Source organism: Nyctereutes procyonoides, unplaced genomic scaffold (assembly GCF_905146905.1).
Source record: "Nyctereutes procyonoides isolate TBG_1078 unplaced genomic scaffold, NYPRO_anot_genome, whole genome shotgun sequence".
Taxonomy (NCBI): Eukaryota; Metazoa; Chordata; class Mammalia; order Carnivora; family Canidae; genus Nyctereutes; species Nyctereutes procyonoides.
This window is the reverse complement of record NW_026575139.1, coordinates 37847378-37967140: the sequence shown is the minus strand read 5'-3', so window position 1 is coordinate 37967140 and position 119763 is coordinate 37847378. Positions and strand designations below refer to the sequence as shown.

Genomic DNA, 119763 nt, shown 5'->3' with positions numbered 1-119763 from the left:
TGACAGCATTGACCTCAAGTTCACCTCTGTTATCAACTTAAATGCTTGGGTACACAAGAGTGTTTGATTTTTTTTTTCTTTTTGATAGGCTGTCAGGTTATCCACTTCATGTTAAATCCAATATTCTGCATTTAATTTCAAATTATATTTGTCCTGCCTCTATCCCAATTATTATTTTTTTAAAAATCCACTACTGACTCTGGCTTTTTTTCCTCCTCACATTTCTCAGGAAAATTTTGCAAATAGGCTAAGAAAGTAGACAATATGGGAATGAACAACTATATTTTATCAGCTCCTTTAAAATATGTAGACATGCAGTAATAAAAAAAAAACATTACCCCAATTAAGAAAGCAAAAGGAAAAATAAGGTTAAATTGGAGGATGTTGGGACACCTGGGTGGCTCAGCAGTTGAGTGGCTGCCTTCGGCTCAGGGTGTGATCCTGGAGTCCCTGGATCAAGTCCCGCATCAGGCTCCTTGTGGGGAGCCTGCTTCTCCCTCTGCCTGTGTCTCTGCCTTTCTCTCTCTAAGTCTCTCATGAAAAAAACAAATAAATAAAATAAAATAAATAAATTGGAGGATGTTTTTTTGAACCAACATGATATTTTAATAGTCGAGTAGTTCACTTCTATTCATTTGGGTTTATGGACACACTTACAGAGGATGAGAGGAATAGTATAAAAATAGAATGAGCTAAGAATCTGTCAGCAATCTAATTTACTTTCTTTAATAAATTTATTTATTTAATAAATTTTGCTTCCCTTAATCTCTATGCTCTACAAGACAACACAACTATTTCCCTGCTTTCCATTAGGGTGTGAGAGCCTGGCACATTGCAGATGCTCAATAAATATATGTCAAACTAACAAATGCAGGAAGTTTTTATTGCTCATCTGACACCACATAATTGCAGCCAACTTCTCTCTTCCCCTCTTTTTACCTTTTATTTTTTTTTTCTTTTTACCTTTTGAAATATTCTTTACCCCTCCCCCTCCTCCTCAGTCCCCTTCTCTACCTTTCCTCTCACTAGGAAGGGATTTCTTCCCCTCCCCTCCCTTCTTCTCCCTTCAAAGTAGGTCACAGGAAGAAATCTAGGAGACAGTCATTAGGGAATGTTCAGTAGAAAATAATTTACATATGATCATATTGATTCCTCCTCCACTGTTTTTGCATTTTTACCAAATTCTGTGAACTCTGAATTTACGGAATTTTATTTAGCATTTAAAAGGGATGTGTGTGTGCCTCACATAATTAAGACAAGAAACCCACTACTGAAAAAACATTCCCATCCAGCCCTTACCTTGTGTCCAATTTCTCAAAGAACCCAACCATTCCCATTTCCCAGAGATGGTCTTTGTGGGACAGTCGATCTGTGTGAGCCTTAATGTAAGACTATATATAAGACTAACATCCCATTTCCAAAGACAAAACCAGGAGAATCTTTTCTTTCCTCTAAAAAGGTGGGTCCGTATACAAGTTAAGAGCAATCAGGGCGAGCTTTAATGCAATTTCCTGTCCCTTCTATGGGGAAGATAGGAGAGGCTCCCCAGCCATGTAGGGGAATAGAAGTTGCAGGTTTTTACCACCATATGCTGGCAGAGGGAAGGGAGGGGCGTTAATAAGGAGCCTGAGCATCCCCAAGGAAACCAGGCTCCTCCGGGTGCACAGGGGGCATCTGTGAGTCTCAGTGAGCTCCTGACCACTTGGCTCAGGCTGACCTGAGAAAAGCCAGTAGGTCTACTCTATTACTAGGGTCAGCTAGATGTGGTCATGACCTTTAAGAAGAGTGACCAGACATTAAGAAGCTGGTTGCGTGGGCACCCAGTGATCCTTAAAAAGTTATCATGGGAAGCCAATTTCACTCTTATATTTCAAGCATAATAGTGATGCTGAAATTCAATTGACTCAAAAAATAGAGACCCATCTGGCAGCAAAGGGGCTGATGAGGACAAGGAAGACATGCTAATGCATATAAATCATTCTTTTTATGAGCTCCCAGTTAAGATTACCCTCCTTGCATTTCCTCTTATTTCCTCCTTCCTCTCAGACTCCCAATCCTACTCTCTAAAGAAGAATAAAATCTTAGAAAACTTCTAAATTACAAACCTACTTCCATTTTCCGTGTAAGGAAATTTGCTTTATTTCTCAGTTGCTCTTACATATTTTATTCACACATCATATGTTACAAATGATGTAAACACAAAGTTAATTAAATGTGTATAGCACTAATCATGTTCTAAGTTTTTTTCAGAAAATTTAAGGAGGCAAAGGAAAAGTTTAACATCATACAGTGCTACATCTAGTTTTAATGCCGTACATTGAGAAAAATCTTAATTGCAAAATTATTTATTATGTATTTAGTCAAACTTATGGCCATTTAGAAATGTTGCTACCAATATTTTAAGATATTACATCATCCAATAAGAAGTATTCACTACTTTAATTTTAAAGAGTGATATTAAAACAATGCCATGGCCATATGTGTTAGTAAGAAAAGAGCTGCTGAACTGGTAATAATGAATGGTTTGCTTTCTTAAGGGAAATAATGTTAGCCATAGTTTTTCTTATTTGGCTTGTAAAGCCAAAGTTGAACCTATGCGACAACTATTGGGTCAAAGTAATAACTGAGTGTAAGGAAATTTCTTTTAAATTTTTGTTCCTATAATTACCAGTCTCCATCTTCTCCCCCTTTGTCTTGCTCTGTATACTCAGCTTAAGTTGTGGACTTAGTACATGACGCATTTTCCCTAGCTTTGCATAGCACTAAGATGATACACGACTTTTTTATACGAGAATGAGAACTGAACTGTAATCTGTAAGAATGTTAATGCATTTAAAGATTATGGGAGTTTAAAACACCCTGAGAAATGGTTGTATTCCCCTCACCTCTCCCACTCCTTTGAAAACTGTTATACTTGATAATGGAGCCTCCTTGTGGGGAATTAAGAGTATTTCAGGCTTTGTAATCCGGTGAAAAGCTGTTTAAGAACCCCTGCCAGCTTCACAATGGGAGCGTGTGTCATTGTGCTGTCAAGAAACTACGATACTGGGATCCCTGGGTGGCGCAGTGGTTTGGCGCCTGCCTTTGGCCCAGGGCACGATCCTGGAGACCCGGGATCGAGTCCCACGTCGGGCTCCTGGTGCATGGAGCCTGCTTCTCCCTCTGCCTGTCTCTCTCTCTCTCTCTCTCTCTCTGTGACTATCATAAATAAATAAAAAATTAAAAAAAAAAAAGAAACTACGATACTTGGCTTAGGCCCTTGACATCCAGAAATGGGCAGGGGTTAAGGACCACCAGAGAGGGGTGAACTCTGACATCTCTCCTGCAGCCATAAGTAAGGCAGAGTTAAAAATATTTTCAGTGACACTTTTAGGTTCCTTGAGAGAGAACAAGGGACAATTGTTTTCTCTATGCTGGCCCATGTACTGGGGACCCTTGAGATCATATTAGGCAGATTTTTTTCTTGGCCAAATGTCTAGCATCCATCTGTTATTGTCACCAGTAGTTCTTTTTTTACTGCAAAACACACAAAGTGAAGTAGTTGGATGTTTATACCTCAATGTAGAATCACAGTGTTTGCAAGAGCTACAGATGCAGACAGATCCTAGTGTTTTCTTCACAATCCATGACCTGGAGAAGTGTGGCAAGTTGTGATATAGCTTTCTAAAATGGTGACTGTTGGGAGCCATGGGTGGCTCAGCGGTTTAATGCCAGGGCGTGATCCTGGAGTCCTGGGATCAAATCCCACATCGGGCTCCCTGCATGGAGCCTTCTCCCTCTGCCTATGTCTCTTCCTCTCTCTCTGTGTCTCTCATGAATAAATAAATAAAATCTTAAAAAAATAAAATGGTGACTATTGCTTCATAAAAACCTAAATAGAACAAATATAATAAATTTCCTATTTATGAAACAGTTGCACTTCAGGGAACTTTTCAGTGTCTGTTAAAACCACAGTCAAAATATTGTGTTTCTATGCAGAACAGATTAAATGTATGGAATTAAATAATGATTCATAGATTTTCAGCTGTTTCAGCATCTGGTGGGACATTTGAAATCTGTCTGGAATGAAGGGACGGTTCTTCACTGGACAGTATTATGTTATTTGCCAGACATCTAGCATTCCTAGACACCACTCACTAAGTTTCATTGTGACACCAAAAATGCTCCCACAAATTTCCAAAGTTCCCCTTAGGGGAGGAGAAGACTCTAATTGATAAGAATGACTCTGTCTTTTTGTCATGGTCTTAACTGTCAAATTTCATGGTTTTTGTTTGTTTGTTTGTTTGTTTGTTTATGCTGAAAAGGCCAAGATAATGAGAAGATAAGCCATAGACTGGGGGAAAAAATACTTGCAAAAGATAAAAGACTGTTATCTAAAACAAAGAACTTTTAAAACTCAAATGTAATTCAAGGCTTTTCTTAGCTATTTCTTTCCCTGGTTCTCTCTGGTAAACCAGCTGGAGAATGTTTTAGCTCATTTCTCTCACTGATGCAGCTAATAGCCTCCTCATATATAGATATATAAGCCACCAAAACTCCATTGTGTCGGGAATGCCCTTAGACTTAGACCTCCCCATACTCTGTTTCACATAAATTTAGTTGCTTTGGGGAGAGCCTTAGCACTCTGTTTAAAGTCCTGTCTATACCCCTGGCCAAATTATCTGAGCCAGAGCTCTGAGGCTGGGGGCAGGGACAGTGGCCAACAGTTTTTGGAGTGACACCCTGCTTTAGGAGCAAGGCACTGCATGTGGGCAGGAGCCTCTGGTCTTCTTGTCTGTCCCAGCATGGGATCTCCATCCTACAAATGAGCTGAGTTGAGGACAATAGTACCCCGGTATTCCCAGCACGCTTTCCCTGAGATCAAGTATCTGTCCTAGGAGTGGAGGTTGAGTGGAAGAAGAGAACTTATAACCTCTTGGCTACACTCGCCTGGAATTGAGCCTCTGCAACATGTAGCTGAAAAATGAGAAGTTCTCCTGGCCTGTTCCTCCCAGGGAGATACCAGTCCTCAACGGGGAGCTGGGAAAGAGGGAGCCCCATGTACTTGGTTGTACTGGCCTGAAGTGGAGTTTCTGTCACACTGGGCTGGGAGCAAGGAGAGCGAGTGGCTTTATAATTCAGATGCCACCAGCTCTTGGTCTTCTTATTGAATTACAGTAGGTTTTCTTGAATAAATGTTTTTTCATTTGCTGTCTGCTGTTATGACAATTGCCAGGGACTTCAAATGGTTGCTTTTTAAATAATTTTGACCAATTATACTTGTTTCACTGGTGTGGGTCCACAGAGATCCTCACTGCCATTCCACAAATGGAACTCCCAATGTATACTTTATTTTTTTTTAATTTTTTTCCAATGTATACTTTATGTATCATTTTGATTTGTTGACCCAACAGCACCAAAAAGTACCAAATAATCAAAAATATTTAAAAATGATTTAAAAAAAAAAAGATCCAGAGATAGCACTGTGGATGTGGCACAGCCCTCCATGATGCCGAGATGGAGTAATAATTTTTTCATGTTCAAAGAGGAGCTCTAAAGTGGTCTACAGTTAGAGCTGGAGCCTCCTGGACTTAGTTGGGGCTAATCATGTAGCAAACTTTGGATGTGGCTGGAGACTGATTGGCAGATGCCAGGGCAGACGGATGACCACTGAGGACTGATGGTTATCAATGCTTGGTGCTAAATAAGCCTCTAGCACCTAGGTGCCACCATCTTAAGTTATTTGCTATGCAGCAGAAGAGAGAATTAGGAAAAAATCGAATTGCATAAAAATGACAACTTTATTGCACCGTTAAAATCATAGACTAGGATTTAGATCAGCTATAAAGTATAGGCAATTTTTTTTTTTTTTGACAAGTTCAGCTGAAGACAGCGAGCTGAGGGAGAGAAAAGGGAAGGAAGAAGAAGAGAGGCTTTGGGGGTTTTTCCTTTTAAGTGAGAGCTTATGGGCTCATGGGAAGGAATTGGTTCGGTGGGAAAGACTAAGGGTACCAGACTAAGGATGCTGAGGGGAGGCTAGCATGAGATTCCTGAGGCTGGAGAAAGCTCCCGTTTCTTTACTATTGGAAAGACAGAGCTGAGGACTGGTATAAATGCAATGTCGTTTATAATGCTTTATGGCTAAAATATGATGGTGTCTACTTTCCTGGTGAAGTAAGAGCAAAGTTCATCTTTGGGGGGGTCAGTTATGGTTTGAGCAGAGAAAGTTTGAAAGGTCACTAAAGTGAGCAGAAAGAGTGAGCTGATGAGCAAAAAGTTTCAAATTACTGGGCAGGGTAGAGGGGCTGGATTCTAGGTGCAGAGGGTACTAACTGATCTGATCTATGACTTTCCTCCAGTTGTGCTCAACTACTCTGGAACAAGAATGGAGAAGACAGATGATTGGGTCATTCAGGGCTGGGATTATATCAGAAAATAACTGCTCAGAATTTCTTCATATACTTTAAAATCACATTTCTTATACAAGTGTTCTCTAAATCAAATCCTTCCCTTTACATTTTATTATATCTATTTCCCCATCCCTTTGATAATTGTCTTTACCTTGTCTGGCTCTTTTCCAGGTTTTCCACTTTCTTTTGCAAATTAGAGAGACAGACAGCACAGTGCAGTTGTTAAGGCAGGACTTCTGGCGCCAGTCTGTGAGGTACAAATCTTTTTCCCCCCCCTTTTTTTTTTATAAATTTATTTTTTATTGGTGCAAGGTACAAATCTTATGTCTGGCACACACTTCCTGTGTAACCTTAGGCAAATCACATTGCACCTCTGTGCCTCAGTTTTCTCATCTGTAAAATGGGGCTAGTGATAATACAGCACCTTCTTAAAGAGTTGCTTTGAGGATCAGATAGGGTAATGTATGTATTAGACTGAATGTGACTTGTTGCTGTTATTGTCATTCAAATGAAACATTCAAACTGGGAGCCGAATATGACAGGAAGGATTACATTCTGGCCTTGATGTATTATGCAATATTTAATACATCCTAATATAGCTTCTCCTTTTCGAACAAAATCACTGTAATGGTGCACTTTGTCAGATGAGGAAAAGTCTAAGTTTTAAATTTGAGAGTCATGGGGCATCTTGGGTCAGTCAGTTAAACGTCTGACTTTGGTTCAGGTCATGATCCCAGGGTCCTGGGATGGAGCCCCCCCCCCCCCACTGGGCTCCCTGCTCAGTGGGGAGCCTGCTTCTCCCTCTCCCTCTGTTGCCCACCCCCCCTCCCCGCTTATACTCTCTCCCTCTCTGTTAAAAAGTAAACAAATTCTTAAAACATTTTTGAGAGTCATTCTTTCTCCATCTTTTATTCAAGGCATTAATTTCTATCTCTAAGTATTTACAAAGGGACCAAATTGGCTGCTGGCTTTGACCTATCTTTCACTTCTAAATCTGTCTCCCTTGAGAACCATCTCTGAAAATGCTACACCTTTTCTTCTCTGCAGGTAGAGTCCTTGATTAGGGCCAATGCTACAAAGCACAAGGTCCCCAGTTAGACGGTTAAAGCAGGTTCTGTGATTTCTACCTCCAAGTAGCCTTAGCACCCAGGGAAGTTGCCTGATATAAAATAGGAAATCAAAATTGTAGATGGTGATGGTGGTGGAGAGGAAGACGATGGTGGTGCTGGTGATGATGGTTATGGTAATAAAGGTGATGATGTTGCTGCTGCTGAAGATAATAGTACCCCAAGTTCTCATCCTTAGTTTCCCTATCCACTGACCTTTGTGGGAGTAACAGAGGGCAGAGAAGAGAATACAGGGCTCCCAAGTCTGGACAGACTGTGGCCTAGTTCTATCACTGACTAGTTGTATGGCTTCAAATAAACAAACAAGCAAACAACACTGTAATTTCTTTTAGTACCTTATTGGCACTGTTCTCTCTTTCCCCTTTCATTTTTGCCAACCATGACGCTTACAGCTCCTGGCAGAATGGTCTCTTCCTCAAGCCATCCCTTTCTTAAAACTTCCTACCACTACCTACCAAGAGTTAGGATGGGCTTCCTTTCCTGCCTTAACGTCTCTCATGCCACCACCTTGTCACTTGCAATCTCTCAGATTTTTCCTTCACTCACCAAGAAAGTTTATTTATTCCATGCCATGTTTATTTTTAAAATATCTTCCTTTGATTTTTCTTTTGAGGCAATATCCCATTTTGCACCACATTTGCCTCCTTCCCCTACGATCCCTAACTTTACTCATTGTCGCTGAATTCCTATTCTCTGATAGCTTTCCTAACTGGAAGACTTTATCATTTCTTCCTAAATGCCAGACATGACTTCCATTTTCTCAGAAGGCCAAAAAATACACAATTGTTTTGCTTTAATAGGCAAATACTATAGATATTTGTTAAATGTTAGTTCAGCTGCATTAAGTCTGTATATATATAATGAGTGCTAAAGAGGAGAGATGATCTCATCTACTTTGTCTATATTGAGTGTGGCAAGATATATACAGATAATTTATAAACTTATGTTTGAGCATGAGAAAAAATTAAATATCTTTAGCTCTGACATGAATCATGTATTTCCATCCTTGATTACAAAATAATGACATACACCCATTTATTACACCAAAGTTTAAATACTCATCAAAATATTTAAATACAAGGAAAAAAAACGTGGCTATTTCACATTGAAATCATTATGAGATAGCTGATGTCATTCCATATCTAGTTTAAAGTACTTATTCAAGTAAGGCTGTGAAATGCTGAAGAGAAGAGAGGCACAGTGGAGGAAAGGAAAGAGGGAGAAAACAAAAATAGCTTTTAAAATTCTGAGTAAATGATTCTGTGAATAATGGCATTTACTGTGAGAAATCTCACACACACAAATCCTGAACTGTGCCTTTGAATTTTAAAAAGCATCTTTGTTTTGCACATTTCTGAAAACATTTCCAGCTTGAAGTTTCTTTCTGACTTCATACCCAAATTATTAACACCCTATTACATGTAATAATACTACATCTATTCTCCCTTTCTAATAACAACCACATTATTTTAGACAAATCATGTCTATAAAAGCAAGTATTCATTTTTTTATTACAAATATACCCAAATTTCCACATGTAGGAGGGTATAATGCCCATGGAAAGCACTATGCTTATTCTAAGAATACAACCACTTCTCAGAATAGCTCTAGAGTTTTCTGTAATCATCTTGGGTTGGTAAGCCACAGAGGAAAACCAATCTTGTTACTTTACAGAGCTCTCATTTTTTATATACATAAAAGTGGCATTACTCACCTGATTCAATCAATGTGACTTCAAATTAAATTTTTGGATGCAAAAATCAAATTTACCTCAAAAGGCAAAGATTTTGTACTATGCAAGTTATTTCTTTTTAATGTGAAAGTACTCTGAGAACGGCATCTCAGAGTGATTAGAGACAAAAGTAGCAAGTGAGAGTAAGGGTAAGGTATAATTTTGGTATACAGTTTTCAACAGCCACATTTCTTTATGTTCATACTTCTACTTGCCCTTCAGATGGTCGATTTTATGGCAACAAGACACAATTTCAAAATTCTAAAATGGTTTAAAATGGGATATGAGTATAAAATTTCCCACAAAAATCACAGGGACATGGGATGGGAGGGAAGTACACCAGAGTGTGTAAAGATAAGAATTTTTCGTTCCTAACCTAAGCAGCCAAAGCATGTCTCAAAGGTGCAAGTTCTAAAATCTCAAGTTTTGTTGAATGCTGGTGATTTAGAGGGCCCTTCAAGTAATCCTGAAGATCTCCATTCCTTCCTGAAACTCTGCATTTAGACAAATCCTGGTGGCATTCAATGATTTTTGTTTGTTCATTTCACAGTGTGATGCCTGTAATATGAGCTTAGCGGTAATCGTGAATTCTATTTTTGTCGTTTTTGGCACTTACAGTTCACAATGCTTGGTTGTGTGGTTTGATATTGTTTTAATGTTTGCATTTTACATTTGGCACTTTTGAAGAAGGGCACATTGTCTCCTATGTTGTTTGGGGGAAGTGGTAAGCCTCCCCCTTGGTCTCTCTCTCTTTCTTTTTTTTTTTAATGTTTGCCTTCATGAAATACACGATTCTCCCCCGGAATCCTGCATCGTTAAACGCAGCAGGTGGAAAATGTGCCTTCACCAGCTATGCATCCCGAGCCTTCTTAGAGGCGGGCATCCCCGCCTTCAGGCTTCGGCTGCTGGACCGCTGCAGTCACAGGCCCCGGGGGGCCCTCCCTGCAAAAAAGCACGACGGGGTCCTTTCGCGCCCACATGGCCACGTCCCCCCCCATCCCGCTGGCAGGGCTGGAAGATGACCTGCCGCTGCGAGCTCGCAGCCGGCTGGCACAGCGGTTTCCAAGGCGATTCCGGCTCCTGGCCCGCAGGGCTGGGCCCTGGCTGGGCAGGAAGGCGTCCACGGTCCTAGTCCGGTAGCCCTCTTCCCGGCTGCGTCCCAGGAGCACGGAAATGTTGGGGTTGCGAACGGCATAGATGACAGGGTTGATGGCCCCGTTGGCCCAGGTCAGCCAGACGGCCGCCACGTTGAGGGCCGAGGGGGCCTGCGCCGCCGGGGCCTGGCGGGCCGCGGCCAGCAGCACCAGGCAGCAGTGGGGCCCCCAGCAGCCGACCACCAAGACGATCAAGACGAGCACGGTGGTGGCCGTGCGCACCTCGCTGAAGAAGCGCAGCTCGCGCGCGTACGTGGTCAGGGGCCGCACGCGCACGTCCGACAGGCGCACCGCCTTGCAGATGTGGTGGTGGCAGAAGCCCATGAGCAGGAAGGGCAGCAGGTAGCAGGCCACCACCAGCCCCACGCTGTAGGCCGCGCCCAGCTGCGCGGGGTCCGGGGACGTCCGGTACAGGCAGCCGTGGAAGCTCTGCGCCGCGGGGGGCGCGGGGGGCGCGCGGGGCGCGCGGAGCAGCTCCCAGGGCAGGGAGAAGCCCAGGGCCGCCAGCCAGGCGCCCGCCAGCAGCAGCAGCGCGCGGCGGCGACCGAGCTTCTCCCGCGGCGGCCGCACGATGGCGCAGTAGCGGTCCAGGGAGACGAGCGCCACGCTGAGCGTGGACACGATGCCGAAGCACGAGCTGAAGAAGCGGCTGGCGGCGCAGAAGCCGCGCCAGGGCCCCGCGGCGGCGGCGGCGGCGGCGGCGGCGGGGGCGGGGGCCGAGCCCCCCGGCGGCGTGAAAAGGTCCAGGAAGGCGGCGGGCAGGCAGAGCAGCGCCGTGAGCAGGTCCGACAGGGACAGGGAGAGGATGAAGGCGTTGGTGACGGTGCGGAGCTGCCGGTGCTTCACGATCACCCCCATCACCGCGCAGTTGCCCAGGCTAGACAGCAGGAAGATGAGCAGGAGCACGAGCGCCTGCGCCGCCACCGCCGCCCCGTGCGACAGCAGCGGCGCCGCCGCCTCGGGGCCCGGCGGGGGCCTCCCCGCCGCCCGGGGCCCGCCGCCCCCGCCGCCCCCGCCGCCCGCCCAGGCGCCCGTGCTGTCGCCCCCGCCCCCATCGCTCTGGTTCCCCAGCGCCGCGGTGGCCGCGGTGGCCGCGGTGCTCAAGGAGAGCACGGCGGCAGCCGTCGCGGCGGAGGAAGTCCCGCCAGGTGCGCCGACCGCGGAGGGGACACCGGGGCGTGGGCTGCCCGACAAGGCCATCCCCGCGGGCGGGCGGACCGGCGGCGGCTGCTCCTCCATGGGGCCCCGCGGCGGCCGCGGCGGCGTTCATCCCGCACCGGGGGAGGCGGCCGCCAGCCCGCGGGGGGGGGGGGGGCTGGCCTGGGGCTCGGGCCGGAGGCCTCTGCCGGGAGTCGGGCTCGGCGGTCGCCTGGGACCCGGCGGTGCTCTGACGTGGCTTCCAGGCGTTGCCCGGGGAACGGCGTTTACGCAGGAGCGCGGGGCGGGCCGCCGGCCCAGGGCCTCCGAGACGCCGGCCCGCCGCATCCCCGCCCCGAGCTTAGCCCGCCAGCGGGGGGGGGGCGGGGCGGGGCCCCCCCAGAGGGGACCAGGCGCACCCTCCAGAGGACCCTCCAGAGGGCCAGGAAGAGCGGGACCCGCCGTCATATAAATGACCGCATTCGACAAGGGTTCACTCTCCATCCGTCTCGTTGGTCACAGATGTCCTACAAGGAGGCCTCTGTTGGGGACCTCCTGCTTCCTGCTGACGGTTCTGGCACCTGCAGGCAGGCAGGAAAGCCATCTAGAACCCGAAGTGAAAAACAGTCCAAATCCGGAGATTTCAACTTTAGGGGCAGGATAATACAAACCAGGTGTTCTCAAACTGGAGCGTGCAACAGCATCAGGTAGAGGGGGCTTGTTAAAATACAAGTGACTGGGTCTAGAGGGATCCCCGGGTGGCTCAGCAGTTTAGCGCCTGCCTTTGGCCCAGGGCGTGATCCTGGAGACCCGGGATCAGGATCGAGTCCCACCTCGGGCTCCCTGCATGGAGCCTGCTTCTACCTCTGCCTGTGTCTCTGCCCACCCCCACCTCTCTGTGTCTCTCATGAGTAAATAGAGTTTTAAAAATCTTAAAAACAAACAAACAAACAAACAAAAAAGTGACTGGGCCTAACCCAAGTTTCAGGTTCAGTAGGTCTGGGGTCCTGTCCAGTATTTAAATTTCTAACAAGTTTGTAGGTAGTGATGATGATGTTGCTGGTCTGAGGACCACACTTTGAGAACCACTAAGGTAGTGAGCTTATTAAAGTGCACACTCACTGGCTGACTGCGAGGATTACTGAGGTTGGGCCCATGAATCTAAACAGCACGGGTAATTCTGATACAGTTTCTCTGAGGAGCTAGGATATGGGTCCAGGAGGCAGCATGTCATCTTGTTTTCAAGGGCCTAGACCTTAGGACCATTACTGGTTCACACATGGGGGCAGGAGGGTGGAGAGCCACTGGTTCCTTGCCCTCCTGGCAGCCTTCCTCAGACCTCTGGAATGTAGTATGTTTTGGGTCTAAACTACTACCACCCAGGGAGTCACCACTGATGCAGCTCCTGGTATCTCGCTGGGAGATTCAGGAACAGAAAAGGTCCCACCTGCTCAGGAAAGCTGCATCCCAAGTTTCTGAGCATAGCCTCTAAAGGGGGAAAATGTGATAAACCCTTACATTCTCTAAAACGGTGGTTTGCAAAATTTGGACCCTACACCAACAGCATTAGCATTACCTAGGACCTTGTTAGAAATGCAGATTCTGAGGCCCTGCCTGAAATCTACTGAATCTGAATTCTGGGGGTGGGGCCCAGCCATATGCCCTGCAAGTGATTCTGATGCACAGTATAGTTTGAGAAACACTGCTCTAAAGAATGACCAGTACATCTGCAGATCTTAGAATGCACTGGTATTAGTGCTTGGGATACTTATTTCAGTAAGGAAAAATTATCTTACTGGAAATTTGCAGTATGAATAGAAGTTTAAGGTGGCAAACTAATGCATTATAGTATTGCATTATAGGATGTTTAGCAGTGTCTCTAGCCTCTACCCACAACATGGCAGTAGTGACAAAAATGTCCCTGAGGAAGAGAGGATGACCACAACCAAGAACCACTGAATTAAGATGAAAATATATAATAGATGAATTTACTTAGCAAATCTCTGTGCTAGGTTTTCAGAGATAACAAGGATCTCAGCCCAAAGAAGCTTACAGTATTAGGCAAACACAAATATATTACAATATCATAGGTGTTGTTAAAAAAATATAATGAAATTCTATTGAGGTGACTGACTTTTCTTCGGGTAGCTGATGAAGACTTCACACAAGTGGTGACATTGGACTCTCCAAAAAGAGAAGACAGGGAAGGACATTTGATTCCCGTGCAAAGTCTGAAGGTCATTGCCTGAGTACCTGACTCTTGGGTGGCTGGTGAGTGAGGTTAGGGAGTGAAGAGAGAAATAAATCATAAAATGACAAATGATAAAGGTTGATTGGCACGCTCTTACACTTTACGTGCCACGTTACAGATTGAACTGCATTGGGGTGGATAGGGTGCTGGCACTAGCCATTGATCAATAGGAGCTGGAAGCACAGGAAGGCCATGGTCAGGTATGGTTCAGAAAGACAAGAGGGAGGGACCTCACACACACTCCTAGTTTTCTGCCTGCCCTGTTTGCCTCAATGCCCCCTGTCTGTTCACCCCCCATCATCGGCCTCTAAATGTTAGAGTCCATCAAGGCCTGGTCCTTGGCAGCTCTGAACTGCCTCCCTCATCCTACACCCAGAGTTTGAAAATTATATATTCATAATTCCATATTATATCTCTTGCCTAAGCCCTATTGCTTGTTTTTTAATTTTTTTTTAAAGATTTTATTTATTTATTAGAGACAGAGAGAGAGAGAGACAGGCAGAGGGAGAAGCAGGCTCCACGCAGGGAGCCCAATGTGGGACTTGATCCCGGGTCTCCAGGATCACGCCCTGGGCTGAAGGCGGTGTTAAACTGCTAAGCCACCAGGGCTGCCTACCCTATTGCTTGTTATGTGGCATCTTCCCTGGATGTGCAAAAGTACCCAAACTCAACATGACCAAAATGGAACTTATGATCTACTTTCCCTAAAAACCCTTGGTCCTCAATGTTTTGTGTCTCCGAAAATGGCCCTATCTTCTATCAGGCTTATATGGTGAAAACTTAGACTCCTTTCTACCTTAATTCCTCTTCCTCACCGTAGGAGAATCTGGCAACAAGGAGACCAGTAAAGAAAAGTCACTGTAATACCCAGAGGAGAAATGACAAGACTCTGAATTAAGGCATAGTGAAGAAGGAGAAAAGATTTTAAGGAGGTAGTATATGGACTAGTGTCTTTGGATATAAGCAATATAAACAGGGCACTATCTCACTTAAGCAAAAAAGGCATTTATTGGAAGGATAGAGGGCATTCAAATTACAAAAGAAAAATCTAACTGCTAGCCCCAAGAACAAGAGAAATCAGGGCAGAGATAGCAGGTAGAGATGCAGAAACTAATTGAAGGTGATCTCTTTAAAGCACTATTGGACTAAGTCTACTTCAGCCATTTTTCAGACTTTCTGTCATTTCTCTCAAGATCCCAGGTCCAGCGAGAAAGAATCTGGCCATCCCAGCTAAGGCTGCATGCAAGGGATGGGTAGTTTTCCACAGGAAAAAGTGAGTGTTGTTGCTAAAGTTAGGGGAAGAGAATGATGCTTGCCGAATCCACAGACATCTGCAGAAAGACGAAAGGGCATGAACAAGGAGCCAAGGATAAATCGTGAGTTCCTGGCTCGAGAGCTGGGAGTACCATTCATCAGGGCAGAGAATACAGGAGGTGGGGCACATTTTAGGAGGCGGATGAGTTTGACTTGTCCACCAACTAGTAGACCTGCAGTATGGCTCTAGACCTTAGAATTTAGAGATTTGGAAGTTGTCAGCCTCTCTCTAAAAGCATGGGCATGAATGTGATGGTTAGGGACAGGGGGTTGAGTGAAGAGGGAGAAGAACCCTGGGTGGAATGTGAGGGGGTAGAGAAAAATTAAGAAGCAGGTAAAGGGAGAAAACCAGGCAGATGAGTGAAATATTTAATGAGGCATACGGGCCAATTGAGAAGTCAGAGGACTTGTGTTTTGGATTTTCATTTTGTTTTGCTTTTCAAAGTAAGGTCATTTTCTCAGCCTCTTCTCAGGAAAGTTGCTGTGACCATGAGGTCACCTCCAGGCGGAGAGCTAATAGGCTCCTCATGTCTTTTAGAGTGAAAAGAAGGCTCATCTGTAAAGCTTAGATCCAAATGGGTAAAATAAATTGGTTAAAGAAGTTTTGCTACTCAGATGCAGTCCTACCGGTAGCATCAGCATCACCTGGGAGCTTGCTAGAACTGCCCCCCCACCCCTGCCCCAGACCTAATAAATGTGAATCTAGTTTAAGATCCCCAAGTAATTCATACCCACATGTATGAGGCACATCATCCTAAGGAGGGATGGTATGGAATTTGTGGGTTTTAGGAGTTGAAGAGGAGGGTGCCCCAACTCTTATGGAGTCTCTAGAGGACTTGGAGCAAAACTCATTGCAACTTGATGGTGATGAGGAGATGGCCCTGGGCCCACCCAGATGCAGCACTGGTGGGTACTAATGAAGACTGGGTACTAATCTAGTGACCTTGAGAGCTTCAGTGTTTCTGTGACTGACCCAGCACCAAGGGCATGGAGGTGTTTGCTCTAAAATGTACCACACCTTGAAAAAAAATAAAATAAAATAAAATAAAATGTACCACACTTCCCTGCCAGAAGTGTGCGGCAGCACCCACCATGCATTGGGTAAAAACCCAGGTGACTGTTAGATCTGGCAGTTAGGTAGGTCAGGCATAATTTCCAATGAATAATGAGGTAGAAACCAAATGACAATAGTCAAATAACAAATGGAAGAAAATGTACCCAATGAGCAGAGTGTCAGGAATGTAGAAATTTGACTACAAAGGGAAGGAAACGGGTGACAGCAAACTAGAGACGGAAGCAGACAAAGGAAGTTTGTGTCATTTTGTTTATGACAAGCACATTTAAGTACCTAGAGCTGAGAGATCAGTGAGGGGAAGCAGGTTGGCTTGAAAGGGGTTAATTGACAAGGAAAGACCCTTCCAAGGATGGGAAAGGATAATTGTGAGCAGTATTTAGAAGGTAGACTCAAGTAGGGCTTTGTGACTGGTTAGTCACATGGAGGTGTGGGGTGGGCAGGGGAGTTCATTTCCCTAGTGTTGACTCCAAGAGAGATGGTGACCTACAGAAGAGGTGAATATCACTGCGAGGGTTTCACTCCGGTTTGGATTAGAATTTAGGAAAATATGGGCAATATCTACTTTTTAACATAGATAAGTTATTATGACTTGTGAAATTTGGAGAGAAAATAGTAATTCTGTTTTCATTTTACTTTTTAAAGATTTCATTTATTTACTCATGAAAGACACAGAGAGAGACAGAGAGAGGCAGAGACACAGGCAGAGGGAGAAGCAGGCTCCATGCAGGGAGCCCAATGTGGGACTCGATCCCGGGTCTCCAGGATTATGCCTGGGCACAGCACTAAACCACTGAGCCACCTGGGCTGCCTCTGTTTTCATTTTACAAAGAAAGTACAGCAAATCTCCCTAATGTGTACAAAATTTCTTACCCATAGTAAACTAGTGGTAGTGTCATTTTTGAGGATAAATGGTACCTTTACCACAGAATTTTATAGAAAATGAGTGGAAAACGTTAGTTTTTGTATAATAGGGAAATCAAGAACATTAACTATAAAGTTACAAAGCTCTAAAGCTTTCATTTTAGTCTGGTAATTCAATCACAGACTTAATAACTGATGATGAAACCAGTTAAAATTAATTACTTATTAGCTTCTGTATGCTCAGAAAAAAATACTTCACAGGAGTCTACTGACTATTGGGAGCATCACATATTGAATAACTTTTTAATACTTCATTTTATAGTGACTGAAAAATGATCACATTTTATTTATTTATTTTTAAAGATTTTACTTATTTATTTTAGAGAGTGCAGGGAAGAGCAGAGGGAGAGAGAAAATCTCAAGCAGACTCCATGCTAAGTGCAGAGCTTGACTCAGGGCTCCATCTCACAAGTGTGAGATCATGACTTGAACTAAAATCAAGAGTAAGACACTTAACTGAGTGATCCAATTTATTTTTAACAGGTTCACAGACAATTAGCTAGCAAAAATTAACAGTTAACATTTATTTCAAGTTTTAAATCTGGCACGTAGTTGATAGTGTATGAGACTCACTCTACTGTAGTTTATTCATTGATTCCCACTGTGTTTATAATGCAGTAATGACACAAACCCTTTTATAAGAGCCTTAAAGATATAACAAACGTCTGATTATTCATTGGTCTTCTCACATCAGCTTATGGCACTTCAGTTACCTTGGAGTAGGAGCTGGACTTTGCAGCCCACAGAACATCCTGGGAGCAGCTGTAAGTGACATCTATCCAAAGAAGCTGAGCCACCCCAATTCTTCCCAGGCTATGTATGCTAAATGTTGAGTACCTTATAATAATCCATCCTCCTTACATCCTGCCCATGTTGGATGTACATGACATCCTATGTACAGGATAGGATGTATTTGACTCAAAAACTGGAAGACTAAAATAATGAACTTGTAAGAGTCATTGTTATGAGGGCTACAATTCAAACTATTATTCAAAGAGCGTCTACAAACTATTACAGTAAGTGGCATAGTGTAATACTTAAAAAGTAACGGGACTAAGATATGAATTTTACCTGATATGTTAATAACTACAAAAATATTCTGAATTTTCAGCATTTTAAAAGCTAGACCTAAGTGGCATTTATACCAATTACATGTGCACGTATAATGATTATATTTAGTCACAGCATAATATTTTAGAAAGAAATCATACAGTTTCATATCATTTTCCACATCATTCAGAAAAGCCCTGAAAAGCTTGAAGAAGTCACTTGAGAAGGAATCCATCCCTCAGAGGGTCATCATCTTCCACTATAAAACTTGCTGTACCTGTGTAATGGGCTTGTCCAGAGACTTCCACGATAACAGCTTTAAAATCCCCACATTTTGCTTCCTGAGAAAAGATGAAAGGAGTATAATACCAAAATACTGCACTCATGTTCTGTCTGGCCCAAAAGTCATCATCATCTTGATTTCTACCATTTTAAAGAAAACTCAAGGGTGGATCTTGTAGGTAATGGAAGGTTTTTAGGGAGAGTGACATGATTAGGTTTGTGTTTAGCTAAGTTTAGCTGTAAAATGAGAATAAATCTGAGAGGAAAGCAATTAGAAACCTAGAAACTTCTTCAGAGGTAACCTTCATTCATTGACTGACTCTAGAGTCATGAGGACAGATTTTAGGGAGGATGAAGAAGAAGAGAAGAGAGCTACTTTGCAGGCAGGACTGGTTGGCCCAGGGACTAGCATGTGTGGGAGGTGAGGAGGAAGAATGGGCTCAGCATGGGCACAGCTCCTAGTTGGGAAGTGAGGCAGGTACTGCCATTAATCAAGATAGGAAATGAGATGGGAGGAGCATGTTCAGGGGGAAGGAAGAACTTTATAACAGTCATTTTGAGATGAGTTTGGTGGGCAGTTGGGAATACGAGCGTTAGACTCAGGAGAGAGGCACACAGTAGGCATGGGAGGGATGAAGGTTTGGGAGTCATCATCGGGGTGGTTGGGAGTGGGTTGAAGCCTCACAAGCGGGTGAAATTGCCCAGTGGCATCAAAATACAGATGAGATGAGAAGGAAACTAAGGCTGAAATGCTGGGGACCCATAAGTGGAAGGACAGGGACAGGGAGAGGGGCAGGGGAAGAGACTGAGAAGGTACCATCCAAGAGCTTGGAAGAGTCTGGACAGAGAGGGAGGGCACGTGGTGTGGGTGAAGCTGTCCCATCAAGTAGGATTATTAACTATAAAAGAAGTAACTTCAAATCTTATTTACAGAGTATCCTTTTATTTCTTAATATTTTTAAATATTTATTTATTAGAGAGAGAGAGAGAGAGAGAGAGCACTTGAGTGTGAGTGGGGGAGGGACAGATGGAAAGGGAGAGAAGCAGACTCCCTGCTGAGAGCATGGAGCCTGGAGGGGCTCACAACCTGAGATCATGACCTGAGCTGAAACCAAGAGTCTGATGCTCAACTGAGTCACCAAGGTGCCCCTCACTTCCTAAGTTTTAAACATGAGGTTAACTAAATCTTATGATTAAATGTCAGTTACTAGATTAGGAAACTGGGTTGGGCTGTCACCTATCATGTAGCCTCTGGAGAGCTCCATGGTACACTCATGTGACAATGAAAGTGAAAAACAAATGTCTTAATGTTAATGCATACCAAGTTTTGGCCTTGTGGACCTTTGGAAAGGACCTTAGGGACGCCCACAGTTTCCGATCCACAGTTGTAGCTGAACAGAAGTTTTTACAGGCCTGCTTTAAAGTTTTCTTCTCAGAGCTGAGTGAAACTTACTGAACACCCAACTCAGACCTCTTCAGTTTCCAAAGTAACACACAAGTAAGAAGCTAAGGGCGTCACTCACCCTCACAGCCTTCCCTGTGAATACTGAGCCAGTTGCACTGCTTTTAAAGGCTCTGGTCTGGTTCAGTTCTAGAAGGCCTTTGTGATACTGTAAGGCAATTCGGGCTGTCACTCCTGAGCCAGTAGGACTTCTGTCAACCTGTTTCAGAATAAATGAAGATAAGAGTGTTCACAGTGTTCCAGGTCTGTACTCTGGCTTTTGTCCCAAACATTACAGTTTTAATACCTGTTCATCTGCAAACACACAGATGTTGGTGGTTGGTTCCTCACTATAAGTGTCTTTTCCATCTGTTAATATAGTTCCGTACAGAAAGGAAAGGTCTTCACTCTCAGGATGATTAATTTTAAACTACAAATAATAAAAAAGTATCATATATAAATTGTCATGTAAAAGTACATGTAAAATAAATATTTTGATTCAAACTTATTTTTATAAATAATGTAGATGGGACACTCTTAGACTTAACTTTTAACTCTCATTTTAAAAACACCTTTTGAGTCAAGGCAGTAAATGATGTCTTTGTCTAGATAAATAAACATGGTTTTATTGAAGTTATGATTCTTTTCAAACTTTAAGTCCTTTCTAAGGAATTTGTCCTGCATATAGCCTCTACTAAAGGAACAGTCCTATTTTATACACATACACACTTCAAATGCTCACACTCTCTGAAGCACTGACCCCAGGATGGTTAAGCTACAGACTGGCCATGGCTGCTCAAACAGGAGAGGCGATGGCAGTCATACACTCACTTTCAGGAGCTTGAAGGGGATAAGGTAGAGGAATCAGACCGTGAACATCTAGAGACAGTCTGATCAGATTTAATGAAATCTATTTTGTGATCTATAATTGACATTTATTATTTGCAAGTTTTGCAGAATGACCACATAAAGCAAAGCATATGTGTTTCAAATTAGTGAAATGCTTTTTGATACATTTTCTGTGTGTGAATAACTACAAATTACACTACTATGTATATAAAGTTAATAAGTTATTTATTGACCATTTATTATAGGCAGGCACTATACTAAGTCCTTTGCACATAAGACTTCCAGATAGTCTTGCTATAGAGCCCAAGATTGTAACCAGTACCTTGCTTTTAGTACTATTAATAATTTAAATATATAGATATTTAACTTTTCTGTGTAGACATGTAATTTATATTTCTTCTCTGCCACAGAGGAGAGCACTTGTTATGAAAGCAGTGTTTTTACTGACCTGAGCTTTGACTGCTTCTGTCACTGTGCTCGCAGCATCCACAAGGTCCCTTGTCTTTGCAGAACAAACGTCAAGGCCTAACTTTTCAGCACTAACAAATGCATAAAATGCCCCACCATATGCAATGTCTACCGCCATCTTTCCATGACCAGGAATATTCACTAAGAGATCTAAAAAAGATATGTTTGAAAATAAGTTTGTTTATAGTCTTTTGGCAATACGATGCACAGCATTTTTAATATGTGTATTTTGGTGGAGGGGCACTTTTTCCTATCATAAAAAGGAATGAAGCACAACTTCATTTTTAAAATGAGAAAGCATCAAATGATAATAGACCTTTAGCTGAGTGCATTGATTTTTTTTTAATTTTTTTATTTATTTATGATAGTCACAGAGAGAGAGAGAGAGGCAGAGACATAGGCAGAGGGAGAAGCAGGCTCCATGCACCGGGAGCCTGATGTGGGATTCGATCCCGGGTCTCCAGAATCGTGCCCTGGGCCAAAGGCAGGCGCCAAACCGCTGCGCCACCCAGGGATCCCCAGTGCATTGATTTTTAACTTAATGATGCTTGCATAAGTTTTAGAACATCTAATGCCATGTTTTTCTTAAATCATATATACTTATTTTGTTAACTACTCTGAAGGTCTTTGCTAGGAAACCTCATAGAGGCAGAGAGAAGAGAAATCCTGGGACATCAAGCTGTGAAAACTATGAAGGAAATTGTAAGTCCACTCTCATACTGCTAGGAATTGTTGAATATAGGATTTTTGATCCTATTCACAAATTGGCTTTCTTCAACTGTAATGTCAAAACAAAGTGAAAAAAAAAAAGATTTTTCTGTGTAAGTTATATATACTTATCAGTTCCAGGCTAGCCCAGAGTCCTTTTAACAAATGATGTGTCAAAACAGAGCAAGTTTATAATGAAGAAGGTAAAATATGCCTGTAAAAGTAAAAGAGCAACCATGAATGAAACATGCCTTTATCTTGATGCTGGTGCAACATAAAAATCAGACTTAATGAAAGGAGTATGAGGAAGCAGATGGAGATAAGGAGCTGCTGGAAGCTTGGAAAGCTAAGCTAAGTGTGCTTTGGTGTATTTGTGTGTAAAATGGAACTGCTATTCACTCCTGAAAGGACTGTGGTGTGAATTCCATGTGATAATGTGTGGGGTGTGCTTGGCACAAATCAGGAGCACATTAATGTTAATAGTAAGGCCAAAAGTTTAATTTCCAATCGGAATAGGGTTCCTATTTATTATTTATTTTATTATTTTATATTTATTTATATGAGGGGGAGAAAGCACAAGCAGGGTGGAGGAGCAGAGGGTGAGGGAGAAGCAGGCTCCATCCCAAGACCCTGAAGTCCTGACCTAAGCAGAAGGCAGACACTTAACTGAGCCTTAGGCACCCCAGGATAAGGTTCTTAAGAGGATAATTTCATTTGCTAATTACCATATTCTTCTCCCAATTTCATTTATTTAGTTACCATTCAACAAATATTAATTGACTACCTACTGTTCTAGCACTTGAATACAGTAACAAAACTAAGTAGTTTTCATTTTAGCACATTGGAATGGAAATGAACTCAGCAATCCTCTGAGGTGGGTACTGTTGTCATCTTCATTTTGTAGATGATGATCTTGAGGCATGGGATCCCTTTCACAAGGTCATCATGATGAAGAGGGGCAGAGCAGTGACCCTGAACACTATCAGTCTACCCTTTTAGCATTTTTCAAAATAGAGAATTTAGGACTTTTTTTTAATGACTCAGAGTGACCATTACTGCTCACTGACTATTGTATAGTCTCACAGTGATGCTCTCAGTAGCCACTGTGCTTACAGATCGGCTGCCCTGCCCCAACCAGCCCTGAAAAATGATATAGTTGGTAATCCTACTGCTAGCTGTCATTTCCCACAAATCTAGAGTGCTTCCAGTCTGCTGCTGGGGTTGCCTAGGAAGAAATAGGATAGTTAAAGTATTTAAACTGCTGAGATTTTTGAGATGCAATCCTAAACAAACTCCTGTCTATCTCAAGTGCCATTTCCCCCCTCCCCTGCCCCCAATGCAGATATTATGCCATTCTCTCCTAGAGGTCAAAGTGCCATCAATTTCTGCAGGAGAATTCTTCATCAACTTGTGTGTTTCAGCTGTCTGAGGTTGCCCTAAGACTGACAAATGCCTGCGCTATTACTGCATCATTCTTGATCAGGCTAATCTAGAATCCAAATCCTCAAGAAAGATCAAGATCTAATAGAATGCTTATAGCAGCATTGTCAACAATAGCTAAGTAATGGAAGGAACCCAATGTCCATCAACTGATGAATGTATAAAGAAGATGTGGTATATTCATACACGATGGAATACTACTTAGCCATCAAAAAGAATGAAATCTTTTTGCAAATGATGCCATTTGCAATGATGTGGATAGAGCTAGAGTGTATTATGCTAAGTGAAATCAGTCAAATACAAATACCATATTATTTCACTCATATGTGGAATTTAAGAAACAAAACACATGAACATAGGGGAAAGTTAAAAGAGTAAGGGGCAAACTGTAAGAGACTCTTAACTATAGAGAACAGGGTTGGAGGGGAAGTGGTGGATAGGGAGATAGGCTAAATGGGTGATGGGTATTAAGGAGGGCACTTGTGATGAGTCCTGGGTGTTAAATGTAAGTGATGAATCACTGAATTCTACTTCTGAAACAATATTACATCATATGTTAACTAAAATTTAAATAAAAACTTGAAATAAAAAAAATCTAATAGAATGATTTGCATGCATTGAAGACTTACGAGAAGTGATAACCCTATTCCTGAATTGACCAAACTAGCTTCCAGGTCACTTCCAATAATGACTACCTTGGAGAGATCTCCCTCTTTGTAAGGGTTATAGTTACATACATCCTGTTTTACATGACTAGGCTCTGTGCTAGGGAACCCACCAAAACTTTTTAAAGGGTCAGCACACCTGCAGAACTCTTAACTAGCAAACCTGTATTTCCTGTAGTCTTTCTGGCACTAGGAATGTACTTTTTAAATTTCTAAGTATCTTGCATGCTCTCATTTAATTTCTCACCAAAAACTCAATGAGATAACAAATGAAAAAACATAGGCACATAGAGGTTAGTAATTTTATTAGCTTTAAGGGGTTGTCAGGATTTGGACTCAATGTCTGTTCCTGTTCTTAAAGAGTAAGAGCAGGGGATCCCTGGGTGGCTCAGAGGCTTGGCGCCTGCCTTTGGCCCAGGGCGTAATCCTGGGGTCCCGGGATCGAATCCCACGTCGGGGTCCCTGCATGGAGCCTGCTTCTCCCTCTGCCTGTGTCTCTGCCCCCCGCTCTCTCCCTATGTCTATCATGAGTGAATTAAAAAAAAAAAAAGGCAGCAACATCTGTATGTCCCTAATTTATAAACTGCCTAGTTCATTCATTCATTATTTCTTTCCCAAAGAAGTGGGGAAGGCACTTTTTACAGGTGAGGAAAACAAGACAGGGTTTAGTAACATTTCGGGTTAGCGTCTACTAAGTGTATTCTGAAGCAGCTCATGAACCTTGGTACACTAGCTGTTCTTTGCACTTTCCTTGCCCCGATCAGACTTACCCAACTGTGAAATCTCTAGGAATGTCTGAAAGTGGGGGAACAGGCGCTGAATAAGGGAGACACGGAATTCTGTGCTCTCAAGGCTCAAGATCAAGGTGAACTAATCTGCGCGGTAACCGAATTGCACGCCTCGCACAAGTATGCAAGACTAAGATGCCGACACACACTTGCATTGATCTTGAGGAATCCTTTTATTAACTGCAAAGGCTCGTGGGTGGGTTAATTGCACCGCGTGAGTCCCAAGCCAGACAGACAGTGTGGTTAGTCGCTGGGAGGGTGCCGCCCTTTACCTGTGGCCAGCGCGAAGGCTGGGACGCTGTGGAAGCGCACTGGGCCGCGGCTGCGGCCGTGCTCGCATTCCACGAAGGCGGCCACCAGCCCGCACGGGCAGTGGATGTTGACGCGGGCCTCGCGGGCGCCGGCCGGGGGTGCGGGCACCAGCCCGAAGTCGAGCGCGAAGCGGCCCAGCGCCAGCACCGCGTGGCCGCACATGGAGCTGTAGCCCTCGTTGTGCAGGAACAGGACGCCCAAGTGCGCGTCCGGCAACTCGCTAGGCACCAACACGGCCCCGTACATGTCGCGGTGCCCCCGGGGCTCGAACAGGAGCCGCCGTCGCAGGTGGTCAAGGTGCTGGCGCATGTAGCGCCGCTTGGCCAGCAGCGTGGGGCCGGCCACCTCCGGACAGCCCGCCAGCACTATGCGCAGGGGCTCGCCGCCGGTGTGCATGTCCACCACCGACAGCGCCGGCGTCCCCGGGCCGTGCGGGGGCAGCCGAGGGGCCGCCAGCGGCCTCTCCATCGCCTGCGTCCGGGAAGCCCCGCCGCCGGCCCGCCGCGCGTGCGCCCCCAGCCTCCAGCCTGCCTGCCCGCCCGCCCGCCCGCTCCTCGCGAGAGGGGCGGGGCCTCGGGGCAGCCACAGGGAAGCGCGGGGGCGGGGCTTCGGGTGGTCGCCTGGGTTACCGGGAGGCGGAGCCGCGGCGGCCGTGGCCCGGATGTCCGGCGCTGCTGCCGGCGCGGCTGGTCCTGGAGCTCCTTCGGGGAGACCTGCGAGCGGCCCATGGGTGAGTGTCGTCGCTGAGGTCCCGGGAAGCGTTCGTCTCAGTCCCCGCGCAGGCGACTTGGGCTCTGCCCCGCGGGCGGCCTCGGGATGGCGGCGCATCCTCGCCCCTCCCTCGCCCCGCGTGTGGCGGGCCCTGGACGTCCCCCGGGGTCGGGGCGGTCCCGGCGGCTCTCGGGCTGCGGCGGAGGCGCGCGGTCGAGGGGAGGCGGGCTGCGTGCCGGGACCAAGGCCAGGCCGGTGCTGTTCGGGAGGTCGCTTCAGCCCCTTTGTTTTGGCCTCTTGGTTTAGCATTGGTGAGGGTTGACTTGAGAATTTAAAGTGCCAACAAACAGGAAAGGAAGCGGAAGCTAATTGCCTGCAGGACTCTTGCCCGCTGCAGCATCGGACCTTAAGTTTAAAGGCCCTTCACCAAGGGACAAGACCGTTGCAAAAAAAAAAAGGGGGGGGGGAATCTTAAAATTTTAACCACCCTCCGATAAACGGAAATGGGAGGGGAAATTGAACGGACCCGGCGAGTGGCCTGTGCTGAGCCGTTTGGTCTGTGATGAGCTGTTGTTTTTAGTTTACCGTGGTGGTTTTCAGGCCTTGGGCTTTAAGAACTTTAGATTATTCACATTCAGGTGTATCTATTCAACATCCACTAAATGCAAAATCCATGTGAAAGAAGCCTCCAATTGTTCAGCTTCTGTCTTCTCAAAAACTCTGAAAATTCATTCTTGTCTGTTAGTGGTTTAGGACATAGGTGATTACAATTGATTAAAAATTAAGTGCCAATTAAGGTAAAGAAGACCATGGGTAAGAAGTCAGAAATGTGGTAAAAGTGAAAATGTTAAACCTGAGACCTTGTAGTCGGTGCTATTTCTGTTCTCAGCAGCACAAGGAGAAAGAAATCAAAAGCCTGCTTGAATTTGAAAGGAGAAAGGGCATTGTGGACCAAGCGGTCTCTAGTGTGAGTTCATGAAGAATTTGGGAAATTATTCAAGAATAGTGAAACAAAAGAAAAGTTCCTCTCTACTCGCAGGGTCTTCCAGCTGGACTGAAAAATTAAATTTACATGAGACAGATTAACAGGAAGAAAAAAAAAACCTGCCAAGTTTTATTATGTGTGCATGAAGGCCCAAGTATGGTTTTGAGACCTTAAGAACTGACCAAAGCAGGCAATTCTATAATGCATTGTTGACAGAGAGGCAATTAAATTAGGAATTTACAAGAAAAGGAAAACAGGTGTTTGGAATAAGGTAATAGCTTAGTGAAAAAGTAACAGGGTTTTGTTTTTTTTTTCTGCAGCTTTTTTGACTTTAAAGCATTAACACTGGTAATAAGGATGTCTTTTTATGTCTTAGTATAGGGAGGATATTTTTCACATGGGAGATTTGTTCTCTGCTTTCAGGGGGACAAAGGAGGGCTGAGTGTCCTTGCCCCTCTTGTTTCTTAAGTAACTTTTACTTAAAATGATCAGTATGCCAAAGTGGGACGTTTTGAGAGCCTGCCCTCGGCCCCCACAATAGTCATAAAATGCATAATTTTCTAAATTAAATCACATTTGACCACAGTTGTTTTGGATTTATTCTCCTCTAGGCTGTAGGTTCTTTGAGGGCAGAGACTCTTGTTTGTTGCTCTGTGGATCTTTAGAAATCCCTAGCCATGGAATCTGATACTTAATGATGCACATTTATTGAACGAATGAAGGAAATCAGATGTCTCTGATGAAAAAAAAGAACTCCTTTAATAACTTCTCTAGGCCCTTATTTTTTTTTTTTTTTGTAAAGAAGAACTTTATATTTTGCACAAGCCTTGAGAGCAGGGGGTTGATTCTAAGGTAGTTGTTCCCAGATATTGGTCAGATGCCTAGGGACAGCCTTGATGAAATTTTCACCTGTCCTCAACAAAAATGACAAAATGTAGGACGGTAGAGTAAGCTTTTTGTAAAGGTGAATTTATTCACCTTAAATACATTTACCTCCTATTTTGAAATTATATCTTTTCTGCTTTTCTGGTATTAAAATGTGTTCTATTATGAACGAAGGTGATACTCTGTGTCTCTGTGTTTGTGTGCACACTTAATGTTCTGACTGGGCAAAATCAGAGGTGGTGATCCTCTATTAGTTTTCTAAATAAAAAAATGAAAATGCGAAAATCTAGACTAATCGAGAGGGACCAGCTGCTGGAGCCATTGGAGACATAACAGGTTAAGCTTTGAATTCTGGGGGGTAGATGCCACTCTGCTGGTTGAGGGGTCTTAATCATTAGGAATAGCATTAACCACGAGGTTGCAGTATAACTTTCTGCAGTGTCACAGCGTAAAAGGAGAAATTTAAGTTTAAAAATAATTGCATCTTTAAAATTAAAAAGACTTTTGTCTAATATGTATCACTTCTAATTGAACTGTGATGAGATACTTATGCCAAGTTCTTCAGCTGTTAATATATTATTTTTTATAATCACAAAAGATGTTACTTTACTGGCATTTGTTTTTAAAAAGCTGTCGATATTCAACCAGCATGCCTTGGACTTTACTGTGGGAAGACCCTATTATTTAAAAATGGCTCAACTGAAATATATGGAGAATGTGGGGTAAGTCTTAATTTTAACATTTGAATGTTATTTCATTGCTAAATTCTTTGCTTTTGAAGTATTTTCAAGTGTAAAATATCTTTTTTCTTCAATATCCTCATTAATTTATAAAAATGAGGCATTAATAAAATTCTTGTCATATTGATTGTCTATAATACATCTTAACAGTCACAGTTAAGTATTTTTAAAAACATTTTATAATTTTATAGTAATCTTTAATTACTTATTAAGGCTATAGTGCAGTGTCTTGGGCAGTAAGTTAACATTAAAACTCCAGAACTTTTCTCTGCAATTATTTTTATATAGCATTACTAAGTTTATGATTTAATATTAGTCAACTATTTTAATAACTTAGCAAAAGGAATCTTTTAAAAGAGTGTTATACAGATGCACCAAATACAATGTAGATTTCTTTTACGTGTGCACTTTTTTATTTCTACAAGATGCATATACATATATATATGTGTGTGTGTGTGTTTAAACTGAAATGAAATGTCTATAGAATAACTCTGGGATATTAATATTCTAAAATAATATCTGTACATAAAATACTGTTTTTATATTGTAGGTATGTCCGAGAGGACAGAGAACAAATGCACAGAAATATTGTCAGCCTTGCACAGAGTCTCCAGAACTTTATGATTGGCTGTATCTTGGATTTATGGCTATGCTTCCTCTTGTTTTACATTGGTTCTTCATTGAATGGTACTCGGGGAAAAAGAGGTTAGCACTTTCTGTGAATGTATCTGCATGGACTGATGTTAGAATAATGATAATTTAGAAGATCTTATTAAATAATTTTGCAGTGAACCTGTTTTTGCTTTATATTCTGATTACTTCTGACTGTGGCAAGAGAACTTAAATGATAAGGCATGCCTCAGTAATTATAAAGGGAAGTGTCCTTTGTTTTACTCTAAATGATCTTGAAGGAATTTTCATTTCTCAATTGCAGTCTTTATGGGTTTTCTACAAAGAATTGATTATGATTACAAACTGTATATTGTAGAACAAATTCTTTGTGATTTGATTTAATACTAGTAATGTATAATGAAGTTAAAATGACATAGCTGCAACCTAATTATGAAAACTGATACTAAACATTAAGTCAGCATGCATTTATTGAGCTCTGTTTTATGTTTAGAAGATCAGGGGAGGAGGTAAACAAATAACTGATGTGGTTTATAGTCATAATCTTATAGAGAAGACAAGTGTATGTACAACTAATTATATAAATCAGTTTTTAAAGTGTATAAGTAAAAAGTATATAAAAGCTTTATGAGGGGCACCTGGGTGGCTCAGTGGGGCTAGGCATCTGACTCTTGGTTTTGTCTCAGGTCATGATCTCAGGGTCATGGGGGCCAGCCCTGCATGTAGGCTCTGTGCTCAGTGGGGGAGTCTGTTACGAGATTCTCTCTCTCTAAAATAAATCTTTAAAAAAAGCATTATGAAGGGGCAGCCCCGGTGGCGCAGTGGTTTAGCGCCGCCTGCAGCCTAGGGCGTGATCCTGGAGACCCTGGATTGAGTCCCATGTGAGGCTCTCTGCATGGTGCCTGCTTCTCCCTCTGCCTGTGTTGTGTCTCTGCCTCTCTCTCTCTGTGTGTGTGCCTCTATGAATAAAAAGGGGGGGCATTATGAAGAAAATACTCTGGAATCACAAAGAATGTAAGAGATAAATTGTGCCTGGTGGGATGTGAAAGACTTCAAAAGAACATTTTAGGGGCGGCCCTGGTGGTGGATTAGCGCCGCCTGCAGCCTGAGGTATGATCCTGGAGACCTGGGATCGAGTCCCACGTCGAGCTCCCTGCATGGAGCCTGCTTCTCCCTCTGCCTGTGTCTCTGCCTCTCTTTCTCTCTGAGTCTCTCATGAATAAATAAATAAAATCTTAAAAAAAAAAAAACATTTTAGGCAGAAGAAATAGCAGGAACAGTGGCATGGAGGTATGAAATGTGTTGCTGTATGGAAGGTGGGACTGGAAGTAGTCTGGGTTGGTCAGTATGGATGACTCATCAGAGAAGGGTAATAAACAGGAGAGTGGGAAAAGTAGATTGAGATCAGAATGTGAAAGTATGTTTGTTTGTTTATTTGAGAAAGATAGTGTGCTTGCACGTGTGAGCAGAGGGAGAGATACAAGCCGACTCCGCACTGAGTGTGGAGCTTGATGGCAGGGCATCATCCCTGAGATCATGATGTGAGCCAAAACCAAGAGTCAGTGGCCTAAAAGACTGAGCCACTCAGGTGCCTCCAGAATGTGAAGGTTCAAGGAAGTGAAAAAGTTTATACTGGGATTGAGGAGCTAAATTAGTATCTTCTCAGTATCTTTCTGCTTTAGGTCCTTTCCCTTTCACCACCTCTTCTCTGCCTCAGATGCTCTCTTCTCCTTCTGACTACAACTTTTTACCTAGCTGCTTTTTTTTTTTTCCTCCAGATTTCAGTTTAAATTATACCCATAGAAGACTTTCTTGACCCAATCTACAGTAGATCTGCCCCCCTTATTTTTTCTTTTTTTAATAGCATTCTTCATTTTATTGGTTTTGTTTTGCATTTAGCATTCAATACAGTTTATGGTTAAGTTTATTACCTCCCATTTCCCGATTAGAAGTCTGTGAGGGCAGTGTCCATCTCTGTTTTCCATGGAATCTCCAGAAACCACAGCAGCTGGCACATAACAGGTGCTCATTTAGTATTTGCTGAATGAATGATTTATTGGTGAAGGTTTTTGTTTAGAGAAGTAGCATCACTGGCTGTATATTTGAGGAAAATGACTTCTGTAGATGGTAGATTAGAGGTGAGGCATATTAGAAGACTTTCCAAGAAGTAGGGATGGCTCGACTCCAGTAGTGTGGATGGTAGTGGAAAGGATAGGCCAATGGAAATAGAATTAGTAGTTTTCTGGATCCCACCTAATAAATCCAGGCTGATTATTTATCTTGGAAAAGCATTTGTTCTTTTTCAATTTGAACCGTGAATAGGTTTTTTAAAAAGTAGCTCTCATCTTTTAATTTCTGTTTAGAACAATGAGAGATGGAGGCAAGAAAGGAGATGCGAGAAATTGAAAGCTAAAGTGGAATAATTGCTCAACTAGTTGGTTGGAACTTATCAGCCATAAGCAGGGAAGAGATGGGGGTATAGAGATGTAACTTATGAAATGCATTTGAATTAAAACATCAGGTATGTTTTGAGGGAGAGTCTTGGAGCAAAGCGTGGGGTTTGGTTTGAGGATAGAGCCGAGGAATGATTAGTGCTCAGGCAGGAAAAGCAAGTGGGTTTAAAAAGAAGGAGTTTGCATAATTTAGGTATGCTTTGCCTAGGAAATTGGCAGCCAAGTACATAAGAGCCATCATTTGCATTTTCCTGAGATGTTGCCCTTGTAACCAAGGAAGTAGAGGCCTACTTGTCTCAGGCTAGACCAGAGTTTCTCAACCTTTTATTCACTGTCCCTTCCTTAAATAAGGAGCCTTTTTAGATACTCTTTTTTCCTAATTCCACCTACCCCAATGAAATTTTAATGTCGGGATCCCTGGGTGGCGCAGCGGTTTGGCACCTGCCTTTGGCCCGGGGCGCGATCCTGGAGACCCGGGATCGAATCCCACGTCGGGCTCCCGGTGCATGGAGCCTGCTTCTCCCTCTGCCTGTGTCTCTGCCTCTCTGTCTCTCTCTGTGTGACTATCATGAATAAATAAATAAAATCTTTAAAAAAAAAAAAAGAAATTTTAATGCCATAAATGTTTATCTGTTTATGTTGTATATGCATCTATGTGCTATATATATTTGTGTGCATGCTATATATATATATTATATACATATATATATATAACAAATATAAGATTATTTTATCCCCAAGAGCCAATTCTTTCCCTCTTAGGAGTGCAGTCACCCATTGAGAATGCATGGGCCAGACTCTCAGAAGAACTTTCCTTTCTGGTACTTTTGCTTTCCCCAGAGTTGAGTATTAAATTTGTTTTTTTTTTTTTTTTTTAAAGATCAAGGCAAAGATAATCAAAATCTCGTAATTTTATGCAGTATAGTGAGAAGCTGTGCTTCTTATGTGATTTGTTCTTATGTAATTCATAACTTTTAAGATGTATTCATTCAGGAATCATTAAAGATGTTTGCAATGTGCCAGATGCTGTACTGGGTTGCAAGATTCAGAGATGCCTGAAATGTGGATGCTCACAGTACAGTGGTTGAGATGACAAGCCATCACAATATTTATGAGGTTCTGTAATAGAGGTTTTTGGAGCATTTTAAGACTGGCATGAAGAGGAAAGAAATTAATTTTGCCTTCTCAAAATAGGGTGGTGTCACAGAAGAAAAAACTGACTTAAGGCTGGACTTGAAGAGTGAGTAGATTTTGATAGGAATTGAAGAAAGAGCAGGAAAAAGATGTGTAAAAGTAATGGAGGCCAAAAAGCACACAGTATATTCAAATGAGAGCTGAGTGTCATATGAGAAATAAGGACTAATGAGACCAGGATATAAAGAGATTTGGGGCTACAGGAATCTTAGGAAATATTCATTAGACCTGGGGATAGCCCCAGAGCTGTTCTTAAAGGATACACAGCTTGCCAGATAGGTAAGTGAAGCATGCCCACATGTGTGGAGCCTTGGGGAGAAAAGGAAGGTAGCATGGGCAGGAGATGTAGAAAATAATGCTGGTAAAGAGTATTTTTCCTGAAAGACAGGTGGGACTCATTGAATAGTCTAATAAGGGGAGATTTAGGATCTGATTTTGTTTTGTAAAGATTATGTGGTTGGCTGTAGACAGACTGAAAGGGGGCATGATGAGAAGAGACGAGTAAGGTTATAAAAGTAATAGCAAGAAATGAGGAGGTTGGGATATTGCTTCGAAAAATAAGAATCCTATAAGGAAGCAAAATACTAGATTATATTATCTGAAATTGTAAATGTTTCTTTACATATTCACTGTTTCCAACTGTGTAAAATCATGCAGGAGTTTTTCCAATAATATGGGCTAATTAGGAGTTCCAAGTGACCCTCCTGCAAGAAATAACTGAAGTTTGGAAAAGATAATACTACTTAAGACATTGCTGGTCTCACTGGAGACGGGATATCTCCAAGAATTCTCTTTTTTTAGAAAACAAACCAACCCACCCTAAGCTGTGGCCAGAGTGACAGAGCAGACAGCAGGAATGGACTGTTGCCTGCAGTTAATTGCTGCCAGCAGCAGGTACTGAATCTGAGGGAGCCAGTGTGAAGCCTGGACTCTCAAGAGGCTGAAGCCCAAGATGGTAGTGGGTAGCAGATCATCTTTGCAGCTTCTCCATTCTCAGTTTAGGCCCATAAAACTCTTACTCATCAGTATTTATTAATGACTTTATACTCCATGATAACCAAATAAAATCACTATGAGAGTGGGTAGACAAACAATATAGTTATGCTTCCGAAGGACTGCAGAGAATGGACTTTCAGCTATACACTATAAAACTGCTGCTTGTATAGTGCTTAAAGAAATGAAGGATGTAGTCCCAAAGATCTCCAAGAGTCAACAAGAAATTATTGGGAATGAACAAACAGATTGGTTTAAAAAAACAAAAAGAACTTCTAGAAATGAAATTTTTAAAATGGTAGGTCAGCAGATTAAACAGTTGAAGGCAGAATTAGTGCATTAGGAGATACATGTATCTGAAGAAATAATGCAATGCTGAGAGAAAAGGAGGTAGAAAACAGGAAATACATTAAGAGAAATGAAGCATAGGATAAGAAACTAATATGTGTCTGTAATACCTGCTGGGAATCAAGTTAGGTTCAATTAAACATTATCTAGAGACTACCATAGGTCATAACAGGCACTAGTTTACCTAGAAGGAACACAGCTTGCCTACAAGGAAGCAGTTGAACTCAGCTGCAGGAAGATAAAATGCACACTTGAGTGGGTGTGGGAGTCCAAGCTTAAGGTCTTCTGCCCTGAAGGAGCCAGTGTTTCTGTAACCTTTCCACGTAAGTATAGCTGCCAGAGTCCTGCAAGGGACATGCCAGTTATAAGAATTGCTGAACTCAAACCAGACCGTGGTGTCCCCATCAGATATTTATTGCTTATTTATAGTTCTCCTCAGTCCAGATACAGTTGGCCAATCAAGGAATTGTTCATATCCTAAGTAGTGTTGCCTGGCAATAAAGTTGACATTTTACCCTTCTTTGGCTTCCAGAGAAACTGAGCTAGAGTTAACTGAAAGAGTCTTGTGTAAGAATGAAAAGTTTTATTAAATTTGTGCATAGTTTCTAATAAGAGTCTTCAGAAAAAATAGAGAAAATGAAGGAGAAAAAACATTTAAAGATATATTTGGATTTTACAGAAATGGTGAAAAATAGATTTGCAGAACTGCTTCTGGGGAAGCAAAACACATTCCAAGCAGAATAAAGAAGAAGAAATTCATACCTATTCACATTATAATTAAACTGCAAAACACCAAAAATGGATAAACAATGGAATGGGCACAGAGAATATTATACAGCAGTGAAAATGACAACTTTAGGTATAAACAATACCATGGATAAATCTTGGAAATGTAATTTTGAATGGAAAAAAGATGTGTATCACTTTATAGTGTTTAAAAATAAGCAAAACTTGGGGTGCCTGGGTGGCTCTGTCACTTAAGCATCCAACTCTTGATTTTGGCTTAGGTCATGATCTCAGGGTGGTGAGATCAAGCCCCAAGTCAGGCTCCATGCTCAGTGGGGAGTGTGCTTAAGATTCTCTTTGCTCCTCTGCTCACGTGTGCTCTTTCTCTCTCTCTCTCTCAAATAAATAAATTTTTTAAAATAAGCAAAACTAGACATTAGATTATTTTGAAGCATAATCTAATTGGAATAAAAACTTCAGAAAAAGTGATAAAGAGAATTTAATATAATGGTTACCTCTTGGGGAAGAGCCAGGATTAGGGAATGAGGAAGGAACAGAGGTAAATACAGGTTGCTAATGTTCTAGTTATTGAGTTAGATGATGAACTTATAATTTTTATTTTACTTGATAACTAATCTGTATTAATATAGTTTTTTCTGTGCTTTTTATATTTAAGATAATGATGCATAGGTAACTAAGACATTCTAAACAGTTTGGCAAGTCACTTGAGATAAAGGAACATTTTATTTTATTTTATTTATTTATTTTTTTAAAGAAAGATGCAGAGTGTTTATTTTTTTTTAATTTTTATTTATTTATGATAGTCACACAGAGAGAGAGAGGCAAAGACACAGGCAGAGGGAGAAGCAGGCTCCATGCACCGGGAGCCGGACGTGGGATTCGATCCCAGGTCTCCAGGATGGCGCCCTGGGCCAAAGGCAGGCGCTAAAGTGCTGCGCCACTCAGGGATCCCGATAAAGGAACATTTTAATTTCTGCTCTTTACATTTAGAAAATACTGGCACAGTGTTATCTGGGATGAGAATCCCTTTTTTAGGATGGAGGGTTAAACTCTTCTCAAGTGGTTTTCATGTTTGACTTTTCTGACCTATTTAGAAGATATTTTAGTTTCAGGATTTATCAGTTAAACATTCCTTTTAGAATCTGTATTTGGAACATACAGGTTTTCTTAAAGCCATCTAAATAGTGAAAATTTTCTGGTAATTGTGCTACTTTTGTTTTACTAGTTCCAGTGCACTTTTCCAGCACATCACTGCATTATTTGAATGCAGTATGGCGGCTATTATCACCTTACTTGTGAGTGATCCAGTTGGTGTTCTGTATATCCGTTCATGTCGAGTACTAATGCTTTCTGATTGGTATACGATGCTTTACAATCCAAGTCCCGACTATGTTACCACAGTGCACTGTACTCATGAAGCTGTCTACCCACTGTAAGTATTTATATAGACTGAAGATCATTTAAAAAATTATAATATAATTTATTCATTTCAACAGATTATTGAAAATGGCTTCTAGGCACTGGGGGAGATAGAAATGATTTTCTTCTCTTTAGGGAAGAGAATAGAAATGCATCAAATGCATCTTAGTATAATACAAGTGAAAGTACTTTTGTGTTGGTGTTGAAGTGTGTATAAGCATTTCTAAAATAAGCAATATCTGTTTTCTTTAAAAGAGAGTTTTAAGGAAAACCTTTATGATATGCAACAGAGAAGCAATATCTGACATAGATGAAAGAGTGTGGGCTTTGGAGCTAAAAACAGGCTTGAGTTTGAATCCGGAGCCACTGTGGTGATTTGATCATGTTAAGAGCTTGTAACCTCTGTTTTCCCATTGGTAAAAATGGAAATAATGGTACCTCATAAGGTGATTTTGAGGATTAAATAAGTCTGCACATATCAGACACCATGTGCAGTGCCTTACATACAAGATAGTAGCTTGGCATTATTATTAGAGTTAATGTTTTTTTTTTTGTTTTTTTCCAAAGCAAATGTTTATAATTTTCATGAGAATATTTTGTTTTAAAAATATTAAATCCATAAGACTAATACTGTGCCAGAGTACTTCATTTTTAGAATTTCTCTTCATGTTCATTTTGATGTTTTTCTTGGAAAGGTGTAATATGAGAGTTTCCCATAGTTGTAGCAAGTTACCATTACATAATATGCTCAAGAAAATAGTCCTTTTTCTGCAGGTTCTTAAGAGTACTAAGTGGGAAAAACACCTGCAATGTAAAAAGTTCCAGATACAGAGATATGAACATCTTTCCACCTGCCTACTATTAAGCCCTGTAAATTACTTATTTCCTGTATATATGCTCTCTCTAGATATACATATAATTTACATATAATACTGTATATAAAAGACCAGTAAAGTGTTCTCATTTGGTTTCAGAGTTTCAATTATTCTCATCTCGTATATTATCCAGGGGACTGCCAACTTAACCTTGTTCTATTTAAAGAACTGAATAAGGGAATCAGATATTATATATAACCATCTTATTTAAGACAAAATCAGACTTATTTATTGCTGGTCACATAGATAGTGTTTTTTATACTATCTATAAAGCATATAGTAGGAGAGTCAGCAAATTCTAAGAACAGATGGCAAATAGGTGCCCTCGACCCTCATTCTGTGGCCATACAGCCATATCCTCATACAACTTCATTGATCAGAATTTGAATTAAGTAGATATTTTTTTTCCTCAGTAGCTTTACCAACAGTCACTGTGCAGTGGCCTGTCTGCTTTATTAATCATACAAATTAATATTGGTTTTATACATATTATTTACTTTACATAGCCATTTCATTGTAACTATGTGGCTAGACTGGGGCTAAACTTTTCAGAAAGCAGCAGGACTACCCAGAATGCCTGGCTGGCTTAGTTGGAAGATCTCAGGATTGAGATCTTGGGGTTGTGAGTTCAAGCCCCAGGTTGGGCATAGAGATTACTAAAAACAAACAAACAAAAAAACAAAACTTAAAAAAAGCTGCAGGACTACCAAAAGTTACAGAAATTTTTTTCTTTTGTGGGTCAACAGAAAGTAATGGCACAAAATTACCAGGAGCCTTTGGAACACTATTACATTGATTATTTTCTCCATTGATATATAGCCTTGTTCCTTACAGACTGAAAAATACCGGGATACTTTACCGATAATTGTAGTTTTTGAGGGGAACTTAGTTAGATGAGACATGGAACAGCATGCAAATTTCTATTAGAAACTTATTATAAAAAATGTTTACATTACTAGAACTTTGAGTTAGTAGGTTGACTTAATATACGTTTTAAACCTTTTTTAGCATCTCTGATTTTAAATTGATCAGTAATATTTTAAAACATAATTTCAATGTTATGATTCCTTGACTTATTTTACAGGTACACTATTGTATTTATCTATTATGCATTCTGCTTGGTATTGATGATGCTACTCCGACCCCTCCTGGTAAAGAAGATTGCCTGTGGGTTAGGAAAGTCTGATCGATTTAAAAGTATTTATGCTGCACTTTACTTCTTCCCAATTTTAACTGTGCTTCAGGCAGTTGGTGGAGGCCTTTTATGTAAGTTTGATGGGTCAAGTCAATGAAATGTATTTGTATATGTGATAAACAGTATATTCTCTATAACTTTGGATCTTTCTTTAAATTGTTTTTTTAATCCTTGAAAATATTTTTGCTAAAACATAATCAGTCTTACAAAAACAATAAAAAATGTGCTTCTTGGGATGGAATAGTCTCAAGTTAGTCAAAGCTGATTTCTATTTAGAGAATAATTTGTATCTGAAGCTTATAAACTAAGTAGGAATATTTAAAAAACCTGAGTATGAATTAAAAAGCAAGAACTTGTTTTTGCATGTAACATATGGAAGTTACTGTTGATATGTACTAAAATTTATTAAGTTATGTCCTCAATTTTTGAGTGCCTTTATTAAAGCCATTTAGATACAGTAAAAGAATCCTCAGTATATTCTTTATTTCAATGTAGCCATTCATTTATTCAACTGTTTAGACTGAATATGACTCAAAAGAAGAATAGGAAAAAGTTGGTGTTAAAGGCTGACATACTAGTAGGAAAGCTATGAGTAGCTGAGACGATGTAGTATAGTACTTATTTGAATATGTGACATTGAATATTGCAGGGATGTTAGATGCCATCTACGTGGAGCCTACCAAGGTACAGAGGACAAGTCTTCTGGTCTAAAGGGGCTAGGCAAGACTGGCATCATTTTGTAGCTTGATAATGAATTTGGCTCTAGAGGAGGATGGCACTGTGAAGGTGAGGCCAAGGGAAGAGGAAATTGGAGACTAGTCAGAAGTCTGTTATCCCTTATATTCTAGTTTACAGATGTATTGTTTCAGTTGGCCTGCATAGTACTTGAAAATGTATAGCTCCTTCTAGCTCCTACCATTTCCTGTTGTCTTAGATTTGGTCCACTTCTATTATTTACCTGCCTGGCTGGCCTCTGTGGGTATGTGAGGTTGCTATTCTTGTTCTAGGGAATAGAGACCCACCCTTTAAGGATTTTAGGCAGAAGACTGGCATGCATTTTAGAAAGAAAATTCATAGCAGTGTAGAAGATGGATTGGCAGGGGAAGAGGACCTGGAGGATCAGTTAAGAGGTTATTGCAGCTAGCCAAGTCTGGCTGGCCTAAAGCAGAGAAGCACTGGGAATGGAGAGTATTTTGAAGATCAGTTAACTAGGTAACTGACTAAACATAGGGGTGAGGGAATAGGAGAATAGAGTAGCTTTCTGACTTAGTAACTACTGAATAGGCAACAGAAGCAAATATTTAAAAAAGCAAATAAAATAGGTTGATGAGAAGTTATTAGGAAGAGGTCTGTGACAAGTTCTACCTGCTTGGAATTTGGAAACCAGTTTGTAAGTGTGATCTGCATCTGAACCACTAGGGGAATGAAAATGCAGATTCTCAGGCTTTATCCCCTAGGCCTAGTTGCTCAAAATCTCAAATTTTAAAACCTTGTAACAGCCATGCCTGAGTGCAAGACCTAAATGCTTCCATGAACCCAAGACCACCCTCTACTCCCCACAAGTTTGGGCCTTATTAGAAACTTCTTTCTCTTTTTAACTTAGATGGCTTTTTACTACTCAGTCTTAGATTTGTAGCATTAGCAACATTAACTATAAATTAAATAGGATTTTTTTTGTGTGTGTGGTTGGTTCAGGACCTAATTACGGTCTATGAAATAAAAGGTTTTAAATGTCAAACAAGGCATTTAGTTATTTACTTAGTAAGTTGGAATTGAGCCTGTATAGATAGAGTTTCTACATTCTGAATTAACATTTGAAATTGTTCCAAATGGGTTCCACTGCAATGTAGAATGATTAGTGGTTTCATAAATTGAAGTTGTTTTAAAATAATTATATGAAAAGTAATTCAAGATTTTATTCTCAATGTGTTTGTTTGCTTTAGTGTGCTATAAATTGAAAACATTTTAAGAGAAAGTATTTTATAAGAAAAAATTTTGTTTGAAGTAGAAAAATCTAGAATTTTCTTTATTTATTCATGAGAGATACAGAGAGGCAGAGATACAGGCAGAGGGAGAAGCAGGCTCCATGCAGGGAGCCTGATGTGGGACTCGATCCCAGTACTCCGGGATCACACCCTGAGCTGAAGACAGATGCTCAACCACTGAGCCACCCAGGCATCCCAAAATATCTAGAATTTTGACATAAAGAACACTGAATGATCCATTTATCCCTTGAGGTTACTGATATAGCAGCTTTTCTAAAGAGTAATTAAAACCATATAGCTTTTTTCAACCAACATCCCCCATTTGGACCACAAAACAAAATTATTTGCATAATTACTTTCTCAATCCCCCCAAGTTTGGTACATACTAGTATTGTAGATGCGTAGACAGAAACTAATCATTACATTCAATGGATGCCTTAAGGTAGGGGTCTTCAAAACTGGGCCAAGGATAGTTTTACATTTTTTAAACAGTAGAAAGAAATAAGGGGATCTTATCCAGGATAGTTTCAACATTCCTCTGCACTTTTCTTATTCCCACACTGAGTTGTGTTGCCCTTATCAAAAGGGCTATTTTTATCTGAAGTGTGGGTTTCTTACAGAGTCTGAGTTGACCATTATCTTTTTATTTTGGTTAAAAAAAAAAATTGAGAGAGGGGTGCTCTGAGAGAGAGTAGTAATTCTTAATGTGTGAAAATTATATGAAATTTGGAATTTATTGCTCCTAGAGTTTTATTGGAACATAGCCACACCCATTCATTTGTGTATTGTCTGGCTGTTTCCCACTGCAATGGGACTTGGGTTATTGAGACAGACTGTATGGCCCACAAAGCCAAAAATATTTACTATCTGGTCCTTTACAGAAAGTTTCTTGACCCCTGCCTTAGGGCATTAGGGCTTAAGTCTCACATAGGACTGGTTGAGAAAGTTTTCAACTATTGAGAGAATTTTAAAAACTGTCTGAATTATTTTGATGGTTTATTCAGAAAATTTAATTTTCAGTATAATACCGATTTATTTTTCAGATTATGCCTTCCCATACATTATATTAGTATTATCTTTGGTTACTCTGGCTGTGTACATGTCGGCTTCTGAAATAGAGGTAGGAAATCTTTTTTCCTTTGTTAACGGTGTGTGTTTGTTTTTAATAAATTTAGCAATTGAATAGGAGAATCTATGATATGATATGGTACGACTGATTGTTTTAGTAATCCTTAGCTAATTGATGGCACTCAGTAGCTTTTAGCATGTTAGTTAAGTTTATAAAATGTTGTATTTGCTAGGGAAATTAGTGCAGTAGCAGGCTTAAGTACCTAGTATGTTGGAGAAAAAAACAATATTTTCACATAATTTATTCACATAGAAAATGTTTAATTATTGAAATGTCGAACGTTACTATTTTGAAGGAAACATGAACCGCTTTATGGTATATAGAACTAATTTTACACTTTATTTTACAATGGCAACACTGACAGTCATCAGTAGTTAAATACATTTTATACCCTTCTATATTTTGTTCCCAATTTTATTTTCTTGATTATGGATGTTTACTTTTGCATTCTAATATTTCGGTGACTTGGAAATAATATTATAGTCATACTAGTTTTGATACTGTTCCTGTTTCAAGATCTCCATTTTGTCCATCTTAGTATTTTATTGAAGGCCACTGTTAGAAAGAACTCTGAGTTATACCTTTAACTTGAAAGGAATAAAAATGTTGCTTGCTAATCTAGGCACAGTCTTCAGCTGCATACTGCAGTTGATAAGACGTGTGCTTTCTCATTCTTTCATAAAAAAGTTCAGCCCAAAGAAGGAAGTTGTCACCTATTTTGGAGTCATTGCTGTTGCTCCTTTTTCTCTTGCATTAGTGAAAGAGTGAAAGGGAATGACTTTCAGGTAGAATAGTAGTAGAGGAACCAAGCAGAAATGTTTTTGTGGTGACTCAGATCTTTTCATTTGTATACTATCTCCATTTCTCCTGTGTAATCTTTAGTCAACAATACAATATGTTCAAAGAAGATAAGCAGATTCATTTTGTCACCTTTGTCCATTCTAAGGAAAAACTTGAGGGAGGGAATGATTGGATGTTTCAATAAAATGAAGTTCTTGAATTTTTATTACCTATAACTACTATGGATAGTTAAATTAGCCTGAAACTTAGATCTTTGCTCCAGGAATCTCTTCCATATGAAATGTACTTCAATTAGCACTCTATAAAGAATCAGAATAGGGACTTGAATCAGGAAATTTAGTTCTGGTGAGTTGATGAGTCATTTAATAAGAGAGAGTTAGTAACCTCCTGCAAATTACATTTTAGTGTGTTTATTAGTGCCTTTATTTTTATTTTTTTTTAAAAGATTTTATTTATTCATTCATGAGAGACAGAGACACAGGTAGAGGGAGAAGCAGGCTCCACACAGGGAGCCCGATGTGGGACTCGACCCCGGGACTCCAGAACCATGCCCTGGGCTGAAGGCAGGCGCTAAACCGCTGAGCCACCCAGGGATTCCCTGTTAGCACCTTTAGATACTACTTTTGTAATAACTTGAAGTCTCCTATTTCTACATATTACAGAGCTGTTTAAAAATTAAAAGGAAATGTCATTTCTGCTCCCTTCAAATTATTCAGGCAGCAGACCCCAAGGATACTAGAAACTAAGGAAGTTGAGTTTATGTACCTCCTACTTCCCACCTATAAGACTCAACTGCAGTGGATCAGATTTAATATCTCAGAATTAAACCTGATCATAGTGTTTCCAAGGTTGAATGGTGTGGACTAGAATTTAGAGACATGGCCTCCTGTTTTGGTGCTGCCGCTGAGTGCCTATATGGTTGTTGAAAACCTCAGTTTCCTCATCTGTAAAATGTAATGAGTGATTTCTTAGTTCCTTTTTAGGTCAAACATGGTGTGATGCTGAGGTTATTGCGGGAAACAGTACATTTTATTTTCATTGAAGTATTAACCTAGAGTGTTATATTAGCTTTAGGTGTACAATATAATCATTCAACAATTCTATACATTATTCAGTGCTCATCATGATATGTGTCCTCTTAATCCCCTAATCCCCTTTATTTCACCCACCTCCCCTCTGGTAACCACCAGTTCTCTGTATTTGAGTCTTCTTTTCTTTTCTTTTCTTTTCTTTTTTTTGTTGATGATGTTGTTTTTGTCCCATTTTATCCCTTGTCTCTTAAATTCCACATGGGTGAAATCATATGGTATTTATCTTTCTCTGACTGACTTCACTTAGCATTGTACCCCTAGGTCCATACATGTTGTTGCAAATGGCAAGATCTCATCCTTTTTTATGGCTAGTATTCCATTGTTTATATGTACCACACCTTTATCCATTCATCTGTCCATGGACACTTGGGTTCCTTCCATATCTTGGCTATTTAAATAATACTTCAATAAACATGGGAGTGCATTTATCTTTTCAGATTAATTTTTTTGAGGAACCTCCATGCTGTTTTCCACCATGGCTGCACCATTTGGCATTCCCAGTGCACGAGGGTCATATTTTCCCACATCTTTGGCAACATGTGTTTCTTGTGTTCTTGATTTTAGCCACTCTGACAGACATAAGATGACATCTCATTGTGCTTTTGATTTGCATTTCCCTGGTGATTAGTGATGTTGACCATCTTTTCCTGGCCATCTCTATGTCTTTGGGACAATTGTCCAGGTCCTCTGCCCATTTTTAATCAGATTATTTCTTGCGTGTTAAGTTGTAGAAGTTATAGGATACACACCCATATTAACGTCTTATCAGATGTATCACTTGCAGATATCTTCTCTGCTTCATTAGGTTGCCTTTTTTGTTGATGGTTTCCTTCACTACGTAACAGCTTTTTATTTTGGTGTAGTCTCAGTACTTTGTTTTTGCTTCTGTTTCCCTTGCCTGAGGAGACAGATCTAGCCAATGTCCAATTACTGCCTATTTTGTTCTAGGAATTTTATGGTTTCTGGTATCACATTTAGGTCTTAGTCCATTTTGAGTTTGTTTTTGTGTCCGGGGTAAGAAAATGGTCCAGTTTTGTTCTTTCGCATGTAGGTGTGCAATTTTCACAGCACTATTTATTGAAGAGACTCTCTTTCCTCGTTTTATTTACTCTTGCCTCCCTTGTCCTAGATTAATTTACTATATATGCTTCGGTTTATCTCAGCGCTTTCTATTCTGTTCCATTGATTCATGTGTCTCTGTGCTAGTACCATACTGTTTTGATTATTACAGCTTTATAGAGTATCTTGAAATCCGGGATTGATTATTAAATCCAGCTTTGTTTTTCTTCCTCAGTATTGCTTTGGCTCTTTAGGGTTTTTTTTTTTTTTTTTGTGATTCCAAAGAAAATACTGATTATTTGTTCTAGTTCTATAAAAAATGTTGCTATTTTGATAGGGATTGCATTAAATCATGGAATTTCCATTTGTGTCACCTACAGTTTTTTTCATCAGTGTTTTATTATTTTCAGAGTACAGGTCTTTCACTTCCTTAAGTTTATTCCTAGAGGTTTTATTATTTTTGTACGATGTAAGTGGGATTTTAAAAATCTTTCTCATTCTGCTACTTTGTTATTAGTGTATAGAAATTCAACAGATTTCTGTTCATTAATTTTGTATCCTGCAACTTCATTGAATTCATTTATCAGTTTTAGTAGTTTTTTGGTGGAGTCTAGGGTTTTCTATATATAGTATCATGTTATCTGCAAATAGTAGAAGTTTTACTTCTTCCTTAGCAATTCGGATGTCTTTCCTTTTTTTTTTTTTTTTTTCATTGCTGTGGCTAGAACTTCTAATACTCTGTTGAATAAAAGTGGTAAGAGTGGTCCTCCTTGTCTTGTTCCTGATCTGAGAGGAAAAGCTTTTGGTTTTCACCATTTAGTAAGATGTTAGCTGTAGGGTTTTCATATGCGGCCCTTACTATGTTGATGTACCTTCCTTCTAGATCTACTTTGTTGAGAGGTTTTATCACAGATGGATGTGCTTTGTCAGGTGCCTTTTGTGCATCTGTTGAGATGGTGCTATGGTTTTTTTCTTTTCTCTCATCAGTGTGATTTATCATTTTGATTGATTTGCAAATATTGAACCACCATTACAACCTAGAATAAAACCCACTTGATTGTGGAGAATAATTTTTTTAGTGTATTGTTCCATTTGGTTTACCAATATTTTGTTGGGAATTTTACCTCTATGTTCATCAGAGATACTGGTCTATAGTTTTCTTTTTTTGTGGTGTCTATCTGGTTTTGGTATCAGGGTGATGCTGGCCTCACAAAATAAATTTGGAGACTTTTCTTCCTTTTCCATTTTTTTTTGAATAGTTTGAAAAGAATGGATATTCTTTATTTATTTTTAAAAGATTTTACTTTTTATTTATTCATGAGAGACACAGATTGAGAGAGAGGGGCAGAGACACAAGCAGAGGGAGAAGCAGGCTCCATGCAGGGAGCCTGACGTGGGACTCAGTCCCCGGTCTCCAGGATCATGCCCTGGGCTGAAGGCAGCGCTAAACCGCCAAGCTCCCCAGGCTGCCCAGTTCTTTAAATGTTTGGTATAATTCACCTTTGATGCCATCTGGTCTTGGACTTTATTTTGTTACAAGTGTTCTTCCTGATTCACTTTGAAGAGGCTATATGCTTCTAGGAATGTATCCATTTCTTTAAGGTTGTCCAATTTATTACCATATAGTTTTTCATAATTTCTTAAAGTCCTATTTCTGTGGTGTCCGTTATTTCTCCTCCTTTTCTAGTTTTATTTATTTGCAATCTCTTTTTTCTTGATGAGTCTAGCTAAAGCTTTATCAATGTTGTTTATCTTCAAAGAGCCAGCTCCTGATCTGTTTTTTTTTTTTTTTTTTGTCTCTATTTACTCTGCTCTCATCTTTATTATTTTGTTCCTTCTACTGGCTTTGGGCTTTTGTTCTTTTTCTGACTCCTTTAAGGGTAAGGCTAAGTTGTTTGAGTTGTTTTTTTGAGGTAGGTCTCTATTGCTATAATCTTCCCTTTTTGGGATGCTTTTGCTGCATCCCAAAGATACTGAACCGTTGTGGTTTTCATCTGTTTCATGTATTTTTTTATTTCCTTTGATGTCTTGGTTGACTCATTAATCATTTAGTAAAACATATTATTTAGCCTACATATATTTGTGTTCTTTCTAGACTTCTTGTAATTTCTAGTTTCATACCGTTGTGATTGGAAAAAAGGCATGATATAGTTTGTTGAGACTTGTTTTGGGCCCTAACATGTGATCCGTTCTGGAGAGGATCCCATGTACACTTAAAAAGAGTATGTAATCCTGTTTTTGGATGGAATGTTCTCAATATATCTTTTAGGACCATCTGGTCTGATATGTCATTCACAGCCATTGTTTCTTGTTGATTAACCTGGATAATGTATACACTGATGTAAGTGGAGTATATAAGTTCCCAACTATATGGATTACTGTCAGTCTCTTCCTGTCTGTTAATAGTTGCTTTATGTCTTTAGGTACCCTCTTTTTGGGTGCATAGGTATTTATAATTGTTCTATCCTCTTTTTGGATTGTTCCCTTTTTAATTCAGTAATATCCTTTTTGTCCCTTGGTACCTACTATCTTTGTTTTAAAGTCTGTTTTGTCAAATAATTTAAGTATTGCTAACCCAGCTTTCTTTTAACTTCTATTTGCATGTTTTTCAGTTCCTTCACTTTCAATCTTGCATGTATGTCTAGGTCTAAAGTAAGTCTAAAGCAGCACTTAGAGGTTTTTTTTTTTTCCTTTATCCACTCAGCACCCTATGTCCTTTGTAGTGTTTAGTCCATTTATACTCAGAGTAATTATTTATAGGTATGTACTTATTGCCATTCTGTTAACTTGTTTTACTATTGTTTTTGTAGTTCTCTGCCTCCTTTTCTTCCCTTGTGGTTTAATGGCTTTAGCATTACACTTGGATTCCTTTCTATTTGTGTATTACAGGTTTTGATTTGTGGTTACATATTCATTTATAACTTCTAACATGTACAGCAGTCTGTATTAAGTTATGGGTCACTTTAGTTTGAACCCATCCTAAAAGCACTAAATTTTTACCTCCCCCACCATGTTTTATGTATATGATGTCATACTTTACCTCCTTTTTGAGTCCCTTGACTGATTTTTATAGATATTGATTTTACTGCTTTTGTGCTTTAATCTCTATACTGGTTTTATATGTGACTAATCTTTTGTTATATGTTTATATTGTGACATTTTTTCATAATCTTTATTACAGAGTTTTTTCCCACTCAAATAATTCTCTTTAATGTTTTCTTGTAAGGCTGGTTTAGTGGTTATGAACTCCTTTAACTTTGTCATGGAAATCCTTTATTTCTCCTTCAATTCTGAATACAATAGACTATTCTTTTATAGGTTTTTTTTCTTTAAGTATTTTGAATATATCATGCCACTTCCTTTAGGCCTGCAGGGGTTTTTGCTGAAAAATCACCTGATAGGTTTCTGGGGTTTCCTTTATGCATAATTGCTTTCTTTTCTCTTGCTGCTTATAAAATCTCCATCACTACTTTGCCATTTTAATTTTTATGTGCCGTGGATTAATTTTATTAGGTGCTGTCAGTGCTCTTGCATCTGGAAGTCTGTTTTTTTCCTTAGATTGGGGAAGTTTCAGCTTTTATTTCTTCAAATAAATTTTCTGCCCCTTTTCTCTCTCCTCCTTCTGGGATCCCTATAATGTGAATATTATTATGCTTGATGGTGTCACTGAGTTCCCTTACCCTATTTTCATTTTTTATTATATTTTTTTGTTTGCTGTTCAGCTTGGCTGCTTTCTATTACATCAGTCTTCCAGATCACTGATCCTTTATTGATTTTTCTCTAGTGTAATTTTCATTTCAGTTATTGAGTTCCTCATCTCTGACTGGTTCTATTTTATATATTGAAGGTTTCACTGAGATCCTCTGCTTATTTACGACCATTACTTTGAGTTTATCAGGCATGTTGCTTATCTGTGTTTCATTTGGCTCTTTTGCTGTGGTTTTATCCTGTTCTTTCATTTGGGACTTATTCTTCTGTCTCCTTGTCTCTGTTAGAAAAGTCAGCTACATCTCCTGATCTTGAAGTAGTGGCCTTTTGAGGAAAAGGTGCTGTGGTGCAATGTCCTCTGTTCCCCAGAATCAGGTGCTTCATGGATGTCTCCTATGTGGGATACATGGACCCTGCTGTGGTGGCTATACTGTGTTGGCCTCAGTCCAGTCAGCTGCAATGGCCTACTTCATCTGCTCAGGGCACACCAGGCAGGATTTGGTCCCTGTTCTGTGAAGGTGCCAGTCTGGGGCCACTGAAGGCCTGTAGTTGGGCAGATTGGCAGTCAGACCAGACTCCTGCCCCTATTCTGTTGGGGCTGCAGTTACAACAGTCTCCAGGGCACTACTCTCCCTTCCCTGTTCCCTAAGAGGTTTTTGCTTTTTGGTGGGGCTAGCAGATTCTGGTCCCCAAGCTGTTGCAACTACAGTGGCAGTGAGTAGTGGGATTCTTTCTCTGCACTTTCAGTTATAAGGTTTGGCTGTTGGGATTGCAGGCACACTGGCGTATGTGATTGTCTTTCTGGGGCAAGAGCCACTTTGGAGTGGTGCCATCTCTCCTGGGGTTGTTTGCAGTGTGGGGCAGGAGCCACTTTGGAGGGACACCTGCTGAGTGAATCTGCAAGAGAACGTGGGTTGGGCATGGTGCTAGCAAGTGAGGTGGAACATGTTCTTCTGGTCCTGCAAGTAGGGGAGTGGGGAGAAACGGTTGCGCTGGCTCTTTTAGTCTTGGAGAGTTTCCTAAAGATCCCTGCCCCTCCCTTGCACATTATGAGATTAGTAAATCTCCTTCACATATACATCTGGTGCCATTCAAACTGGTATTTCTGTGCTGTATCTCTGCTGGGTTGTTATGCTGGCTCTTTATTTAAATTCCAGTTAGTTAACCTATAGTGTAATATTATTTTCAGGAGTAGAATTTAGTGGTTCATCACTTACCTATTATATGCCGGCTCTTTAATGGCAGGGACTACTGAGTTTGTTACCTTCCAGCTCTCCTGGAGCTAAGTGCCACTGATGGTAAAAATGCTTAAAGTAAGGCCCACAGTTTTCAAAGCCTGCTGTTACGGGGACTCATTCTCCTAGTGCTGGCCCCCTGGGCCTAGGGTTGCTGGTGGGGGTTCTGATCCTTTGACTTCTTTTGGTGTCCCTCCTGTGTGTGGTTAGGCTCTCCCAGGGCTTTGTTCCTAACCATGTCCCACCCTTCTTACTCTTTTTGATGTGGCCTCCTCTCTACAATTAACTGTGGAAGGTCTGCTGCCAGTCTTTGAGTCATTTTCAGAGTTGCACTGATGTGTCTGTTATCTCAGTGTGTATCCATAGACGAGGTGAGCTCAGGATCTTCCTATTCTGCCAATTTCCCAACAAATAATACATTTAAATTACAGTGCAACAAATTATCTAGCTTATTCAGCCTGATAATGTGTGTTTGTTTTCTTCCTTTAAAAAATTATACAGAACTGCTATGATCTTCTGGTGAGAAAGAAAAGACTTATTGTTCTCTTCAGCCACTGGTTACTTCATGCCTATGGAATAATATCCATTTCCAGAGTGGATAAACTCGAGCAAGATTTGCCGCTTTTGGCTTTGGTACCCACTCCAGCTCTTTTTTACTTGTTCACTGCGAAATTTACTGAGCCTTCACGGATACTCTCTGAAGGAGCCAATGGACACTGAATGTAGTAAAATGCCAAAAAACCTAAAAAGTGTTCTTAGTAAAAAAACATAAAATGCATTAATACTCTTTTGTTGTGTATGGAAGATTGTTTTCCGTTTTTGACTTAACAGACTTTCTGGATAGACTTGGAAAATACAAAATGCTGTAGTAGTCTATGACATAGTATAATACACTTACACACTTTAGCACACCAGGACACTACAAGCATGTTAGGAAGTACTTGCTTCCTGCAACAATTTAGTTATCCTTTAGAACAAAATCATGTTCCTCTATACCTAGACAAGTATAATCTGAAATCCTTAGCATCGGTCTAATTTTGCATGCTCTTGTGTTTCAATTTGTTTTTCAAGTATAATGAATAAGAAGGACAAACATACCTGTGGGTCTGGTAGTAAACATGAAAAAGAAGTATGTTGTTTGTTATTTATTTTTACCAGTACAGTATTTTGGTTATAAAAATAGAGTATAATTTATATAACAGGTTTTCTGTTTATAGGTAGGTTGGTTGAAGATCTCTTCTGATTATGATTTCTGTTAAGAAAAACAATAAAATGCTTAACTACAAAAAAAATCTCAGGTGTTCTGACATTTAATTGTGGAAATAATTCAGACTAAAAAGAGGAATATTTCTTTCCCAAGTGAATAAATACATGGATTTACACATTCCCTTCCGCTTTGGTCTCCTTTTTGAAGGATATATACACGGTGCAATAATATTTTATTGATCCTAAAATTTTTCACATTGTGACGTCTCTGAATTAGGATGCATCTTACAATTGATGCCTTAACAGAATACAGAATATATAGAACGTATACTTTTCCTGTGGTTATTGATAGGTCTACTGTGTATTTTATGCTCTAAAGCCTGTAAGAGATTCATGTGAAACCATGGAAGCAAAATAAGGGTGTTTGTTTTTTTTTTTTTAACATTTATCCAACCATGTATATCCATTTGTATTTAGAAGGTTATTTACTGATTCTGCTATTGGGTGGGGATTATGCAATTTTGTTAAACAAGACATCCATAGATCATTGCAAAATATGAAGAAAGTGTACTCACTTGTTCTGTAGTTTTGTTTGTGCCTTTTGAATTCACAGCAGTTATAGCCTTGAAGTTATTTTGTTAGTTTTTTTACATTCACCCACTGGGGGATGGACTTTTTTGATAGGAATGTGTTTCTTCTTTTCTGTAGGAATAAAAACATAGAAATGCTATGTATCTCACTCAAGTTTGGATGGTTATTAGTGTGCATTAAAATTCTAAATTTCCCAAAGGATCCTCAACTGGAAAATTGTATAATCTGAGACTTGGTTGTGGGAAGGGACTGTAGAGAGCCATATATCTGATTACCAACACCATCTGTCCCTCTACATTTGGAGCCATTTTAACAATTATCTTCTCTGATCTCCTAGCAGAGAAATATGTATGCAAAAGGAAAAATCATGCAAGTAATTATTAAAATTCCTCAAATGCAAAGATTTCAGGAATACTTAGATATCTGCATTATTAATTTGCTTTAAGAATAAGACCAGAACAATTCATAGCAACTGTGGTTGCTAATGTTACTAAATAATATGCTAAAATATGGTCATTAAAAAAATAAGTCACCCTTGTCCCAGTTCAGCTTTGTTCAGTTTTGACTTGTAAGGCATTACAGACTCTCACTGCTACAGTGCATGGTAATTATTTTGCTAACAAGTGCTCGATAGGTCATTTAAAGGTCAAATATTTTGATTAATTTGGGTCAGTTGATAAATTTAATTACATTGTTATGTATTTGTCTAAAACTGTTGGTTTGCAAGATTTGGCTGCACATTGGATCCCACTGGAGAGAGGTCTAAAAACATGCCCCACCCACAGAGACTCAGAACTGGTCTAAGGGTGCAGGCTTAGCGGGAGGATTTTTAAAACCTCTTCTAGGTGATGCTAATGCTTGAGAAATAGGGTCTAAATTCTTCCTAGTTCAGGTTTTAGTTTTTTCAAAAGACATTTTGACAATTTTTTGGCAAATGATTTTTAAAAATTATTTCTTAAATTTTGATTCTGCTTTAATAATGTTTCTTTTCCAGAATTAAATGATCAAAATATAACCAACAGTGTATACAAATTTGATACTTCTTCTAAAATATCCTTTGACGTAAACAGTCTTCTGTAGCACATATATCAAGTGAAAATGCTTTGTTAATATACAAATTATTTATCCATAACCTAAGTTACAATACATGGTATAAAACTCGGGGACTTTTAGAATTTTAAGATAAAATTATTTTTAATACTTCTTAAAAAGTAATCTGTACTCAGTTACTGTTTTATTTAGGACTACACACTAAGAATTGTTTGCCTTTTTTTTTTTTTTTTTTTTTTTTTGCAAGAAGGACTGTTAAGGCAAAAAGTAAAGATCTTGGTTTTCAAGATGAAGTCTGACATTTGAAGTTCTAAGAAACCTATCCTCCCCATGTGCCAGTCGGTACCCCCAGAAGATACCCACTCAGCAGATAGCCATGCTATCGCTGTCCTTGGCCAGGGCATGTCTACTGCCCTTTCAAGGAAGACCTCTCTCTATTCCCAACACTTAAAAAGGTTTAGGGGTGCCTCTCTTTACCTTCTCATAGCCACTCACTAAAAGGAATCCCTTGTATTTAAATCAGCTCTTTGTTCTCACAATGTATGCAATTCGAGGCTCAGGGACTGGGTTTTATTCAACTTAGAACCTGCAGTATGTACTGTGGTGCCAGGCTCAAAAGTTGCTCCACGTGTTACTGAAGCTAGCCCACGTTCCTTGTCAGAGGCCCTGAGCTGTATGGCTGCAGTGACAGAGTATGTCCAGAAGAGGACAGGAGTGGGCTGTTGAGCTCAAGAGATCAAAGGCTCTTCTGGAAGTCCCCTCACCCAGAGAACTTTCAACGGGGAAAATCCAAAAGCCAGATTACAGGTGGCTCAGAGCTGGTCAAGTAATCCAAGGAGCCAGCCAAGGTTGACTATTACCTCTCACAGGAGAATGCTAGATTTCAAGAGATCTGATGGCATGCCTCATTTGGCTCTGATGCTCTATAACATAACTATCCATATTTTACAACCAGGGAAACTGGGGAGTAGAAGCAGCAGCGCCGAGATCTGAGCCCAGGTCCACCTACCTTCAAACCCTACACAGTGCCCATGCTCCAGGAGCAGAAATAGTGGAGTGAGGGAAGCCAGAAACCTTCCTTGTGATCTCAGCTCCATTTCTCAGTCCTCCAGAGAGGCTTCTCCGCTTTTCCTTAACTAGGTCAAGTCTCTTTCCTGTTAGGTTCTCTCATAGTTCTATGTTCCACCTGTAGAATCCCTATGACAAGGAATTTTACATAGCTTTGTGTAGTGACCAAGTCTCCCACTATACCAGGGCTGGCATAATGACAGCCTGAGGACTTCTCTGACCTACAGACTCTGCAAATGGCCCAGAATTCATAACATCATCAATGACCACTAACTTCCCTACTTTTTGAGCCCTCTAACTTTGGAGCCGCCAAAGACACTTACTAATGGATCACAGAGGGAGTCCTGCTCCTGGTTAGCTGCCCACAACCTCCCATCAGAGCATACCTGAGGCCTTTCCTTTCACAGTAAACCTTTCCCATCCCCCTCCCCGCAGAAGCGAGTGATGGTGACGCTCCTGCCCTTGCCATACCAAGCTGTATGCCTCGGCTTGTTTGCACTTAGCTGGTCTTTATTTCCATACTGCAATTTTCTACTTTCCATATAGTTATCAATAAGACAGTCCTCAAAGTATGTGAAAAAAGGGGGATGTGGTGGGCCTAGCTTTTCGAGATCATCTATTTAAATCTGTTCCAACATAAAATTCCATCAGGGGCAGCCCGGGTGGCTCAGCGGTTTAGTGCTGCCTTCAGTCCAGGCCTGGTCCTGGAGTCCTGGGATCGAGTCCCACATTGGGCTCCCTGCGTGGAGCCTGTCTCTGCCTCGCCTCGCCTCTCCTCTTCTCTCTCTCTCTCTCTCTCTCTCTCTCTCCTCTCTCATTCTGTGTCTATGAATAAATAAAATCTTAAAATTCCATCAGGTTTCAGACAAAAATGGAAGACTCGCTCATGTGGAAAATAGTGCAATTGACAGTTCGAGTTGACAGTTGCTGCGGATGGCCTGACTTACCAAAGACAATTCTGCAGTGACCAGGGCTGTCCAGGGACCGACTATGCACTTACACATAATAAGTGTCACCAGGCTTGAGCAGGACCACAAAAACAGCTTTTTTGGCTGATAAAGTTTACTCACAAAAGTCTTCACTGGTCATGAAAACATTACTTCTTTTGTCAAGCAGTGCTCTCAGAACATTGCTTTGACCAAATACTGGAATGTTTTCAGTCCTAACACTTTCAATTTCATTTCACATTCTACAACTCACCTTTAAAATTGATTATCTAATGGTGACATTCTTTTCAATGAAAATGTAATAACCCTGCTAGGTTATATTATTTTCATTTATCACTCTGTCTCTCCTCTACACTTCATTGTCCCTTCCTTCTCAGCCGTTTCTACCTCCATCATCCCGTCTTCCCCAGGGATTCCTGGTTAGCTGCCCACAACCTGGGACCTCTGGGCTGTATCTGTGCAAGAATTGATGTCCTCTTCCCACTACAGCCAAAATCTGGATGGAATTCTGTGGCCCTCATGTCTAACATGACATTTAAGTAAAAATTGAGGATGAAGTTGATAACCCTCTGAAGAAACTGGACCGCTCATGAGGCAATCATGTCATAAAGGATGTGTTATATTACAGAAGCCCCAGAAGGCATCACTATCACTAGATTTTCAGAGAAGGCAATAGTACCTGGGGTTTTGTTGGTTGATTGGTTTAGAAGAGTGAGCATGTGCATGTGAGCAGTGGGGGTGTAGAGAGGGGAAAGGGAGAATCCCAAGGAGGCTCCATGCCCAGTGTGGAGCTCCACAACCTGGAGACCACGACCTGAGCTGAAATCAAAAGTCTGATGCCCAACCAACTGAGCCACCCAGGAATCCCAATAGTTCCTGTTTTTAGTACTAAACTAAGCTCAAGAAGAAAAGGTAAAATTATGTTCCAAATCTTTTAAGAAGATGAGGAAGTGCATAAAAGGCTTTAAAAAGACTTCTTTGGAAAATGTGCAAAATAACAGTTTCAAAAAAACCACAAAGAAATTAAGATTTGGTTATTTAGGAAACTCATGTTGGTGGAAGGGAGAGTTGTCCAACACTGCTGCATTACCACATTCAACCCCACAAATGAGAATTAGTGTTTAGGTGAATGCAACATTAATTGGGGATGGATTATTGGAGATGATAAAGTTATTTGGTTAGCTTTTTTTAAAATGCTTTTTTTGATATTACTGGTTACAGTAAAATAACAAGAGGTCCTTTGTTACTCAGAGCTTTTGAGATGTTACTTACTAAGGAGGTCCACTTTCAATTCCTGTTCCATAAGAGAACGCAGCTCTTCAAGATTCCCTTGTAGCCAAATGCTGATACGTTCAATGTTTTCATCTCTTTCGTTTAGCTTCTCTGTTAGGTTTTTTATTTCTTGCAAAGTCTCACCACCACTGTTTACCAATTCCTTTAAAAAAATAAAATTTTGGAGTGTGTGAATATAAATTCCAACCAGAAAAATAAAAACATTCTGAGTGAATCGTGTCCAAGACAAAAATATATATGCAAAATTGGCATTATTCATGCAAAATAAGTATACATAGCACATTCACAAAGTTCTATAGAAGATCTCAGAAAAGTAGATTAGCAAATGAGACAATTTAACGGAATCCTCACTGCACTCTTATAACTGGGTAGGATGGTGGTGGTGGTGATGGTGGCATAAAAGCCAGTTCACCTTCAGAGCAGCCCAGAATTGCAGAGCATATTCAGCATGGCTTACAGTTTAAGAGAAAGAACTTTGGAACCAGGCTGGATCTGAGTTTTCAATCGCCATAAGTTCATTAACTGTTTGGTCTTGGGCAAAGTTATTTAAACTCTGAGCCTCGGTAGCTTCATCTGAAAAATGTTAAACAGGCTAAGCAAGGATCCTGGGTGTACTTTAAATACTTAGAAAGTGGGCAAGCCAGGATTTCAACCCCAGCCTACCAACCAGCCTTTATAGCAGAGAGAGGTGGAGAGGCAGCAGGGCTGGTAAAACCTGGAGGACAGATGGACTTCAAACCTGACAACTTTGTCCTACAATAGTTCGTGTTCAATTTGTATTTGCAGGGGGAGGGAGGGTCATTCCCTTTAACCAAATTGGTAAAGTAGGAAGACAATTTCCCAAAGGATTAAGATTTCATAGTGACATTTGGCACCCCTAAAAATAAGACAACAGCCCCAAATGGAGTCACATATGCTAGGCCTCACATTACCAAACTGAGAATTAATTTAACTACAGTTTTGGCTTTCTTGGAAATGGAATCTTACACCAGCCAATCAGGAATCACCTAAATAGCACATTAGGTAATCTGCCTAATGGGCCCCTGCCATCCCCTAAAGGAAAGTAATCCTGCAATAACCAATCTGCTTTTTTTGCTTATTAGTATAGCTTCTCTGTTCCTGCTCCCTTCTGCCTATATAAGTCTTCTGTTTTGTATAGCTCTTCAGAGCACCTTTTCACCTGCTAGCTTGGTTGCTGCTGGATTCATGAATTATTGAATAAAGTCAGTAAAATATTTTAAAAATCACTCAGTTGAATTTTTTTTAACAACACAAAGCATACATTTTAAGATATGATCATAGTAGGACTGTCACTCTCCCTCAGTCCTGACCTCCTACCTTAAGCAGGCACATGTGTACACACACACACACACACGCAACTTATTAGGTAGGTGAATATTTTTTAGAAATATATTCATAGAGGCAGCACGCTTACCTTAACTGTAGTCTGAAATTCAGCCCACAAATCCAAATACTGTGCTACAATAAAGATTTTTAAAATGCAAAGGTTACAGAAATAATGTGAAAATTTTTATAAAAAAAAAACACTGGTTTTCCAAAATTATATTTATCTAAACATTTCTACTTCCAAAATGACAGAATAACTGGATCAGACTTGCCCTCCCACTCTAAACAAGGAGAAAAAATATTAAATATATTGGTCATTATTTTTTAAGTAGGCTTCATGCCCCATATGGGGCTTGAACTAACACCCTGAGATCACAAGTCACATGTTCTACTGACTGAGCCAGCCAGGTGCCCTGAACATATCTGTTTTAATATCCAGTTTGCAGACACTGGAGAATGGGCAGCACAGGACTGTGATACCTAAAAGAAGGGGGGCAAATGAGGCAAGCCTTATGATCACTCAGCTTTCTGCTGGGGGCACTTTCCAGACCTAAGTGCAAGTAGAACAAGGCAGGCTGTTCACAGATGAAAAAAAATCTGTACAAAGATTAGCAAATTGAATTCAGCAATATATAAAAACAATAATAGGTTTCGAACAAGCAGGTTTTCTCTGAGATTGGCTTAACATTCAAAAATGAATCAGTGCAATTTATCATCCTAACAGCATAAAGGAGAAACACCATGTGAGCATCCTGAGGTCTCACAGGCACTGCACACCTTCATGACCAACAGCTCTAGGAAGTACCTTGGATGCCCAAGCCCGAGTGCCCCTGCTGGGCACCACTTTGTCACACATCATTACTGGGGAAATTAAGTACATCTGTGCAACTACATTAGGTGACAGCACCTGCAATTTTGCATCTGTTTTCCTCCACATTTTGCCCCACGCACCTTTTCCTTTTGCTGGTTTTATTCCATATCCTTCACAGTCATGGACAATAACCATAAAAACTTGAGCCTACTGAATCCTAGCTAATCATTGAGCCTATGGTCTTGAGGGCCCCTAATACAACACGTAAAAGCTGCAAAATCTTGCTGAGAAAAACAAGTTCTAAATAAATGGAGCTATATACTGTGTTCTTGGATTGGAAGACTTAATATTGTTAAGATGTCAATTCTCAAATTGATTGACAGATTCAACACAAACCCAGTTAAGACCCCAGCAGGTGAGTGCAATTATAGATTAATAAGCTGGTTCTAAAAATTAGATGAAAATCAAAAGAACTTATAATCAGCAAAATAATTCTGAGAGAGGAGCACAAGTGTGGAGAATTTACATTACCTGATTTCCAGGCTAACTGTGAAATTACAGTAACCAGGACAGTGTGGTATTAGTGTAAAATTAGAATAAGAAACACATAAAATTGATTTTTGAAAAAGTCATTGGGATAGTACAATGCTAAAAATGGTACTAGAACAATTGGATATATGTAAGAGAAAACATGAAATTCAACTCTTACCTCATACTATTTGAAAATGTGACCTTGAATTGGAGATCTAGACATAAAAACTAAAACTAAAAACTCAAAGAAAACATAGGAGAATATCTTTGAGAACATGGCTTAGGGAAAAAAGTCCTCAGGACACACAAAGGACTGCCCTGAAAAAATGAAAGAGATAAAGCAGACTTTATCCACATGGAAAACTTCTGCTTTTTTCAGGACAATATTAAGAAAATGAGAAGTCAAGCCTCATATTGAAAAAGGACTCATTTCCAGAATACACAGAGACTTTAACTCAACAACACAAACAACACAAAGTAATGAGCGAAAGATTTGAACAGAAATACAGCAGAGTATATTTTCTGGAGATGGCCCCACAATATATTCCATTCCACATGCTCTTCCCATAACGTGATGCTGACACCCCTCCCACTAGTGGTGGTGTATCTGTGTCCCCCTCCACCTTGTACCTGGGATGCTAGCTTTTGAATACAGCAGGCCAAGCAACTACATGGAGACTCTGGCTGACAGGTAACAGTGACACCAGACACAATGAATGAGCGGATTGTCTTCAGATGATTCCAGTTCCCAGCTGCTGAATTACCCTCAGCTGTCAAGTTACCCCAGCTGATATCACGTAGAGCAGACATAAGTAGTCTCCACCAGAGTCTGACCAAATTACCAATTTAGGAGCAAAGCAAATGATCTATAATATTTGTTATGCCACAATACATAATTGGTTCAAGATACTTCACAAAGGATGGTATACAAGTGGCCAAGAAGCACATGAAAAAATACTCAACAACATCAGTCACCAGAGAAATGCAAATAAAAACCACAATGAAATCCCATTATGTTAACAATTTTAAGTGTTTTGACAATTTTATGTTTTTTATTTTTTAAAGATTTTATTTATTTATTCATGAGAGACACAGAAAGAGAGACAGAGGCAGAGGGAGAAGCAGGCTCCCTTCAGGGAACTTGATGCAAGACTCGATTCCAGAACCCTGGAATCATGATCTGAGCCAAAGGCAGACACTCAACAACTGAGCCACCCCCAGTGCTCCCTGTTTTGGCAATTTATTTTTTTATTTTTATTTATTTTTTTAAAGATTTTATTTATTTATTCGTGAGATACACAGAGAGAAAGAGAGGCAGAGACACAGGCAGAGGGAGAAGCAGGCTCCATGCAGGGAGCCTGACGTGGGGCTCTATCCCGGGTCTCCAGGATCAGGCCCTGGGCTGAAGGCCACGCTAAACCGCCGCGCCAGTGGGGCTGCCCCTGTTTTGGCAATTTTAAATGCTGGTGTGAATGTGGCGTACCTCAGTGCCAGTGGGATGATGAATTTGCACAACTACTCTGGCAAACTATTTTGGCAGTTTCTTATAAAGTTAAACATACACTAACCATATACCCCAGCAATTCCACTCCTCAGTATTTACGCAATAGAAATGAAAACAAATATTCACAAAAACACATGTAAGCAAAAAGTAACCAAAAAAAATGGAAACAATTCAAATGTCCTTCAAATGGTGAATAAACAAAATACGATATGTCTATATAATGGAATATTAATATACAGCTATAGAAAGGGGCAAAACAATAATAAATACAACAGCATGAATGGATCTAAAAAAATTTGCTCAGTACAAGAAGCCAAATAGAAAAGTGTGTGTATTATTCCATCATTCCATTTTTATCTAATCCTTAGTGACAGAAGCAGAGCAGGGGCACCTGGGTGACTCAGTCGGTTAAGCTTCCACTCTTGGTTTCAGCTCAGGCTATGATCTCAGGGTTGTGAGATCAAGCCCCACATTGGGCTCCATGCTCAGCATGGAGTCTGCTTGAGATTCTTTCTCCCTCTTCCTTCCTTCCCCTTGTCTCCTCCCCCTACTCTTACACTCTCCCCGATAGATAGACACATAGATAGATAGATAGATAGATAGATAGATAGATAGATAGATAGATAGAGAAAAAAAAGAAAATGAATTCTAAAAAAGAAAGGAAGTGGGGGATCCCTGGGTGGCTCAGTGGTTGAGCATCTGCCTTTGGCCCAGGGCATGATCCTGGAGTCCTGGGATCGAGTCCCACACTGGGTTCCCTGCGTGGGCCCTGCTTCTCCCTCTCCCTCTCCCTCTGCCTATGTCTCTGCCTCTCTCTCTCTCTCTCTCTCTCTCTCATGAATAAATAAATAAAATCTTAAAAAAGAAAAAGAAAGGAAGCAGATCAATGGTTTCCAGGCAGTGGAGGTAGGGTAGGAAATCAACTAAAAAGGTACACAAGGGAAATTATTCAGGGAAAAAATGTTCTCTATCTTGCTTGAAGTGGCAGTGGTTACAGTGGTATGTACATTTATCAAAACTCATTGAGCTTAAGATGGGTTCATTTTATCATATGCAAGTCAGTAAAATTTATTTAAACAAAAAGATTTTTTTATATGTACAGATCACTCATGACACATTACTTACTCTGATGAGTTGTCAATTGACAAGACAGGTCACCTGACGTGGACTTGAGATCTTCTTCTCTCTTTTTATATTGCTCTATCTTTTTCTTCATGTATGCAATATACTGGAAACAAAAAGCATGTGATTGCTTCAACCAGTTTAGTTGCCATAGATTAATTATGCATGCAGTCATTTGGCACACACTGACTGATTCTTCTCTGTACCACTGACTGCTCTCACTACAAGGCTAACAGTGGTGAGCAGGGCCCTTGTCAAGCTTACATTCTAGTGAAGGTGATAAAGGATCAAACTTCCCAGTAAATATTTAAGGACCCAATTAAACATGGCATTCTGAATATAATATGCCACAAAAGAAATTAAAAGATATTCTGCCTAAATGCATTGTGCCCACACGCAAAAAAACTGTTCTATATGCAAAACATGTGTGCAGTAAATGTGGCAAGACAGCAATGCTTCCAGACTGGAGGAATTCGGCATAAGACCTCCAAGAGAGGATTCATCGAGTCTGGAGACCCCACAGAATTGTTCATCCTATTCAGATGTTTCACTGGGTTAGGTGATGGTGGTAGAAGTGGTTTAGGTATTAAAGTCATTGCTTTCGGGATCCCTGGGTGGCGCAGCGGTTTGGCGCCTGCCTTTGGCCCAGGGCGCGATCCTGGAGACCCCGGATCGAATCCCACGTCAGGCTCCCGGTGCATGGAGCCTGCTTCTCCCTCTGCCTGTGTCTCTGCCTCTCTCTCTTTCTCTCTGTGACTATCATAAATAAATAAAAATTTAAAAAAAAAAAATAAAGTCATTGCTTTCTGTTCTGACCACCCAATGTTCAGGAATGCTAAAGTCTCTGGGAACAATGAAAGCATGGGCTTTGATATAAACTTGGCACTGGCCCAGTTTCAAACTTGGCACTGGCCCAGTTTCAAGAGAGAAACAGTCAGATACCAAAAATTACTGATAAAAATAAATCTTAGAAATTGCATCTAGGGGGCACCTAGGTGGCTCAGTGGTTGAGCATCTGCCTTTGGTTCAGGTCGTGATCCTGGGGTCCTGGGATCGAGTCCTGGTTGGGCTCCCTGCAGGGAGTCTTCTTCTTCTGCCTATATCTCTGCCTCTCTCTGTGTGTCTCTCATGAATAAATAAATAAAATCTTTAAAAAAAAAAGAAATTGCATCTAGTACCACAGGAGACATAGAACTGTTAATAAGTATGTTATAGGGTCTGCTCATGCAGCCTTGATCTTGTGTCAGTCTGTATGGCTTATTGGCTGGTTTTGAGGTAACCAGCATGAAAACTCCTATAAATAAGTCAAGTCCAAGTCATCTTTCCTGCCCCTCTTTGAATGTGGATCACTGTAGGTTTGCCTGGTTCAGCTGGTTTCCCATACTCTCAAATGTGTACACATAATGAATTGTAATGTATCTATTCATTCACTCATTTCCTCAGCTAGATGATGAGCTTCCTAAGGACTGGGGGCAATGTCTTAGTCATCTATGTATTCACTGCACCTTTCCCAAGCCTCAGGACTCAGTGGGTGCTTAACATGCCTGCTGAGAGAAGGGATGTAATCAGCAGAACAGAGTAATGAGGGAATAAGATAATAGCACAGGGTCATTCAGGACCTAGTAGATGGACATAAATTAGAAAAGAGAACTTTTAGAATTAGGTTTTCATATACCCATTTGCTTATCCATTACCAAAGTAGCAATAAAAATTCTAAGTATTTTAATACATAGTCTATATTATCTTGATAGGAAGACAAAACTGTGGAATATTTCCATGGATAGATGAAGTGCTTATTAAGACTGTTTCAAGGGCTAGAAGGATGAAGATGTATTACATGTGTGCCGGTTAGTGATGCTGGTACCTGAGCTCTGGAGCACATTTACCTTTTCAAAGTACATTAGCACTTCTTATGCCATTTTAATTCTACTGAAACACATGACATTGGTGGATAAACATTGCCATTTGACTTACAAAAAAGAGTACCTAGGCTGGTAAAAGGATTTTTCCCTTAGAGTCTTATTGCCGTGAGACTCTTTTTATTTTTCTAGCTATTAAAAATTATTTTAAAAATGTAGAGCCTTAGTTTCCTCATCTCTAAAAGGGACATAATATATTATCCACATTAAAGGTTACTGTAAGCATCAGATGGGACCAAATCCCTTTTCCACATGAGCCATTAGGCAAAACGCTAGGGACACAATGATAGAGAACCTTTTTCAAGGTCACTCATTGTGGTTTATTGAAAAAACAAAGATACAATCAAACAGACAAAACAGAAATTTTTTAAATGGGCAAAAAAACTTGAGCAGGTACTTCACAAAGAGGCCATCAACAAATGAATAGATGCTTCATTGATTATCAGGAAAATGCAAATTAAAACCATGATGGCTCAGGATGTACTATATGTCAGCTAATTAAATTTAAATTTAAAAAAGGAAAGAAGTTGGCAAATTGAATTTAAATTAAAAAAGAAAAAAAGAAAAAACACAACAGGACACCATTATACACTCTCCAGAGTGGTTAAGTGGAAAAAAAACAACAACAAAAACAAAGTTTGGTGAGAATGTGGAACCAGTGGTGTTCTCACATACCATGCTGGGAGTGGCAATTTCTGTAACTGCTTTGGCAGACGGCACTGCGCACTAGTGGATGGTCCACATCCTTATGGCTCTGCCATTCCACTTGAGGGGTAGACCCAAGAGAAATATGTACATGTGTTCCTCAAAAACACAGGTACTAGACTGTTCATGGCAATACTATTAGTAATAATCCCAGTTAGAAACTCTCTAAACTCCCATCAATAGAACATATAAATTGTAGTATAGTCATACACTTGAACCACTTGAATACTATACAGCACTAGGCTGAACAAGCCATAACTGCATTCAATATAATAAAGATGTACCTTGCAAACAAAGTATTGAGCAAGAGCGCATATTGTATCATTCCATACTTAAAAGGTTCAGAAACATAAAAAACTTGTCTTTGGTGTCAGAAGCCAAGATACTGTTACTTTACCTTGCGGGGAAGTTAGTGACAAGAAATGACAAAGAAGGGCAGCTCCAATGGCTCAGAGGTTTAGCGCCGCCTGTAGCCCAGGGCCTGATCCTGGAGACCCGGGATTGAGTCCCACATCGGGCTCCCTGCAAGGAGCCTGCTTCTCCCTCTGCCTGTGTCTCTGCCTCTCTCTGTGTGTGTCTCTCATGAATAAATAAATAAAAATCTTAAAAAAAAAAAAGAAAGGACAAAGAAGGTATCTAGACATGGTTAATACTTTGTTTCTTAATCTGGGTGCTGGTTACCCATGTCTGTTTATCATTTGTTTCACCTGTGATTTGTGCACTGTTTTATATATACTTTAGTCTTGCTATAATCTTTTCTCTTATAACTAGTATAGATCTAGGCAATCAATCAAAATCATCATGCAAAGTGAAGTGCTCTTGAACTTACTTCTCTTAATCTTTCATTTTCCAGGAGCAAAGCATCTACTTTTAAGTCATGCACATAGATTTCATTTTCTAAGTTCTTTAGAGTTTCGTAATGACTTTTAATCTTCTGGCTTTCTTGATCTCGTAAGTGTTTGAGTTCTTGCTTCACTTTTTCCTGCTCAAACATAAAATCCACAATTATCTCAGAGTTAAATAAGCAGGGCACCAGTGTATTAGGTTGCCTGAACCACATTCAGAGAGGGGTTATTTTGAATTTCTGAATCATCATCAGAGGCTATGTATACCTTCCCTTAGGAAAACTTGATATTTAAAACTCTAGAGTTGATTTGCTTCTGGGAAGATGGTAGAGTAGGAGGCTCCTGAGCTCATCTCAACCCATGGACACACTGAGATAACAGCCATATCTGCATAACTATCTTTGAAAGTGACCCAAGGACTAGCAGAACAGGCTTTCACAGAGAGGTGGCCACATTGAAAAGGGTAGGAATGGCAGAGACATGGTTAGGAACCTAAGTCCCAACAAAACTAACCCACAAACAGTAGATACACCACAAGAAGCCAGAAAATCAGACCTCAAGCCAAGCACCCCAGTCATGAGGGACCCACACTGACAAGAAAAGGCTCCATAACATTTAACTTTGAAAACCAGTGGGGCTTAACTTCATGAGTCTGTAAAATCAGCAGGGCTTAATTCTGGTACTTTAAAAATCAGTAGACTTAGCTCTAGGAGAGCTGGAGGATAAGAGGAAACTGAGTCCTCACCCTTAAGGTGCCAGCATAACAAATAACCCTGCTGAGACACAGCATAGAAGCAGCTGTTTGAAAGCACCCGGAGTATACAGGAAGATTTATTTACTAATCTCAGAATGTATGTTGGAGGGATCCTTAGGAGACCATCATAGAACAAAAGTGTCGTGGTTGCCATTTCTCTTCCTCCCTGCTTAGCCCCAACCTAGTTGGCCAGACACTTGCAGGAAACAGCATGAATGCTTTCCACCTATCTTGTTGACAACTAGTGCCCTGCCCCTGCATTCCCCTGCAGACAGGCACACTCCAACCTGCCATGCACCAAAGGCATCCTTCCAAAGTGACTCCTACCCTGGGGAGAGGAAGATATCCCACATGCCAGTGTGTCCCCAGTCCCAGCAGCTGAACCTTATGGCTGGCAGCCCAATGAGAGTACCCAGCTGAGCACTGAGCCAGCAGCCCCCACATACTGACTAGAGACAGACATCTGGTCTGAGTGCAGGCCCTGCCCACCAACAAAGCCTCTCAGGGGACAAGGAAAGGACAGTGCCCTATGACTCTGTGCAACTATAGTCCCAGCAGATGGGATGAGAGGAGGCATTTGATTTGAATGCTGATATCACCTAACTACAAGCCCTCAGCAGCCCTACAATGTCCCTTTAACAGCACAAGGACCAAACCCTGCCTAGTGCACATAAAGCAGGCAAAGAGGGCCACTGCAACTGACTTGACTATAGGTAAAGTGTGATTCAGCCACAACAGTGGTGTGCACACAACCCACAAAGGCGATGCCACTGAAGTGCCTGGATCTCGTAAACAGGGAGCATTGCACCACAGGCCACTACAGGACCTCTTCTAATAAGGCCAGTGCTTACTTTCAAGATCAGGGGATGTAGCTGACTTTTCTAATACATAGAAAAAAAAGCCAGAGTTACATGAAAATGAGGACACAGAGAAATAAAGGCCAAATGAAAAAACAGGATAAAAACACAGCAGAAGAGCCAAATGAAACAAATATGCCTGATGAACAACTCAAAGTAAAGGTCATAAGGATACTCACCAGACTTGAGAAATGAGTGAAGGATCTCAGAACTTCAATAAAGAGATATGAAATATAAGAACTAGAGATGAAGAACTCAATAACTGCAATGAAAAATGCACTAGAGGAAATCAATAGCAGATTAGAGGATGCAGAAGAACAGATCAGTGATCTGGAAGACAAATGTAAAGGAAAGCAGCCATACTGAACAGCAAACAGAAAAAAATATAATAGAGAATGAGGATAGGTTAAGGACACTCAGTGATGTCATCAAGCATAACATACACATTGTAAGGATCCCAGAAGAGAGAGAGAAGGAGGCAGAAAATTTGAAGAAATAATAGCTGAAACCCTTTCCTAAACTGAGAAAGGAAAGAGACATCCAGACCCAGGAGGCAGAGAGAGCACCCAACAGAATTAATACAAGGAGTTCTACACATTGTAATTAAAATGACTGGGACCCCTGGGTGGCGCAGCGGTTTGGCGCCTGCCTTTGGCCCAGGGCGCGATCCTGGAGACCCCGGATCGAATCCCACGTCGGGCTCCCGGTGCATGGAGCCTGCTTCTCCCTCTGCCTGTGTCTCTGCCTCTCTCTCTCTCTCTCTGTGTGTGACTATCATAAATAAATAAAAAAATAAAATAAAATAAAATGACAAAAAGGAGTGAGAGAGAATTTTAAAAGCAGTAAAAGAAAACTGTATATACTAGGCAAACCCCATAAGCCTATTAGCTGATTTTTCAGCAGAAACTTTACAACCCAGAAGAGTGGCATGACATATTCAAAGTGCTGAAAGAAAAAACAACCTGCAACCAAGAATACTCTAGTCAGCAAGACTATTATTCAGAATTGAAAGAGAGATAAAGAGTTTCTCAAAGTTAAAGGAAGTTCATGATTACTAAACCAGCCTTCAAAGAAATGTTAAAGGGAATTCTTTAAGTGGAAAAAAAAAAGCCATAATCAAGAATAAGACAACTAAAGGGTGTCTGAGTGGCTCAGTGGTTGAGCATCTGCATTTGGCTCAAGTCATGATCGCAGAGTCCTGGGACTGAGTCCCACATTGGGCTCACCATGAAGAGCCTGCTTCTCCCTCTGCCTGTGTCTCTGCCTCTCTGTGTCTCTCATGAATGAATAAATAAAATCTTTTTTTAAAAAGAGTAAGAAAACTATGAAAGGAAAAAAAAATTCACAAGTAGATGCAAATATACAGTAAAAGTAGATTAATCAGTTATAAAACTGGTTTGGAGATAAAGCACAAAAGGAGTAAAACAATTATATCTATAAAAATCAGCTAAAGGATACACAAAATTTTAAAAAATGTAAAGTATGACATCATATACATAAATATGGGGGGGTTAGTAAAAACTTAGTGCTTTTAGGGGTGCTGGAGTGGCTCAGTCCATTCAGCATCCAACTCTTTATTTTGGCTGATGTCATGATCTCAGGGCTGTGGGATCAAGCCCCATGTTGGGCTTCATGCTGGGCATGAAGTTTGCTCAAGAGATTTTCTCTCTCCCTTTCCACCCACCCTTCCCCCTCTTAAAAAAATAAATAAATAATGCTGGGAAAACTGCACACCTATATGTGAAAGAATGAAACTGGACCACTTTATTACCCTATACACAGAAATAAACTCAAAATGGATTAAAGACTTAAATTTGAGACTGGAAACCATAAAATTCCTAGATGAAAACATAGGCAGTAATTTCTTTGACACAAGTCATGAGCCATAAAAACATTTTTCTAGATATATCTCTTCAAGCAAGGGAAACAAAAGCAACAATCAACTATTGGGATATCAAAATAAAAAAGGTTTTGCACTGATGGAAACCATTAATGAAACCAAAGGCAACCTACTAAATGGGAGGAGATATTTGCAAATGATAAATCTGATAAGGGATTAATATCAAAAATATATATAAAGAACTTATACAACTCAACACCAAAAACCACCAAACAATCCAGTTAAAAAATGTACAGAGAACATGAAAAGACATTTTTTCCAAAGAAGACATACAGATGGGCCAACACACACACACATGAAAAATTCCTCAACATCACTAATCATCAGGAAAATGCAAATCAAAACCACAACAAGACATGGCACAATAGGAGAATCCTAAGCACACTTTGTTCCACAGATACATACAGAGAACACCCACATCAGGGCAAGTAACCCAGTAAACAACTTGAAAACTGGAAGAACAGACTTTCCACAGTTAAATGCAGACAGAAGGCCACATTGAAAAGGATAGGAAGGGCAGAGACCTGGTCAGGAGCCAAAATAATCTATAGGAGGGACACCACAGGCATAGAGAGGGGAAAGGATAAGACCCCCACCAGACACCCCAGGCCAGGGGACTCACATTGGGAAGATGAATTCCCACAACATTTGGCTTTGAAAATCAGATGGGCCGACTTAGTGAGTTCTTATAGTCAGTGGGGCTTAACACCTGGAACTTTAAAAATCAGAGGGTTGGGCCCTGGGATCGCTGGAGAGCAACAGAAAATAGAGTTCACACCCTTAAAGACAAGTCACCACAAACAGCTCCATTGAGATGTAGCAATTTAAAAAATGTCTGGGGTACACAGGAAGGAGATTTATTTACTATTCTCAGAGCAAGTCTGGTAGGGACGGGGATCTTTGGGAAGCTTCTCCAAGAACAAAGGAGCTGATGGGCACCATTTCCCTTCCCAGACCCTTAAACTAGATACAGAGATACCTTCAGAAGACAGTGAAGCCCAAACCCTCTATGCCTAGCTTGCTAATAGCACACCCTGCCCTAATGATCTTCCTCAAACCTCCTTTCTCCAAACTGGTGAGACCTTGCTGGCACTTTATCCCCCACCCCTGCATTCTTCTGCAGATCTGCCCTTGGCAGTTCTCCAGGACACGGATCCCCTCCTGCAGCAGACTAGCATACAATTTCCTAACAATGTGCACCCATTCACATTCTCTTGTAGACCTACCCTTCCTGGGAGTCCATCCAAAGCAATGCCACAAGCTTGGCAATGTGCAAGCAGCCCTGACAGGGGCCAGCACCATTCCATAACCATACACATTCATCTGATTTAGGTTCCAGCAGTGGGCTGGGGGCAGACATCTGGTCTGACTGTAGGCCCACTCAACAATGAAAGCTTCTCAGAGGACAACACAGGGATAGCACCTTGCAGTTCAGTGCTACCACAGCTCTGGCAAATGTCTAGTCTGACTCAGCTCAAGCCTAAGGTAACCCCAGACTGGTCCACTAACAGCACAAGTCCTGCCCACAACAGAGAGAGCCATTGTAGGGAGCTTGACTGAAGGCAAACAAGGAACCACCACAGAAGTAGGGAACGCACAACACATATAGGAGACACTCCTGAGGCACCAATCTCTGGTGAATAGGGGCTACTGCACTATAGGGCACTATAGGACCTCTTCTTCATAAGGTCACTACTTTTAATAACAGGAAACAGCAGATTTTCCTGACATATGGGAACAGACAGAGTTAGTCAAAACGAGGAGACAGATGAAAGAACAGGACAAAATCAGCAAGGGAGCTAAATGAGGTGGAAATAAGTAATAATATCAAAAAAAAAAGGAAATAAGTAATAGGCCTGATATGTAATTTAAAGTAATGGCATAAAGATACTCACTGGACTTGAGAAAAGAGTGGAGGACCTCAGTGAAACCCTTAGCAAAGAGATAGAAAATGTAAAAGAGAATCAGAGATGAAGGACTCAATAAATGAAATTAAAAATAATCAGTAAACCAGAGAAAGCAGAAGAAAATATCAGTGACCTGGAGGATGAAATAATGGAAATCAGTCAAGCTGAGCAAGAGAGAGAAAAAAGAGTAGTAAAAGGAAACTCAATGACACCATAAGTGTGATAATGCTCACATTATAGGGATCCCAGGAGAAGATAGAGAAAAGGGGGAAGAAAGTTTATTTGAAGATATAATAGCAGAAAACATTACTAATCTGGGGAAGGAAACAGACATGCAGATCCAGGATGCCACAGAGAACCTCCAACAAAATAAACCATGGAGGTCCACACCAAGACATGCAGTAATTAAAATGGCAAAATTTAGTGATAGAGAACTTTTAAAGTTGCAAGAGAAAGGAACAGTTACATACAAGGAAACCCCATAGACCTATCGATTTTTTTTTAAAGATTTTATTTACTTATTCATGACAGACACAGAGAGAGAGAGGCAGAGACACAGGCAGAGGGAGAAGCAGGCTCCATGCAGGGAGCCCTATGTGGGACTTGATCCTGGGTCTCCAGGATCACACCCCAGGCTGAAGGCAGCACTAAACCACTGGGCCACTGGGGATGCCCGACCTATCGATTTTTGAAGCAGAAACATCACAGACAGAAGGGAAGAGCACAGCATGATATATTCAAAGTGCTAAAAGGAAAAAACCTGCATTCAAGAATACTCAGCAAGGCTACCATTCAGAATAGAAGGAAAGATAAAGTTTCCTAGACAATTAAAAGTTAAAGGAGACTCTTGACTACTAAGCCAGCCTTATAAGAAATGTAAGGGGTTTCTCTGAGTGGAAAGTAAAGACCATAAGCAGGACTAAGAAAGTAGGAAGAATAAAAGCAGTAAAATTAAGCATATCTACAAAAATCAGTCAAGAGGTTCACAAAATAAAAGGATATAAAGTATGATACTATATGCCTAAAATGTTGGGGAGGAGGAGAATAAAAATTTAGTGCTTTTAGCATAGATTCAAACTTAAGTGACTATCAACTTAGTATAAACTTCTATATGTATAAGAAGATATATAAATCAATGAAAACCACAAATCAAAAACCTGTAATAGAAATGCAAAAAATAAAGATAAAGTAATCTGAATATGTCATTTAAAAAGCCAGCAAACTATGAGAGAAGCAAGAGAAAGGACAGAGAAGAACAAAAACAACCATACAACAAGTAACAAAATAGCACTAAGTAGATACTTATCAATAATTACTTTCAATGTAAATGGATTAAGCACTCTAATTAAAAGGCATATTGTGATTGAACGAGTAAAAAAACAAGACCCACCTACATGCTACCCATAAAAGACTCATTTCACTGCTAAAGATATATGTAGATCAAAAGTGAAGGGATGGGAAAGCATTTCTCATGCAAATGGAAATGAAAAGAAAGCTGGGATAGTAATACTTATACCAGACAAAATACACTTTAAAACAAACCCTGTAACAAGAGGCAAAAAATCATAAAGGGAATCATAATCATAAAGGGAACAATCCAACATGAAGATACTTGTAAATACTTATGCACCTAGCGTGGGAGCATCAAAATATACAGCTTGTTAATATGTTGTTGTTAATAACAACAACAAAAAAGAAAGTAAACAATAGTAATATAATAACAAGGGACTTTAATACTCCATTTGCATCAATAGATAGATCATCTAAACAGAAAATCAATAAGGAAATAGTGATTTTGAAGGACACATTGGACCAAATGGATTTAACAGACATACTCAGAATATTCCACCCTAAAACAGCAGAACACCCATCCTTTTCAAGCACACATGGAACATTCCCCAGAATAGATCACATATTAGGCTACAAAACAAATCTCAACAAACTCAAGAAGACTAAAATCATACCATGCATCTTTTCCAACCAAAATGATATGAAACTAGATATCATGGAAAAATCTGGAAATAATACATACATGGAATCTAACTAATATGCTACTAAACAATGAATGGGTCAACTAAGAAATCAAAGAGGAAATACAAAAGTACATGGAGACAAATGAAAATGAAAACATAACAGTCCAAAATCTTTGGGATGCAATAAAAGCTGTTCTGAGAGGGAAGTTTAGAGCAATACAGGCCTACCCCAAGAAAATAGAAAAATCTCAAATAAACAACCTAACTTTATACATAAAGGAGAAAAAGATGGACAAAGCCCAAAGCTAGTAGAATGAAGGAAATAATAGAGATTAGAGCAGAAATAAATGAAACAGAAGCTAAAAATAAAACCAACAGAACAGATAAATGAAGTTAGGAGCTGGTCTTTATAAAGGTCAACAAAATTGATAAACCATTAGCCAGACTCACCATAAAACAGAGAGAGAGAGAGAGTGAGAACTCAAAATCAGAAATGAAAGGAGAAATCACAACCAACATCACAGAAATACAAAAGATTATAAGAGAAATAATGAAAAATTATATGCTAACAAATTAGACAACATAGAAGAAATGGAACCATTCCTAGAAACACATAAGCTCCCAAAACTAAATCAGGAAGAAATAGAAAATTTGAACAGAGACTGATTACCAGCAGTGAAATTGAATCGGCAATCAAAAATCTCCCGACAAGGGATCCCTGGGTGGCGCAGCGGTTTGGCGCCTGCCTTTGGCCCAGGGCGCGATCCTGGAGACCCGGGATCGAATCCCACGTCAGGCTCCTGGTGCATGGAGCCTGCTTCTCCCTCTGCCTGTGTCTCTGCCTCTCTCTCTCTCTCTCTATCATAAATAAATAAAAATTAAAAAAAAATTAAAAAAAAATCTCCCGACAAACAAAAGCCCAGGACCAGATGGCTTCACAGGTAAATTCTACCAAACATTTAAAGGATGTTTGCAAAAAAATAGAAGATGAAGGAAAGCTTCCCAATTCCGTCTTTGAAGCCAACACTACTCTGATACCACAATCATGTAAAGACATTACAAAAAAAAAAGGGGGGGGGGAATTACAGGCCAGTATCTCTGACAAACACAGATGCAAATTCCTCCTCAACAAAATATTAGCAAACTGGAACCAACAGTATATTACAAAAATTATTCACCAGGATTAAAGTGGAATTTATTCCTGGGATGCAAGTGTGGTTGAATATTTGCAAATCAGTCAACAAAATATATCATGTCAACAAAGGAATGAAGAAAAACCATATGATCATTTCAATAGATTCAGAAAAAGCATTTGACAAAGTATGACATCTATTCATGATTAAAACCTTCAACAAAGATGCCTGGGTGGCTCAGTGGTTGAGTGTCTCCCTTCGGCTCAGGGTGTGATCCTGGAGACCTAGGATCGAGTCCCATATGAGGCTCCCTGCAGGAAGCCTGCTTCCTCCCTCTGCCTATGTCTCTGTCTCCCTCTCTCATGAATAAATAAAAAATTTTAAAAAAACCCTTCAACAAAGTAGATTTAGAGGGAGCATACCTCAACATAATAAAGGCCTTGTATGAAAACCCCACAGCACCATACTCAATGGTGAAAAACTGATAGCATTTTCCCTAATACCAGGAATAAGACAAGGATGTCCACTCTCACATTTTTTTTTCCAACATAGTAATGGAAGTCTGAGCCATAGCTATTAGATAAGAAAAAGAAATAAAAGGTATCCAAATTGGTCAGTAAAAATTTCATTGGTTGCAGAAGACATGATACTCTAGAAAACTTTGAAGACTCCACCAGGAAACTATTAGAACTGATAAGTGGATTTGGTAAGTTAGCAGGATACAAAATCAATATATAGAAACCTGTTGCATTTCTAAATACCAATAATGATATAGCACAAAGAGAAATTAAGGAAACACTCCCATTTATAATTGCACCAAAAATATTAAAATACCTAGGAATAAACTTAACCAAGGAGGTGAAAGACTTGTACTCTGAATATAAGACACTGACAAAAGAAATAGAAGATGACACAAACAAATGGAAAGATAGTCTGTACTCATAGATGGGGAGAATACATATGTTAAAATGTTCAGACTGCCCAAAGCAATCTACAGATTTAATGCAATCCCTATCAAAATACCAATGGTATTTTTTCACAGAATTAGAACAAATAATACAACAATTTGTATGGAACATCAAGAGACCTTGAATAGTCAAAGAAATCTTAAAAAGAACAAAACTGGAGGTATCACAATCCCAGATTTCAAGATATACTACAAAGCTGTAGTAATGAAAATAATATAGTACTGGCACAAAAATAGACATATAAACAAATGGAAGAGAACAGAGAGCTCAGAAATAAACCCACAATTATATGGTCAATTAATTTCAACAAGAAGGCAAGAATATGCAATATAGACAGTCTCTTCAACAAAAAGTAGTGGAAAAACTGGACATCTACATGCAAAAGAATGAAATTAAACCACTTTCTTACATCATACACAGAAATAAACTCAAAATGGATTTAAGACCTAAATGGGAAACCTGATATCATAAAAATTCTAGAAGATATCACAGGCAATAATTTTTCTGATATCAGCCACAGCAACATTTCTAGATATGTCTCTTGAGGCAAGGGAAACAGAAGCAAAGATAAACCATTGGGATTATATCAAAATAAAAAGCTTCTACACAGCAAAGGAAATAATCAACAAAACTAAAAGGCAATCTAATGAAGGGGAGAAGATATTTACAAATGATATGTCTGACATACGCATATTAGTAACCAAAAATATAAAGAATTTATACAACTCAACACCAAAAAAACAAGTAAGCCAATTTAAAAAGGCAAAAGACATGAACAGACATTTCTCCAAAGAAGACATTCAGTTGGCCAACAGACATATGATAAATACTCAACATCACCCATCATCAGGGAAATGCAAATTGAAACACAAATTAGATGTTAATTATACTTGAATAAAAAATAAATAAAACTCCAAATCTGACTCATGGAAATGTTTTCATTAACTCTGGGAAGCAAGTTAAGACAAGTTGTTAAGAAAACATCATAAAATAGAATATATTTTGGTATATGAACAATTGTATGGCAAAAATGGGGGAGAGGGAAGAGGAGTTTACTGAGGCTTTTTCAGGGAGGATTTCTTGTGGAGAAGACAATATTTATGGATTTTTCAGAATTTTCTTCTAATTCTGTATTTAATTCTTAGTCATTTGTACTGTTATAAATCACATAATCTTTAGTCATTGTATAATAATTACTAGTGGAATCATACTAAGAGAATAGAGTTGCATATATATTTACTAGCATTCTTCCCCTTCATCTTTCTTATACTCACAACATGTTGAAAGTTACTTTTGATATCAGTGCATCTTAAAAAATAGTGTTTCATATTTATTTATTTATTTATTTATTTATTTATTTATTTATTTATTTATTTTTGTGTACAAGTGCTTCTATTTTTAATTGGCCAACTCTACACACATGTTTATCATTAACTATTGGCTGTATGTATTTTTAAAAGGTAGTAAATGTCTCTTTATCTGCTCTCATTTCATCCACTCCCTCCCCACATCTGCAACCTCTGTGCATTTACCCTGGTCTTCACAGGAAATTAACAGAATAACGGATCTTGAAAAGAACCTTAGAAAGCATCTTCCAATCTCTACCTTAAGAAAACTGAGCTCCCCCTACCCCAAAGATTTTCCCATGATTACATGTTAGTTGTATCTAGAGTCTATGTGTGCATACACACACACACACACACACACACACACACAGAGTATTACAGTTTGTATATATCAGTATTCTAATAAAAGAAAGAAGAATGGATGTATTGACTCTTTACCGTGTTGCTAAAATATCTTGTAAATTCTCTTGTCATTTGAGAAAGGTAATCATTCAGTAAATTCTGCTCCTGCTTTTGTGCTATAAGAGAAAAAATAAATATCCACAGTGTTTAGTTTTAAAAATTAATCAAAATAAGGCATGTGCCTAGTTTTTAAAAAGTCATATACTATTACAAGGCTTATAACAAAAAACAGAAGTCAGGTGCTTTTCTTTTTTTTAATATAAATTTATTTTTTATTGGTGTTCAATTTGCCAACATATAGAATAACACCCAGTGCTCATCCCACCAAGTGCCCACCTCAGTGCCAATCACCCAGTCACCCCCACCCCCCACCCACCTCCCCTTCCACCACCCCTAGTTTGTTTCCCAGAGTTAGGAGTCTTTCATGTTCTGTCTCCCTTTCTGATATTTCCACTCATTTTTTTCTCCTTTCCCCTTTATTCCCTTTCACTATTTTTTATATTCCCCAAATGAATGAGACCATACAATGTTTGTCCTTCTCCGATTGACTTATTTCACTCAGCATAATACCCTCCAGTTCCATCCACGTCGAAGCAAATGGTGGGTAATTGTCGTTTCTAATGGCTGAGTAATATTCCATTGTATACATAAACCACATCTTCTTTATCCATTCATCTTTCGATGGACACCGAGGCTTCTTCCACAGTTTGGCTATTGTGGACATTGCTGCTAGAAACATCGGGGTGCAGATGTCCCGGCGTTTCACTGCATCTGTATCTTTGGGGTAAATCCCCAGCAGGGCAATTGCTGGGTCGTAGGGCAGGTCTATTTTTAACTCTTTGAGGAACCTCCACACAGTTTTCCAGATGGCTGCACCAGTTCACATTCCCACCAACAATGCAAGAGGGTTCCCTTTCTCCACATCCTCTCCAACATTTGTTGTTTCCTGCCTTGTTAATTTTCCCCATTCTCACTGGTGTGAGGTGGTTTCTCATTGTGGTTTTGATTTGTATTTCCCTGATGGCAAGTGATGCAGAGCATTTTCTCATGTGCATGTTGGCCATGTCTATGTCTTCCTCTGTGAGATTTCTGTTCATGTCTTTTGCCCATTTCATGATTGGATTGTTTGTTTCTTTGCTGTTGAGTTTAATAAGTTCTTTATAGATCTTGGACACTAGCCCTTTATCTGATAGGTCATTTGCAAATAACTTCTCCCATTCTGTAGGCTGTCTTTGAGTTTTGTTGACTGTATCCTTTGCTGTGCCAAAGCTTCTTATCTTGATGAAGTCCCAATAGTTCATTTTTGCTTTTGTTTCTTTTGCCTTCATGGATGTATCTTGCAAGAAGTTACTGTGGCTGAGTTCAAAAAGGGTGTTGCCTGGGTTATCCTCTAGGATTTTGATGGAATCTTGTCTCACACTTAGATCTTTCATCCATTTTGAGTTTATCTTTGTGTATGGTGCAAGAGAGTGGTCTAGTTTCATTCTTCTGCATGTGGATGTCCAATTTTCCCAGCACCATTTATTGAAGAGACTTTTTTCCAGTGGATAGTCTTTCCTCCTTTATTGAATATTAGTTGACCATAAAGTTGAGGGTCCACTTCTGGATTCTCTATTCTGTTCCATTGATCTATGTGTCTGTTTTTGTGCCAGTACCACACTGTCTTGATGACCACAGCTGTGTAGTACAACCTGAAATCTGGCATTGTGATGCCCCCAGCTATGGTTTTCTTTTTTAAAATTCCCCTAGCTTGGGGGTGACTGGATGGCAGGCACTGAGGGGGGCACTTGACAGGACGAGCACTGGGTGTTATTCTGTATGTTGGCAAGTTGAACATCAATAAAAAATAAATTTATTATTAAAAAAATTCCCCTAGCTATTTGGGGTCTTTTCTGATTCCACACAAATCTTAAAATAATTTGTTCCAACTCTCTGAAGAAAGTCCATGGTATTTTGATAGGGATTGCATTAAATGTGGAAATTGCCCTGGGTAACATTGACATTTTCACTATATTAATTCTTCCAATCCATGAGCATGGAATATTTTTCCATCTCTTTGTGTCTTCTTCAATTTCTTTCAGAAGTTTTCTGTAGTTTGTAGAGTTCTCTTTGGTTAGGTTTATTCCTAGGTACCCTATGGTTTTGGGTACAATTGTAAATGGAATTGACCCCTTAATTTCTCTTTCTTCAGTCTCATTGTTGGTGTATAGAAATGCCACTGACTTCTGGATATTGATTTTGTATCCTGCCACACTGCCAAATTGCTGTCTGAGTTCTAGCAATTTTGGGGTGGAGTCTTTTGGGTTTTCTATGTAGAGTATCATGTCATCGGTGAAGAGGGAGAGTTGAAGTCAGGTGCTTTTCAACGTAGTGCCCACCCCTTGTGTTTGGCTCCTTAAAATCAATGATTTTTAAACTCATTTTGACTCTTTTTCTATTTCTTTAAAAAATGCTTATATGGCTATTTGTTCAGTTGTCATGTTAAGATATTTTCTACTTTCTTCCTAATATAGAACATAGCATGCTTACACCCATCCCCATGGCCCTCACCCACACTTACAACCTCTATGTCTAACCTCCCCATAAAGTTATGCTTTTTGAATTAATTTTAACTGTTTAGATCATTATGGCAATGTAAGTATTATTCATAAGTGAGACAAATGGTGTAGTATGATTACACCTCCTCTACTGTATACTTTTTGCTTTTTCTAAGAGTTGAAAATAGCCTCATTGTTTTCACTTGCCTCATTTTCCATGTACACATTAATTCATCAAAATCTATAACAGAATTGTAAAACCTTCCAAATATTATTTCTCATGTGGTCAAACACCTTAGGTGATCTATCAGCTCCATTTCTCTTCCCTCCTCCACTGCCTTCTGTTTTTGTTTTTCTTTAGGCCAATTGCACAGCTGAACACCTGAGACTTTCCTTTGCAGCCCCCTTACATTGGACTCCTGTTTCCTGAATTTCACATTCTCCTCTTTTTCTTGATTTATTCCCTCTTTGTTGAAATAAATTTTGTACTAACTTCCTGAGACAGAGTAAATGAAATATCCTGAGATCTTATATATCTGATTGCATCTCTATTATGCATTTGTACTTGACTAACAGTTTGGATGGGTATCTAATGTTGTAAATTATTTTCTTTCAGAATTTTGAAGGCAATGTTTTCTTTTAGTACAATATTAAAGATAAGTTTAAAACCATTCTGATTACTATCTTTTGTGTAAGATCTGCTTTTTCTCTCTAGAAGCCTTTGGGATATTTTTTTTTTCCTCCTGAAATCCCAGTGATGCTATTTACTGTCTTTTCTTTCAGAAATTGCACTGGGGACTTGATGGGCCTTTTCAGATATTAACTCATTTTCTTCAATTCTCAGAAATATTTTTTATTATCTCTTGGACAGCTTTATCTTTTGCATTTTTTTCTGCCCTCTTTTTCTGGCCTTCCTCTTAATTAGATATTCAAATCTCAGAAGAGTCTTCTAATTCTCTTCCTCTTTTATCCTGTTCCTCTGCTCCTTGGTTTTTGTTCTATTTTTGGAGAGATTTCCTCAACTTTTCTTAGAATCCTTCTTTTGGATTTTAAAATTTTGGTTGTTATAGCTTTCATTTCTCAGAGCTCTTTCTTGTTTTCTGTTAAGTATCTTGTTCTTTTTTCATAAGTGCAATATCTTTTTTCTCTACAAATATAACTTTAAGATATATCCTCTATAATATAATGTATATGTTCTATAATATGAAGGACTATATATATATATATATACATATATATATAATATAGAGAGTAGCTCTTTTCTGAGAATATATCTTTAAAAGTATTATATTTTTTTGTGTCATCTATGTTTCCATTCATTTCTGTTTTTTTTTTTTTGTCTGCTTTAGTTTCTGCCTTTCGTGGTGGAAATTTTCCTGAGGTATCTGATGATCTTTGTCTAATCCTATTTAAGCATAAGGCACTGAAAGTTTCAATCCCTGAGTGGGCTTCACTGTACAGTGATTCAGAAGGGACCAGTCGTGTTGTTGGGGAATCCATAAATATTAGATTATGTGGGGCTTTTCTCTGAGACTGTTTGGTTTCTTTAGAGAATTATCCAACCATCTCCTTCTTCCAACTGGGGAAGGGATTACAGAATAGTCACACACAATGGGCTGGCAGCCTTCATCAAGCTGAACAGTGGAAGGGGGTCTTTGTACAGCATTTGTCTTCTACCCTTAGTTATATCGGATATCCTGCAGTTTAGAATCCGTTGGGCCAACTTCTCTGCCAGCTGCAGAGAAGAGTGAGGGCACCTGGAGGTCTCACTGCATATTATAAAGATTTTCAACCAATCTTTAGGCCTAAGAGTCATCTCAGCTTCACTGTCTCAGGGTCCTCCAATGCCCAAGACTTGCCAGGTCCTGTGGAGAGTACGTCTTCTTGCTTTCATGGTATGCTTTTTTGCAGGCACTTGCTATTCATATTTCCCTTCCTGTTAAGACCTATATCCAATTATATTTTCCAAAAAATTTGTTGATGTTTATTATCTGTGAATATTTTCTCTGCCAGTCTCTGTACTTCTGAGTTTATATATTTTTTTCCTCTAAGAACATCTTTTGTACACATTTCTATGAAGTTTCATTAGGGAGTAAAGATAGATCCATGTTTTTACCCATCATATTTAACCAAAAGTCATAACATTGTTCTTTATATGTACTGAACCAATTCTATCTCTCCAAGTCTCACTGCTGGCAGGGGAAGCATATTTTCCTATTTTCTGGAACACAATGCTCTTATGTTTCCTTTTCTATGTTTCTCTTGCCTTCCCGTCTCAATAGTTTATTTTTGCTTTTGTTTCCCTTGCCTTTGAAGATGTGTCTAGCAAGAAGTTGCTGTGGCCAAAGTCAGAGAAGTTGCTGCATGTCTTCATCTCTAGGATTTTGAGTGATTCCTATCTTACATTTAGGTCTTTCATCCATTTTGAGTTTATTTTTGTGTATGGTATGAGAAAATGCCCCAGTTTTATTCTTCTGCATGTGCCTGTCCAGTTTTCCTATCACTATTTGTTGAAAAGACTATTTTTTTTCCCACTGGATATTCTTTCCTGCTTTGTCAAAGATGAGTTGACCCTAGAGTTGAGGGCCCATTTCTGGGTTCTCTATTCCATTCTATTGATCTATGTGTCTGTTTTTGTGCCAGTACAAACTGTCTTGATGATTACAGCTTCATAACACAGCTTGAAGTCCAGAATTGTGATGCCTCCAGCTTTACTTTTCTTTCTTATCATTACTTTGGCTATTTTGGGCTTATAATCATATATTCTTAAAATTCACTTCCCTTGGTAGTTACCACTATTTACTTTAAAATACTTGTTTTACATTTCAACATACTGGGTTTCCATATGATTGTATCTTTTTGACACAGGCAATTGCTGTGTCAAAGACAGACTGATTTCTATCCCCATGCTCAGCAGAGAGTCTACTTGAGATTCTCTACCTCTTCCTCAGCCCTTCCCCCTGCTTGTGTGCTCTCTCTCTCTCCTTAAAGAAATACATATATCCTAAAACAAATAAATAAATCTTTAAGAAAAAAGAAACAAAAATCACTCTACATGGTAGCAGTTAAAGGAGTTCTTTCCACCTTCACGAAGTATAGAGAGAAACTACATAATACAGTTGCTACTAATTCTTAATTTTAAAGTCTTTAAAAGAGAAAAGGAAAAATTTGACAAGAGCAACAGCAAGACTGTGGTGTAAAGGAGAATAAATTAGTAGATGAGGCAAAAACTAGAGAAAAAAGTTGAAGGTGACAGGAAAAGTTCAGAGATTTTCACCATTGGCTTGGGACTGATGACCGCTCCCCTCTCTCCCCACTTGTGTTAGAAGAAAACAGTGACATCCTTACCTGGGCTTAAGGTCAATTACTAAGAGCCTCATACATACCTGTAATAATATTATTGATTTCTTCAAATTTTCCACTTTTGTTTATGTACTCTTCTTCTGCCACTTGAAGTTGTGGAAGACACTCAACCAGTTCCTCTTCCTTTACTTTATTACTTTCTGTTTCCCTAATAAATCTTTCCTTTAAAGAAAATAAAGCTAATTTTGAGTAAAATTTTTGAGAATTTACGTAATTTATGCTCTAGAGTAGAATGGAAACTCTTCAAGAGGAAAAGAGTTCTTAGTGTCCTCTTATCCTGAGGTGCACAGAAAGGTATTTGGCACATACTAGGTATTTGAAAAATATTTGTTGGCTGATTGACCTACTCTCTGGCAATTTGTAAAGAGATTAGATTCAATGGGCTATCCAAAGATCCGTTCAGTTCTCTGGCCCTACTGCTAAGATTCTATTAATGCTAACATATGTGTACCTTCAACATTTATGTTACTACAATAAATGGGCAAAAAGTGCCCCCACACAAAACATGAAGATGCCTGCTTACTTATTCAGGTTTAGGGATCCCTGGGTGGCTCAGCGGTTTAGTGCCTGCCTTTGGCCCAGGGCATGATCCTGAAGTCCCAGGATCGAGTTCCGCGTCGGGCTCCCTGCATGGAGCCTGCTTCTACCTCTGCCTGTGTCTCTGCCTCTCTCTCTGTCTCTTATCTCTCATGAATAAATAAATACAATCTTTAAAAGAATAATTATTCAGGTTTAATTTAGTTTCAAAGGGAACAGTTGGACCTCTCTTAGAAAGTCAGGATGTGTTTATAATGGTGACTAAAGCAGAGACAGTCAGCTGACATTTACTATCTATTCTGTCCTTCAGTATCAGGACGTCTCAGTTCTAGCTCAGCACATGGCTGCCAGCTAGAGGGATTGCTCAGCTTTCCTTGCAAGTGGGTGTGATTGATGAGTTTGTGCATCCAAGGGATGTGTGCCACTTCTGGGTCCTCCCCCTTCAATAGGAAGTGGTATGTGCTCCCTTGGTCCTTCCCTCCTTGGCCTGGCTGGAAAAGAATGAGAATGGAAGCTGCCACTTGGATCCACAGATGTTAACCTCATGCTGAGGATGGCAGAGCTGCCCTTCCAAACTTAGATCCCTTGCCCCTGGCCTGTAATGGGAAAGAGAAATAAACACCTTTCTTCTGTAATGACCACATCAGGGGGTCTTCTCAACTAGATACTGACTCTTAAGATTTGAAGAGGCTATACTTGACCCAGTTTATTCTTTAAAAAACTCTTTTTACTTTTTATTTTTAACCAAGTTGCATACACACATAATCCAAAAGAAACTCCAGGTACCAGCAGAGCAATGCTTGGCAGGCTTCCCCAGTAGGAAGTACCTTCACAAAACAGCTGACTAGAGGCTAGTGTTCTTTGACCCCACCAAAATGATAACACTTATGTAAGAGGAAGACACTCACATGGGTGAGTGTGACCAATACTGTTTGGATGTATCTGCTAGGTCCCCAAAAGGGGCATGCCCACTTGAAAGAGACACTAAACTTAGGGAGGTTCAATGCTCTAGTTTCCTACCAGTTATCCTCCCAGTCAAGATGTAGCATGGCAATCATGGGTCATTCCATACAAGCAATGATGCCTGGTAATACAACTTTAGTTGTCTACCTTTACCAGGCTCCAGGGGAATGACCCAAAAAGTTAAGCCAAGGTCAATTTCCCAATAAAGGAGGGAGGGTTGCTAACCCTTTACTACCTACATTTGCTTCTGTTCACTGGATTTTGGCATCTCTTTGATAAAGCAACTTGTCTGTGCCCTAATTAACACAGTGATATGTCAGCCTGACATGTCCCCTCCCAAACTGCCATTAGAATCTTTAGGAATAAATATAGAAAGACAAAAACATACATAAAAATACCATAATACCAAATGCTGCAATTTACCAAACCTGGATGGTGCAGCGGTTTGGCCCCTGCCTTTGGCCCAGGGCACGATCCTGGAGACCCGGGATCAAATCCCACATCGGGCTCCCGGTGCATGGAACCTGCTTCTCCCTCTGCCTGTGTCTCTGCCTCTCTCTCTCTCTCTGTGACTATCATAAGTAAATAAAAATTTTAAAAAATACCATAATTTAATGGAGCACCTAGTTAAATCAGTTGGTTAAGTGGCCGGCTCTTGGTTTTGGCTCAGGTCATGATCTCAGGGTTATAGGACTGAGCCCCAAATCATGCTCCACACTCTGCTCAGAGTCTGTTTGTCCCCCTCTCTCCCCTGTGCCTCTCCTCCTGCTCATGTGCTCTTTCTCTTTAAAATAAATAAATAAAATCTTTAATCAAAACAGAAAACCGCCTTCATGTAAACATACCTTAATGCAGAATCAGGAGTCAATTTGTCCGCACAGCAGTGTTAAGAAACCAATTGTGTATTACCTACACTATGATCTCTAAGAGAACAGCTTGGGGGTCTCAGAAGGTCTGTGAATAATGCATTAATTCATTACTATTGGCTCCACTGGCTTAGCTGCCAGCAGTGCCCTGACAAGAACCCACGTTCTGGTTTCCCACTTGGAAGGATGGTTTGGGTACCGGGTGCGGCTGCATCTCAGGAAGCCAGACCCACAGCTTCTTCAGCTCCTCCAAACTTCCCTGATTCCTGAGCCACATGCACATTTAGTTCAGTGGCAAAGGGCTCTGGCTTCTGCTGCAACCCCATGGAACTGGAGCCTTGGAAAAGAGGGAGACAGATGCAGGTCCCAGTCCCTGCCCATCAGGAGAACTTCCAGCTCATCCTAAGACTCCCTGTCCATCTCTCCTTCCCAGCTGCCTGCCCTGTAGCCTTCAGGCCCCAGCTCCAGACAGAAGGCTGACGGCCTCACTAGACTGTGTAACCAGCTCCCGCAACTGCGGAGGTCAAATCCTCTAACAGACCCCTTTCCCACTGGCTCTGCTTCTCAGACCAAACCCTGCCAGACATAGGGATGTAGGACCCAGCAGATCCAACCATGCCCCATTGTGGCAGCAGTAGGTCAGAATGCTGTAGAAGCCCATGGCTCCTCATACAACTGAGACAAAGGCAGAAATGGGGTTCTGATTTCCAATTTTCTCTGGGTTATTGATGATGTTTATCATGGGGAAATCTTTATAATAACAGCACACAAGCTGCCATCTGCCCATGGTTGTGTGAATTAGACACAGGTGGACACAGCCCTACAGCAGGCACACAGCCTGGCAAATGGGGTGGAGTGGATGCTGGAAGACTATCTCCTTATCTTGCCTAATTGCACTGTTCAAGCTCGAGTGCAACGTTACCTAGTGTCCTCATCCTATTGCTGACTTTAAGGGGATTGTCTCCACTGGTTTACCAGTAAGTATGATGGTAAACTCTGTCAGCTCTGACTCAAGAAATGCCTGACACACGCTGGCTGCCTCCTCCCGATCACTTCCTCAGTTACCACTCTGGTTTGGGCTACACAGACCACTTGGAACATTGCTTTTGCTTCCTAATTGGTCTTCCTGCACCCACCACTGCTTTCCTAAATTTTAATCAACAGAGCAGCTAGAGAGATCCTATTTAAATGAAAATCCAATTATTTTAGCCTGTCATTCAGAACCGTCTTCCGGCTTCCCAGGCAAAGAAAAGACAAAGCACTCATGATGGCCTATAAGGTGGCAGACCTGGGAATGCCCCTCTTGGGTCGCCCCTCAAGGAAGGGCTGACTCGCTGCCTTGTGCCAAGGAGTGTGGTCAGCTGCCAGCCTCCAGCGGCCGGCCCCTTCAGGGTCTCCTTGGTCATGTAGTGAAGATCATGGTCTTCGAGGGGTAGCCCCCAACCAACAGACTGAGTTTGAGGGTTACCTAAAGGCCTGATCACTTCGCCCACCCAGTCCTTTCATAGGCAACACTCCCTAATAAACCTTGGCACTCTTCATCCATCTCAGCATCTACTTCCAGAAAATGGGTCCCTCTCCCTCCTGTTTGCTCCAGCCATACTGCCTCCTCGCTGTTCCTGCCCCAGGCCTTCGTGGTGGGCATGCCCTCAGCCTGGAGCTGCCTCCTCTGCTAGCTCCAAGCCACCTCCCCAAACCCTCCAGGACTCTACCCTTTCTTCTCCAACCCTCCTCTTTACTGGCACACAGACTGCATTGCACATGCTCGCCCTATCCCTGCTCCCTGCTTTATCTTTCTCTGTAGCATTTCTCACCACTGAATATACCAATTGTCCTGCTTGTTTTGCTTGTTTCTTTCCAATCTCCCCCCACTAGGATGAGAGCACCAGAAGGGCAGAGTTTTGTTGTCTTTTTTTTTGTGTATATTTTTCAGTATCTTGAATGCTAGGTGCCCAGACAGACAGCAACTGACTGAGAAACGCTTCCCACCCTGACTTTTCTCCCTTCTGCTTCTCATTTGTCTGAATCTGGGCAAAGCTTTTTCCCCCTTGTTTGTTCCCTGAGCTGTGTGGGTTTCTGTTTCACCTCTTCTTATTTCTGGTCATTGCCTTCGGACACCTCTTCTCTAAGTTCCTAGACTTCTATGTTGCTTCCTTGGCATGTCTACAAAATTATTATTTTTTTTTAATTTACAGAGGAACATTTCATCACAGATTTCATGTGTTCCAGCACCATCTTTCTGACTGTTCTTCGGTTGTTGGAAAGTTCTGTTCCCCCTTTCACTTATTTTTCTCATAGTATTTTTGTGTGGAGGACACAGCTGCTCCTTTTGTGTTATTTGTATTAGGAAAGAACTGGCTCCTCTAGGACCAGGTACCTGAGGACAGTTTCTGTAGGATTCCATGGTGGTTGTGCAAAGAGGCATGGGCTGAGCCCAGGGCAAGATCTCAACTCTGAAATGTGAGGACTCCCTGCTGCCTTATCACATGGGACAATTGTCCTCAAATAAGGCCCCTCTGTCTCCAAGTAACAGCCCTTTACCTTTCAAGGTAACTCCATCACCTTGAAAAGCTGTGCTTTTTGTTGTGTTTCCGGAGACTCGCCTCCTCAGGGCCCCCTGGGTCCTTTCGGTGCCTTTTCTCTCTACCTTCCCCAGCACCCATGCTCTATTCCATGCCAGGCCAGCTCCTAGCAGCTCCCAATTCAGTAGGATGCCTTCTCTTTCATGAGGATTTCTGAGTTTAGTCTCACTTGCCTTCCTTGCCCTTTGCTGCTTCCTCCAGCCACTCCTGGGCCAGCTCGGAATAGCTCCCTGAAATGCTCCACCTGCCCCCACAGACTCTGCCAGCATTTCTACGTAACTCAGAGCATCTGATTTTCTTTTCTTACTGAAATTTTTTTTTTCTTTTCTTGCTCTTTTTTTTTTTTCAAGAAAAAAAAAACAAGAGTCATAATGAAATTGTAGCCTTGTTCACACTGGAAGATTTTATATTTAACTGTTTAGAATATCATGAACTATCCTCCACCCCCAATATAACCATCTAAAATTATTCTTAGATGTAAAATAAAACTTACCTCATACTTGTTCAACTCTTCAATTAACTTTTTTTCTTTGACAATAAATTCCTCCTCCTCTTGTTTTAATTCACATGTAACCCTTTCAATCTCTGCCAAAAATTCAGTGATTTCTTTTTCTCTTAAACCAGTCTGATTAGAAAAAAAAAAAAACAAACAAAATAAAATCAAACCTGAAGATCTGTCCTTTTCCTTGATCAGCCAGCCTTACATTTTCCAAGAGCCAAGAGTTAATATCTCTTTGCATGAGACTTGGCTCCAATGTTAGGTTCTATTATTTCATAGAGGGAATTTCTTTCTTTTTTTTCCCCCTCCTGCAAAGGTTAATTTATTCACCAAACAATATCTTTATTTTTTTTTCATCTTCCACTCCCCTAAATAATATTGTTAATCTACATGAGGAGATAAGGAATGGCAGTGGTGGGGGCCCAAGGGTGGGCAGTGGGCCAATACTGGAATTAAATAAATGATGTCTGGTCTCTCTCTCTCTTTTTTTTTTAAGAGAATGTTTCCTTAAAAGTTAACATCAAATAAGTTTCTAGTTGTGTATTTCAAAAGCATCTTCTAGAGAGAAGTGCTACTTTGTTTGCCAAATCCCTACAGTTACTACACAAAAAATAGATACATTTCTTAAGAAAGTTAAATAATTCACTCTAAACATCAGTCACCAGAAAGGAAAATCTCTTTTAATAAGATAAGCTATAATTAAATATTGAAAGGGAATCACTGATATGCAGTAATAATTTTAAGTCCATGCTAATAGGGAGTAATAATATACTATTAAGTCCCTGGAGTTCCTTTACCTCTTGTAATAATTCAGAGTGTCTGAGTTCCACAATCTGTGTTTTCTCTACAATTTCTCCTATCTCAGAGATTAGCTTATTTTTCCAACGTGCATGCTTTTTTCGCAAACAAGCTACTTTCCATTGAGTTATAATACTAGAAGTTAGAACACAAAGAATCATCATTAAATTGACATAACAATTTACTGAAAAGATGAAGCAATTCAAAGCAAACAAATATTACTATGATTATACAAATCTGTTTGTGCTATTGGTGATGCAGACCATGCATATGGTCCCATGAGGAACATTGCATAAAATAAGCCAAAATATTAACTGTGTCCATGCTGTCTGTCTTCACCAGCTGCTTCGCAGTCGTGGGGGTGTCTGTATGTCCAATAGGACAGTGGACAAACCACATGTGGCAGCTCACCTCTTTTAGGTAAACAATAGAAATGGAGAAGGTTCAGGGGCAGAAGGCCAAGAGAAGAGACCCAGGTGGAAATTGTAGTGAAATTACCTAAATTACCCAGAGTGCTAATAAGGGATTTCAAATCCCTTGAGGGATTTCTCAAATTTTTCTTTCCACTGCAATATAAAAAAGCTACATTGGAGGAGGGTAAAAATGTGCAATTGGAGTCTTATACATGAGATTAATGACAACAATAAAATACAGCTAAGTTTTTGCAAATACTTCCTAGGTACCAGGGAGTCATCTCAATACTTTATGGAGATCATCTCATTTACCACTCATGGTGACCTCACCGGGTGGATGCTACCATCATTGGCCACTTTACAGGAATGGGAGCAGAGAGGTTGTTAAATAATGTAGCCTCCGTCACAGAGCTAGGAAGAGACAGGGTGACCAGAGAGCCCGTCTTCAGAGCCTGTTTGCTTATCCATGTTCCTCTGTCACCACACACCACCTCCCATACTGGACCACACAGAAGCCTGGTGAGCAAGGGGCACTGCACAAATCTTGGCCATTTCACTCTGGTGAGTTTGATCAAATGAAATGGAAAACTTTGGTTCTGTTCATGCCCCAAAATCAAAATAACAAACACATCTAGATCTGAGGCAATTGACCTAATTTAATTTAGGAAACAAATTTCCTTGGACTCTAGCAAGCAAGAAGTACTCTGGTTTCCTCCTTACTTTGGAGCACTGTTCATTAAGATAAACATATACTACTCATAACATAAATGGTTTTTTTCTTTACCATCTCTGATTTTCTCTTTCCAGGTTATCATTCAGGATTTTTATTTGTTTCCGATACACTGCCTTTGTTGCTCTAAAAACAAGAAAATATACATTGGGTTTTGCATTTGTGGAAGCCAGCAGAATATATAACAGACTTTATGTATTACTCTTGTGCACAGTAAGACTACCATCTAATTGGGAGACAAACCAAGCCTAGTGAAACAACTAAAGGTAGTGCTAGACTCAGAGAAAGACAATTATGGTCTTGTACAAGTGCAAACTGATTTTGCAAGTACTGCGGTGGATACCTAAGGGAAAGGAAGCATGGATTCTGGAGAGGTAGCTGAGAAGGGGTTATTGGAGGTTAATGTTTAACAGAGGGAGGAACATGAATTGCCGGAATATGGAAAGGGCATTTGCAAAGACACAGAAAAGGAGAAGCAAATCAAGACTCTTATGGCCAATAAAGACTTGCTGTGGACAGTGGACACAAAGGAAAGGAATAACAGTTATACGGGGCTGGTGAGGAACTTTGGATTCTAGATTGAGTCCTGATTTGATGCAATGTATAATTTGCAAAAGCCAGTATCAATTTTTGTACTAGGGGTAGGTAGTAATTAAGGATGGGAGATTTCCTTGTGAATCTAAGATGGATAGAAACATGAGGAGTCTAACACAGGTATTAAAAGCGTTGATTATTTTTATTCCCTTTTTCCTATTAAGTGCTTCAGGTGCAGAAAAGTAAAATGTGACTTCACGTCTTTTGAAAAATAGAAATATTTGTAACTGAAACAGAATAGGTAAGGCTGTGAAACTAGAAACATAATTGTGTTCATGGTTTTTCCTCTGCTTGAATCATAGTGTGGGCTCTTGATTTCTTACCTCCATGAATCTATTACCCTCCCCTGGAACTGTAAGAATCTTCACAATTTGCCCCAACCTCATTGATTTTATTTATATATTTAGTGTAATCCACAAAGGAGTTGAACTAATCTAAAATAATGCAACAATAATATAAAAGTCCTAAATGGAAACCAATACTGGGTCACAGATTTGGCTCTGAGCTTCCTGGTGACCAGAGCAATGATGACACAATAGTTGGTTATGGAAATCTGCACTATTCTTGTGGAATATAAGACCCCTATTCAAACCAATTCTATTTTCCTGCTCTTTTACAGGGAAGAGTTCATAATTTCCCTTCTGAAACCAACATGAGACATAGATGTTTAAATATGTTATTTCACAGTGCAAAGGACATGCAACCCACACATCCTGCTATGTTCTAGATTTCTTTTGTACAGGTCAAATTTCAACACCACCTATATTAGTTCTATAAGCTAGTTACCCCACTGCCCTATATTCAAATAATAGAATATCTTCAAATTATAAAAACAAAAACTATGCAAAACCCCTTTGATCCAGCAATCCAACTTTTAGGACTTTATTATATAGAAATAGTTGTATAGCTAGACAGAGATATATATGTTAAAGGATGTGAACTTTTAAAAGTGCTTATAGTTTAGAAAACTCAAAAACAGGGATGCCTGGGTGGCTCAGTGGTTGAGCGTCTCCCTTCAGCTCAGGGCATGATCCCGAGGTCCTGGGATCAAGTCTTGCATCAGGCTCCCTGCAGGGAGCCTAACCCCTCCCTCTGCCGATGTCTCTGCCTCTTCCTGTGTGTATCTCATGAATAAAAAAGTAAAATCTTTAAATAAAAAAACCCTCAAAAACAAAAGTCCATCAGTAGGGCACTGGTTAAATAAAACATAGCATAATAGAGAAATATTATACAGTTCAAGAAAGAATAAGGAAGGAGGTCCCATATATAGAAATTTTGTCTTCTTCTGAAATAGTTTTAAAATCAACAGATAAGTATAAAAATTAATACAAGGGATTCCCATGTATACCTTTCACCAACTTCTCCAAATGTTATCATTTACCATATTTATTTTATCATTTTCCCAAATGTCTTTTCCAGCTTTTTATTAAGATATCATTGAAATATAATATTGTGTAAGTTACCCGAATGTAAGTGGAAAAATACCAGTTATAGAAAAGTACAATCCCATTTTTGGATGTACAAGCACACTGCTATATGAAAAGCATGCATAGCAGAGTGTTAACAGTGAGATCTCAGGGAGGAGAAAGATGGAGATTAGGGTAACTTTTACTCTTCTAAGTTACACATTTCTATATTTGAATTTTAAAATCAGGTGCAAGCATTACGTTTTTAAGCAGAAAAATTAAAATTAAAGATCAAGGTGATTTAGAATGGCCAAAATGAACACCGTAGGGGTATGATAATGTTTGGGCACATTCTTGTTAGTAGAATCCTACTGGGCCCACTTCTCATGTCCAGCAGCTTGTATGGAACTCAGGACCTGCCTCTCCTTTCAACAGTAGATTCAATGATAATGACTCCCCTAGACTGTAAAAGAGAGACTGCGAATTGAAAGCCTCCTTTCCTATAGGATATCAGACATTGTCAGATCTATTGTTACCATATATTAAAAAATAAATGCAGAGAAGCTGAAGATGAAAAGTTTCAAAGACAGTAAACATACTGAAGAAGATCATGGAGCGTGACAAGTCCTTCTTCCATATTTTTGACGTCTACTTTTCTTTGTGACAGGAAGTTTTCTTTCTGAGTAATAAATGTCAGTTGTTTCTGATTTCTACCATGAAAAAAAAAACAAAGTTATCATATGTTGAAGGGTAAAATCATCATTTTTCACTCCTCAACAAGAAAGGATATATAATCGCAAATAAGAATGTAGAAAATAGGTTGGAAAGTTCAACTCAAACTATTTACCAAACAAATTAGTAAAAATAGAAACAAAATCTTTTTGTTGGTGGTGGCTCAATATAAACTTACGAAAATCTCCACACCATGGAAAGAGCATTAATTTTAATAGCAACCATAAAACCACAAGAAGAGATCTATAGCACTCCATCCCTCAGAGTGTGTGTGTGGGGTGTCTCTTTTCATGCATTTATCGATTCAACGTGTTCTTTTGTAAAAAGTGAAGGAGTCCATCAGACCAAATTTAAATACTGGCTTACCTCTTTCTAACAGTGTGATCTCAAAAAGAAACTCTGCCTGGGGATGAGCCTCAGTTTCTCCATTCATAAAATAGGGATCACAATGCCTATATGTCACCAGGTATAAGGATTAAATGAGATGTAAAGTGCTTAAGCAGTGTGTGAGGCATTTTATAAAAAGTGGTTATATTTTGTCTCCAGTTTACAGAGAGAATAATGACAAGTGTACAGTTTTGTTCGGGGTCACATTTTCCAGACATTGATAGGAACACTCCTATAACAGAAAGTACTTTATATAAACATCTTCAAAATTGCGATGGACTGAATTGTGTCATTCACAAATTCATAATGTTGAAGCCCTAATAGCCAGTGTGATGGTATTTGAGGAGGGGGCTTTTGCCAAGTTATCAGGTCGCTTGTTTAGATGAGGTCATGATGAGGAGGCCCCTCATAAGAAGACACACCAGAGAGCTTGTTCTCTCCCTCTCTACCATGAAAAAAATGCAAGAAGGCAGCCATGTGCAAACCAGGAGAAGGGGCTCTTACCAGAATCTGACCATGCAGGCACCCTAATCTCAAACACCCAGCTTCTGGAACTGAGAAATCAATGTCTATTATTTAAACCACTGATTAGTTAGTGTTTAGTTATGGCAGCCCAGGCTGATGACAAAAATCATTAATGATAGTAAATGGTTTAGTGTTACACTGATTTGTCATCAGCACATTTTATGATTAAAACTGGTCACTTAATATTGATCTGAGGAAAATTTCTGTCTAAATAACTACTAACAACAGATTCTCAGTAGACTGTGCAATTGCATGAGATACTATGATCACAGCAACTCTCTGCAGCTCAAATGCTGCACTGACTGTAAACTCATTTTCACAACAGTGAGCCTGGACACTGTAATTACACTTCCCTGTGGTCTAACTTTGTGTGTAGGAATGAATCATTTCTATAATTCATGCTTCCAAGATGTTATTCTGTACTCATTAACAAAATATTGGTGAATGCCCACTGCCTGCTAAGCAATGTACGAGGGAATATAGCATGGAATAAGGCAAAACAATGGTTCATAGTTGAGAGGGGCAGAGAGATTTGTGCCCCGCTGATTACAGTGCAGTGTCTGATGGAACAGAATGGCATCAGAGGGGATGTTTCAGAAGGATCATTCTGGTGGAAGGGAGAGGAACAAATGAAGGGTGGTAAAGCAGAAAGTGGGAAGAACTTTTGAGGGACAAGCCAGAGCAAGGAAGCTGAAAGAGGTGACAAGAATGGAGTTGGAGAGGAAAATGGGATATATCTGAGAAATATCTGGGAGGTGGAATTGACAAGCATTGACAAGCCTTGGCTTTTGCATAGAGTCCGATGAGTAGTAAAAGATAGGAATTTCCTTGAATGATTTTCCAGTCTCTGGGTTAGGGGATTGTGTCAACCAAAGCGTTCTCTGAGATGGGGAATAGAGGTGCAGAGCCAGTTTCTGATGAAGGTGGATCTCACAGTTTCCCTAGACAGTTAATGGGGTAGAAGCAGGATTATTTTTTTTCAAGAATCTGATTTATGAGTAAATATAATGCACGTGGTATTTATGGATTTGATCTGATCTGTAGGAGGAAAGCATTACCCAGTATATATAGAGGCAGAATAGGAGTATGTCTATTTATTTGGGGGAAATAATACTTCACTGTTGTCAACATATTTGAAAACTAGGATATGCTTAAGCATAGAGTCACCATTTTGATGTCAGGGAAAGCACCCCATAGCTACAACATGTCGATTCATGTACAGATCATGGATAGAAACATACTCCTCGTAAATTTTCTGTTTCTGCATAAAAAGTTTATCCTCCTCACTTAAGACAATCTTATATTGTCTGGTAAGAGTATGCAGTTTCCCCTGTAGATCTTTGTTCTCTAAACGATTTTTGTGTAGTTTTTCAGCCATCTAGAAAAAAACAAAGTAGAGGACTTGCTTCACATTTCCTTGGATGGGAATCAGTCATGTGGGCAACTCTAGAGCACTGGGTATATTACCTAGCACAGTATGACTTTACCATAAATATTAAGGGATTTAATTCTATATCAAATATGCAATTTGCCTTTTGGGACCTCTTCTATAAATTATGGCAAAAGTGTAGAAAGGTAGTAAACACAGATGCAGAAACCACAGAGTAAAAATTCATATTGAAATAAGAATTGGGGGGGCACATGGGTGGCTCAGTTAAGCATCTACCCTCAGCTCAGGTCATGATCCTGGGGTTCTGGAATCGAGCCCCACATTGGGTTCCCACTCCCCATCCTCCCTCCCCCCATACTTGTGCTCTCTCTTGCTATGTTTCTATCTCTCACTCTCTCAAATAAATAAATAAAATATTAAAAAAAGAAATAATAATTGATATCAATAAATAAACTGAGATCATTCTGCAGGATCTGTTATGCCCTACCCTAGGGAAAAGAAACTATAACACCAACAGGAGCTCTGGCTCAAAACTATGGCTGCCTCCCATTAAATATTTCTATTCAAGGATAAAAATAGTACTTATTAGTGAACTTTGTACTTAAGATATCTCTATTGAATTGCTTCAAATGAGATTAGGTTTAGTACAAGTGATAGGCTGAGTAATCAAAATAACACACTGGCTGAGGATTGCTAAAATAGCTGGATAAAGAAAAATAACTTAGAAGTTATGGATAACTAAAAAAATAATGAAGAATTCTAAAAGAAATTGAGAATCCATAGTAGTAAATCTAGCACTGAAAACTCCTTTCACTCTGAGGACATTTACTGATATGGAAGAAACCATTTGGAAACAAGATTTTAGTTCTCTTACCTAATAAGAGGGACAGAAATCAATACTTAAAGCTCATCCAGGTATTGAATCTGATAAACGTTCCAACACTTTCGTCTAGGATCCCAAAAAGCTTCACACTCTGGAGAAGTGTATGTTGGAAGCTAACAAGCCATGGTCCAGGCTGATTTCTATCACCAGGGAACCTAAAGGTGCATGAAGGTGGTTTGGGATGGATAACACCTCAGCCATCTGATGGAAGTGAATGAAAGTCTATTCCTGAGGAAGATCTGATTGATCATCCTCAGCTTCAAATTGCTTCTATAAACATTTTTTTAAAATACATGTCTGGTGTATGGTTTTCTACCAGGAACAGAAGGAAATAAGACAACATGAACAAAAATTGACAGAAACAACAGACTGCAGAAACAAACCTATTAAAACAACCAAGAGTGAATGGAATTAGACACTGAACTATATAAATACTGTGCTTACTATAATCGAAGAAATATTAGACATACTTGAAAATTACAGTGAGGAACTAAAAACAGTGAAGAATTACAAAGCAAATTTGAAAGTTACCAATTAAAAAACGCAATAACCAAAATTTAAGAGCTGAAACAAGACCATTCTGCCCAGAATACAGCAGGGAGAGACAAAAGGTAGAAAACACAGGAAAGAGGGTAAAATACGTAGAGGAAATGTATATTGCTACAAATAACATATACACATATAATCGGGAATTTCAGAAGAAGAGGAAAAAGAGTGAAATATGTGAATAGATAATCACTAAGAATTTTGTACAACTTATAAAAGTAAGAAATTCATGAATTTAAGATGCCCAGTGAATCCCATCCAGAAGAAATAAAAAAGAAAACATGGACATATCATAGTGAAACAGAACTAATTAAAGGGAACAAAGAAGACCTAAGGAAATGAGGTACACCATGTTCATGGATTGGAAGCCTCGATATTGTAAGAATGTGACATTTTCCCCATACTTTTTTTTTTCAGAATGCAAATTTTATTAACTGGTTTCAACAACAACAAAAAAAGATGAGTAGATACAAGTAGAAACATAGACAGCATCTCCCCCAGCAGCAGGCAGGGTGGGGAAGGCAGGCAGGAGGTAGGCCTAAGGTATTCCCCTCTGCCCAGCAGAAGTAGAATCCCAGGGAAAGGGTCAGGTTCCCTCCATCCAGCTGCAAGCTGGGAGACTACCTCATTCAGGGGAGCCCAGGACAACAGCTGAGGGTGGAGGCTGAGCAGCCAGGGGCCAGGCCTGGGAGAAGGTGTAGAGAGAAGTCCTAGGCTGACATCACCAGGGGGGTGTCATGGGCTGAGGGTTCTGCAGATATGACATGACCACAGCAGAGATGGACAGCATGAAGCTACTCATCATCATTGGTTAAGTGTCCTCAGAACTCAGGGAGTTGGCAAAGCTTATGAAGGAGCAGTAGACGGCCACCCACGCGCACCATTTCAGCTTGAGCATGAGGTCACACATGCTGAAGATCATGCCGAGCAGGTTCATGTAGTCCGGCGTTGGGTCGTCCAAGGCCGGGATACACTCACTCGGTGGGGGCTTGTACCTGAGCACTTTGTTCGGCCTTCGCGGGTCGACATGTTAGTGGACATGGCATGTCGGAGCTCCCCATACTTTTCTATAGATATAATGCAACCCCAATCAAAAATGCAAACAGGTTCTTTGGCACGACTTGACAGACTGATAGAAATTCAAAGGGCCAAGAACAGTAGAAGCAATCTTGAAGAACAAAGTTGGGTTTATACTACTAACTACAAAGGCTATTGTTAAAGCTGCTAATTAAGTCTGGTTTAACGTGAGGAGAGATGAGTCCAAAGGAACATAATAGAGAGTCCACAGATCTACACACATATTTATGATGTATTTATGGTCTACACTTGATTTATGACAAACATGCCATTACAATATAGTAACAGGTAAAGACAATCTTTTCATTAAGTGGTGATAATTAACTGGACAACCTTATGGAAAAATATGAATCTTCACCACCATCTCTCAGTGTACACACACACACACACACACACACACACACAAATATGCACACACAGATTCCAGATGGCTTGTAGTCCTAAATTTGAAAGGTCAAACAATAAAACATCTAGAAGATTGTGAAAGAAGAGTATATTCATGACATAAAACATAAAAACCAAAAAGGAAAAGATCGATAAACTGGATTCATTACAACTAATAAATTACATCCATCAAAAGATAGATATATACATAAAGATTACACATTTACAGTGTATGTACTGTTCTGTAAATGTGTAATATTTATAATAAAAAAGATTATCTTAATAAAAAGATAAAAATAAAGTTACAATAGAATTTCATGTCGTTACTGAACTTGCCTCTTACACTTCATGAGAATTAAGATTGGCTGCCACCAAGAGTCCAGTGGAATAATAAATGGGTCAAAGACCCAATCTTTTTGAAGCAGTCACTCATAGAATTTGGATGAAGGCTATGGATTAAGGGGAAATCCTCCTTTGCATTTGCCCCTTTGGGCAAATAAGCCATGCCAGTGTAGGGGTCCTGGATTTTCCAGTCAGTCAAGGGGTTATAAACCATGGAGTTATCATTTGAAGCCTGCCTAAAGCCTACCTAGCAGCTCCTACAATAGGTAATAAATGGAAAGTAAAAAGAAATCCTTTGTCTTGAGAATGAAAGACAACTTTAAAAAACCAGCCAGCCAAGCAACCAAACAACCCTGTCTAGTTTCTGTCTTTCAGTATCTTTACAACTGAAAGAATCAGAATAGATCTAATCTGGAGAGAAGCCATCCCTAATGCTATTAACTTATAACCAAAAATGGAAATAATTTAATTGGCTCAAATCACTCTTCTGGGAGAGATCTGCCTTGTACTGTTTTATATTCTATTTGTCACGCAATAACAATAGCATGAGCTGTTACTTATTTAACTAAGACCCTTTTGTTGGACGTTAATTGTATCTCTCCTCTACTTTTTCAACTATAATAATGAATGCTTTACTGAATACCTTGTGAATAAACGTTGGTTTACACCATAATTACGTACTTATATTTCTTTCAACCTAAGATTCAAAGTGTCCAGAGAATTCTTTCAGAGGCTAAATCTGACTCAAATATTTCACTACATCACTAAGTATAGTATGGGTTGATAGGCTTTACAGGTACCACAACAAAAAGAAGGTCCCATCATTAAAAAATGATAATTCACATGAAAAATATCCATTGGTCTACATATTTCTAATGTAAAATAACCACAACTATATGACAAGTTACCAAACAAGTGATTCATCTTCACATAGATAACATTTGCTTTTTCACATATTTTTTAAAAATATTTATTTATTTGAGATAGTGAGAGAGAGCATGGGCAGAGGGAGAGGGAGAAGCAGGCTTCCCACTGAGCAGGAAGCCTGATGTGAGGCTCGATCCCAGGACCCTGGGATCATGACCTGAGCTGAAGGCAGACACTTAACTGACTGAGCCACCCAGGCAGCCCAGTCTTTCACATATTTAAAATACTTTGGGAGGGGATAAAATCTTTAAATCAATTACTGTGAATGATCATGATTATTACTGAATCATGAAAAATCTACTTTGGGAAGGTTTTACATTTCTCAAATATATTTAAAATATTAACTAAAAATGAATTATAATCTAAAAGTCAGAATTTCCATCTTCCTACCTGTGTTATCTTTTGTAAAAGTTCACCTTTTTCAAAACCAGATGACTCTTCCAGTTTTTCTTTGGTACTTATAAAAAATTGTCTATGGTCAAAGGAAATCAGATTAACATTAGGTCATGTTTTCCAGCAAAGTCACATTTACTTATGACACCAGAAACTTCCAGTCCCCAACTTCCTGTGCAACATTCTTATTGATATGTTCATTAAAATAAGTAAAAGATTTTACTCTTTTGATGAATTAATACTTTATTTATTCATTAAAAAGCAATTATTCAATGCCTGTACCCTGCAGGTATTATAGGTAATAGAGATATAGTGCAGGCAAAGTCCCTACCCTCATGGAAATTTCACTCTAGTGAAGTAATCAGAATATAAGCAAGTCATAAAAAAATAATAAATTTCAGATAGTTTTAAGTGCTTTATTTTATTTTCAGATAGTGTTAAGTTCTCTAAAGAATACAAAGTAGGGTCAAGGATAGAGAAATCCTGAAATTCAGATAGGTGGTAAGCGAAGGCCTCTTAAGATGACTTGTGAAGAACTGAATGATTGAGAAGCCAGAGAAATAAAGATCAGAAGAAAGAACTTTCCATGTAGAAGGTACAGTCAGTGATAATATTCTCAGGCAGGAACAAGTTTTATATACTTGATGAGGAGAGGATTATGAGAAGCCTGGAGAAGTAGACAGAGTAGATCATGTAGGGTCTTCAGGACAAAGTAGAAGTTTAGGTTTTATTGTAAAGAGAACCAGGGGAAGATTTTATTTTAACCAAAGAAGAGAGATGAACTGATTTCCATCCTGTAAAGATGACACTGGCTACTTAGCAGAAAATGACAACAGTACAGGAAGACAGACTATTTAGAAAGCTATGGCAGTGGTCCAGAAGAGAGAATATTGGCTCAGACTAATGTTGTAGTGGTGGAGGTAATATGAAAACACTGGATTCCGGATATATTCTGAAGATAAAGGCAACAAGACATACTTTGGGGTTTGGCTGGAATTGGCTGGAATTGAGTTGAGTTAGGGCTAGGTTAGTTGATTAGTTGGATTAGGGTTAGGGAGTGAGGAAAATAGGAATGGTAGATGACTCCCAGGTTTTCAGCTGGAGTAACTAGGTAAATGACAAGATGGAAGACTGAGGGAAGAACTGTTTAAATAAAATGGGAAGTTAAGAGTTCTGTTTAGGACATGTTATATTTGAGATATCTAACAGATATCCTCCAAACGGAGAGAACAAATAAGCTGCAGAGTACATGCATTTACTATGCAGTACTGGATATATAAATTTGGGAGTCACTGGGGTACAGAAGGTATATAAAGCTGTAAGACTGGATGAAATAATATATGGAGGATGTGAATAGAGAAGGGCTAGGAACTCTAAAATTTAGAGTCAGAAAGAATTAGGACAAATAAAGGATCCTGAGAAGGAGAAGTATAATGAGTGACATAAGAGAATATGATGTCTGGAAGGCCACGTGAATAAAGTATTTCAAGAAAGTGGAAATGTGTTACATTCCATTAGGAATTCAAGAAGTTTAAGAAATAGACTAGATCATTAAAGTTTGGCAGGATGAAAGTCATTGGCAATCATGGCAATTTTGGAATCATTTCAACAAGCATCTGTAATTTTCATAGCCTTCTGCATTGCAATGGCAAGTATATGCTTTGGGTCACCAATTGGATGTTATTTATCTATAAGATTTAGCTTCCAACCCCCCGTTTCCTATGTCCTGAAAACCAGCTGAATGGCAAAGAGAGGCCATACCCATTTAGAAAGGTAGGCAACATCTGCCTTTATTATGCAAACACATCATGTTGGACATCAATAATAATAATGAATAAGGTTTAGACTATCAATGCCTCCTGTGGACTCATGGAACATTTGAGGTACTCTTAACTGTCCAAATAAAGAATGTAAATTCATGGTTGAGTGACTTGTTTTTCCTCGATATTTAGACCTCAAAATATGTTAACAAGCTTGCAAATTAAAAGGTTCATGGAAGAAAGATGAAAGTTATGGAGAAATAGGAAGATGAACGTGTGCAAATTATTTTAGTTTCTTATATAATTTATTCTTAAAAAATCTTGTAGACAATTATAAAACAACACTGTGTGACTCTTCAAATCTACCAACCAAGATTTATGTGACTTTTCCCACCTCCATAGATAAAGAAAATGAACTAAAAGAGAAAATAAAATTTTCTTTTTTTTTTTTTTTAATAATTTTTATTTATTTATGATAGTTACACACACAGAGAGAGAGAGAGAGAGGCAGAGACATAGGCAGAGGGAGAAGCAGGCTCCATGCACCAGGAGCCCGATGTGGGATTCGATCCTGGGTCTCCAGGATCGCGCCCTGGGCCAAAGGCAGGCGCCAAACCGCTGCGCCACCCAGGGATCCCTAAAATTTTCTTTAGTGTAAGAATTTTCTTTAATTTGCTTGGTAAGAAAGAGGAAAAAGTATACTTTTATTAATAACAAGGCAAGGGTAAACTAAAATTTCAATCACCAAATTAATTGAGTGCAATTTTCCTCAGGGAGATTCCATATGAATGAAAACTCTTGAAGAGCTGGGATTAAAAAAAAAAAAAAGAAAAGAAAAGAAAAAAAAAAGACGTGCCATTAAAAATAGATCAGTGAATCCTGCTTTCTTGAATATGTATTTAAAATTAGCTAACATGAAGACTGCTTTTAAATAAAACTTCATTAATGTAGCAAGGTTTTTAATCATAACTCCTAGAAATAATTTAAGAGCTAATCGATATCTTCCTTCATGATTATTCGCTAGTGTTTCTTTAAAATATGTATGAACTAAAACTGTTGAATCACTTTCAAAGAAAAAGATTTTTTTATTCTGAGTTTTAATTGTAGTATTACTTGAGCTTTTATACTTATAAATCTGGTACTAAGTATAAAGACTTCTTTCTTATTTTATGGCAGGATGATGGTAGAACAGCACTGTATTGTGCAAGTGCTTTTTAAAAGATATAATTTTAATCACAATACATTTAATCCTATGTAGGAATAAGCCATATTATAACAAGATTCCACATATGAAGTTACTTGCCTTTTGGAGAATCTAGTCAAGTCCAAAATTTGTCTTTTAAGCTGTCATCAGAACCTGACGGTAGGCCTGGAAGCCATATTTGTACTACAAGACCTCGTTTACTGGTCAGAGCTGGGCCAAACACATTCTGATGAGAAATCTGGGAATTCTTCTGGGAGAAGTCTGTGGGTCAATCTCTAAAGATAGGTAGACCTGAGACAGGTAAACTCAGAGTGTTTGGAATGGCCATGTTTAGCCATGGGCTCATCAAGGATAGAACATTATATGTAGATAAAGACAAAATGAAACATGGTCCCCACAATGAAGCAGAGACTGTGTGCTTTGGGATGGAGAGATTTCCTCAAGTTTAAGGTTCCAGTCCCATGGGTAAAAGTTTTGCCATGAAACTTCCTTGTATTTTCTCGATAAGTTCTGTAAGTCTCCCTTGACTAAGAACAACTGTCAGAACAAGGGTAGGTGAGCCCTAGGGGAGGTCCCACTAATGCCTTCCCCTGGTGGCATATGTGTTTGTAGGGAATCAGCAACTGAAGTGAGAATAATTCATTCCAAGAGTCCCTCCCTTGCCTACCATGACTGTCTCATCCTCAATTTTTTTTTCTCTTGATCATCTGAAAGACTGGTTAATTTCCAAATAAAGAGATGGTTTTATAAAGCTGACAATCACAACTTTTAGTAAATTAAGAGAATATTGTTTTCATCTAATATTAAAGACTTTTTTTAAATGAAAGAAATAGAACATCTAGAAATGCTGCAGTAAAAATAAAGTATCAAACTTACATTTTATCCTCCAGTATCTTACAGGATTTCTTCAATTCTTCGACCTCTTGTTCCCAAAGTCTTATTGATTCTTGTAGTTGTGCTATCTCTAAATTGTGATCACTAAGAACCTATTGAAAATTCAACATAATTATGGCATTCAATGGTCACCAAATTATTCATGACAGTGTTTGATTCACTAAATATTCATGTATTACCCATTCAACTTTTACATTGAAATATCCTTTAGCTAAAATAAAATGTAATCACTAAAATTGTTTCTTCATAACACAAACCTGGGTAGAAATGATCCTGAAATCATCAGAAAGAACACCAAAATTTTGGGGAGAGCACAATCAAATATAGGAGCAAGAATGTGAAAACTATAAACAACTTTCAAGACATGAATTCATTTTGGCTACATTTTTAAAAAAATCTAAACACTGTATTTTCATAATCATCTTCAAAATATTCTAGGATAATAGAAGTATTATAAAATAAAAGTATTATAAAAAAGTAAAAACAAATTACCTTGAGAAATATGATAGTGTTGGAGAGAATTTTTCTAAATATTTAATCAGTATTTTGGAAATGCAACAGTTGGGTACTGTGATAAAATGTCAGCGTGATTTAAAATAATGAAGTATAAATGGAGAAAATTCATAATGAAACATATTTTTACAATGCAGTTTTAGAATAAAGAGAAGGGAAGGAAGGCACAGGCTCCTGGGTAGCTCAGCTGGTTAAAGCTTCTGGCTCTTGATCTCAGCTCAGGTTTTGATCTCAGGGTCATGAGTTCAAGCCCTATGTTGGGCTCCATGCTGGGCATGGAGCTTACTTAAGAAAAAAAAAAAAGGAGGGGAGGCAAACCTACTTATAGAGCCCTGGGTCTGCATTTCAGCTGTGAGGGAGAATGGAGGGAAGAGAGAGCTGAGCAAATTCCTCCACTCCCTGGCATGGAGTCACCACAGGCAGATTGTGCGATGCTATCTAATCCTGCACATCAATGTGGAGCCAGAGAAACACCTGTGGGGAGGCACCAAGGTGCTCTTATTAGGTGAGACAGGTGGCTGAAAGCTCCCCCCAACTATTTCTTCCTTGAAAGCACCCACATGCCTCCACTTCTGGGTCATAACTAGTTTCAGAGTTAGCGCTCAGCTAAAAGCCTTACTGGTATGACCTCATTTGAGCTCCAGCCCTTTGAAATAGGCAATATGATTACCCCATTTTATGAGTGAGGAAACTTCAGGTTGGTAGAGTTAAAAAACTGAACCCCAGGTCTCTGTGACCTTCGAGTTCCTGCTTTAAACACTATTGTTGGGATGGAACGCCTGGTGGCTCAGCAGTTGAGCACCTGCCTACAGCCCCAGGGCGTGATCCTGACTGCAGGGAGCCTGCTTCTCTCTCTCTCTCTGCCTATGTCTGTGCCTCTCTGTGTCTCTCATGAATAAGTAAATAAAATTTTTTTAAAAAAATTGTTAAAAAGTAAATAAACACTATTGTCCACTGGTAAGGGATGCGGTGGTCAGGTTGGCTTGTGGGAGGTGGCGAGGACACTGGAGGTGAGTGTATCCCTGTCACCTTCCAGCCTTGTGTGCTTTGGTCTTAGAGATCTCTGCATTACAGGTTAAGGAATATATACGGTATCTTCCCAAGCTGGGTTGGTGGCGTACCTGACTTCTGATTTATGAGGCCCAAACTAGAGATATGAATTTAAGCCAGTAGATAAAGTTTATGTGATAAAACTCCTATGTTCTTTGAGCCTCCTTACTATACAGATATTTAAAAAGCAGATAATGATCTTTCTAAAGGCACATATTGAGTAAAAATTTTGATTCTGCTCATGTTCTGTAACGGGATATAATAGACATGCTGTAACTAGGATGATCAGAACTGCCTTTTAAAATGTATAATGGAATTCACTGAATATTCTGATAAGAAGTGTGATGTTTCTGGTAAGAAACATGATGACTGTTGCCCCATATAGTTTTACATGTAATTCTCAATACAGACAGAATATACTAAAGATTCGTTAATTCAACTCATTGTGATAGAGGATTAATAGGTGTTTCTGTTCTAATTAATACAGAAATGGTATTATCATTAACCTCTCCTACTAAAGTCAACTCTGTAAGCTTCCCTTTTCTTATCTTTGAAATAAGGATAATCCTCACAAAATATTTATGAGTGCTGGCTTTCAATCAATGCTATCAATTTTAAAAAATAGAAGCACAGAGCTCTGAAGTATTTGCTGATTCAAACAAATAGTCCCCTTTCCATATCAATGCTCCTGTAGCCAATATAATTGAAGAGCCTAAACTGTTTTATTATCACACATTCGGAAATAAGGAATTTGCCTCTGGTTATTCATTTTGGTATAAGAAAGCAATCTCATGGAGATATTACATATGGTTCTGAATGCATTTGGTCAGTTCTGAGTGCATTTTAAAAATTCATTTTTATAGTATTTTGGTCCATTGAATGCAATCTGTACCTAAGGCATTTCAAACTTCGTCCCTCTGACCATATTCCCAATGATGAAAACACAGTTGCATTATAACACTTTAAACAAAGTGTCAGAAAATGTTAACATGTCAAAAACATTCTCTAAGAATGGCCTGAAGATGAATTAAAATTAGCTCCTTTAAAAGTACCTGCCATTGGTTATATTTAAGGCAGTGTATATCTAGGTGCCCCTGACAGGCTTGAAAACACATCCTTTACTCTTACCACTGTGGTGGTCGTAACTGTTTCCTTCATTTTTGACACTTTAACTTTTAATGAATCCAATTCTTTCTTCTTTTTATAAGTCTCCTTTCTCTTAAGTTCACAGAATTTTTTATATTCCTCAATCTGTAGTGATAAACCAATCAAAAAACTTATGAGAAAAACAAAGTTTAGGAAATCTTTTTATTTTGTCAGCTTAATTCATATGTAATCTAAGTATACCACAGTCAGTCTATCAACAACAAAAACACAATCCCTCACCCCCAAACAGGGTTTGCTTGTTTTGTAGCATCACAGGAAAAATAGTGAACTATAAGGAACTGTAATTATAAATACTGAAATAGTAAATTTACAAGAGCAATAAAACAATGATCATTAATAGCAAATTCTAAAAGCAACTGCTGTTGTAGCAATTTCCCGGTAAAGCACCACTGCAACAGCTACTAGATTTACAATATGCTACTAAGATCAGGGAAATTTTAAAAAAATGATGAATAATCTGGACATCAAAAATCACTTTTTTTTTTGACAGGAAAGAAAACAGACTAAAAACAGAGTAAATAAAATCACTGAAGACTGGGCAGCTCACAATCTTGGACAATTTAACATTCTGCCAAGATTAAACATGTTCTGATAACTTGTCAGACCCAATGAAGTGAGTCATCCTCTTATCAAATTCAAACACATCAATGCATTTGGCCAAATGAATGATCAAGAACAAAATAACTGAGTAGTAAGGCCAGAGAAAGCATATTCAACTCTGTATTAAAGAGTTATGAAAACGTACATTTGGGTGGCTTTCTGTGAAAGCCATTGAACCCAAGCATCTTATGAATGAACATGACCATTGTCGAGTATCTCAGCACCAAGACATGGTTGCATGTGAGTGGAACTTTGTGATTGATAAATTTTGTTGAAAATTAGGATTCTGTGTTCATTCTTTGGCCAAAGACTTCTCCCAAGGTCTTGCAGTCACAGCACAATATTAGCAAAAGATATTTTGCTTTGTGTTAGGGGAGAGCTTACAATTGGAAGACTCTGACAGCTGTAATCATTTCCCCTTTCTCATAGGAAAGAAAGGAAATTAACAGGCTGATCTCCAGCCTACCATGTGCCTTCAGTGAATGCTGGTGGTTGCCACATAGATAGTGAGCCCTAGCCAATTTTCTGCGTTAGTTATGCCCATTCCCATCACGGAGAGGGCAGCAGCAGGGACCCAATAGGAATCCTCATCTTGAGCTAGGCCATCACACCTGGGGGAGAAGGAAAGCCCTCTGGGAACACTTCCTATGGAGGCAGCTCGCCTTTCCTGGGGTAGCTGAAGCTGAGCAAAGAGGAACCATCACAAGCAACTCTGATGATGAATTTTAATTACCGTACTCTAGCAGACATCAAAATGCAGTAGTTATTCCCATTCGACCCTCCAAAAATTGTTAGTCTCAAAGTACAATTTTCTGTAGGCTGCTCCGCTCGGATTCATTTAGCAGGAATTGGAAGGCTCCTGCAGGATGGAACTCCCTGGTCATGTCCAAAGAGACATGGCCTCAGAATGGTCAGAGGCAATGAGATGCCATGAAAATGAGTTCCTTATCCCTATAGGGCTGCATATGAGCAAGGGGCCACCCCAGTGTTGCAAATCCCGCCATTCACATTTTTTCCCATGACCTGAGATACTATGACACAGTGTCTTCTACAAGGAGCTCCAGTGTCCTTGCATCTCTGCTCTATTCCCATTCCACTGTTAACAGAAGATACTGCACTGAATGCTTGTAGCCTCGAGAATAAATTGCTTCCCATTTCATGCCCAAGATTCTATATGGTTCTGAATTTTCTAAGAAAGTAAATCATTCCACTTACCTGTTGATTCAGTTGTTGTTTTCTTTTCAAATGTTCTGCTTTTTCTTTTTCCAACTGTTCCTGTATTTCTTTGAGATACTGTATTTGCAATTCTATTTCTTTTCTCTCTGAGTTTATTTTGGTGTAAGTCTCATTGATGTAAATAGTGGTAGTAGCTTTCTCTTCCATCGTGTGGTTGAGCGACAGCACTAACTTTTCATGCTTCCTCGCCAGCTCCTCTTGCTCTTCACTAGGAGAAAAGAATGGTTCATGTAATGATAAGTATGGCTTTTAAGAAAGAAATTTAAAGTCTGTTTACTGAGATGAACACCATAAAGGGGGAAATTTTAAATATTTATTTTAGAGTTGTTTTTGTGATCACTTAAATTTGGTTGAGATGAGGACAGAAGGAAACACAAGACAAATGTCAGTCTTGCAACTGTTTACCACTGCAAAAATATCATGTGTCCTGCCTCACCGCACCCATCCTGTTCCATGAGATATCTTGGTTTATTTATTTTTTTCATCTTTTATCTTCAATTTATTTTTTTTAATAATAAATTTATTTTTATTGGTGTTCAATTTGCCAACATACAGAATAACACCCAGTGCTCATCCCATCAAGTGCCCACCTCAGTGCCCGCCACTCGATATCTTGGTTTAAATTATGCAGTGATTCAAGAACAGTTTTGAACAGGTGAATGGAATCTGACCAAATGATTTGATAGGTAGCATTACCATAACTATCTTATCCTGAGACATGCAATTAAGCCAAAGGAAGATAAACATCTCACCACCCCTCCGGCCACCTTCTGATGCCATTGCCTTGCAGGGAAGGCCAGGAGAAAGCCAGCTCTCCTCTGATAAGCAGGAGTCAAGGAGGAGAGAGTAAAATCTATCTTGACTGTTCAGAAGATGCTTGAAACCTAATTTGAACTCTTTTATCCTACCTTAGTTGCAGCCAAATCTGAGTTCAAGAGGAGACATTAACTTCACATATCCATTGCTAGCCATATCCATCTGAGGAAGATCTACCCTAGAGCTAACAATGCAAGACTGGAAGGAAGGACGATGAGTGCCATTTCTGTATTTTCCTTTTTTAAAATCTTCCGCAATGTTAAGATCTTTTTCCTTTCTCTAATCCCCAGGGCTAAAGATTTAAGTTATCCAGTGAGATTGTGTGCAAAGTCTCAGGAAAATGGAAACAGATTGTTGGTAAGTTTATTTTCCAGAAGTCAGCTCTACCACAGAAGTGTGATAGAAAGCCCAAGCTAGGGCAGCCCAGGTGGCTCAGCAGTTTAGTGCTGCCTTCAGCCCAGGGTGTGATCCTGGGGACCCAGGATCGAGTCCCATGTTGGGCTCCCTGCATGGAGCCTGCTTCTCCCTCTGCCTGTGTCTCTGCCTCTCTCTCTCTCTCTCTCTCTCTGTGTCTTTCATGAATAAATAAATAAAATCTTTAAAAAAAAAGAAAAGAAAGCCCAAGCTAGAGAGGGTCGGGTAATGGGTGCTTTGTGGGTCTAGTAGAGGCCTTCTAAGAATACGTCAACCTAAAGATCAAGTAGTCTCAGTGGAGCAAATCAAAACAAGTCAAATAAAAAAAACTAGGTGTATTGAGAAGGGTTGAGAAGAGAACACTCAGAAACTGGACATGGGACCTAAGGAAAACCCATTCAAAGAGCTTGCAGTTCTTGAGGACTGTCAGAGAATGTTGTTGGCATCTTGATATACATCTTTCTTTGAAAAATGGATGCAATGAGATTATAGCTTGATGATGCCAGCTAATCAAGCAACCTACCTTATGTATAAATCTTTATCCAGAAAGATTTCGCTAGAGCAGTGATTCTCAAAGTGTGGTCAGGACCAGCAGCATTAGCATCACCTGGCAACTTGCTAGAAAAGCAAATTCTTACTCCTACCCCCTAGACCTACTAAATCAGAAATTTGGGGTAGGAGGGGAGGCTTCCAGTAATTTGTGTTTTAACAGGCACTCCAAGTGATTCAGATGCATACTCAAGTTTGAGAATCACTGGTCTGCAGAGGTGTGGTGGTGCTGGCCAACTGACCAGACTATTCCAGCCTGGATGTTATCTTCCTTGTTATCAGTCTAGAAATTGGTAGTCTAGTTCACACAGCAGTCTCTGGTGATTGTGGCTAGCATGCACCACGTACAAATCTGCATTGTGACTCCCTAACAGAGGTTAGACTTTTCAAGCTTATGTGATCAGGTGTTCTGAGGGCCTAATTTGGGAAAGGCCCCTGGACCCTGAGGTCTCCACCTAATTCCTGATGTTTTGATATCATGTGCACTAAACAACCTTCTTCTAATCATTTTCACTTCCCAAGAAGATTTTTTTTCTTTCATGGGGGTTGTTTCAACATTTCTTCCTCTGACAAACTGACATTCTGATATTTAAGCATTAGATTTGCTCACAATGCAGAGTTGTTCCTAAGGTTTTGTTGTAGTTTTTTGTGTTTTTTTTTTCCCCAGAATGTATCTCTTCCTCCATGAGTGCATAAATTCAAACTTGTAATCCTCATTTTATAAATGGAGAAAATGAGGCCTATGGGGTAAAGTCCTGGCAACACAGCTCAGGAATAAAGGGAAGAAACTAACAGGTGTCAGAACCTGAGCTACAGGGAGTTATATATATTATCTCATTTAATTACAGATAAAATCTAAAACTCCCTGCTGGGAACCAATCCAGTCCTCAGACCTCCAGTAGTTTGGGGCTGAATGTCTCTAAGAATCTAAATTAGCTACAATATATCTGGTTTGATACTATTATCTACAATACAATATCCAGCCAGATTTCTTGCTTTAGTGGTTTAGTGGTTGCGGCTTGTAAATTTAATTTTACTAAGATGGAAATTAAAACCACTCTGTGCCTCCGCCTTTACAGGTGGCATGTGATTCACACACAGTAGTTGCTGCTGGGAAGCCGAATGGCCTCTGAAACTTTACGGGTCTCCTGACTGCAGTGGTTAAAGATTTTAGGTTCTCCTCCCCAGCTCTGCATGCCCATCACATGCCCCTCATTAGCCAGAGTCATCTGCTACATGTGATACCCACCCCCTACTGACCCTACACCAGTTCAGACCAGAAGACAGACCCCTTAGGACAGTTTTTGCATTCCAGGCACAGACCCCCAACTCCTGCAAGTACTAAATTAAAAAAAAATACATACCCTAGCATTTCATTAATTTTTTTCAGATCAAGTATTTTCATCTTCAGAGACTGTATTTCATTATTCATTCTTGTAATGTCCGTCTGTATCTGATTTATCTCAAAAAGATTTAATCTCCGTGCATCTCTGACACATTCTTAAAAGTAAGTGGAAATGTTACTAGGCTGAGAAACAGCACACTTGATATTGACTTTTCAAATCATGACAAAATTAGGTCTTTGAAATATTCTTTTAATTATGTACCTGTTCATATTCCTGTTTTTTTTCCACTGTTCAAAATTTGGTATTTTAGTTGGTACGACAGATAGCTTGGTTGCATTGTCTTTTTACATTATATGGCAATGTACACTATATTCTGACATATATAGTACACAAAATAAGATCCTTTAGAAGAGTTATGCATAATACTTGCAATATGGAATTTATACATTGGATCCCAGGATGTGAATGAAGAAAAAAAGATGGACTAGGCATGTTGGGTGTTGGGGTGAAGGAATCAGAAGTTACAGAACACAGTAAATACACATCTGATTTGAGGAGTAACTGCAGCATATATGACATTGGCAGTGGTGCCTCCTGTCTTAATTATGTTCCAGCCTCTTACCCCTTTGGGTCCTCTCAATCTTACCTATCAATTATTTCCCTTACTTCAGCTGCTGCTGTGGTGACCAGCTTTCTGTGGGCTCTGAACGACTTCAGACTGGCATAGTCTGGCAGCACCTCATTCCTGCTTATTCTGTCCCCTTCTCACCTCCTGTCTAGGACCCCCTTGTCACTCTACCATGGGGCTTCTTTAGATATGCACATTGTGCACGTGTAACCCAAAGTGTGGGAGGCAGGCAAACACTGGACCAATGACAGGCAGCGGCCATTGCCTGGACAGTACAGAGAAGATGTAACAGTGTGTCTTGGGCCATGTTTCCATACTTAATTAGTTGCATGTAATGGCAGTTGGCATCACGTATCCCTCCTCAGCTCTTTCTTCTCCCTGCTTTCGTCTCCTTATCCCACTCTCTTCCTCCCACCCCCCCTCCCCAGAACCTTCTCCTGTTTGGATTGTGCTCCCAAATAATAGTGTAAAAGCCTCTGGCTCTGCTTTCTGGGGAACTCAGTGTGTGAAAGAACAAAGTATTCATCAACAAATAACAAATCAGATAGTCATAACAAATCGCAGAATACTTCAGAGGTTTACCTCAGAGCATGATAGAAAAATGATTTTTTTTACACTGATTTTAGAAGGTACTGGACTACCCATTTCTACACAATAAATTCTCTAGAAACTAGTTGGTAGCTCCATCTGAGAGAGCCAGGTTATTGTTAGTTTTGCTCATTGTAGCGGGGCTTCCCAGACTTTTAGGTCTCAAATATGCATATATCATCACCTGAGGATATTATTGAAATACAGATTCTTTTCTTTTAAAGATATTATTTATCTATTTTAGAGAGAGAGTGTGAGACTGTGCATGAGTGAGGGAAGGAGTAGGGGGAAAGGGAAAAGCAGACTCTATGTGGAGCCTGACATGGGGCTCAAGAGCCAGGACCCTGAAATCACGACCTGAGCTGAAATCAAGAGTAGGACACTTAACTGACTGAGCCACCCAGGTGCCCCCACATACGGATTCTGATATAGTAGTTCTGGGGTGGGCTGATAGAGTCTGCTTATTAGAGCAAGCTTTCAGATGCCATTGATGCTGCTGATTCAAGAACCATACTTTGAGTAGCAAAGTTATATAACATAATATCAATGAAATTTATGTGGTTAAGTATTCAGTGTATATCAAGAACCTCTTCATCTAGTAGGCTCTTTTCCTTCTAAATACTTTTCCTGATTATAAAAGCCAAAATATTCTTAATTCTGCCATCAGCACAGATTCTTCTAAGTCTTCTCTTCCCCTGTATATAGAGTTTGTTGTATTTTCCCTGCCAGATGAGACTAACACCATGCATACTGTTTTATAATTGACTGTATCACTCAGTGTCTAATAAGGAGATTGAAATCTTATGAATAGGGGAATTTTATCGTAGAGAATTATTAAGTCTAGTGGAGGATGAGAGTAATGAGGCACTGCATAATAAGAAAGAGAACTCTAAAGGATTCAGGAACAGCAGGCATAAGGAGCAGCCACTACCCCAAGGGCTGAGTGTTTGAGGAATCAGCACCTCCAGACCTGAGATCCAGCCCTCATTGGAAAGGGTGGTGGCTACTGGATGGCAAAGAAATTCATGAAATGCTGGGCTGGTCAAACTCATGGAAATCTGGCTTCTGGGGGAATTGAATTCTGGGGGAATCTGCTTTCTGGGGAACTCAGTGTGTGAAAGAACAAAGTATTCATCAACAAATAACAAATCAGATAGTCATAACAAATCGCAGAACACTTCAGAGGTTTACCTCAGAGCATGATAGAAAAATGATTTTTTTTTGACACTGATGTTTAGAAGGTACTGGACTACCCATTTCTACACAATAAATTCTCTAGAAACTAGTTGGTAGCTCCATCTGAGAGAGCCAGGTTATTGTTAGTTTTGCTCATTGTGGACCTGTCCACAAGGAGTTGCAATGCTTCCGAACTTACTGCAAAACCACCCAAACAGTGCCAGAGAAAATCTGTCACAATTTGGTGCCTCACTGGTGGAAATCTACCATGAAGTTGCTTTGGTTTGCTTTAAATTAGACTACTGGGTGGGGGAGGGGGAGATAAAAGGGTAGTAAACTTTAGAGCTGTGATGACACTTGGAAGTTGTTCTATGTTGAGCAAGGGAGGTGGACCTTTGTATTCTCATGGTGACTGATCCCTGAATGTGGTGACACCTGAGGAGAGAAGGTACCATGATGGGGCAGGGGGTGGTGCCAAGCCTTCCTCTCTTGTCCAGGGCAACTCCTGTAGAGGACCTGAGTCCTCAGCCTCAGCCAATACTCCTGGCAGGTGGGAAGATGACTGAATCCTTACCTTACACCAAATATAAAATTTAACTAAAAATGAATAAAAAACCTAAATGTAAGAGCTAAAACTATAAAACTCTTAGAAGAAAACATAGGGGGAAATCTTCATGACATTGGATTTAGCAATGATTTCTAGAATAGGACACCAAAAGTACAGGCCACAAAAGAAAATATAGATGAACTGGACTGACATCAAAATTTAAAACTTTTGTACATCAAAAGGCAATATCAACAGAGTGAAAAGACAAACCATGGAATGGGTCAAAATACTTGCAGGTCACATATCTGATAAAAGGTTAACATCCGACTATATGAGGAAGAATTCCCACAACTCAGTAACAACAAACAACCTAGTTAAAAGATGAACAAAGGACCTGAATAGATACTTCTTCAAAGAAGGTAAGCAGATTACCAATAAGCAATGAAAAAATGCTCAATGTCACTAGTCATTTGGGAAATGCAAATCAAAACCACGATACCAATTCACACCCACTGGGATGGCTATATTTAAAAAACCAAAAAGAACACAAAAGAACAAATATTGACAAGAACGTGAAGAAATTAGGATCCTTGTGCATTGTAGGTGGAATGTAAAATACTGCAGCCACTATGGAAAACAGTATGGCAGGGGTGCCTGTGTGGCTCAGTTGGTTAAGCGCCTCACTTCAGCTCAGGCCCTGATCTCACCACAGTCCTAGATCCAGCACCATGTCTGGCTACCCACTCAGTGGGGAGGCTGATTTTTTTTCCCTCTGTTCAACAACCACCCCCTCATTCATGTTCTCTCTCTCTCAAATATTTAAAAAAAAATAGAAAACAGTATGGCAGTTTCTCAAAACTTAAAGTACAATATTACCATATAATTCAGCAATTCCCTCTGTGTATATGCCCAAAAGTACTGGGAAGCAGGGACCCAAACGATACTTGTACCACCATGTTTATAACAGCTTTGTTCACAGTAGAAACAACCCAAGGGTCCATCAGTGGATGAATAAACAAAACATGGTATACACATACAATGGAATATAGTTTGGCCTTAAAATGAAGGAAAATTCTGACACATGGTACAACATGGATGAACCCTGAAGACCTGCCAAGTGAAATGTAGCCAGTCACAAAAGGACAAGTATTATATGATTCCACTTATATGAGGTATCTATAATCCCCAAACTTACAGGGACAGATAGCAGAATGCTGGTTTAGCTGAATCAAAGTTCCTGATTAAATTGGATAAATACCAATTTGGAATGGGCTGATCTATGTATCATTAGTCTATTTAGCAACTAAATTGTATAAATTCAAGTTGTGTATATATATATCAATATCATTTCCATCTAAAATGTAAGGGAAAATTATTATGGATCTGTGTTTGTGTTGTGTATTCTTTCTAGCTATTTTGACATGAACTATTAAATTTATTACAAGTAGTAGGCTCTAGTTTCTTATAAGATAAACTAAATTTCTATGGTTGATAATCTTAAAAGTACCTTCCAATTCTCTGCCAATGCTACTGGGAAGAGTTTCCAGCAGAAAATATAGTCTGCTGAGTTCCATGCTTTCAATTTCTAGGCGATCAATTGTGGCTTTTCTCATTTCTTCCTGAAAATTTAAATTACATATTCAAAAAGTTAAGGCATTAAACTAATAAAATTGATTTCCTAAGCAATGCACTATTATAAATGTTTTCAGCAATCAAACTTTGATTTCCATTCAACACCTTCTGCTCTTATTTTTATTTGGAATAGAAAGTGTGAAAAATTGTTCTTCTATAATCAGTTTTTAAGATGTCATTGTTAATTTGTCTTTTTAATCTCTGCTGAATTTCTTCTCAGAAATCATCTTTTCTTATGTTTCTTGTATGCAATTTCAATCAATTTAAAAGAAGAGACTCCAACAAAAAAGGTAATGCTGAGAGAAAAACCTGCGTAATTAAAGAATGGAAAATGCCAATAAAAATATGCTTAGGTATACAGAACAATATTTTTTATACATACCCACAAATCCAAACAAATAGTCTGGTGGGGATTTTTGTGCTTTGTTTTTTTGGTGGGCCTTATTTTTTTTTTTTTAATTTTTTTTTAATTTTTTTTTTTTTTTATTTTTACGATAGTCATACAGAGAGAGAGAGAGGCAGAGACACAGGCAGAGGGAGAAGCAGGCTCCATGCACAGGGAGCCTGACGTGGGATTCGATCCCGGGTCTCCAGGATCGCGCCCTGGGCCAAAGGCAGGCGCCAAACCGCTGCACCACCCAGGGATCCCTTTGGTGGGCCTTATTTTGAAAAAAAGGAAAACCATCCAAAAATCTGTTAGTGGAAAAAATAGATAGTCTCTTAAATAAATGGTCATGATGGCTATAGTTCTTTTATGATCTGAGAAATTGCCATTATATTTTATGAGCAATAAAAAGCTGATTACATAATTGTATATATAGTGTGATCACTTTTCTATTAAAAAATAAAATTCAATACAAGCATCATCTATTCCCTGAAAGTAGGAAAGACATTCATCAAGGAGTTAATTATGATTATTTTAGGGTGCTGGGATCATGGTGGTTTTTATTTCCCTCTTTTTACTCGTCTATTTAAAGAAATATTCAGGGTAAACATGCAGTGCTTTCAGAATTGTGAAAATGTGTTGTTTTAAAAGATGGAGGGATTTATCTTTAAGAGATTTAACAGCTCACCTATTAACATACTAGATACTTTAACAAGCCACAATACATATTTTGACCCTTTCAAGCCAGGGAGGAAAACAAAACTCAAAGAACAAAGATGAAGAAGGTTTCCATGGAAGCACAGGGCAGCACCAAATGCACAAACTCCTGGGGTTTACAGATATGTATTCAATTAACTGGGATTATAAAGTATAATGCTGTAGTATACATCCACAACTATATGTAATCACAGAAAAATATAAAGGAGACGAATTTTTTTCAGCAGTCTGTAGATTCAAATTCCTTTCCTTTACAGCCATATTTCTACATTTTTAGATATTTGATAGGTTGTAGATTCTTACTCGATATTTTTAAATCAAATAAAGAGACCTCACCCATTTCAGCCTGCTGGGAAAGCATTGTAAACATCATCCAGGGCCAAGTAGACACACACTTGTGATACTTCAGAGGGAGATTCTTTAAATATTTCCTTGATGGGGCCAAGTTAGTATAACCAGAGTTGTTTTCACTGACTAGCACTGTCTACTCCAATGGAATAGGTGCTAAATCGTCTTTTAGCAGTTATGTAAGAAATTGCTTATAGACAACTGAGTAAATGGGCACCGTCATGGCTTATATATTGGGGTCAAACATTTGCCCATGTGGACCACCCCTTAATGGAGCTCTGCTACCACCAGTATTGCTCTCCCAAGCAGGCTTGCCCTCCCTCATCCATAGCACAGATCTTTAATGCAATGCTCTTCACAAAAAAATCAGGCAACACTCCCCAGCTGATCGACACTGGTACAAATACTTAGTGAATTGAGATAAACATTTTCCCTATTCATCTATTCAAGTATCTTGAACAGAGTTGGTGCTAAGTTAAAAATTGATGAAGAAATAAACAGAAGATTGAAAAAAATAGCTCTTATAGATAATACTATACCAATTTCTTAACAGCGATAGCAGTGTCCTTAAGAAAGGTCCTAGCTTCTTCGTTGCATTTAAAATAGTCACTTTGTAGTGATTGTTCTAAAGAAAAAAATTAGAAAATGAAGATCTCTTATTTATTTGTCCAAATCCTTTTTAATCCTTTAGATCTAGCTCAAATGCCTGCTCGACTGAAAATTTTATCTTCTCTGAATTCCTATAGTACTTAATATGACTCTCTTTTGAACATGTGTCCTAGTTCATAGTATTCTAATTTAGGCATATATTTAATGTTTCTTGAAGACAAACGCCTCTTGATATTCCATCTTTGCATCTCTCATGGTAGAAGGAATCTATATAGAACAGGACAAGAATTTCAATAAATATTTATGAAAGGAATAAGGGTCTATAATGTAGATTTAAGAATGTTTTCATATATATATAGTTGTATATATGCAAATATAATATTTTGCAAAAAACTCTACTCATTTAATTAACTGTTTCAAAGTCCCTTATGTTTACTTCTGTGCCAATATTTTAATCCTGGGATGAAAGTAAATATTTGTAAAACTGGTAGGTGTGAGGTAGGCAGAATTTCTAAGCCCTCTTGATTCCCTGACATATGAAGGATGTCTCCTTTCCCTCACACACCATAAATAGGAAGCACAGAGGAGGACAGGCTTATGAAATGTTAGCAATGGTAATGAAGACCTGATACATACCAAATGGAAAGAAGGAAGGGGGGAAAATGGATAAGAGGAGGAAAAAGAACAGAGGAAGTTATACTTACATTGGCTCTGGTGCCACTGAGTTACACAGACTTGGTCCAAATGAATTCCAGGCCTGCATCTTGATATGTGGGATAAATTTGATGGGATTCATGTTTTACATGCATTACCTAAGTTGATTACTATGAGCTTATAATGAATCCCATTTCACAGGTGAGAAATCTGACTTTTGAGGTTATGTCATATGTTCAAGGTCACAGAGCCAATCACTGAGACAGTCCAGATTCAAACACAAGTGTGATTTGAGAGTCCTTGGCTTCAATGGTCACACTTACATAATCAGAAGAGTAAAGAACAATTTCTGCCCTCAGTTCCTGGGAACTTGGATTCTCCTAATCAACTAAGCTCTCAAACCAAGTGAAAATCAGTTACTGGGTTTGCAAGCAAGTGTGTGTTAAGTTAGGAGGGGACAGGCCTTGCCTGTTATCCTTCCCTTTCTTCTAATGGAATGAATGAGCACAAGCTGTTCCCACTTGCAAATAAGCTGGAGAGCTGCATATTTTCTTACTCCCACAAGAGGCTTAATGAAGTTTTTTTTTTTTTCCTACAAAAAATTTTGAGAGCCCAGAAATTACTAGCAGAAAAATACTTGCACAGAAGCACTGGGATGAAGTGTACATGTTGAGCAAGTTTGAAGAGAGTTCAAGACCCTACCTCTACCAGGCCAGTGATAGTGACTCATTTAAATCTCTTTGGTGGTTAACATTCCTCATGATAATACTCATGCAAGCCTATCTCACAGGGATCGTGAAGTTAAATTAGTTCATCTAAGAAGAAAAAAGAGAAACTATCCCAAACTAGCAGTAACATTATAATAGAAATCAGTGTGATTACCTTGAAGTCATGAGATGCTGATAGTAGAGCAAGGAGATGCTTTGTTGTTTGGCCTAAACGGTTTATGAGCTAAACAAGAAATGTCCTTTATTGGACCATAGCTTAACCTTAAACTCAGGTGTTTTGATTACCGGTTCAGCTTTGTAACTGAAGCAACATTTTAAGCTGGCCAAATCCAAGGTTATTACGTTTGCATCTCCTAAACACCCTTGTCTAATTGTCCTTGTCTAATACAACCGGAGCTTAAGAGCCCCCTTTCTTGTTTGCCCGTTAAGCTCTCCACTTGACCCTGGCAAGATGCTGGAGGAAGTTAACTTACAACGAAAAGAAGGGGGGAAGCTGAAATTAAATGCGTAATCTGAATGCGAGTGGGGTTCCAGTCGCAGGCAAATGGCAGTGGCCTGAGAGTCCAGGCTTTGCCCCCGGCCGGGTTTGTCGCCAGTTGCTAGTGTGAGCTGGGCCACGTCACTCCAGTGGCGCTAGAGCCCGAGAGCAGAGCCCTGGGTCCCACCGGGCCGTCTCCCCCTCCCGCAAGGAGCCTGAGAGGACTCAGCCTGAGTCAGGGCCACCCCGGTTCCCTGGGGAGAAGGAAGGCCCCCGCCCAGTGCCCGCCAGGTGCCACCAGCGAGGCGCCGGCCCTCCCGGCGCCCGCAGGCTGCTCACCCACAGCCAAGAGCTGCTCCAGCGCCGCGGTCGCGACGGCGGAGCCCAGGGAGGGGGGCAGGGTGCACAACTGCAGGGAGGGGCCGGTGGAGACGCCCGCCGCCCGCCGCGCCTGCTCGCCGCGCCCCAGCTCTAGGGACCAGGAGCTCAGGGCCATCCTGCGGCTCCCGCGCCCAGCCTCGCAGGCCCGGCGCCGGGGCGGGCGGTTGCCACGGGCGACAGCGACGCCGAGGCCCCGGGCGCCCGCGGGGGTGGCGCCTGCCGGGTTCTGCCGACCTGGGCCGGAGTCACGAAGCGATCCTGGGGCCCGGGGCCGCTCGTCCGCCGCCCTTTCCTCCTTTGCGTTTGCATTTGCATTTCTGAGCTCGGTCGGGCCCTTTCTCGCGGACCCCTGGAGTCACACTTTTGGAGGCATCTCTGCGCCGGGTACACCGGCTTTGTGAGGCAGGTTCTTCTACTGTCTCCACTTTTACAGCCAAGGAAACGGGCAAGGATGACTAAGCGATCTGCCCACGGGCAGAGAACATAATTTTGGATTTAAAGTGGAGCCCGTATAAATCTTTCCACGATGCTGCAAAATGCATCTCTGTACTCCTCTAGAACTTTCATTGTATCTGGTCTATCAGTGAGCACATTCTACCTTGAATCAGTGATTTTCCTCTGTCTTCTTATCAAATGGTGAGCTCTGGGTGGCAGGGATATTATCTATTTTTCTCTGCAGGGATATCATTTATTTCTCTCTGCATCTCCGAAATTCAGCCCAGAGCCAGGCACTGATTGAGGTTGACTATTAGTTCCCGTTTCCTCTGGCTGGCAGGAAATCACCGAAGATGATTTAACCCTCCTCTTGTAACGTTTCTACAGTTGGCAAAACTGAGATCAGATAGTGACAATGACAATAGCTGTCATTTGTTGAATGCTAAGTTCCAGGCACCTTTTGTAGTCCTTTATAGTACCCATTTAACTTTTTAAAAATTTCTGAGGTAGGTATTATTTCCCATTTTCAAATGGGACACTGAGCCTCTGCCCTGAATCACCATACTATA

The 119763-nt window shown here is 39.8% G+C and overlaps 4 protein-coding genes and 1 pseudogene across 6 annotated transcripts; 1 reads left to right on the top strand and 4 right to left on the bottom strand.

The window, feature by feature from the left end:
- Window positions 1–7306: 7306 nt before the first annotated feature.
- Window positions 7307–11775, bottom strand: GPR135 (G protein-coupled receptor 135). Its single transcript, XM_055303707.1, has one exon. The coding sequence runs from the start codon at window positions 11639–11641 to the stop codon at window positions 10118–10120; it is 1524 nt and encodes a 507-aa protein (XP_055159682.1). The 5' UTR covers window positions 11642–11775; the 3' UTR covers window positions 7307–10117.
- A 5777-nt stretch (window positions 11776–17552) lies between these two features.
- Window positions 17553–25638, bottom strand: L3HYPDH (trans-L-3-hydroxyproline dehydratase). The gene is made up of 5 exons (XM_055303706.1): window positions 25064–25638; window positions 21171–21340; window positions 20181–20303; window positions 19956–20093; window positions 17553–18491 (listed from the first exon to the last, which is right to left on the bottom strand). Exons 1-5 carry the CDS (start codon window positions 25569–25571, stop codon window positions 18366–18368), a joined length of 1065 nt encoding a protein of 354 aa, XP_055159681.1. The 5' UTR covers window positions 25572–25638; the 3' UTR covers window positions 17553–18365.
- A 114-nt stretch (window positions 25639–25752) lies between these two features.
- JKAMP (JNK1/MAPK8 associated membrane protein) lies at window positions 25753–50064 on the top strand. Of its 3 annotated transcripts, none has more exons than XM_055303702.1 (7): window positions 25753–25833; window positions 28315–28406; window positions 28975–29129; window positions 36015–36221; window positions 38168–38349; window positions 41307–41383; window positions 49788–50064. In XM_055303702.1, the coding sequence occupies exons 1-7, from the start codon at window positions 25830–25832 to the stop codon at window positions 50004–50006; spliced, it is 936 nt and encodes a 311-aa protein (XP_055159677.1). In that variant the 5' UTR covers window positions 25753–25829; the 3' UTR covers window positions 50007–50064. The 3 variants fall into 3 exon arrangements, with proteins under 3 accessions (XP_055159677.1, XP_055159678.1, XP_055159679.1); XM_055303703.1 differs by having other exon boundaries at window positions 25766–25833; window positions 28333–28406; XM_055303704.1 differs by lacking the exons at window positions 25753–25833; window positions 28315–28406 and adding an exon at window positions 32270–32328 and having other exon boundaries at window positions 28994–29129.
- A 149-nt stretch (window positions 50065–50213) lies between these two features.
- CCDC175 (coiled-coil domain containing 175) lies at window positions 50214–119133 on the bottom strand. The gene is made up of 20 exons (XM_055303705.1): window positions 118718–119133; window positions 116449–116534; window positions 114335–114446; window positions 109907–110042; window positions 106743–106971; window positions 104889–105011; window positions 102180–102289; window positions 98337–98418; window positions 93639–93775; window positions 91353–91463; window positions 88808–88879; window positions 87610–87745; window positions 86807–86938; window positions 81389–81527; window positions 75502–75581; window positions 64210–64362; window positions 60760–60862; window positions 56877–56920; window positions 55421–55583; window positions 50214–51194 (listed from the first exon to the last, which is right to left on the bottom strand). The coding sequence occupies exons 1-20, from the start codon at window positions 118872–118874 to the stop codon at window positions 51109–51111; spliced, it is 2391 nt and encodes a 796-aa protein (XP_055159680.1). The 5' UTR covers window positions 118875–119133; the 3' UTR covers window positions 50214–51108.
- Window positions 95744–96246, bottom strand: LOC129496306 (PAT complex subunit Asterix-like; annotated as a pseudogene).
- Window positions 119134–119763: the final 630 nt, after the last annotated feature.

What these genes read in the sequence shown, in the direction of transcription:
- GPR135 (XM_055303707.1), bottom strand. Translation starts at nt 11,641, where the DNA reads ATGGAGGAGCAGCCGCCGCCGGTCCGCCCGCCCGCGGGGATGGCCTTG.
- L3HYPDH (XM_055303706.1), bottom strand. Translation starts at nt 25,571, where the DNA reads ATGGAGAGGCCGCTGGCGGCCCCTCGGCTGCCCCCGCACGGCCCGGGG. An exon ending in AGCCTTCGCGCTGGCCACAG is followed by an intron (nt 21,341 to 25,063) that starts GTAAAGGGCGGC and finishes TATCTTTTTTAG; the next exon opens with ATCTCTTAGTGAATATTCCT. An exon ending in CAGAAGCAGTCAAAGCTCAG is followed by an intron (nt 20,304 to 21,170) that starts GTCAGTAAAAAC and finishes TATTATTTGTAG; the next exon opens with TTTAAAATTAATCATCCTGA.
- JKAMP (XM_055303702.1), top strand. An exon ending in AAATATATGGAGAATGTGGG is followed by an intron (nt 28,407 to 28,974) that starts GTAAGTCTTAAT and finishes TTTATATTGTAG; the next exon opens with GTATGTCCGAGAGGACAGAG. An exon ending in AGTTGGTGGAGGCCTTTTAT is followed by an intron (nt 38,350 to 41,306) that starts GTAAGTTTGATG and finishes TTTATTTTTCAG; the next exon opens with ATTATGCCTTCCCATACATT.
- CCDC175 (XM_055303705.1), bottom strand. Translation starts at nt 118,874, where the DNA reads ATGGCCCTGAGCTCCTGGTCCCTAGAGCTGGGGCGCGGCGAGCAGGCG. An exon ending in TTTTACAAAAGATAACACAG is followed by an intron (nt 93,776 to 98,336) that starts GTAGGAAGATGG and finishes GTTTTTTTCTAG; the next exon opens with ATGGCTGAAAAACTACACAA. An exon ending in AAACAGAAAATTTACGAGGA is followed by an intron (nt 91,464 to 93,638) that starts GTATGTTTCTAT and finishes TTTTCATGGTAG; the next exon opens with AAATCAGAAACAACTGACAT.